General features: G+C 40.1%; 6 protein-coding genes across 7 annotated transcripts in view; 1 reads left to right on the forward strand and 5 right to left on the reverse strand.

Annotated features, from left to right (window-relative positions):
- Window positions 1-299: 299 nt before the first annotated feature.
- klhl4 (kelch-like family member 4) lies at window positions 300-38,339 on the reverse strand. The gene is given in 13 exon segments (XM_034231017.1): window positions 300-1,661; window positions 2,059-2,230; window positions 4,065-4,277; window positions 5,544-5,706; window positions 7,948-8,172; window positions 8,250-8,436; window positions 9,653-9,865; window positions 13,111-13,307; window positions 13,644-13,780; window positions 14,849-15,016; window positions 24,193-24,530; window positions 24,532-24,660; window positions 36,455-38,339. Coding segments are annotated over 12 exon segments (2,196 nt in total). The 5' UTR covers window positions 24,655-24,660; window positions 36,455-38,339; the 3' UTR covers window positions 300-1,601.
- Window positions 38,340-52,215: 13,876 nt separating this feature from the next.
- On the reverse strand, window positions 52,216-82,748 carry ahnak (AHNAK nucleoprotein). Its single transcript, XM_034230797.1, is given in 7 exon segments — window positions 52,216-57,988; window positions 57,991-69,844; window positions 69,974-70,200; window positions 70,313-70,466; window positions 70,591-70,646; window positions 74,421-74,484; window positions 82,468-82,748. Coding segments are annotated over 4 exon segments (17,148 nt in total). The 5' UTR covers window positions 70,591-70,646; window positions 74,421-74,484; window positions 82,468-82,748; the 3' UTR covers window positions 52,216-53,075.
- Window positions 82,749-100,695: 17,947 nt separating this feature from the next.
- Window positions 100,696-108,606, reverse strand: eef1g (eukaryotic translation elongation factor 1 gamma). Its single transcript, XM_034230889.1, has 10 exons — window positions 108,484-108,606; window positions 107,422-107,580; window positions 106,573-106,636; window positions 104,856-104,998; window positions 104,195-104,338; window positions 103,935-104,064; window positions 103,127-103,325; window positions 102,227-102,399; window positions 101,646-101,770; window positions 100,696-101,046 (listed from the first exon to the last, which is right to left on the reverse strand). Exons 1-10 carry the CDS (start codon window positions 108,493-108,495, stop codon window positions 100,888-100,890), a joined length of 1,308 nt encoding a protein of 435 aa, XP_034086780.1. The 5' UTR covers window positions 108,496-108,606; the 3' UTR covers window positions 100,696-100,887.
- Window positions 108,607-108,719: 113 nt separating this feature from the next.
- Window positions 108,720-113,511, reverse strand: polr2gl (polymerase (RNA) II (DNA directed) polypeptide G-like). Of its 2 annotated transcripts, XM_034230892.1 has the most exons (8): window positions 113,180-113,494; window positions 112,768-112,877; window positions 111,986-112,145; window positions 111,591-111,641; window positions 111,438-111,503; window positions 109,479-109,550; window positions 109,299-109,332; window positions 108,720-109,041 (listed from the first exon to the last, which is right to left on the reverse strand). In XM_034230892.1, exons 1-8 carry the CDS (start codon window positions 113,189-113,191, stop codon window positions 109,028-109,030), a joined length of 519 nt encoding a protein of 172 aa, XP_034086783.1. In that variant the 5' UTR covers window positions 113,192-113,494; the 3' UTR covers window positions 108,720-109,027. The 2 variants fall into 2 exon arrangements, with proteins under 2 accessions (XP_034086783.1, XP_034086782.1); XM_034230891.1 differs by lacking the exons at window positions 108,720-109,041; window positions 109,299-109,332 and having other exon boundaries at window positions 109,365-109,550; window positions 113,180-113,511.
- On the forward strand, window positions 113,364-116,170 carry si:ch211-175m2.5 (uncharacterized protein LOC568697 homolog). Its single transcript, XM_034230890.1, has 5 exons — window positions 113,364-113,877; window positions 113,957-114,097; window positions 114,183-114,282; window positions 115,033-115,163; window positions 115,336-116,170. Exons 1-5 carry the CDS (start codon window positions 113,824-113,826, stop codon window positions 115,624-115,626), a joined length of 717 nt encoding a protein of 238 aa, XP_034086781.1. The 5' UTR covers window positions 113,364-113,823; the 3' UTR covers window positions 115,627-116,170.
- A 7,507-nt stretch (window positions 116,171-123,677) lies between these two features.
- Window positions 123,678-144,179, reverse strand: part of LOC117555925 (neuronal acetylcholine receptor subunit alpha-7-like) — a 39,746-nt gene continuing 19,244 nt past the window's right edge. Inside the window, exons 3-9 of the mRNA XM_034230997.1 lie at window positions 140,657-140,701; window positions 139,468-139,577; window positions 130,513-130,760; window positions 129,107-129,301; window positions 128,446-128,532; window positions 125,853-125,962; window positions 123,678-125,754 (exon numbers count right to left, since the gene is read on the reverse strand). Of these exons, the coding sequence (XP_034086888.1) occupies window positions 125,131-125,754; window positions 125,853-125,962; window positions 128,446-128,532; window positions 129,107-129,301; window positions 130,513-130,760; window positions 139,468-139,577; window positions 140,657-140,701 (1,419 nt within the window). The 3' untranslated portion in view covers window positions 123,678-125,130. The remainder of the gene's footprint in view (window positions 125,755-125,852; window positions 125,963-128,445; window positions 128,533-129,106; window positions 129,302-130,512; window positions 130,761-139,467; window positions 139,578-140,656; window positions 140,702-144,179) is intronic.

A 144,179-nucleotide genomic window follows, 5' to 3' on the forward strand; every position in this document is an offset into this window, starting at 1 on the left:
CAAGTGAGAGGACGGTGAGGCAGAGTGAACTATTTAGATGGTAAACAATGAAATAAATCAAAGGCAAACAATAGCAGTTGGTCCTCAGTCTGTCGAGAGGCACCTCAAACATGCTTGCATGATTTAAAAAGTGGGTGCTGCAATGAGAAAAACACTGAGGTTAATGCCGACATCAAAGTAGCTTCCAAGTCTGTTTAGTCAAGGAATCGGTTTAGTTTACTTAAAGCAGATCAAGGGACATTTAAATATCCCAGCCTAGGCACCTCATTCAGCTCTACACAAGGATCTGACTTGCAGAGAAGACTGAAGAAAGTTTATTTATAGGTTTGCATGCTGTACAAAATTATGATAAAAACTAACATTCGGCCCCAAACACAGGTACAAAGTGTTCTTATTGTGATAAAGTTATTATTGTTGTTACTTTTATGAATAGAACAATAAACTATGGACCTAAATATGCAAAGACATACAAGTAAAATCTTGTTTCTGAGTAATGCACATAAGACTCAGATAGCTGGTTTAGTTGCAACTGCTGTCACTTAGACAATCTGCTTTTTCTTCTAAATGAATCCAATGGGTATGTTATAAATTATAAGATCATCCACATGACCGCAAAGGCATCATATCCTTAAAAATGCAGAACAGACAAGGATCTTGATATATAATATTGTATAAATCAAGTCAAACATTCGCTCAGCCAGCATGCCCAGAAATAAAAAAGAATAATAACAATAATAATCACATTGGTGGTCAGCAGAGTGGTTTAGGCATGATTCTAACAACACACATGTGGTTTCAGAAAGTTCACAAAAATCTGTACAGCAGTGTGAAATATCAATATGATATATTTTCTGTAATTTACAATTTTGTAAACTTTTCTTTAAAGTGTAACAAGACCTCTAAGACAAGCAAATTACTTTGGTGTTCTGCAGCTACAGTCTCAATAAAAAAGAAAATGTTCAGTTATATATTTTAGCAAAAAGCTTGATTTCATTCCTGTTCTTTAAACCAGTCTGGACAAACTCATCACAGTGGTCTTCTTTGCTAAAGAGTAAGAATCTGTACAGACCACTCACTAAGGAAATACACAGGTGCTTGGTTACATGTATGTATCATGACAACTTTCATTTGAGTGGCCATAAAGTGAAATATAAAGCCCAAAATATATTGTATGTGATGGCACTGATAAGAAAAGTCTCTGTATAGTTGGCTAATTTTCTCAAAATGTCACTTCTAAATTAAATGTAATGAACATACACAGAACATTTCAGAAAACTAACAAAACAGTACAACAAAGGCTTGGCACTTGCTACAGCTTAGCCAAGTCTGAAAATTCTTGATCGGTTGAGAATGTGGAGAATGTGCATTGCATTCCAGTTTCTGAATAAGTCCTCCCCAGTGGGAAGGCATGTCCACTAATGATAGGAACAATGGTTTATGGGCAAGGCTCTGTCTGTGTTTCCCTCTGAAAATGTTGAAAGCCGAGTTAAAAAGAAAAAACCATTACTCTCGAAGGATGTGTCCTTGATCCGCTGTTTTGTTTGTCCACTCTTCTTCGCCACTTTCTCATTTGTTTCCCATGATGTCGTGAGACAAAACGCTCAAGGCAATTTCACCACCACCACGCAGGCGCCTGCCCTGCCAATGTTGAGAGGGACCTCCTACAGGACGACAGAGAGGTTAACATGCAGCCTCCCATCTGAAGCCGTCTTCAAAAAGAATCCCAGATACTTCATGCCGATAAGAGGGTTACAGAGGCAAGAGTGGGAACACAAAGCAAGCTAAGGAATATTGATAGGATTCAACAACTTCATTTATTTTCCCAAAGGCTGTATGCTATATAAATCACATGCATTAGGCCTACTATTATTATTATGTTAGCTGGGACACTGATGTTACAGTATTAGCAACCATTTCTGCCAAAAACAATCGGCAATTCCTTTAAAAAGTTAAACCATTTTAAAAGTTAAAAATCCCCAATTTTTCTATTAAATATGATACAATGTCAATATCATATTTAAACTGTGCTATGTAACAGCATGATGATTTTGGGATTACCTCTGTCCACTCATTGTTCTGTGCATCATAGGACTCGACAGTGTTCAGATATGACTGGCCGTCGTACCCCCCCACAGCATAGAGCCGGTCCCCCAGCAGGCAAACACCCACTGCGTCCCGGGGGACACTGAGGGACGACACAGTGGTCCATGTGTCCGTCTTTGGGTCATACCTGTAATTGCAATATTTTACTTGTTTTTGCATTATGATTGAGATGATGATAAGGATGTTATCTTAACATGTTGCTGTCTCTTTTGTCCTGTGTTTTGACGGTGTCTAAATTATGTTTTATGTTTTCCGTACATCAAAAAGCCCTAAAGGTTATTCAAAGTTTAAATATATGGTCTTAAAGATTCATCGTATCAGCATTAATCTCAAGAGGAACCAATTTAAACATCCTTATATTCCCACTCTTTAATCACAGATGTCTGAATGATCACTGGCGGCAACTCTTTTTTAGCACAAATAGAGAGCCAGATTGCTTACTTAAAAGCAAAAATGGTCTCTTGGACAGATGCTGGTGGCTGCTGGGTCCTCAGAGAGATTCTCTTTACCTTGCTGTTGAGGGAAAGTATGATACTTTATATGATTCCTCTTCAATAACTTGTTGGTAATGAAGTCATTTATAAAACAGTTTTAAGCGAACAAATTCAACTAATGATATGACAGAAGAAATGTATCTGTAATTAGGACATTTTTCAATAGAAACACCAAATGCAACAACAACGCCAAAACACTGTCCGATGTAATAATATGTAACAGCGACTCAAGGCACCATTAAACTAAAAATTATTCAATATTATATATCTCTGATTTGTTTTGCTAACTAAAATATTTGCATTTAAAAGTGAGTGTTAGGGTTAGGGTAAAGTGTTTAACACTGATCTTGGAGACAGTCAGACATTAAAGCTGTAGTGGGGGGACTTTTAGATAAATTAACATTTGTTACAATTAAGACCTTGCTTAACACATTCACACAATGCTTATGCAGCCTGTTGCCGGGAGGGAAAGCTCTCTGTATAATTCGATACAACGAAGGAATTATGGTGTCTGGTGTCTGTGGCGACTTTCCCATGCTGGAGCACAAATGCCTGCAGGTGAGATATCTGCATCTCCTCCAACCCCAGGAGCACTCTCACTAAATCTTACTTTGTATTGTTATTATTTTTATCCTTCCTCTGAACTCAGCTTTTTTCTATCTAGAGATAGCTGCTTCTCTGTTGCTCTGGTCTCTTTTTTGTGGTGATACCTCTCACTGCCAGAGGGCGGTGAAAAAAACGTCCATTGGTCCAGCTTTATCCTAAGGGGCTAATCTAAAAATCTCAAGACAAAATATCCCCAATGCTTCCTGTGAGTAAAATCACTGTTTTAAAGATCAGATAAAAAGACACTGCTGAAGAGATATGTGTATACTTTAACCATGTGTTTTTTAAAGGAGTGAAGTTGAAGTAAATGATTGTATAACAGCATATAGTGCAAAATGAACAATTGTGTATTATCCTACAAAAAGTTTTTAAATGTATGTATATGTAGGGGTTTTCTCGTTTCTCCGCTTAAGACATAATGATGGATTATTTGATGTGAATTAAAAGGTTGCAGAAGCAGCGTATCTTATGCTTTGAATACACACATAATGGTAAGCAGACAAACATGAGGTCTAATAAAAAAAATGTAGTTGGATTCTTATAATTAAATAACGACTGGAGGTGCTCTACAGAGTCACATCCCATTCAGGTTCAGGAGGGTATTATGGCCAACAGATGGTGCCAGATACTATGTTATAAAACAATGTGTGGAAACTATAATCTGTTCAATTGAGTATTGTTGTAGTATAACACAGACGTGTCTTAAAATGCAGGAAAAGGGTGGGGATCAGGAACAGTTTGTCTCCCTTTTGTTCTACAGCCTGGTCCCCACTCCCCACCCATGACTGAATTCAACAGCAATCCAAAACCTGTTACAAAACATTTGTGTGTGTTTTCTCCAGAGAATAAGCATTCAAAGACCTTTCAACACAATCGGAGAGTCTGGAACAGTGGTTAGAAGCGGGGGCGTCGTGTCCGCCTACGGCATACAGGAAGTTGTTGTATGTTGCCACACCCACTCCTCCTCGCCTTTTGGCCATGGGAGCACACATACTCCACTTGTTGGTGTGCGGATCGAAGCACTCCATGGACCTCAGACACGAGCTGCCGTCTCGACCACCTACTGCAAACAATCTGAGCAATATAACAAAATGAGTTAAAAGTCCCTAACATCAGGCATGTACATAAAGTACTGGTCGATCTGACAGGAGTAGATCAGATGTTTTAAAAAGAAAAGCATTACAAAACAATGATAACATGACAGATTTTGTCAGAGGAGTTAGTAGTAAATGCCATTTTTCAAAGGCCCTTTCCTTGAGAGTGTTCTCTCCCAGAGAGATCACATCAATATTTTTAGTGCTTGTAGCTCACAGGCCCAACAGCAAGAAAGTAGAGGCTCGGGAAACAGCTTCCTTTTTGTCTATTTTTGACCTAGTTGCAGAAATAACTCAGCATCGACTTTTACACTGAATACTGGATGTAGCAGAGCAGCAGCCTCTTTTCTCCTTCGGCACAGAAACATATTTAAATTAGTCTGAGAGCCGGTCTTTTCTTTGCTTAATTTACTTTCAAATAATGTTGTCAGGCATTTAGTTCATTCAAATATACAAAGTGTTTTTATAGAGTCTAAATTACACTGTATGAATTACCTCAGAGATCCGAACAGCCCTCGCTGTGTGCTGCTGACTACTGCAGCCACGTTGTAGTTTATCTCACACAGACCACAAGGGTTGATTTTGCATTCAAGACGTGTAATGTTGTCAAACTACAACTGGACTAATGCTGCACAGCTTTTCCTGGACCAGTGCACTATAAGTTACATAACCATGCCTGTGGTTTTTGCATGATTCATTTCAAGTTACGTTTCTGCTGACCATTTCACAAGGCAATTTATTGTTCATGTTTATTTTACATTTCAAACAGTCCGCAAATCAACTTTCAGAATATTTTATTATCATCATAAAGATAATCTCTATTTAGGTTCCTCTCAAATTTACAATATTTGTTTCATGAAGATAACAGATGGCTTATATAAAACCAAATATAATGTTAATATCTACATTCTAACTCTATACACAATTTGCTTTCATATGTTACCATTGTTATGTGGAAGAGCAGAACTCAATGAATATAACCTGATGGAGTGAAGAGGACAGTGTGGGGGAGTCTTTTGTTCTTCAACACTGTAACATTCATCTTTTCTTCATTTAAAAGGAAAACTTTTATTAAAGCAGACCCTGCACCACTTCACTGTTGGTTGTGGCTTTACAGATGCCAGTGACCTCGATCGACCTCAGGATCCAATATATTTCAAAGACACAGAAATACGACAATATACTTATCCTCATAGTGTGAGGTTGCACATTTTAAGCATTACAATGACTGCAGGGCTGTACTTACTTTCCATTGAGTGCTGTGACTCCCATGGTGCTCCGTGGTGTCGACATGCTGGCCACGTAGTTCCACTGTCTGGCCTGCGGGTCCCAGCGCTCCACCGTATTGAGGTAGCTCCAGCCGTCGTGGCCTCCCACAGCATACATGGGGCCCTCTAGCACAGCTATACCTACACAAATAGAAACAAGAGATACAAATGACCAAAATACATTTTGATTTAGTAAAGAAGTAAAACAATCCTCTTGAACACTTATGATATCTATTAATATTGTTATATTTTGTGTATTAATATACTGTATGTATTTGTATAGGATGATCTAAATTAAATGGCATTACCAAACCAAACTCTTGTCTTCTTTCAACAGTTCTTAGAAAGAGCTGCGACAGACATTTCTCATTTTAGATTTGGGCAGAGTGAGTCATGGAGCTGACCGACTGCATTCAGAAAAACAGGAAGACTATAAAACTGCATGGTTCTTTCTCATTCCCAAGTCACAGAGGAAAGCGTTTTCACCCAGCAACATTGCACAGGATGTTTTACACAATGGATTTGTATATTACCACCCTTATTTCCTTTGGTGAGAGTTCAATTATTTTTGAAGGAACATAAGTGCAAGACCGCATTCAAGAAACCTCGAATGTCATAAATACAGTCAGACCAAAGCAATTGTTGTGGTTAAACTCCTTTTTATTGCCGACTAGTGGCTTTGGAATACAAATAAATACTTTTACTTGTCCTTACTGATAATGCATGCAGCATGAAATGGTTGGGCAGAGATGATGGTAGACAGAAAAGCTTAAATGTATTCAGACTGAAAATATGCATGTCATAGGCAAAGCAGCAAGAGACATTTGCTACGGAGAGGATCAAAGACAACAGAGGTAATCTGTACAGTGTGATCTTCTGGGCTGGCTGATACGTCCGACCACAGTGGGTGAGCGGGATGAACTCTTTGACAAGATCTTCCTGTTCTGTTACCAAGACCTGTTTCAACTGTGAATCAAAATGCTTCTGATATGAGATGTATTGGGCAGGAAAGGGTAAAGAGGAGCAGAGCCAGCACAGCATGCCCAGCTTTGATAAGTGAATGTGAAGATATCAAAGGTCTGCGTATCTCAAAAAGAAATGTATGATTATTTTCTACAGCACGCCTGCTGTGACCCTCCTGAGCATGCATCCTGCAGTTGTTGGTTTTTCCTACCACCAGGTTGCCTGACCAAGCTTATACATCATAAAAAAACCTAATAACAAAGTCAAAATACATTCGGCTTGAGTATGACAAAAACGAACACACAATAAATAAATGGAAGTGAGAAAAACATTGAAAAATTGAGGACTTGGAAATCGTTTTCTTAATACCACATGGTGCTATGGTGGAGTTGTTCATCAATACATTTGATTAAAACATTGATATGAGAAGACTAACCAATATTTAGTTGCAGCTCTACTGACATACTGTATTTGCCATTAGAGTGTCCAATTGTTGTTGTACTTTTTAAAATGGTTGATGAGTGTATTTTGGAATGGCAAAGTAATTTTGTTATGTCTTTAATCAATAGATTATGAAAGAATGTGCCCTTTTCTTTTTCAAGATCACCTAATGAGTGGTGCAGTGTTAAGTCCTAAAACCCGGAAGTGAGTTAGCATTCGACCACTACCGGTTCCATCGTCTCAGAGTCAATGGGATTTCTCCATAGGATTTTGGAAAATAGCTGGAAATAAGGTCTGTGGTTGACACAAATTTAAGAGACATTAAATACATCAGCAGTGACCCCACTGGTGATTTTTGAAGAGTTTACGTGTCTGAAAAACGATGGTTGTTAACAAGTGGCTGAATAGGACTACAGAAGTTGTCGAGGACGTTGTACGTCATTACGCCAAACACATAAACACTCCCGCTAAGTTTGTTTGCCCCTCTTCTGCTTGAAAGCAAGTACCTGCGCTCTTGCAAACTGTTAAAACAAACGCTTCAACTTCTACAATTTTGAATCAGTATTTTTAAATATCGATCTTAAGTTGGCGTGACGTTGAAGTCGTGTGACCCTGCTGTAGTTCGTTTATAGCATAACGTTAGCATTTTGCTTCTGGCCATTAGATTTATGATTAGAAAATTATAAAAGTAGGGTAGACATGTGGAGATTATCCGGCTGAACAAAACGTGCATTTATCAAACAGGTTAGTTTCCACAGACCTTATTTCGAGCTATTTTCCAAAATCCTATGGAGAAATCCCATTGCTTTTTTGTCAAGGGAACCCATGCGCAGCTTACTTCTGGGTACATTTTTCATCCCTGCACCACTCTATACTCTATCGATAGTAGAGCATATAATTATCGAGCTATTACGACATATGTCTATTACTGTTAAATGAAGTAATTTGAGCTACATTTATCTCATTGGACACACTTACCAAGTCCATGTCTGTGTGTTGACATCGGTGGCATGGTGGACCACATTTTATTGATAGGATTGTAGCACTCCACCATGTTGGACGTCTTGAGTCCATCCCTCCCTCCGACCACGTACAGCTTGTTGTCTATTACTGCTACACCAAACTGCAGCCGGCGTCCGTTCATTACTCCAACTTGGACCCAAGTGTTAGTCCGCAGGTCATACTTCTCTATGGTGGTGGAGCCTAAAACCACAGCAAGTAATACAATTAAGTCAAATACAATATTGCGTATTGATACCTTGAGCATACGGGCCATGTACCTTTGGTAGAATCCATCCCTCCTACAGCGTAAAGTGCGCCCACAGTGGACTTCCTAGGTTTGGTTCTTGGGCTCTGAAACATCGGACGTCTCTCAGGCAGGAGATGGTACTTCATGGCCTCCATCAGAAGCTTTTGGCATTCCAGATCATCAGAGAACATCTTGTTGTTTTCCAGATCTGCAAGGAGCTACAATTCAAGAAATCACATCAATAGGCTACATTCTCAAAAATGGAAAAAAGGAATAAAGTACTTTTTGAACAATAAAGCATGAAAACATGTCACAGTAGATTCACAATAAACAATTATGAAACCTGAAAATGTGTATAATAGGGTTTCTTTAAACATCTAACCTCTATTTACTATTGAACCCACACAGTAGATTGTAGCTTTTGCTTTGACAAGAGAACACTTTTTTATTTGGTTTTATTTAATGTTTCAACCCTCATATCATGTTTTTTATAAAACTATGGATCTTGATATGCCTGCAAGTTATGTGGAACTACGCGGCTCATCTTTTCAGTTTCTACAGTAACGGTTATGAAAATCACATTGATTATTTCTGATGTTTATTTGCCTCACAACCGACAAAATCTCCCAAGACAATTTATGAGATAACTTCTGTGCTGGATAATATTTACCACTTATTTGTGTTATTCATAAAAATAATTCACTTTATAGTTGTGTTGAGAATAATGTTGAGGGTTATGTTTTTATTTCACCAATATAAAGTGAGAGTGAAAAACATGTGCATAATTAGTCTTGGAAGTCTGTCAGTGAAAATAAAGCAGCAATAATTTAAAAAAGGAGATGTTTTCATATTTCAGATCTGGAAAATATTGCTTATCTGGGTTGGATGGTATGTAAATTGGTCAGACATGACACAGTTGTAAATGCTTCTTATCTGAAATACAGCTGTCATAAAACTTGAGTTGCTGTGCTTGAAACCATAATCAATCAAACATAAGCAAGCAATTTAAAGTCTGGTAATGGATATCAAAAATTATGTTTCGCTGTCATACTGTCAGTTTGATTTATCATTGAGAGTAGAATTGTTTTTGTATAGCCACTAAACAAAATGATTATTGACAATACGGTAGTTCACGGCCTTACAGTGGTCAATTGGATGTGAACTGGGTGGTTATCTTTCAGTTAATGTATGTGACTTATAGCTGAAACAAGTAGTCAATTCATCATTTAGTAGATTGACTTTCAAACTAAAATGCAATTTTGTATTGCCTGGTTCCAACATTATAAATGTGCAATGATAGTAAACTGAATATCTTTGGATTTTGAACATTTGAATATGTCATGCTTTATTTAACATTGGTAGGGGCCTTTTTTCCTATAGACAAATCATACATTTTCCTAGACACCACCTCTATCCCTTTCCATGTTATCTCACCTGTGGAGGAAGAAGAGGCAGACGGATGAAGGCGAGCAGCATACCGAGGTCTTTTTGTCGCTGCTGGACGTCATACCGCACCCACATCATCAAAGCCTGAAAGATGGTCTCCTCATCGGGGACGTTGATGTCATCGCTGGAAAGCAGCTTAACAATCTCAGCCGTGGGGAGCAGCAGAAACTCCTGGTTCTGAATGACCTCCAGGAAGTGTTCCTGGTACACAGAGGAGACGTGTAGGAGGCAGATAATAATCAGTCATTAGCCAGGGAGTATGCTCGGTGCAGTGTATGCGTGTGTGTGTGTGTGTGTGTGTGTGTGTGTGTGTGTGTGTGTGTGTGTGTGTGTGTGTGTGTGTGTGTGTGTGTGTGTGTGTGTGTGTGTGTGTGTGTGTGTGTGTGTGTGTGTGTGTGTGTGTGTGTGTGTGTGTGTGTGTGTGTGTGTGTGTGTGTGTGCGTGTGTGCGTGCGTGCGGGTGTGAGGACCAAATGGAACAAGAACAGAGACAATAAGTAAAAATAATGCAAATAGATTGAGAGAGCTTATTTAGCTGTAAAGATAAATAGATTAATTGTCAACCATTAAATGAATGGCAAAATATTCTAATATTTGATTCCTCAGTTTGAATATTTTTTTACAGATAAAAAAGCTATTATTTTCTAGTTTTGTTATTACTTAACGACAGTAAGATATCTAAATTACACAAGTAATTTAAGGACCCTATCTTCGTGCTTAGCAAACACTGAATAACACTGACCAAATCATTAATCTCTTAATGGAGAAAATGATTGTCAGATGAATTGACAAAGATAATAATCGTTGGTTGCAGCCCCACAGATTACATTGATGAAATACACTCTTACACATTTTTACACTCAGCTGGCTCACTATATAAAAGAATCAACATAGCAGCGGGCTTCAAATCAATCTGGCATAAAACACCTCCAGAAAAAGCCTCTTTATAAGCTAACACAACATTTGTGCTGCTTATTGTAGATGAAACCATTAAGCCTTTTGATGAGAAACAAAAAGGCACACAGACAGTGTCCAGATTTAAGTTTTGTAGAAGCTGCACGGTTTCTATTGTCTGCCTTAAGATTGATCTTCCATTTACTGGCCAATAGCCCAGGCGACATTACAACACTGCATGGCTACCTCTTCAAGGACATTGTCTCACAGCAGCTCCATTAAAATGATGCTATATAAAACACCCTCCTGCTTCTGCTGCATATGTTATATCCCACATTAAAACAGATGAAAGACATACAGAGCAATCCGTGCCATAATCACGCAGTGATTTCCCTCTTTTAACGAGGCAGCTAAGCATTAAATATTAAGCCGCCTGAATAACTTAGACTGGATGCTCAACAATTACGAAAAAACATGGACGCTATTGATCATCAACTTGCAACAAATTACAGCAATCTATTATGAGAGTAGGTTTTAAGAGCTTAACAGAAACAGCCCTAATGAAATGAGGGACATCTATTGATCTGTTGTGGCAAGAAGGACGGAGAAATGCCATCCAACTCTTTGACGTTACTTCAGGCCAATTATTTGTGATTACCACTGAACAGCTGACAACCAAATTGAAAGCTCAACAGAGTGTTTCATAAACATTTAAAAGCATGTGTTTTCAGATGCTGGCAAACTCATTGGTGGTAAACTGCTTGGAAAACAAGATCAGCGGGATAGGAAACTAATTGATTTAACGACTGCAAATGAGTAATTCTGTAATAACAGTGTTTTCTGAGGAGGAACGCTGATGTTAAGGGGAGTGAGGCAGCATAATTACTTCTCAAGAACATTTTGATTACCAGACAATTTGCAAGGCCTGGCAGAGTCAGACTGCTATATTCTAATATTTGTCTTAATTGAGATTCATTTTATAACATCCGATTTCTGTGGTATTTATTGTGACATGTAACATAAACATGCTTTATTGCTAAAAGAAAATACTTTCATCCCAAAAATAAAACAATACAGTCTTATCTACTGCAATATAAAAATGGCCACTATTTCATAAAGGAAAGGATGTCTGAGGCGGATCTCAACTGTGTCTAACCGTGAAAAACAAGCTTATCCAAACAAAACTTGCTCTACTCACAACCCGGAGAACGGACTTCCAGGAAGCCCACAGCTCTCGCTGCTCATTACACAAGTGATTGAACAGGAAGTTGGCCCTCTTGTGCAGTTTGATGATTAGATTAACCTCCTGGTCCTGGATGGGGGCTATGTAAACAGACTGAGCAGATGTCCTCTAGGAGATAACGCCTGCCTCATGCTGTCACTTCTGCATGGCCAGCAAGACGTTATCTGACAAATGTGTGCATGAATCTTAATCCAATGCAAATACTCTTTGCAGGCATATATATCAAAATTGCAATTTCTTAGGTCTGGCAGTGCACTAATCAATGTGAAGCGTAGTGGTATCTGGTACTGACAGCCATGCTGCTTCCCTGATGGCTTCCTCAGGATTGTAGCTGACATCCTCGTGGATTCATCTTCTTATTACAGACACATGCATTTCCTAACATTCGGTCTATATGCTGTAAAATGTATTATCTCTTCGATTTACACACGGCATCTATAGCATGTCTGTCCGTCCTGGGAGAGGGATCCCTCCTCTGTTGCTCTCCCTGAGGTTTCTCCCATTTTTTCCCCTCAAACTGTGGTTTTTCTCTGGAAGTTTTTCCTTGTACGATGTGAGGGTCTAAGGAGAGGGTGTCGTTTTTCTCATACTGATATTCTGAACAATCTGTGTTGTTGTATTTGCTGTAAAGTGTCTCTACTGTAGGCTAATTTGATTATATGTACAGCACTTTGGCTCGACCAAAAATCGTTTATAAATGTGCTATATAAATAAAACTTGATTTGATTTAATTGATTTGATAACCAAATTAGATAAAGTGAAAGCATGAACATTTTCAATTTCTATTCAAATGTGGACGTCCTCCGTTTCTCTACTCAAATTATAATAAATAAATCACCCAGAAACAAATATGTCATTATTTTACAGGTTGACATGTTTTAAATAACATTAAATAACATGACATGTTATTTGACTTAGCTAGCCTAGCTATGGTCACAATAATTCACTGTGTTATGTACATTATACCAAAACCTGACGTCATTGACAAAATAATGCTTATCACACAGGCTACTATACATTTAAATTAGAAACAAATATGAAATTGAATCCTCAGCTTCTTACATTATTTTAATAAGAGTTCATTTTGATTCACACAATGGTGATTGTCTGTCCTGTGAAAGTGGATATACCGTTGATTAAACTACATGTTTAGATAATCTTTTTAATGTTAAAGCTTCCATTGCCGCAGCTATTGTGTAGTAATGCAAAACATAACCACTTTCAGGGTGCAAACTGTAGTTACAAAATAAATAATTCAGCCCACCCAGCCATATACTGTAAATATGTTCTAGTTATACTCGCTCTTTTACCGTGGTGTAGTTGTGAGCCACATTGAGCAGGTCCACGCAGCCCTGGGCGTCTGCAAAGGAGCGTATTCCCAGGCAATTGGAGGGATGAAGCTGTTTCATCAGGAAGTTACAGCAAACCTGGATGACTTGTGAAAGCTGGAGGAGGCAAGCTGCCGCCAATAAACTCTCAATGGTCTCCTCTTTCAGCTCAAGGACACCTGCAATGTCAGGTCACAAAGAATGTATTTTTATGTCATGACGGGTGGTAGCCGTAAGGACAAACACATTGTGGAGATAATTATTAACATCTCATACTGGATCAACAACATTGGGTTATTTTACTCTATTATAGAATAAAGAAAATGGGGGTTTGGATATTCCCAACAACAGACTTATCAAAGGGGATTTGTCTAGTAAACAAAACAACACTGTTGGATTGCTGCAGTCAATAAGCCCAGTGGTGAATTACCTTATTGATCCATTGTAATCATGCTGGATTTCAGAAGTCTCATAACTACTTACAAGAGCTAGTGAACGTCTTTACGAGCACTCACCGGTATAGGCGAAATGAACCAGGGACCTGAGGGCTTCTGGATCGACTCCCTCCATCTTGATCTCCTCCTGCTTTGCCTCTCTCACGTCGCTGGTGAACATAGCAGCAAAGTAGTCCGACACAGCACTCAGCACCAGTCTGCCATAAATGAAACTCAGTGAATTATTGCTCTTGTGTACTGTACATTAGTTGGCCTGACTATATACCGTAAGTGAGATCTGAATACAGAATTGTTTAAAGGGTAAGTGAATCAATCATTGTGTTTCCTCAAAAAAGGGCATATCTTTCCAGTATATTCGGCTACAATGTTCTGTTTATTTTCATGTATAACTGTTTCTTAACTTGATTTATTCTGCTTCTGTGCTTGCAGCATTTTTGGTATTGTCCCCCCCCCCACATTCAACTTGTTCAGTGTATAATGAATTAAGTTATCTCATTGACTTAATGTTGCTAATAGTTACTCTGCTCCAACTCCTAATTATGTTTTCTCATTTGCCTAGCTCATACAACACAATGGTTGATCATGAAGAGAAGGAGAGATCACACTGCGATAAGCGGAAAGGGCAGTCCAGCAATCGACATCTACATTTCAATATTTGTGGTTCATCCTGTATTATTTTTTCAACGAGGTCAGTCACTTATAATTCCTCTCTGTGGAGTATTCTGGTTTCTGTTTTATAAATCTGTCTTGATGAACTAACAAAATGTGCCGGTAGAAAGACGTACACAAAAAGATGCACTCAGTGAACGTGATGCCTCTCTGCATTCGGGGGATGTCATGCGATATGTTCAATTCTGCCAGCCGAGGGCTTGATGCATCAATATTGACATACTCATGTATTGAATCACACTGCTCCTCCACTGCACAATTGTAACGTGGAAATGAGGAAGTGCAGTGGTGTAATTAGATTAAAGCAGTGTGCATGATTTAGATGCCAACCAGTGAGCATAGAGTATGCATATCTTTCCTGTCACTTAAACATCTGAAGAATCTTGCTCTTGCATTTGAAAGATTATTCGATTATTCCTGAGATGAATCGGGACTGACATAATATATTTTAACATACGAAATGTGGTCCAGACCAAATCCTGGGCGTTCGCATCTGTAACCTAATGAAGTGAATTCAGATGAGCTTCTGTATCTCTTAACTAAACCGATGCAGTGTAATTAATGAAATCAAAGAGGACTGAAGCGCAAACACCAACCTGTGAGCGGGTATCTTATGATCCCCCGCTATCAAGAGAACATCACACAGCTGCTTGTGCTGGAGGTAGGTTTCCATCTTACGGAAAGTCTGTTCTGCATGATTTGTGGCCTGGAAAAACTCATCCGAGGAGTTGGTGTTCATTTTGGAGAAGGTGCTCAGGGCCAACCTGTGGAAGAGAAGAGAGATGGTTTAAGGCTAAAACAATGCACCTAAAGCATGAATATTTACTTAAATTGCTTAAAAGGTTTTGTTGCAATGAGCTTTCCTCTTATTTTTTATTTTGGAAATAGACATATGTAAGAATTAGTCGTCAGCATGACTTCATGCGGACAAAAACAAAGAGAAAAGATCGGACACTTTAGGTGAAATAACAAAGACATTTAATTTAGGAGGACTAATTCATTGAACCAACTTTTGTTTCCTCTCCCAGTCCCCTATCATAAATATAACATTAATTACAAAAATTAAATAAAAAATCTGTACGAAGCAAGATAAGCAACATATTATTGAGGACACAAAAAGGCCTAGTCAAACACATCACACTCTACTCCCTGAGGTGTATCTGCAGCTTTCTTTAAGCTGAAATTAAAACTGTTATGGACACAACTCCACACATAAGTCGATAACTGAGCACTGCAGTCCAATGGGACAAGCGAGCTTCCCAATCTATGCAACAGCTTTCCAGACAGAAAGTCACTGTGTCTGTAATGTGTGTATGCCTTTGTGTCTGTTCCTGTGTGCATCTATATATCTGTGTGTGTACGTCGGTTTTCCAAAGACAGGGACTTAACAAGTGAACAAGCCTGTTTCTTACAGCATTTCATTGAGGCTGAGTCCCTGTCCCTACAGGCTGCTAGATTACATGTGGCTCTACAGGCACCCAAGTAATCCCTCAGACACGTGGCAAATAATGCAGCCCAGACACTTTGGTGTCCTTCACAGAGCAAGTCCACTCATTGACATTTAGGGTTGTTTGTTACGCTACATAAGCAGACCCAAGCTGCCTCTCCCGGGGGAATTTACTGTCATCTCACAGTCCTGCGGCTATTTAAAGACTGATTTTGCTCAAGGAAAAAAAAACTCACTGCTATTTAAGTCAACACTTAATATCCCCGCCCATTACCACTTATGCACCAACATGAGAGCTGCATAAACTAGCAAAGTTACAGATTTGTCAATAGAATGAGCGATAGAATTACTAACAAAGAACTGCTAACAGAGCACTTATATACTAATAAAGGACTGGCTTATCTATAGCCAGTTGAGTAGCACTTGAAAAGTTTGGCTCTATGAAACCTGATGTACTTATATGATTCTGTTTTCTTCAAGGTTGTGTCTTCCTGGTCAAATGCACTTATTGTAAGTCGCTTTGGATAAAAGCGTCAGCTAAATGCAATGTAATGTAATGTAATGTAAAATGAAATGAAAACCCTGTCATGCTTGGCTGCACAATATATTGGCACATACAAAGACTGATAACACAGGAGGGGTTTAAGGGAGTGATGGCCCTTATAGATATCCTGATTAAGACACTATTATAAAGTTTTTAGCCTGGTGTGCGATTTCTCCTCTTTGATTACCAAAAGCAACATTTTCCCTTGGGGATTTGTTTATACTGCCCCCCGGTCACTAAAGAATCCTATAGTCTAACCTTTATTGGGAGACTTTATGCTAAATGCAAGAGTAATTTATTGTTCTGTCACGATAATTCCCCACTGACTCTGGAGTCTTGGAGAGGAACACCAAACAAGACTGAATAAGCAATGGGGCCGTAAAACTGAGATGCATTGCCTTTGTATTGGCTCCAAGGCATGAGGTAAGGATTTTTCATGCCTACCAATCTCTCCGACACTAATTGCTTTGGTATCACATTCTAGGGAGCAGTACATTTCTCTGAGGGATATATTTCACTTTCAGTAGAGGGTTGGATCATCAGAGGTATAGCCCAATTTTATTAAGGCACTAAAGCCACAGAACACCTTACTCCAGAGAAACTGCTGTAGGTACATTGCTGTACATCACATAATACTGAGCAATTCACAGAGTCACACACCCTAACAGGGCCTGTAGATTTATGTTGTTATCTACAAACGTTCAATGTGCAAACTTGCATTTGTAGAACAGTATAGAACAATAGTCAAATTGCCTATATGTATATAGAGGGCTTCATCCCTCCTCACCCTACAGTACATGTGACGTTTTCTTCCTTGACTGAACACATATCACCTGAAGTCTTGTCATTATCTCCTCACACCTTCCTGAAGTTATCACACCACAATGTGTCTAATTGGATCTGAGAAAAACATATTCATTTAAAAAACCTGAAAAGCTTTTCAGGTGAAGATACAACACTCATTACAAATAATATATGAGTTATACAGCATATTAAATATCATGTTTGTGTTCCTATAATCATTCTGAATTCTCGATGGGTCGAAACGGTCATCCTAGTTGAAAAGTCGGACAATTCCTGATGCGCTTTGGTTAGCGAGGATTAGCCTGTACCTGTAGCTGTAAAGGTTATGAGTTAGACATGTTGCTGAAAATCTTAGTCTTATTCCAACTAATGTCAATTCCATCCCTTTACAAGAGGGAAAGTCGTGCCTGCCTGGGCCAAATGGGAAATGTCTCTTTCAAAATGGATTATAACAGCCATTTGCCCCTAAAGGCTGCTGAGTAGCTTGGGTTCGGTTGAGAATCTAACAACTCCAACAAAGCCTCATGCAGCATGTGCCAAGTCTATATATTCCATGAGATCTCTATATGCCTGAAAGTCTGTATTACTGTCATTCGGCTTTGTGTAGAGAGAAATATATACACTGACTGTAATAGCTTGATCCCGGCAGTAAGGCTGAGATGATAACTCTGTACAGGAATAGATTTTTCTCTCTGCACTTTACTATCTCACTGAGGCTTCGCAACAGACTTCCTTCTTCTCATTCTATTGTAATACCGGACATGCTTAATATTGATAATGATGGAGGAAATGAAGCAGCATATGGGATCCACGTCTTTTGAAATCTGCTCTGAATGTGGCCTCTGGGCTCTTTATGTGAGAGACTACAGTGGAAAATTGACACTGCTATTAACAGAAATTACATATTGCCTTCTTACAGCTTTTACAAAAACCGCACACGTTGTAAAGAAAAAAGTGATGGTGGAGAAGTCATGTCAGCAGAATTTCTGCAAAAAGCTAATGAACATCTCAGGTGGCATACTAATTGATGTTTTGAATATTAAGAAACTGCAAGAGGAGTTACATCTTACACATTAAAAATGAAAATCATCTGTCAAACTATGTCCGTTTAATAATGAAAATCTACATAATTGACTTGAAAACTTAAGGGAAATATCTGCTTGAAGCCACTGAAGAATAATGTGCCAGTAGATGAACATATTTCAAAATAGAGATTATAATTGAGTGTTGCTAAACACAGAATATTAACACTGGGATTGGAATGGTACATTTTAATGAGTTGGTAAATCTTATTTCAATAATGGCATTGTTTAAGCCCCTGTCACACTGTCCCGAAATTGAGACCAGATGGAAACACGATAAAGGAAATATCGTGTGTGTGAACTCATTCGTGAGGGCATCTTAAGCCATCGTTTCTCAGGCTCTGGCAGCAACTTTGTGAGCGGTGGCAAAATCTTTGGCATGCCAAACAATTGCCGAAGGACCTTGCGAAGGTTAATTTTCGTGTTGAATTTGTGTGTCCGTTTTGCCCTTCGTAAGGCACTCGTGAGGGCATCTTGTCAAATCGTGTCATCTTCGTCTGATCATCGGTGCCATCGGGCATTTTTCGCCCCGGCAAAATGGACACACAAATTCAACGCGAAAATTAACCTTCGCAAGGTCCATCGGCAATTTTTTGGCATGCCAAAGATTTTGCCACCGCTCACGAAGTTGCTGCCGGAGCCTGAGAAACTCCACCGGCGGTCATACGATGGCTTAAGATGCCCTCACGAATGGCCCGATGTTGTTACGATCAGAGCCGAATTTGAACATTTCCTTTATCGTGTGTCCATCTGGTTGTTTTATCGCACAACAAAATCATGTAAACATATTATGTAAATAACCCAATTTGTGTTCTGTGAAAATGAAAAGGATATGACATTGTTTTTGTTACTTTCGTTGCAGTTGTATGTCTTAAATGTAATTTAGGTTAACTTCCTGTTTTATTTAGATGCTTTTATTTTGAAGGTGAGTTGACAGGAAGTTGTTGTTGCTATGGAAACAACATGATGGAGAAAACTTAATATCTTCTACATATAAAGACGGAGAAAGTAAAGAAGAAAGTCTGAACATATCAGTACAGTATCATAGTACTTTAACATAATTGTTTTTGTTACTTTCGATGCAGTTGTATATCTTAAATGTAATGTAAATGTTGCCTTTGTGTGTGGTTCGGGCCATCTTCGTGCGAATTCCTTATTCGTGTGTCCATGTGGTGTCAATGTTGGGACAGTGTGACAGGGGCTTTACAGATTAACTTTGAATACAATGCTGAGCTCTGCATTATAATGCTTGAATATGTGATTTTGTGTGTGTGTGTGTGTGTGTGTGTGTGTGTGTGTGTGTGTGTGTGTGTGTGTGCGTGCGTGCGTGCGTGCGTGCGTGCGTGCGTGTGTGTGCGTGTGTGTGTGTGTGTGTGTGTGTGTGTGTGTGTGTGTGTGTGTGTGTGTGTGTGTGTGCGTGCGTGCGTGCGTGTGTGTGTGTGTGCGTGTGTGTGTGTGTGTGTGTGTTGTGGGCGTATTCTAAGTGAAAAATGTGCAGATCTTAGCAGAAAGCTTCTACCTGCTTTGCTGATGGCAGTTTACTCATATAGTCTGTCATCATTGTTAGATCTGTAATTTATTTACATTTGATGTTAGTGGTTAAACAACTTAATCCATAATTAAAGCCGTGGAGCCTGGGTTGCATGCATTTGGTTTATACTGTGTATTAGATAGATTTAGATCTCCAGATACAATATGGATTTCCAACCTTTCTAGCTTAGAGGGTTAAAAACTCAGATTTAAAAATGTCTTAAGTGCCATTTTTATTTGGTGACTAAAACCACATATTTTTAATTAATTTTCCTGAAATCCTCCAACAGATCTAAATGTTATTGAATATGCAAACCATGCATTTTACAGAAAAAATACTGAACACTTTTCTGCGGTCGGATATGATTAACTATGACATTTTTAGCTTGATCACAGTTGTCTGCGCCTCAAAGAAACGTCTTCAATGCAAATAAGTTAACGTGAGTGCCTCAGAAGTCATAGCCCCTAGTCATAGTGCCGGTGTAACATTCATAGAAAGCTGTGTGAGGGATATTTTTGCTTTGAACTGGGTCCATTCGGGTGGAAAAGATGACTGATCTGCATTTGAAAAGAAATTAGTAATGTGTCCAGCATAAAATAAAACCGTACCTCTGTCCACAGCCTTCTGCAAAAGCATAAGGAGGGGTTGCTAAAACCTCTGGTTTGATCTTTATCTTCCATCTGCAATGGCCTTGTTGCACACAGAATGCTGATTTGGCAAAGTTGAAGCATGCTCAGAATCAATTATATGCGATCGCAATATCTCCTACATCCCTGAAGATGTCATTTTGATATTATAACAGATATACTGTATTTTGCCATTTACAGCCTCTTAAGGCATCCTCTGGATGTGTCACAAGGAGACCGAGACCCTGTAAGCAATGTGGTGTTATGAGACATCTAACAAATATCTGAATTACTGCTGTTGACAGGGGGTGAGGTGGTGGTATTTCTTTTCCAAGGCGGTGGAGAGAGAATTGAGATATCATTCAAACTAACAGTCCGCTGACTCAATCCTCTGTTAGTGTTTATGTGGAAGAGGTCAGGGTTTCTATTCCATTCAGGTTAACTTCTGTCATATATTCTCTGTCAATGATGGGGAGAGGTTATTTGGATGAGTCATGAGGACACAACAAATATACAGTATATATTTGAATATAGAGCATTAGGAGCAAGGGTGGAAAACAACGTGGTATTATCTGCTGCTTACTAAACTACATTTGATTGAACAACTCTGTGGATAACTACCAGTTAGTCAGATGTAAAAGGTTGGATAGGCTAAATAATATATTCAGAGTATATCTATGATGGGACTCACATGCACTAACATGCATGCACTGCCAACCCGGTTACATAAAGAAAGAACAGAAACACTTGTATTACAACAATAACAGGGGAAGTGTGCCTTCATTCTGTGCTAACCATGCCGATATTCCACTATATCTTTACAAAGCAAATAGTTGTTTATTGCTTCTTTAATGTTCTGAATTTTATTTATACAACCTTTAAATACATTCAAGAGAAAGCTAACAGAGCAACAATAAGTAGATCAGCATAGACCACAACATCAATGTACCTTTTGAAATTCCTTCAATACTCATCAAGGCAGGTTTTTAGAATGTGTGACAAAACTTAAATAACTACAACAAAAATAATAACAAAAAAGACACAAGCTCAATGGTAATGTTGCCAATACCCTTCCTGCTGCTGAATAATCTCTCAACTGATATACATTTTCTTATACATTTATGATTAATAAGCCGACTAATACTAAGAATACTTTCTTAAATTCAGGCACAATGATAAATGTATAGCCACTGTGACCACAGTATTTTGTCCAATAGTACAACCACCCAATTAGGATGAAATATTTTGGTTGAATGTGTCAGTTAGTTCGGTTTGACAGCAATCTGGAATATGAATAACAAAAGTGAGAAACACATCTATAGAAGAAAGGAATAAAGTGGAGGGACAGATTTTTCGGTAGACATTGAATGATACTAATCACTGAGGGGCACGTCACACAAAATGACTGGCACATATTTTCCAACTACAAAGGAACGGTTACAACTTTTGTATAACTCGCAGCCAGCAGAACTAATTTTTTCATTCTGCCTGAGGGATTGTGACAAATTATATGTCAAGGATTTATGATGTGAGACGTAATAGGGCCACCCAGCTGGTGGAGTAAATGAATGTGCATATCTCAGTGACATCTACTTAGCCATGGAAGAACATACAAGCCATGATGTATCACACAGTCACTAGCTCAATCTTTTACATCTAAATGCAGTGCTTGTCCAAACCTCTCAGAAACTAGTGCTTCACAGATATGAAATGACTGCATTAACATTATACACTTAATTGAACACCCGTATCATCTCACCACATTAAATGATGTGCTTCCCTGATAGCCCTGGTCAAACTCATTTGGCAGCCTGCTATTGCATGAACAGAAAAATGCACATTTCTTGATTTAATAATTATGTAAAATAGGCACAGAGGACGATGTATTTATTTAAATGAAGGGATAAATTGATGGAACTGTCTGTCAATATTCTATACAGTGTTATTTAGAATAACAGAGGATTTGTTTCTCTGACATTGTTGATAATTCGGGTGGGAAAAATCCTCAAATAATTCAAAACACTTTTTGTTTGTTATATTACATTGCTGATTATCATATTCATGAATGGATATCAATACAAGTCTACCCGAGATATATTTATGATCCGCCAGAGAAGAACCATTTTAATATTTCAGTTTTATTGTCAAAATATAATGGCTGTGCTATATTTTACATGGCCATCTTGAACTCAAGGACTGCATTGAGAGCTGTCGAGTTACACATTTTTACCTTGAGGCACATATTGTATGCATGCATTCTTCACATACAGGGACCCACAAACATGAACATCTGCCAATTATACCAACACTGAGAGCCGAATGTCAGGCTGATTCCAAAACTGTATCTTAACTCAGAATAAATCATGCTCTGTTCAGGGAACTCAACCGTCCACTGCTCGTGGCATTGACTTAATCCACATTGACATATTTCTGGCTGTAGACAGAGAGTCTGTATTCATTATTACCTGTTTAATCACGGTGAGCTCTTTGTAAAACAAAGGGATAGGTACACTATCATTGTCCCCAGGTGCATGAAAACAAAGGCACACAGGGAAGCCTAAGGACCAATCATCTTAGAATGTCACAGACCAGATAAAAGGGAGACTTGGGCTTTTCATCCTTGATGTGGGGTGCTTTTAGTTTACTGACACACACACACACACACACACACACACACACACACACACACACACACACACACACACACACACACACACACACCTCTAACCTGTTTACTTCCTGGAGGAAGATGTAGCATCACAGAAGAGACAGGGGGAAAATAACACTACCTGGAAAAGCAGGGGGTGGGATTTATTACTGGAAAAGAAACATGGATGACCCTAAACATTTGGTATCAGGATTTGTGAAACGATGTTATTAGGAAATTAATTAAATAATACCCGTGATAGCCTCTAGCTATGAGAGCTTTTGGCTTATAAAGTGGTTGTAGAAGCAATCTGGAACTGGAAGGTCACCAGTTCAAGTCCCGGCAAGACCAAGTGCTACCGAGGTGTCCCTGAGCAAGGCACCGCTCCCTACACTGCTCCCCGGGCGCCGTTCAAAATGGCAGCACACTGCTCCTAACACTAGGATGGGTCAAATGCAGAGAAACAATTTCCCCACGGGGATTAATAAAGTATATCAAAATTAAAAATTAAAAAATTAATTCAAGTCACTGCAATGTTTCCTCTTTTTAGTTCCTGCACATGGTTATGTGATTCAATAGCTATTTATCGCTTTTAACTCCATGGAAGAATGAATTATTGTAATGTGTACAAACTTAAGAATCTGGAGGAATCAAGTAAAGTCATAGAGTGCATGGCATCTGGACCACAACACAGACAATGGAACAGATAAAGCCTTGGCTTTTGGTCCGATTAATAATTAAAATGGTGCTATATTGGTTTACCTTGCCTAACATGCTGTGGATAAGATAAGAGTAATAAGAGTGATCTTCCCCCAGGTGAGCCATGGCTCACCTGGGGGAAGCCATGCAGCAGCTGCAGAGCAAGAGTAAATTGGAAAATGAAAGCTGTGCATGTATTTACATTTTTGCTTGATTAATGGACAGGATGAAAGTGTAAATATTGAATGAAGTTGAGAGGCTCTAGATATACTATATGTATGCATTTAGTCTCAGAAATATTTTAAACAGATTTAAAGTATGGCTGGTATGTGCTAAATAAGCAACATCCAAGCAGTGTTGGGCTATTTTTTTAACAAAACATCATCAAAACTGTTAATTAATTCATAATTTTGAAGCAGCTTTACTTTCATTACAAAACTGGAAGAGACAACTTCTTACCAGAATAGCAGTATCGGGTTTTGGCTAATCAAGAATACACAAGGTTACTGATGTAGCATGAATCTGTCTCCTAAGAATCAAATGACTCCTAACCGTCGTACCTCTCTCTGGCCTCCACCTCTGCAGGTTCCTCTATGCTGCTTTTTACATCTTCCTGGCCAGTGATGGTGTCCTCCTTTCTTGTGGTGCTCGGTGAGGAGCTGCTCTTTGAGGATTCCTCGTTGACCTGGAGACCCTGAATGGTGTTTTGCTGATGGTGCCATGATTGTTGACCCGTTCTGACATAGACAGGTGTGGGCCCTGGCGTAGGTGCCAAAATACTGTGAACCGGGCTGTTATTCTTTCGTAGTCCTCCAATGCCTCTTTCACGTGAGTGGCTTTTCAGCCGGCCCTGGACAGGCGTCCCTCTGTGGTCCAGGCCATCCTGCTGGATGTACCCCACCCACCCCTCCACCGCCTCCGCCTCCACTGCCAGCCGAACCTTGGGATGAATGGCTAAACCAGCGCCAGCGGAGCCTGAGGATCTGCTTCACGTCAAAATCCTTCTTCCCCGACACAGACATCCTCCTCTGGGTTTGGAAACGAAGGCAATGGTATGTTGAGTCCCCAAAAACATGGAGAGCAGAGAAGAGCCTTGATTCCAGTCCTCAGTGCCTACAATGTGACTCTTCTCTTCCGTTATTGCCTCACTACTATCATGAACATCCCCTCCTCCTTCTATGACTCCTCCGTTGTTCTTTTAGTGGAGATGGAAAACAGTCCTCTGCAGCTTTTGTTCCTGTGCCTGAGACTACTACCCTCCCTCCAATTCTCCCTTTCTGTCTTTCTCTCTATTTCTCTCCTGTGCTACTGCTGTTTCTGTTTGCTGCTGCTTCTGCTGCTGCTGTGCCGCTGGAGCTGAGTTAATGCACATGCATGATCCACACTCCCTCCCCTTCGTCTCCCCTGTTTCGCTTTCTCTCCCTCTCTCCTTGTCTTGTCTCTGCTCTGCAAACACACACACACACGCACACACACACGCACACACACACACACACACACACACTGAGATATAGACATTTATACTCTGAAAATAAAATCAGAAAATCTTCCAAGCCATGCCCATTCCTCTCTGATGCTGTTCTCTTTGTTCGTGTGTGTGTGTGTGTGTGTGTGTGTGTGTGTGTGTGTGTGTGTGTGTGTGTGTGTGTGTGTGTGTGTGTGTGTGTGTGTGTGTGTGTGTGTGTGTGTGTGTGTGTGTGTGTGTGTGCAAGCATGTGAATGTGAGTGATAACAGGGCCCACTGCTCTTGCTGTTAGGGGGAGGTGAGGTATCACAGAGGCAGGATGATGAGGTCACACCTTAACAAAGTAAATCACTGCTTGCTCAAGCAGGGAAAGAGAAAGACTATAGGCTGAACTATCAGGACTATTACAAGGAGCTTGTAATCCATTAATGTATGTAAATACACTAACATGCTCATCCATAAACAAAAAAGCAGGATACATTAGTAACTCTCATCAATCAACACACTCTTTCCTAGGCAAGTGAAAAGTAAATCACAATACACATCTACTGTATGCAGTCTGCTATTCCACAACAATCTGAATCCCATGGGAAAATGTTTTAGTATATGTAGCCATGCAGAAAAAATATTCACCTTGTGCTGTTTACACGAGAACACAAACGGTTGTATCCGCTACTTTTCTCTTTCGTATAGCCCGTTCGTTCACACAAGGCCGTACGGAAACGCGGAAACGGACCCCGCAAACGATAACGGGTCCCAAGGTGGATATATCTGCGAACAGAATGCTCTGGGGGGCCAAACGGCGACACCAGCCACCCTGCTGAGAAAACCCATCTCGGCCACTTGTATCCGCTACATGTTGCTAAATCCACCGCGGGGCATAAACAGAAGGGCAACCATGGCAACCATGCTCGGGGGTCTTCTTCGCTGCTTTTGGTGTATTTTGTGGCGAAATTACAGCGCCACTTACAGGCCCGGCATATGTACTACAGCGTCTCCAGCGCTCCCGAGCGGTCTCGTGTGAACGGATGACTTTTTTGATATCGTATTCGGTTCATTTGCGTTTCGTATGCGTTTGCGTGTAAATGGGTTAAAGCCCCTTGCGATTACATGGGAAAAACTGCATCTGATGAGCCTTCAAGGTCAGTTAGCTTCCTCTTCCTCCTTCAGGGCTCCAGAAAACATTTCAAGAATAGATCCATCCTATTTCTGCATAGCATAAGATAACCGCACCATGCAGCTAAATGAAATACCATACCTTAACTAATAATTCAAAAGCAAAGAGATGTGGAATCATGCACCATGTAACATTTGATCAAAGCTTACTCTTGATTTGTAAGCAGTTGATTAGTCAACAATTAGGATGTGATCACATGCAGGTTACAAGGCTATTATCTGACAAGAGCCAATCATCCCGCATGCACTGTGCAGAATGATGTAGGCTTTGAAGCGGGACATTTCCTTGTGTTCACTTTAGATCTCGTAGGGCACATGATTTGTCTGAAACATTGGCATATTAATAGATGAAATATACTTGATTGTTTTAATAAAAGTAAACCCAAACCATTCTCTTTGCCAGCTTCATCAGTATCCCATGACCACACATGTTGAGAACCCCTGATGTTGGGTGATGTGTCTAACTTTTCAGATCTTGGTGTTTTAAACAATTGTTTTTTATCCAGATATCAAAAGAAGAGTTATGTGCACAAAGCAGGTTGTAATTGGATTTATAAATGGATTGGTAACCATGCAAGATTATGAAACACAACAAGTGATACTGTATCTGCTTGGTACTGCATAACATGTGGTCAGGATTTATGGATTTCTACACAGTAATGACTTGATCAATGTCAATGTCCTGCCCCTGAGCTCCCTGTGTTTGCATATGTTGTCATCATTGCAAGCTTATCAACTGATATAACAGAAGTGTAGCTAACTTTTATTCCTGTGAAATAACTGAACATAAAGAGCAGCAACGTTTTCTGATTTCAACTTCCATGAAAAAAGGAAGAGAACATTGCCCCTAAACTGCTGGATTTCAATATTGTACAATCTCTCATCCACCTCCACAAACCGCCCACTGCTGGTTTGTAAAAGTTTGCGTAACCAGCATTTGTGTTCACTGATCTCCACCTAAATCAAATCTTAGCATGTTTTGCGATGGGCACAATATATGATCTGACCTGCAAAACATGTTTAAAGATCTTCAACTAACAGAATGCATGTTTCCTCCCTTCTCTTACTATAAATACGATATTTTAAAGCTAAGAATAAAATACACACTTTTTATTTCCACTCGCTAATGCTTGTTGTTTATTGGCAAAAGTGTGTATTAATAAGTCAAAGCTAACTGATCCTTCCCATTAAAATTAGCTGAGAAAAATCCCTTTTACAATGTTGTATTCTTCACACACACCAAACGAAACAGTACAGAGATTATGATTACTACAAGAAATATGCATAATAGAATGTTCTAGGTATTGCATTATTCAAATCAACTCTCTGGGAGGAACTAAAGCGGTTGAAGGACTGCATGAAGTGTGTGGATCACCCTTTGTTTATATCCAAGTTGTTATGCTAATGATACAATATGAGTGGATGAGCTTCACACATTATATTCAGTCAAGAGGCAATTCACTGAATTATTAATAAGAGCTTTCTCTGCATATCAAATATTTTACATTGTATTATATTATTTTAGAGCCCAAAAGGAACAGCAAACAGCAACTGCTTTCTGATAGGGATTCTGATTAGCTAATTGAATGTGTCCATACACATGCTTTGCCATTATATGTCTAATACAACATTCAGCTGTTCGAAGGTCTCTTCTGTCTTGCACTAAGTGATTTGGTCAAGTGGCATAATAACATGCTATACATCATCTTTAAATGTATTTAAAATTGTAGTTTTACAATCCTTTCCTTCAACCACAATGGGAAACACTTTACTACAGGCATCTACTAACCTTTTGGCACAGTCATTATCACTGTATAGGTAGCATTAGCTGTATGCTTTTACTGTTGAAAAAATTCCATGGAATATAACAAAAAGTGTATCTCGAGCCGGTTTCTCAAACTTACCTACCCCACCTTTAATTTGTTATTGAAAAGAAAATATCCCCATGTCCCAAATGTAAAAACTTTAGACTGGTAGTGGCCACAGTGTTCCTTGGCACACATTCAATATGAAAAAATAAGTAAAAGGGAAATATCCTATAAATGTTATCAGGGAAAATACAGGAAATACCAAGCCAGTCTCATAAAAAAACGTGTAATAACTACGTTGGTCCACAACGTAGGACGTAGTATTTCTACAAAAACGCCTCTGAAATTGTAAGATCCCTACGTTTTTTTTCACCATTCATTCCAATGGCTGGCGTCTATGTCACGTGATCTTCAAATTTCTCCCTGCAGAAAAAAAAACATAGCCGAACTTCGTTTTATTCTCGGTGTAAAATGCCTATTTTAAAGTTAGTTTGGCCATTAAAATGCGTTTTGATGTCATTTCATGCGAGAAATATGAGTTGTTATTTCAGATTATGTGTGCAGTGGATGTACATGATCTTTAGTTTGCTAGTTATTACGAAGATTACTTCAGGAAATTGTGTCTATACAACGTTTTCATTGTCACCAAGGTGGTTGCTAGGGATGCTGCTATCGATATTATTTCTGTTATGTTGTGTAACTGTTTAATGGTGTTATCTTTATTGCTACCCCCTTCCCCGTCAATGTATAGTGTTGGTCCACAGCGCAAACGTATTAGTTTAACAAAATCCGCAACACAAGTTGGAATCCGTCAGGACCGAGGGTCGGAGCAGCTCATTTGCTTTACAGAATATTACACCCGGAAGTAAGTATTCTCTCCGCTTCGCTTGACAAACCCCGTGATAGTCCTCAAGCTCTGTGATTGGAGAGTGTGCCGAGCGTCGAAGAGCATGTGAAATGGGATGGAACCACGGCAGACTGTCTAAAACTAGATTTGAACGGGTCCACCCCGTCCCCCCCTCCCCCACCCCGTCCCCAGAACTACACATGCTGGCTATTGTGTTTCGCAACATGCTCTATGGCACTCCTCTACTGGGAGTTGTAGTTTTAAAAGACGTTTTCGTATTTCCCATAATAAGAAGTTGCCAGTATTAAACTGTGTACATCCCTGGAGGTTTAGGGGATAGGAAACACTCAAATGTAAAACATATAATTAATAAATGGGTGAAAATTGCTTGTGCCCATAATGGTCAGCATTAATATATACCCACATGCCAGCTTAGGTCAGAAGAGCTTTATTTAACAGCGGGTCTTATGTTTGTGACCCCTCCTGTTGTTAATTGATAATGCCTGAAACATGCACTTGTCAAGGTTCAGAGGCACATTTTGCAAATATGGCAGTATAGCCATCGATCATCTTAAGATAAGATATACTTTATTGATCCCAAGTTGGAAACATTTGCGTTACATCAGCATGTGTAACAGTTGTAAATATGCAGTGGTGTTTATTTGTAAATAATTTAAGTTGGAAACATTTGCGTTACATCAGCATGTGTAACAGTTGTAAATATGCAGTGGTGTTTATTTGTAAATCATTTAGTATAATCACACAAATTCTGTGTTTTATATTTAATAATTCTGTGTTCTTTATTTATTGATTGTTCAATACCTGACAAGGCCGGAGATGAAAAACTTTGGTCGCAGGTTCCTCAACAGTGCATTACAAGACATCTATCAATATGTGTGTATACCTCCACCATTAAACTGTCGTATTCTGCACATTTCTTATACTATCTACATACATCTTATATAAGAGTATAATACATATGTATAATATCAGTTAAAATAAGTGCTTCAACATAGTTAACATTGCTGGAGGTATACACAAACTTTTTCATTCATTGCATAACTACACCGTTTGTGGATATGATATGTCAATAAACCTTAGAAAATCTTGAAATCTTGAAAGGGATGTGCAAAATAGTCATTATATACAGTGTTTAATTAACTATTAGTAGAGAATAACGAGTAATGAATATACTTTATAGGGATCCTATTAATATCTAATAATAAAAATAATGAAATTCAATAACATGCTTTAACCACTAGGTGTCCCTTTATATCAGCTGTGCACCTTTATGGTGTAAATACAGCCTATCTACCAATTGGATCAAATATAAAAGTCAGCCGAATTAGTGTTGATACTGCAAGGAGACGTATTGTGTGAAAAGAAATGTAAGATGTTGTTTAATGGCTGATATATTTATGATCCATGTCACGTTTTCAGTGTTGGCGGCAGTTCCTCATGTTTGTCTAGAAGTCTTCTCATCAGGGCTCTATAAATAGAGAACTACGGCAGATATGTAATATTTAATGCAGCCGAACCGTGTATTACAATGCCGTTATGGGATGACTTTCAAAGAGAAAAGCAAGCACACCCGGTATAAAGTATTTTCGGTCTGTTTCCGGTATTTGTTTATAACGATGTGCTGTGAGATGTGAGACTGGAATTGCACAGGGGAAAATAACATATCTATGCCACAATTTTAGATGCGGATTTTGTTAAACTAATACGTTTACACTATACATTGACGGGGAAGGGGGTAGCAATAAAGATTACACCATTAAACTGTTACACAACATAACAGAAATAATATCGATAGCGGCGTCCCTAGCAACCACCTTGGTAACAATGAAAACGTTGTATCGACACAATTTCCTGAAGTAATCTTCGTGATAACTAGCAAACTAAAGATCATGTACATCCACTGCACACATAATCTGAAATAACAACTCATATTTCTCGCATCAAATGACATCAAAACGCATTTTAATGGCCAAACTAACTTTAAAATAGGCATTTTACACCGAGAATAAAACGAAATTCGGCCATTTTTTTTTCTGCAGGGACACATTTGAAGATCACGTGACATAGACGCCAGCCATTGGAATGAATGGTGAAAAAAAACGTAGGGATCTTACAATTTCACAGGCATTTTTGTAGAAATACTACGTCTTACGTTGTGGACCAACGTAGTTATTACACGTTTTTTTATGAGACTGGGTTGGAAATACACAACTATACCCAAATCCTTGATAGGATTAACAACAAATACATCAACATAGATTTGTATTTAAATGTATATTTTTTTATGCATGTTATAAATAGTATATTTAGGGAGACCTGCTATGCCTCCAGAAGGTGTAGATGAATCATCATAATAAAAGCACATGAAAGTGAAATATGATCTGAGATATAGTACCCAGCCATCACACTATACTCTCTTTTGTTCTTGCAGGAGTCAAGGACACCATCTGCCTGCACTCCTCATGACACAGGAGATGTCAAATGTCAGACAGGTGTGATAAACCCTTTATATATACAGTCTATGGGTAAACCACATTATCATCTCACAACAAACACAAAGGGGATAGAGCCTTTGCAATATGGGGTCCTGTATTATAGAAACGACCTGCCTGAGGAGATCAGGGTTTCAAACGTTGTCTTTTCGTTAAAACACTTTTAAAAACTATCTTTTATGTGATTTTATATGGGTTTTTTGACTTTGTGTTTGTTTTACTTCCTGTGTTTTATAACTTTATTTAGTTGCTGTTTTTAATGTATTCCCTTATATGTGTGTTTTGAAAGGGTTTGTATACATACATAATAATAATATAATTAATATATAACGTTTATTATTGTGTGTGTGTGTGTGTGTGTGTGTGTGTGTGTGTGTGTATGTGTGTGTGTGTGTGTGTGTGTGTGTGTGTGTGTGTGTGTGTGTGTGTGTGCGTGTGTGTGTGTGTGTGTGTGTGTGTGTGTGTGTGTGTGTGTGTGTGTGTGTGTGTGTGTGTGTGTATGCATGCATGCATGTGTGTGTGCGTGTGTGTGTCTTACATTGTATTTTCATAGATATACTGTGTAGTATATGAAAATATGGGAAAAAACTGCACCCACAGCGATGACCGCAAGAACTAGCAACAATATCAACTAAATGCTACTTTTAAAGATGAGGTAAAGACCTTGTGTGTTAAATGTCATACTGTGTTGGGCAGTTATATTTAAAACGTAAATGACCATTGTCCATATGCAGAAGATTAACAAATAAAATGTAATGAAAGAATCAACTACACACTCTAACACATGCTCACCTGCACTTGCAATGAGCAACTCATACTGTACATATACACATCAAATGCGAATAAAACATTTTATAGCAATGTCAATACTGCTTTTCAAGGTAAGAATGTTTAATATTTTGCTGTTACATATTTAATCAGATTAGGCTATGACCAGGTTGCAGAAACAAGATGCAGCCTTACAGATAATGGAGGTCAAAGGGGACACACTGAAATACAGTATGAATGAGAAAATTATGTTTAATGTTCCATTCATGGCTGAACCATCTGCCGTTACAGTACCTCCTAAATCTATAGCACACACCGTTTTATACTTTTCAACATGCAACAACCTTGCAAGGTAAGCAATAAACTGCTGTAGCCAGAGAACACTGATTAAAACATTATATGATTTATTTTAGTTTTTTTATGAGAAACTGACCAGAGTTACTGGTTAGTGTTAACTCTCTTTAATACACTCATATGTTTCATTTTACAGCAAATGTCAGTTATTGGTTATCTTTCATCTTACCTGATAAACGGATTCCAATTGTAACTTCAAAACATTACCAATGTAGGTGAACTGCATGTAATCCAATAATTAAACCTCACAACTGTGTTGGACCGTTCATACTTTTCCTTCTCCTCTGTAACTCTTTCAGCACAAAAATGTTTGCCTCGCTCAAAAAAGGAAGGAGGCACTTTCCTCTTTTAAAGGAAATTCCTGATGAGTTCCTTCCTCTTCACTACAATAACAATTGCATTCAAACAGGAACACTGGGATCACATCCTGTGTTTGAGGCAAACCACCTCTTTAACAAAGCCTTACCCTACAATAAATGTTTCCATAACATCTAATAATTCATTTTGAGAAAAGCAGTACCCATGATTTCATGTTGCAAATACAATTTCACATAATCATTATCTAATGTGCAAGTTTCAAGAAAACCACCACTAAATTCCTATGTAACATTTCCTTCTGAAGTTAAATTCAAAGGATCAGTGAACGCCTATTCTTATACTATTGTACTTAGCTGGTCAGACTGTCTATCCTGCATAGCCAACATGTGAAACTCATGGCTCGACAAAGATGATAAAGACAGCGAAAATAGTAGAGTACAATTTGTGGGTACATATTTTTTCTGAGTTCTTCCATTCCATGTTAGTTTATAATTACAAAACAACGACGCAGAAGCAAATATTGAACTTTTAGTTCACTACATTTATAAACTTAACACAAAAAGTAAGGAAATTTGTGTTTGGTAGATCATTTCTATGAGCTTTTTGGCAATACATCTTATACCGTTGGAAAGCCTGTTTAATTACCTTTCAGTATGGAGTATATGGGGTGAGCCCATGAAAAATTTGACAAATCTCCTCTTCCAATGCCAAACAGCTTTTTTTTTGCTGCTGACTGTAGTTTGGTGTTGTTTGGTGGATTGGATGATTGAAGTCTGATAAAGACATATTGGCAACAATTGATTCATTTAACAAGCAGCCTCAGTAGCGTATGGAAGAACGAAACAGCCCCACTTAGTGTCAGCAGAAAGTATTAAAAATAATGATTACAAAAAAATGCAAAGAATATATAAAATATATTTTAAGATCATGTTTAATCATCTGATTCGTCTGTACATTGCTGTTTTAGTCTGTGTTCTTCTAATTAGTGTCTACAGTGTGTGCCTATTGAGCTGCTTAGAGCCATGTGGGACAAAACCCGATCATGCCCGTCCCTCTCACTGTCTAAGTGAACGGTGACTGTAAAAACTACACTGCGCATGCTCAGAGTATTGTCCTATTTCATGTGTGTGGCAAAACAATAATGACCATAGGGCAGTGCTTCTCAAAGTGTGGTCCGTGGACCACTGGTGGTCCATGAGCGCCCCCTAGTGGTCCGTGAGTATATTGGTAACATTTGAAATAAATAAATACATTTAAGTTTTCCGCACTCTCGCGGGAAAATTTTCCGCAATGGAGCTAGGTTAAGTTTCACTTTCGATTGCATGATAGAGTCCAGCGCAACACCTTCATCACACATGTTGCCACTTGTTTGTACAATTTTCAGGCGATTTGTAATCTGTTCTAGAAAAATGATGTGTTTTTTGATATTTGTGGAGTTAGGTGGTCCGCAAGTGTTTTTTTATTGGTTAAGTGGTCCTTGGTATGAAAAAGTTTGAGAAACACTGCCATCAGTGGCGTTTTCTCCCGGAGGCCAAGGGTAGTTATAATTTAAATAAATAAATAAAAACACTTTGTTTTGTTTAGATAATTCTCCTTTGCTGTGTGTTGCTGCCGGCCCGTCTCTCCCCCATTCTCATTGAGTATTTTACAAAGAGTGAAACAAACAGCGCCCCTCTAGATGTTATGGTGAAACAGTAGATTGCACTCACTGTTGCGAGAGGAGGCCAGCCGAATCTAGCTTCCCTTCAGAGGCGGCTGGCGATTTGATTGGACACTGCCATCCAATCAAATCACATCAACATCAGTTTTAATACTGTAACTGTCATCACCGCCGTTAGAAATTATCAAGCAAATTAAGCATTATGGAGGCGGGTGGAGATTTGGCGTACTTAATCAAACATAACTTTACTAAACTTCCGCTACAGCAGCAACTCTAAATTAAATCAGATGACAGGCCAATGCCCGCACTCGAGCTGTGTGTACACAGAGGAAAAAGGGAGAGAATCGGGCGTTCAATGAGGACAATTATGTCCGCACGGAGTGGCTAACTGGAAGCGCTAAACTTCAGCGTCTATTTTGCTGGCCATGTCTTCTTTTTGACAAGGATTCGTGCTCCCTGAACAATCCTTGGGCAACTTCAGGATTCATCGACCTTGCCAACCTGTCACGGGCAATTGAGAGGCACGGTAAATCCAAAAATCACATAAATTGTGTGATTGTCTGCATACATTAATAAGTCAAATGCTTAAATGAATAAGGAGAGAGTTTCAGCTGGAGAGTGCGTGCGGACCAAGCGGCAAACTCTGGGGAAGAGCCGGGACGCCAATACGGAAGTGCCACACACTGCAGTTCATCTAGTGGCCAGTAGGAGCCATGGATGTATAATAAGAACTGGATACAGCGTGGGAGGCGGGGCCTCATTCATTCCTATGAGAGTTGCTCATTAGCGCATGATGATAAAATGGCCCAACTTTTGAGAGAGCGAAACGTCACAGATTACCCGGCATGCCTGAGAAGTACCCGTATGTGCGCTCATAGCGCATGCGCAACTTTGACCAAAATGCTCGTTCACATCAAGCACGTCAATTTGCGTACACGTAACAGCACCGCACATTCATGACAGCATGGTAATGATTTGTTATTATGATGGATTTGATATTAACGAGGCGGCAGTTAGCAGCTAGCGGCTAGCTAGTAATTATGCTAATGTGAACATAAATCGTTATGTACTTATATTACGCTGTAACAGGATCTAGTAATATCCAAGCAACAGAGCTTCATTTAGCATGAAAGAATGATTGCACTGTATATATATATATTAGGGCTGTCAGTCGATTAAAATATTTAATCACGATTAATCGCATGATTGTCCATAGTTAATCGCGATTAATCGCAAATTAATCGCACATTTTTGATCTGTTCTAAATGTACCTTAGAGGAATATTTTTCAAGTTTGTAATACTCTTATCAACATATGAGTGGACAAATATGCTTTATGCTAATGTTTATTATCATTTGAACAATGACAAATATTCTCATGAATATTAAACACAACAACCTCTGAACATTACAAATATTCGCCTCAATTCAACCTGGAACCTCTCTCATACAATAATACAATCACTGGCGGCACATATCAGACCCGGGCCGGGGGGCGGGGCCACATGACCGGGCCCTTTCAACCCAATAAAGCTTGACAAAAATATCGGGGTGGTAATCTGACGCTCGTGCGTAAAAAGTCGCTCAGTCAGTAAGATTACAATTTAAAACAATGTTTGAAAGAAAAGTAACTAAAGAAAAGGTGTAATATTTAAGATTTCGTTTCTACAAAGGGTATAGAAACGAAATATAAATATATATCAGAGATAATAATGATATAACATGACATAAAGTCCAACAAACCACAAGGACAACGAAAACATAGCCTAATAAAATAACTACATTTCTGACACACCATTCACCATGGACAGCCAGCAGCCACCATGAGAGCAGAGCAGTGTAAAATTGGCACGGCGGCCCATACGTTCACGTACAAGTAGGCTACTGTACAAATTAAATTTGAAGTGTACTCACCACTACTTGAAGGGTACTCGGCGAGCCTTGCGCTCCGCGAACTCGTCCACAATCCGCTGTATGTCCAATTTCTTGGCTCGGTCACTTTCGATGGATAGCAAGGCCAGTCCACTCAGTCTCTCCTGTCCCATCGTGCTCCTCAAATAGTTTTTGATGAGTTTTAATTTGGAGAAAGAGCGCTCGGCGGTTGCCACGGTGACAGGAAGAGTCAGAAATAAGATGAAGGCTGTGCAAACCTCACTGAATGTAGATGTTACTGCTGGGTTGTAAACAATGAGCATTTTTACCAGATCCGCGACAGATTTTAGTTTTTGTATTTGGTCCCTGAAACAGGTTCTGAAAGAAAGCAGCTGGCCAGGGAAGCTGGCGGCGATGTCCCGACTGTAGTGCTCTCTAAGCCGCTGGGCAGCTTGGTGTAAATCCTCATCCTTTGCTTGCAGTAGTGTGTTGGGGTGAATTGCCTCAAACATGTTCACAGTTGCATTTAAGCTGGTGAATCTTTGGGACAGTTGCTGGATGATTATATCGACACACTCATATTAGCCGCCCCATCATAGCCCTGTCCGCGACATTGAGACAGATCTAATCCGTTTTTCTCTATAGAACCAAGGATTTTGTTTCAAGCTCTGAAGCTGATGAACCTTCAGTCACTTCAAAACCCCAAAAGACTTCATTGATCTGTATATCTGTTGCAATATCCATGTCGTTCTTAACAACAGTTATGTAACGGTAAACCTGACTCAACTGGTCTATCTTTGACACATCTTGCGTTGTGTCCATGATGACGGAATAAAATGGGGCTTCGTTTATTTCATCAATGATGTCAGCTTTCACATGTTGAGATAATATGTAAATAATCTTATTTTGAATCTGGTGACTGAGGTATTTCACTGACCCTGCTGGTCGGTTGATTAGCTCTTTCAAAACAGGGTCGTAGCGAGCCAATAATTATATTATTGACAAAAAGTTGCCAGCTTTTCCCTGACCTAGAACCTCTCGATGGCCCCTGAATGCCAAGTTGCTTGAAGCTAGAGTGAGAGTTACATTAACAATGCGCTCCACGACCTGTCTCCAAAATTGGGCGGCATTACGCACATTCCTCTCCATGTCAGCGTCTATTGTGCCGTTGGTTTTCCACTGCTCATATACTACGCATGCACCAAGGTGTATTTGAGTGGATTCATGCCTTTCAATTTTAGTAGAAATATGTTTCCAGTCTTTTATTCCGTTTACCCATGCATTGTTGTAGAACGGTGCCTTTCGGTTGGCAAAAAGCCAGCAAAGGCTCACAGTAGCAGCAGTCCAATTTTGGGGAATAGCACATCCAGCTGCGTGGAAATTTCATCCCAACTTTAGTGGTGGAGGTGTAATAGCTTTCTGAAAAGCAACGGTTATCCTTGTCTTTGGGAAATGGACCTTTGGGTTTGCATGGGCCCATTTTAAGGATATATCTTTTGATATTGGCGTCCATGTTTTCAAAATAGTTTGCCCGATCAGTCGGAAAACGCTCCAGAGGATAATTGCAGGACACATCATGATCCGTGGTCTGAGTTTCACCCGTAGGCGTAGCATGAGGAGGAGACCTGTTGCTGCTTTCATTCCCAGTGTCCGGTACTTCTTCACCTTGCGGCGCAGCAGGTAAGGAGCCGGAGGGGGAGGGGTGCGGCTGGTCAAGCGTCAGGCCTGGCTCTCCTCTAGACGAGCAGCTAGCAGCTGCTGAGTCGTCCCTATTATCATCATCACTACAGCCGAGAGACAGAAAAGGAAATAAGCTAGGCGGCCGAGCTACACGAAGTAACAACAACCATATGATATCAACATTTACCACAAACTCACATTTTCTTGTTGACAGTGTGTGTCCGTGATTGTAGCCTACCTGTAAATCTGGCTAACCCCCACTAACATTGTTGGCGGGCTGGGGCTCGGGGATGAAACATGGCTGGCAGTGGCAACAACTTCAGGTTCATCTCCCGCAGGAGGAGGAGTAGGGCAACAAAAAAATCCATCTAGCTTGGACAATTTGACCTTTTGGTCCTCCTTTTTATCTTTTTCTTTGCGTTTTGTAGCTCCACTTTTGTGTTTATAACTGCTCATGCATAGGCAGTGCTCTGTTGAATGACAAGTGATTGATGATGACGTTGACGTTCATTTACGTATGATGTTGATGGACGGCTGTTGATGACGATTTTACCCAAAATACATTTGGAAACAATAGAAGGGATTCACTTGCAATTTTTCATGTTTTAATGTTAAATATGAGTGTGAAAATAGCAGCACAAGTTCAACTCATATTATAGGCTACAATGCTTTATACCTAATATGACCACGAACGTCAGTGCACTCAGTGGCGCGAGGCAGCAGGGCCCGCCGGCGAATATCTCGGGGGCGGAGCCTGCTGCCTCGGCGACGGGCCCCCATTGGGTCCCGACCGTCCCGGGCCCGTGGAGCCCTGCCCCTACAGCCCCCCCTGAAGCCCCGCCCCTGAATACAATACAAATGGTGTGTGTGTGTGTGTGTGTGTGTGCGTGTGTGTGTGTGTGTGTGTGTGTGTGTGTGTGTGTGTGTGTGTGTGTGTGTGTGTGTGTGTGTGTGTGTGTGTGTGTGTGTGTGTGTGTGTGTGTGTGTGTGTGTGTGTGTGTGTGTGTGTGTGTGTGTGTGTGTTGTGTGTGTGTTGTGTGTGATGGATCGTTGGAGCTATGTGCAACTCAAGGCATATGCTCGAACGGGAGCTGCCTGGACGCTGCAATCATGTTGCGCACTATCCGTGCTGAGTGTGCTGACTTTTCGTACAATGTCCCACTGTCTGGCTTCCTGCATAAAGTCAAGTGCTCGGCGCAGTTGTGGCGAAATGTCGTTCCTCTGTTTTCATTTAAACAGCTCCATATCCGTTAGCGCAGCTAGCTAGCACCAGATGCTAACAACAACAATGCACGTAAGGTCTCTTAGATAAAAGCGTCAGCTAAATGCAATGTAATGTAATGTAATGTCACATACACACACATACACACACCCTCCCGGTCCTCCCAATAGCCAGTCGGTGCCTGCCGGTGAGCGTGGAAGTGTGGTCTGCCACAAACGGGCGGCAGGAGCGGGGCTGTCAGCATCAGCTTGTAGATGGTATTTTAAACTCGATGCGCTCTGAAACTACGGGGCGGCCGAGGGAAAAAAATACACATGCGTTAATCGCGTTAAAATAATTAGTGGCGTTAATTTATTTTTGCGTTAACGCGTTATTAACGCGTTAACTTGACAGCCCTAATATATATATATATATATATATATATATATATATATATATATATATATATATATATACTTATAATAATAAGTAATATTAACTTTATTTAATACAACATTTACCGTACAAGATTTAATCATACAGCCCATGTAGTATGATAATGAATTATAGCAAACATGTGCAATATATCCATTATTACAGCTCCGTGGGGTGGCAGTAAGACGATATGGCTCCGTTCTTATTGTGCATCCATGGGTAAAGATAAACGCAACTCACATTGATTTCTCAAACAGCATCTCTGTAAACTACGTGTATTGTATTCACTGCATTTCACTCTCTGCCTTTAACGGCTTGTTGTAGCTCCAATAGCTCCAGCCCTCACCCTTCCTGTGAGCACAGTGTGCTCTGATTGGTCGGGACACGTAACATGATGTGGGGGATGTAGAGACAATTATTATTGGAGACTGGAACACGGATATGCAAGGTAAAGACACGTCCGTCTTCAAGTCCTTCAGTAGGATTTGTGATCTGCACGGCTTCAGCCAGCTAATCACCCAACCCACCCGGGTATGTGAAACAACACAAACTACCATTGATCTCATTCTGACCTCTGACAAGTCCAGGATCTCCAGTAAAGGGGTTATAGCATGCGGTTTAAGTGATCATTATATGATATTCTGTACCCGCAAAAAGCTAAAACAAAGGGCCGGCTGTCACAAAACAGTCATATCTAGAGACCTCAAACACTACTCTAGCGAGGCCTTTAACCTAGAACTGGAGAGCCTGGACTGGTCAGATGAGCTCAGTGGTACACAAGTTGAAGAAACATGGCTTGGTTTCAAAAACAAATTCTCTGCAATACTCAATGATTTGGCCCCCCTAAGAACAACCAGGGTAAAAAATCGCGCTGAGCCGTGGATGCACTCCGGCATACTGACCGCCATGAAAACCAGAGACAAAAAATGCTCTGAGTTTCATAAAAGTCAGTCAATGCTTTCCAAAAGCACGAGCAGTGAACTCCAGGCCCACGTGACTGAACTACAAATTGAAAGAAACAGACTAAGAAATGAGGTAAGCTCCATGGTCAAAACTGCCAAAAAGAATTTCATCAATGTCAAAACTGAGGAAAACAAAAATAAACCCCGTGAACTTTGGAAATTACTCAATAACCAGCTTGGCTGCAGTAAAAAACTCAAAACGAGATTTTCTAACTTAAACATAAAGACAGATAACAGGCTCATCACAGACAAACTGGATGTGGCCAAGTACTTGACATTTTTTTTCACAAACATAGCCACAACTCTTGTAAATAAATTACCCTCCCACTCAGGGCTTTTTGGAGTAGATCACATCATGACCTACTACAAAAACCTAGGGGTACGCAAAGATGATTTCAGTCTAGCAAGGGTAACAACAGCAGAGGTACTCATTAAACTGAGCGCCATCCAACCTAACAAGGCCACCACGACAATATCCCCTCCAAATTCCTCAGAGACACAGCAACCGCCATCTCACCAGTCATAGCTCACATAATTAACCTCTCCATAAAACAGGGAAAAGTACCCAAAGACTTCAAAATTGCAAGAGTAACCCCCCTGCACAAAAAGGGCAGCAAATTGGACCCAGGCAACTACCGCCCTGTTTCTATACTTACCTCCATCTCGAAAGTCATGGAAAAAATAGTATATAAACAGGTCGAAAAGTACCTCGCGGAAAAAAAACTAATCTATGAATTTCAATCTGGCTTTAGAACATCCCACTCCACTGACACATGCCTTCTTTATTTGAGCGACCACATCAAACAAGAGGTGGACGAGGGCAAGTACTGCGGCATGGTGATGCTGGACCTACAAAAGGCTTTCGACACTGTCAATCACCCCATTCTGATTGACAAGCTAAAAGCAATTGGTTTTGATAAACTATCGGTGAGCTGGATGCAATCCTACCTGGAGGGGAGAGAACAGATGGTGGAGGTAAACGGTACTCTGTCCCCCCCCCTCCCAGTGAGCTGTGGTGTTCCACAAGGAAGCATATTAGGTCCGTTACTGTTCCTAATTTATGTAAATGACATGTCATCAGCATGTGACTGCAACTTGTTCCTGTTCGCGGACGACTCAGCCCTGCTGGTCTCTGACAGGAGCAGATTGCAGGTTGAAAAAACCCTCAGCTCCGAGCTCGGCAGAATCTGCACCTGGCTCGCCGATAATAAATTATCATTACACCTGGGTAAAACAGAGTCCATTCTCTTCGGTTCGAAACATAATCTCAGCAAATCCGACGACTTCTCAGTTGCAGTGGGCGACATTATTGTCACAAGTAAGAAGGAAATTACATACCTAGGATCTATTCTTGAGGCAAACCTCTCCTGTGACAAAATGGCATCCAATGTAATAAAAAAAGTCAATCAAAGAACTAGATTCCTATACCGGATCTCCTCTCTGGTAAACAAAAACACCCTGAAAACTCTGGCAGGAGCACTCATTCAAGGGTACTATGACTATGCTTGCACGTCATGGTACCATAGCACCTCCAAGGCGCTAAAAATAAAAATTCAAACATCGCAAAATAAACTGGTCAGACTACTGCTTGACCTTTCATCTAGAACCCACCTCACCTCTGCCCACTTTGACAACCTAGGATGGCTTAGAGTAGACGACAGAGTACAACTACTTGCAATGGGCCTGGTCTGCAAGATCCACTACACCTCTATGGTACCCATGTACATGTCAAAATTCTTCCCAAAGGTCAAGGAATACCATGATCATAACACCAGAGGGAGCTCCACAAATCATGTGAAACCCAGATTTGGCACAAAAAAGGGGGAATACACGTTTCGCAATTATGCCACATCAAGGTGGAACGCTCTTCCCACAACTGTAAAGGAAAGTAAAACTATACTTACCTTCAAAACCTCTCTTAAAGAGCACCTTCGGGGGAGAGCATTGCAAAACTGGCCCCGGTAATGGTACAAATCTCAACCTGTCGTTCAATGGACAGCTTCCCCCCCCATCTATGTATATACTCACATTTTAGACTCTGTTACTAACTGTATATCTGTAGACTTGGTATGTCTTGAATGTCCGGTTAGGATGTATTAGAACGAAATCTAAAATGAAAATTGTAAATAAGCAATCTGTATGTAAAAAACCACCTGTATGTAAATTGTAAATAAGCCATCTGTATGTCTTATATGTCTTAAATGATATGATGAATTGGAAATGGGGGACCCTGATGTAAACAAGACGAAAGTCTTTCTCTGGTCTGCATCCCCTTAACAATTGTATGTTTTGAGCTGTACCCAATATACAAGCTGTTAATAAACTTTTCAATCAATCAATCAAGTGTCTTCTTGACCAACAACTTAAGTGTTTCTTATAGCTATGCAGGGCATACAAGCAAGCGAACACAAACAAGAACAAACAAACAAGTGAAATGAAGAATACAATTGAAATTGTACAACATAATATTGTGGTGGTTCATCTTATAATTTAGTCTAGAGAATGCACCAGACAGCATCTAAGACCTGCAAAAATCTACATTTTCTAGGGGGACGGAGGCCCCCCAAACCCTTCGTGCCACTATTATGGCCCCTGTTAAAAATGTTTGTAATGTTATCTACTGTAAATTGGTCGAACGAATGCCTCCTCATCCGGAAGCTGACCGAGCAGACCCGAGCAGCAGTCGAGAGGAGCCGAGCGCATCCGCGAAGCACACAAAATGGCGACGTCAGAGTTCCCGTTAGCCGGCAAATCTAAATCTCTTCGGTAAAAATAATTTCCCTTTAGCGCAATACCGCTTCAGTTGCGCCACTTATGTGACAGACAAGAAGAGTATGTGACAGACAAGAATAGTCAATTCTAATGTCTAACACGTAATATGGAGAAAGAGATGTCCTGTATGGGTTGATTGTGCGTTGATCTGTTGGTAATGCCTCGGGGTTCCGGTGGGCATGTAAATAAATGTATAATGCTGCGCTATACTTTGTGGCCTCACCCAGTTGCATAGCGACACTTATTGTTTAGGTGTCTTTTAATAAGCAGGTAGTCATATCATTAGCTAGAACTAGCTGGATCTGATCGATATGGACATAAACGCGAGTGAAGTCTAATCTGACGGGAGAGAGAGAGATCAGCTGCTGCTGACGAGTCGACACGCAGCTCTGCATAATCACATGCAGCGGTGTGAGCGGACAAAACACACACTTCAGGTTAGAATATCACACGTAGCTATTTTAATTACCTCTCAAACTACCTAAACTAGTTATAGATATGTTTAGTTTTACTGTCGGGTCACTCATTACTGGATCCGAGAGCTGCATGATACTGGCATAATAGATTGCCCGATCGGGCAACCAGCAGGTGAGGCTTCATTGCCCGAGCTAAATAGATGGCCCCGGGCCATCGGGCAGTCCTTAATGTCGAGCCCTGTTGAGGTTATAAAATAAGGTCATCCTTGTAACTTAGAGATATTTTATTATACGTAGGAACTGTATGCATCGCTAAGGTTAATTTAAATTGGCTATGCTCAAGTATGTAGACAAGCTCATGTCGAAGTAGTGTATATGTGAAATCAACCTCACAATAAGATGTGTGTATATTACAAATAATAATGTCATATTTCAAGATGATTAGGTTAGATATTACAATATGGTTGGTTGAGCTGTAGTTCATTATTGAGCTTACACGTTAACGTCACAGTCATCTGAAGAACGAACCCAAACCTTGTTGTTTTTATTAATTGTATTACCAAATTGGTATCAAATAAACAGTAAGCATTGGTAACACAACTTCCAAAGTTACAGTAAAATATATTGACTCAGACAATACACAATCCAACATGTTCAACAGAAGACAATCAGTTATATTGTTTGTAGTACACATGGTACTTTACATATATATATATAATATATATCTGTTTGTTTAAGGTGTCCAGGTGATGCAGACAGGCTGGACCAGAGAGTGAGAGACAGAACTGGACTCCTCACAGCAGTGAACTTCAGCACAGGTACAAAGACTCTATTTTTCACACTGTACAAAGAATCAAGAAAGATATTTGTTTAAATAAATGAAGTATTGACTTGAATACACTGATATACATTCCATTAAACAATACTAAATACTAGATCACCTACACATCAGTTAAGTTGAGGGGTTTTTCCATGCAAAAGGTTACATTTAGATGTTAACAAGCAATATGATTGTGTGAAAATGAGACCTTGTGTCTCAATGAGATCTACACCTGTATAAATAAAGGCTAAAGAAATATGGTTTTGTCAGCTTTCTAATTTAATATAAGATATTTAACACATAGTGAGAACTGCTACTATTTATCTCTCAATATTGTCTGAAAAAAACGTGGTAAAAGTGATTCTTTCAGTGAGACAACAGAGCAAGCTTCTACAGTTGCACTACGTTTTGATAACAGTTAAATATTATTTTGATAATAACATATATTTCAATGTTGATGAGCTTCATACTGTTCATTCATAATCTGATCGTCTTTGTAGCTCACTGTTGAAATAAAAAAAATCATTACAATTACAAAATAATTATATCTACAGCCCCTAAACACACAAACACACCACTTTCATAAATAACACACTTGTTCTGCAATAATATGTTTTATGTTTCCTGTCATTTTTGTTAGGAAAGGACATGCCTGAAAGACACAACATTTTCTCCTTCTCTGAGGGTCAAGAAGAACATCCAAGAGGAACATTAAAAGCTGATGTTATGAGATTTTAAGACCAGTACAGGACATTCACTAAGAAACTACTTTTATTGTGAAAACACAGTCAGCTGATCGAATGTACCTATTTCCACATCTACACTCCATCAGCTGATTATTTCTATGTGCCTCACTTTATGAGTTTCACATCACCTGTGCCTTGTACCGCAGAGTTTGCAATGTCACAAATAAATGGGGCCAATCTTCAGTCAGATGTGAATGTGTAATCTAACATTTTCAGTAAGAATAATGGACAAAAGGAGTGCAAATACAAATACAATTTATTGAAATGTGAACCAAAACTTAATCAAACATGTTTTAAATAAAAAGCACATATGGACAGAAGGTGTAAACCTATTAAATGTATAAATAAACACATTTAGTCAAATAAAGTGACAGACTAGGCCTGTGCAGTTGGTATCAGCTATGCCCAGCATGGGCTCCTCCATCAGGCCTGGTCCTCCTCGCAGAGGAAAGACCCTCAGTCCTCTCCAAACCAACAGACAGGACGTCCATCACAGGTTTCTCCCTGAAGTCTCAGCAGCTCTCTGGACACCATGCTGTCTCAATCCGTCCACACTGAATATGAGGGGGAAAATGAAAATAATAAATGCTTTGGACAATAAGAAATATAAAGTTGACTGTTGAGTTGCTTAGTTTTTTTAGATTGTCAATACTATTACTGTATAACTAATATCTCAGGTTAAGAGGAACATTCAAATAAAGATTGGTCTTTAAATAAATGTTGTCTTTTGAATTGTTTGTCTAAAGCAGGGGTCTGTAACCTTTTTTACCAAAAGAGCCATTTTGCTCCTTTTTCCAAAACATTTTTTTGTCTGGAGCCGCAAAACATATTTCATAGTTTTTTATTGTTATATCAGACAAAAACTACAGTTTTTTTGCATTTATTAGGCTATTTATTACATGATATAAAACTGTTAACCTCTAATAAGAAACAAAGAACTCTTATAAGGAGAATTAAAAATAATACACAGGCCTACTTTAAAATAAATTAAACACAGCACTTGGGGAGTCCTGCACATTTGAAGGAAAAAAAATATTATTAAAATGGGCCCACTTTGAAAGAAATAAAACATATAGCTGCACCCTAAAAAGAGTTAAAGGTAGGGTAGGTAAGAATGGAGAAACCAGCTCGAGTGCGCTAGAATTTGAAAGTACACAACCGGAAAAAATATGCCTCTTCCTTCAGACTTTCTTACAGAGTCCCTCCTCCAACACAGATGGAAGCCTGACAGGCAGGTAGGCCATCCAGTTATATTAGCCGGGCCGGCTCAGATCATTGGTCGTGCTTTTTACAGTACTACGGCTTCCAGAGATTAATTTTTGTATGTATTTATTGTCAAAGCATTTAATATATTCATTGCTATCGGGACGTTAAGAGCATTCCATGGAATATAACAAAAAGTGTTTTCTGAAATAAATTACATACCCCATTGAATTATGACTGAAGATCGTCAGCTGTCTTCCTCTCCCGTGTTGTTCCTCGATACGTAAAGGCTGCAGCACCGTTGACAACTTCTCTCTACATATCAAACATACCGGTAAACCAGCATCGTTTGCTGTGAAAGCATATAACTCTGTCCACACAGAATTAAATCCTGTGTTCCTCCGGTACTTTTCTTTGATTTATCCATAGTTCGCTCATCGAGCCGGGGGTCAGGTTATTCGCCTCCAAGAAAAGGCGCTCGCGCTGGACCGTAGCAGGATGTGACGCATATTTTAGTTGACCTAATTAAAACCGTTTTGTTTTTTATTTATGTTTCACAGTTTCAACTCAAAATACAAGATACGAAACATTTTCAACCATGCAACAAAATATAAATAGTCCTACAAATACTTTTATTTTATTTCCTTCTTATTTTTGTCTAAGCTCAAGGGAGCCAGAGCAGAGGGCTTAAAGGGCCGCTTGCGGCCCGTGGGCTGCCGACCCCTGGTCTAAAGTCAAGGATCTAGAACTGGTACTTAGTTTTAATGTCTGGTTATTATGCTGTTTGGAGGAGGCATCACAGGTAAGAGCACTAACTAGCTACCATCACATGTACCTTAGCTTGATTTAAATGTATTAAACGTGTAATTAAGTGATATCAAAATATAAATAACTAATGTCATGCAAACATATTAATATTTGCTTGATTCCAGTGTTGCATTTAGCACAATTGCATACAAACGTTAAGGGGTTTTAAGATTCTGAAGTATTATGCTAAAAACTCAATAACTTAGATTATTATTTATAGTTTTGGTGAAGAGTTTCATGTCCGCTTAGAAACGTAAAATGCGACGGCATTGTGCAGATGGGGAGCATGTTAGCTTAGCTTGGTAGCTTCAGCTAGCTCTGGAACTTCCAGCTCGGTGGCAGCAGGTCCCGCCTCGGCTCCGCCTCTTTGCAGGCTGGAACAGGCGGGAGTTGAACTCTGACGTCACTGTCGAGCCGTTAGTGGCCGACTCCGCCTACTAAGGGCTTCTCGGCAACTCTGCAGAATTCTATGGGTGACGTCACGGACCCTACGTCCATTTATATATACAGTCTATGGTGCGGACCTTTCGGTTAGATCAGTGGTTCCCAAACTTTTTGTGCCCAAGGCACACCAAAGGACAAGTAAAAATCTCAAGGCACACCTATTGTGCAAAATAGCCCTTATAACACGTGTTATCACTCATATCATGTAAAATATCTGTACATGTGCATAATTATTTACTAATGCCAAATAAAATGTGACAAAGACAACTATATTACTCATGAAATATTTATTAACGAAATATTTCAGAAATTAAATTTGAAACTTTATCAAATTAGGCTTCATCAAAGCAGCAACACACTCATTTAAACCAGACAGGTCACAAAATAAAAAATGAGGCAAAGGAAACTCAGCAGAAATTCAGCACAGAGAACTGTCAATGCAAGGAAGCTGCATTGTCCATGGTCCTGAACTACAAATTATAAATGTAACATTTCAGCAATCAGCATTTCAGCAATCAGCATGTGCTATTGTAAATATTTTTGCCGACTTACAAATTAGTGAGATACATGTGCCTGTCGGGGCGCGCAGAATGTTTTAATCCTTGGTGGCACTGAGGAGAGGGCCACTCGCAAATCCTGTTCAACAAAGAGCCGTGACCTCCTGTTGTTCTTCATGTAAATCAGAGTAGAGAACGCCAACTCCAGAGATGGGGCCGTTACTAAAAAAAATGTAATATATTACATATTACTTTAAAAAAAGTAATATATTACACTACTTCGTTACTATCTACATAAAGTAACTCGTTACTTTACTCGCCTAGCACGTACGAACTGCGCATGCGTAAGTGGCAATAACTTTCCTTACCAGCAGGCGGCAGTAGTGTGTATTTGTCATTCAAAACAGGCAACAACCGGAAGACAGAGAAGAAGAACAGACTACGTGATATAAACAAATAACAAATAGCGTGTGCGGTAGCTTCACCTTAGCATGTGTTCTTTGCAGGTGTTTGTTGAGGTTTGACGTGGTGTTTCCAGCAGTGGATAACAGCTTCTGGCCTGGACACAGTTTGCACCTCACCGTAACATTCCTGTCTATTCTTCGGACGAACTCAAAATAATGGGCATACCTCCACCCCTCGAAAGTTATCGCTGACTCAGCCATGTTTATGCAGCACTGCACGTGGAGATGTGGACGCACAAGTCGCGCAGATTACGTACATATAAACCTACAAAGTACTGATATAGAAAATAAAAAAATGTGTGTAGTATATTGCAATAATAACGTATGGTTGTCACAAAATCCCACGGCACACTCAGACTTGCCTCACAGCACACCAGTGTGCCGCGGCACACCGTTTGGGAACCACTGGGTTAGATAACAGGCGTGTGCAAGTCCTGCATCTGTGTGATACAAATGTGTGTAAAATGATACCGGGCGCTGTAATCACTCATCTGGTTACGTTATTGACCACAAAATGGGCTTCCCCTACATTTTTCCCCACGCCACGCTACTGACTGCCATAGGGGCACTGAGCTGCCATCCCCACCATACGTCATCTCACATAATTCAGAGCTGATTGGCTGTAAGTACGTGTGCCGCGAAAAGTGTGGTGTGTGAATAGGAGACGAGACGCGTCCTAAAACCCGGAAGTAAGCTGCGCATGGCTTCCCTCCACAAAAAAGCAATGAGATTTCTCCATAGGATTTTAGAAAATAGCTCCAAATAAGATCTGTGGGAAACGTACCTGTTAGATAAATGCACGTTTTGTTCAGCCGGATAATATCCACATGTCTACCCTACTTTTATAATTTTCGAATCATAAATCTATCGATTCGATTTATGATAGACTTTTGAAACTACAAGAAGATAAGGGGGACTTTTACAAAAAAGTAATAGAGATTTTTGTCCAGAATAGACTTCATCTTCAAGTCAAGGTAAGACCGCAATTTTATTGAAAATGGAATCTTACTGAGAGAACAATTCAATATTTACATGATAAAATTACATTTTTTGGGTATCCTTTTGTTGAACTGTCTGTTTAAAATTAATCGAAGCATCAGACAAAAAAAGCTTTTGAAAATAATATTATATGTTGATTTAGGTCAAAATATAATATTTGTACACCTGAAGAGTCAGTGCCAGTGCCTCACATGAACCTCACTGCAGAAGCTTATATAGACATCTAAGTTGTTTGTGCCCCACCACATTTGTACATATAAAAACGCCACTGTATACCCCGAATCAGCACTTTTGAAACAGGAAGTGAAATAGAGGGATATGAGGCATGGCTAGAATGGGTGATCTGTTTGGTATTTTTGAGCAAAAAACTTAAAGGTGGGGTAGGTAATTTTGGAGAAATCAGCTCGAGGGCGCTAGAATGTGAAAATAGACATGTTTTTTACATTTGTTTATATATCTGAGACCTATGCTATTACCTAAAAATAGCATGATAGGTCCACTTTAAATTTAAAATTAAATGTGACATATTTTGAAGGCATGAATATCTGTTAATTTAAGCAACAACCAATCCCTCACATTAGACTAAAATCATTTAGAAAAAGGGCATGAGAAAAATAATGTTCCAATGATTCAACTTGTAAATTAGAAAAAGAACATGTTAACATGTTTAAAACCTTAAATTCAGAAATTCAGAAACTGGGTAGATTTATGGATTTTAAAATGAGTCTCTTTTACTTTAGGGAAAATAGGCAATTTTATCAAATAAGATTGAGCTTTTTCAGCAGTGTATAATGTATGTTGTTAACACTGTAAACTTGACAGTTTTTTACCCCGCTCCACCTAGTGTCGAAAGCACGTTATGACTCTTTTAGCGTCATATGCAGGGAGGATGTATTGCTAATGTCTGCTTCATGTTTTTGTTAAGTATGTTATATTTGATACAAAATTAACATAGGTGTAGATACACACTAGGGGGCAAGAAGAAGGTCAATCATAGAAATATAGAATAAAAAATATCAAAAAGATACTGTAAGTTATATCTACAATGAAAAGGTTTACTGCAGGACGTCCAAAGATATTAATAAGAGGATGTGCTAGACCTACTAATTAGGCTTTATTTAAACATTAAAGAATACTTTAGGTTAAGGTATTTTTTGTTTAAATAGGCAAAAAGCTTCGGGGGTATCTAAATATGTAAAATAGCCAACAGTCTTTATTGAACCAAGAGAATAGCGAGTAATGAATATGCTTTATACGGATTTAATGTTTAGTCTTATCAAGCATCCACAATCAAATATATTGCTAAATTGTTTGTGGGACTTGATAATCACTAAAACTAAAGTCTGATTTAAGGTTTGTTTATATTTCACATCGTTATCCAAATCTGCAATGTTACTAAAATAAATATGTTGGACTTAAAATACACGATTAACCTCTGAATTGTAGGGTAGAGTAAAAGTACAAAGTGGCATCTAAATGAAATAAGTAAAGTAGTTGAGTACAGTGCTTGAGTAAATTGACTTAGTTGGTGGGTACATGAGGTGAGGTGCAGTGGTGACCTCACCGATATCAAGGCTAAGTATGTCTCAAAATTATAAATAACAATTAAAGTTAGATTAATTGCTTGATGATAACTAATGTACATTTTTTGTCAATCGTTTAAACGATTGAAATGCAATTAATCGCATGATGTCCATAGTTAACTTAATTTTGACATAACTCAAATTAAACGCACATGTGTATCTGTTTTAAATGTACCTTAAAGGGATATTTTTCAAGTTTGTAATACTATTATCGATATGGGAGTTCATCTGGCAGCAGTATATAAAGTAAAGAAATTGAGTTCCACCTTTACCAGCAGTGATAGACCCATGTATGCATCAATAATCATAATATTGTGGTTTATATGATTCTGAAATGGGCCGTTATGCATAACAAGTACTTTTACGTTCATAAATATGTTTTGATGCAGAACTGTAACTTGTTAAAGAGTGTTTTTAAAATGTGCAATTGCTACTTTTGCTTAAATAAAATATCTGAGTACTTCTTCTGGCAATCGCTGTTGAAAAGACCTAACGTACTCCGGTGGTAAATCGTAACAGTATGGGTAGTGGAGAGAACCAACTGAATTGTTCCATTGGAGGTTTTGAATGTTTTGCTCACCATCCACAAGGTAGGCATATGTTACAAATGTGGATAAGAGAAATACAGTGCAGCCTTACAGAAATCAAAACTAAATCATATATTGCATGTATCCTATCACATGATTAAAGCAATGGCAAATATTGATAACAAGAACAATGTAAAATCTCAAACCTGATAAAAAACTAAGCAACTCTCAATCAACACTGATTCTGTTCGCAATCAAAAAGTGATTTTATTTGTGACATCTTATTACATAATCATTAGGTTTGTGTACAAAGAGAGTGACAGAAAAAAAATACAGAGGATAATAAAACAGGTCAGAATAAAAATGACACATGAATAGGAAGCAAATATGTTTAATACGTTGCATACTTTTTGTAAATGGTACAGATTCTGAGGGTTAATAAAGTTTATTTCAAAATTAACAGTAAAGTAATGACAGCATTTCAGAGAGTTGGTAGTTCAAACAGGATTTGTCTCTGTAATTAAGGAATATACAACACCATTATTCTTTGGATTGTGTTAGAAAGTGCCAGTTAGATGTTTCCTAAATAGCCTTTGCACTGATTATATAATAACAAAAGCTTGAAAATTAAATCATTTAATACACAAAAAAACTGATAACTGTTTGCATTTGTGTCTGTGTATAAACAACATTTTCCTTCACAAAAACAATCGTAACTATATGTTCTGTGGATACAAATATTCCACACCCATTCATTAATACCATTAATTTAATATAATGCAATAGGACAAAAGACCACCCTGTAATACTAAAACTACCTGTGAGAATGGGATGATATGGCATATGTTCAATAAATCTGGACTATGTACAAACAAAAACAAAAGTTATTATCACAATACAATTTAATCTTATTTACAGTGATAAGGGATTTTAAACAATCTCATGCACTCTTGTCTATTCATTGAAAAAAGTAACTACTCATAGTTAACCATAATTGAGATGACTGTGTGACTGATTCTTAAAATCTTTTTAAAAAATCTCCATGTTAGGTGAATCTATTTGGGTGTACATGAGAGGGTTTCATTTATCTCATTATTAATTTGTTCATCATTTTTTTGGTGAAACAGAGAGTTCAAGTCTTGGGAACCTGAAACCACCTCTCGAACCACTGTCACTGCTGGAGGATGAAGACAATCTCGATGTCTTAGAGGGTAAAGAAACACCTGCACCTGCTTCACCCTCCCCACCAAGTGACACTTCATATGAGCCCTTTGACTTTGCACCAAAACCTCCAAAGGTGCCAAACTTCAACTTGCCTTTCTTTCCTTTGACCTTGCTTTCTCCTAGGTCTAATGAAATGTCGCCACCCTCAGCTTCTAAGTGAGCTGAAGGAGAACTCACTGCAGGCCCCCCCTCATCACTCAGAGAAGAAGAGCGATGCTTTGATTTCTTAAATAGATCTAGTGAGGCTGACTTTCCTTTAGCTGACACACTGAGCCCAGGATCACCCTCAAATTCTAATTTTCCAGCCGTCAGTCCCCCAGTATGTACCTTACCGCCTTTTCCACTTGTACTCAACCCTACCTCTGGTCCTCGAAGGTCACCCGCACTACTACCCTTTGCTTTAGATTTGCCAAAGAATGTTGGCATCTTTACCCTTATTTTGCCTTCTCTTTGCCTAAGTTCTGGACTGGGAACCTCAATATTTGGTGAACTAACTTGCCAACTTCCTTCACCTCCCTGGACTTCCTCCTGAGGCTGAATAATGCCAAATTGTGGTACCTTGATTTTAGGAAATGTTACAGTACCTCCTGGGTAATGAAGGCCACCACTTCCACTGCGGCCTGAAGCACTTGCATCAAGCTCTGCACCAGAGCTCACATTTCTGTTTGGGCCTTTAAAACCTACAGACATAGTTGCCTCTCTGTTCAAATTTGTATCGACATCAGAAGCTACATTCACATTTGGCATTTTAATATTAGGAGTCTTAAATGTCATATCCGTCCCTCCCAAATGAATATTTGGACTGTCAATGCCCTCTGGTAAAGATCCATCACCTTTCAATTTTGGAGATTTCATATCTAATTCCACATCAGGAAAATGAAGCTTACCAAAACGCGGCTTCTTTACCTTTGTTCCCTTGACTTGAATATTGGGTGTGTCTACATCCAGGTCTACTGCAGGCGTTTCTATATCACCTTCGGGTTTCTTTGCCTTTCCTTTCACTTTTGGAAGTTTGAATTTCCCCTTCTTCCCCTTAAAGTTGATATTAATGTCAGGGGCATCAAGAGAACCTGTGTCACTACCTGGCAGACTTAGTTCTGTTTTGGAACCTTTTGCTTCCACACTGTACATGAGTGTTTTCCCCTCCACTTCTGGGGATTTCATTCCAAACTTAGGACCTTTGAACTTGGGAAATGTTATACCTGTCTTTTCAGAATCAATAGACACACTTTCCATAGTGATGGTTGGACCTTTGATATCTGAATCCAATTTGGGCAAGGATGCATCTATTTTTCCTTTGACTTTTTGACCTTTCACTTTGAAATCAACATCAGGTGCTTTCACATCAATGTTTCCTTTGGGAATGTTTATGTTGAAGGCTGAACCCTCAACCTTTGGATCTTTAATGTTAAGTGATGGCATGTTCATTGTAGGCATTGTAAATCCCCCCTTAGGAACTTTAAAATCGACCTGTGGACCTTTGATGTCAACAGCAGGTTTTTCTATGTCTCCCTCTATCTTTGGCACTGACACTCCCACATCACCTTTGATTGTGGGACCTCTCAGATTGATATCAACTTTAGGTGCTTTCACATCAATGTCTGCTCTGGGAAGGTTTATATCAACATCTGGAACCTCAACTTTTGGACCTTCGAAGCCAAATGATGGAATTTGGATTTTTGGCATTTTAATTCCACCTTTCAGCCCTTCAATATCAACCGCTGGAGCTTTTATTTCAACTGCAGGTGTTTGTATGTCTCCTTTTATCTTTGGCATTGACATGTCAACATCGCCTTTGAGTTTGGGGCCTTTCAGGTTAAAATCAACATCAGGCATGGAAAGATTTGGTCCTGAAATGGTTGGCATTTTGAATGTGTGACCTTTGACTTTACCACTTGGACTTTCAATGTCAAAACCTGGTCCTTTGATATCCAAGTCAGGCGCTTTAACATCAATATCAGCTTTGGGAAGGTTAATATTAATGTCTGGACCCTCCACTTTTGTACCTTTCAAGCCAAACGATGGCATTTTGATTTTCGGCATTTCAAAGCCACCTTTTGGCCCTTCAACATCAACCGCTGGACCTGTAATGTCAACATCAGGTGTTTTTATGTCTCCTTTTATCTTTGGCATTGACATGTCCATATCGCCTTTCATTTTGGGGCCTTTCAGGTTAAAATCAAAATCTGGCATGGAGAGATTTGGTCCTGAAATGGTCGGCATTTTGAATGTGTGACCTTTGATTTTACCACTTGGACTTTCAATGTCGACATCTGGTCCTTTAATATCCAAGTGAGGGGCATTAACATCAATATCAGCTTTTGGGATGCTGACATCAATGTCTGGTCCTTCAACATGTGGGCCTTTCAACCCAAAGGATGGCATTTTAAATGTAGGCATTTTGAATCTTCCTTTGTCGCCATCAAAGTCAACTTCTGGTCCTTCAATATCCATCTTGGGAGCTTTTATGTTACCCTTAATCTTTGGAATGGAGAAATCCAGATCTCCCTTTATGTTGGGCCCTTTAATGTCAACATCCGGTGTTTTAACATCAATGTTCGCTTCAGGAAGGTTTATATCAACTTCTGGACCTTCAAACCTTGGACCTTTGATGTTCCATGATGGCATGTGGATGTTAGGCATTTTAAAGCCACTCTTTGTCCCTTCAATGTCAACATCTGGACATTTTATGTCAACTTCAGGTGTTTTTATGTCTCCTTTTATCTTTGGCATTGACATGTCCACATCACCTTTGAGTTTGGGGCCTTTCAGGTTAAAATCAACATTTGGCATGGAGATGTTTGGCATTGAAATGGTTGGCATTTTGAAGGTATGACCTTTGATTTTACCACTTGGACTTTCAATGTCAAAACCTGGTCCTTTGATGTCCAAGTCAGGCGCTTCAACATCAATATCAGCTTTGGGAAGGTTAATATTAATGTCTGGACCCTCCACCTTTGGACCTTTCAAGCCAAACGATGGCATTTTGATTTTCGGCATTTCAAAGCCACCTTTTGTCCCTTCAATATCAACCGCTGGAGCGTTGATGTCAACTTCAGGTGTTTTTATATCTCCTTTTATCTTTGGCATTGACATGTCAACATCGCCTTTGAGTTTGGGGCCTTTCATATTAAAATCAAAATCAGGCATGGAGATGTTCGGCCCTGAAATGCTTGGCATTGTGAATGTGTGACCTTTGACTTTACCACTTGGACTTTGAATGTCAAAATCTGGTCCTTTTATTTCCAAATCAGGGGCATTTACATTAATATCAGCTTTTGGGATGCTGACATCAACTTCTGGTCCTTCAATATTTGGACCTTTAAACCCAAAGGATGGCATTTTAAATGTAGGTCTTTTAAATCCACCTTTGACGCCATCAAAGTCAACATCTGGTCCTTCAATATCCATCTTGGGGGTTCTTATGTTACCCTCAATCTTACGACCTGATACATCCAAATCTCCCTTTATATCAACTTCAGGAGCGTCAAGTTTGGGACCTTGGGTGTTCCATGATGGCATTTTGAATTTAGACATTTCAAATTGACCCTTTGGACCTTTAATATCAACCTCTGGACATTTGATGTCAAGCTCCGGTGTTTTTATTCCTCCGGATATCTTTGGCACTGACATGTCTACATCGCCTTTGATTTTGGGGCCTTTCAGGTTAAAATCCACATCTGGCATGGAGATTTTTGGCCCTGAAAAGCTTGGAACTTTGAATGTGTGACCTTTGGTTTTACCACTTGGACTTTCAATGTCAAAACCTGGTCCTTTGATATCCAAGTTAGGGGCATTAAGATCAACATCAACTTCTGGTCCTTCAACACGTGGTCCTTTCCCTCCAAAAGATGGCATTTTAAATTTAGGCATTTTAAATCTTCCTTTGTGGCCATCAATTTCAACATCTGGTTCTGCAATATCAATCTTGGGAGCTTTTATGTTACCCTTAATCTTTGGAACGGAGAAATCCAGATCTCCCTTTATGTTGGGCCCTTTAATGTCAACATCAGGTGTTTTAACATCAATGTTCGCTTCAGGAAGGTTTATATCAACTTCTGGACCTTCAAACTGTGGACCTTTGATGTTCCATGATGGCATGTGGATGTTAGGCATTTTAAAGCCACTCTTTGTCCCTTCAATGTCAACATCTGGACATTTGATGTCAACTTCAGGTGTTTTTATGTCTCCTTTTATCTTTGGCATTGACATGTCCACATCGCCTTTGAGTTTGGGGCCTTTCAGGTTAAAATCAACATTTGGCATGGAGAGATTTGGTCCTGAAATGGTTGGCATTTTGAATTTGTGACCTTTGATTTTACCACTTGGACTTTCAATGTTGACATCTGGTCCTTTAATATCCAAGTGAGGGGCATTAACATCAATATCAGCTTTTGGGATACTGACATCAATGTCTGGTCCTTCAACATGTGGGCCTTTCAACCCAAAGGATGGCATTTTAAATGTAGGCATTTTGAATCTTCCTTTGTCGCCATCAAAGTCAACTTCTGGTCCTTCAATATCCATCTTGGGAGATTTTATGTTACCCTTAATCTTTGGAATCGAGAAATCCAGATCTCCCTTTATGTTGGGCCCTTTAATGTCAACATCCGGTGTTTTAACATCAATGTTCGCTTCAGGAAGGTTTATATCAACTTCTGGACCTTCAAACTTCGGACCTTTGATGTTCCATGATGGCATGTGGATGTTAGGCATTTTAAAGCCACTCTTTGTCCCTTCAATGTCAACATCTGGACATTTGATGTCAACTTCAGGTGTTTTTATGTCTCCTTTATCTTTGGCATTGACATGTCCACATCGCCTTTGAGTTTGGGGCCTTTCAGGTTAAAATCAACATTTGGCATGGAGATGTTTGGAACTGAAATGGTTGGCATTTTGAAGGTATGACCTTTGACTTTACCACTTGGACTTTCAATGTCAAAACCTGGTCCTTTGATATCCAAGCCAGGCGCTTTAACATCAATATCAGCTTTGGGAAGGTTAATATTAATATCTGGACCCTCCACTTGTGTACCTTTCAAGCCAAACGATGGCATTTTGATTTTCGGCATTTCAAAGCCACCTTTTGGCCCTTCAACATCAACCGCTGGACCTGTAATGTCAACATCAGGTGTTTTTATGTCTCCTTTTATCTTTGGCATTGACATGTCCAAATCGCCTTTGAGTTTGGGGCGTTTCAGGTTAAAATCTAAATCTGGCATGGAGAGATTTGGTCCTGAAATGGTTGGCATTTTGAATGTGTGACCTTTGATTTTACCACTTGGACTTTCAATGTTGACATCTGGTCCTTTAATATCCAAGTGAGGGGCATTAACATCAATATCAACTTTTGGGATGCTGACATCAATGTCTGGTCCTTCAACATGTGGGCCTTTCAACCCAAAGGATGGCATTTTAAATGTAGGCATTTTGAATCTTCCTTTGTCGCCATCAAAGTCAACTTCTGGTCCTTCAATATCCATCTTGGGAGTTTTTATGTTACCCTTAATCTTTGGAACGGAGAAATCCAGATCTCCCTTTATGTTAGGCCCTTTAATATCAACATCCGGTGTTTTAACATCAATGTTCGCTTCAGGAAGGTTTATATCAACTTCTGGACCTTCAAACTTTGGACCTTTGATGTTCCATGATGGCATGTGGATGTTAGGCATTTTAAAGCCACTCTTTGTCCCTTCAATGTCAACATCTGGACATTTTATGTCAACTTCAGGTGTTTTTATGTCTCCTTTTATCTTTGGCATTGACATGTCCACATCGCCTTTGAGTTTGGGGCCTTTCAGGTTAAAATCAACATTTGGCATGGAGATGTTTGGCATTGAAATGGTTGGCATTTTGAATGTGTGACCTTTGATTTTACCACTTGGACTTTCCATGTCAAAACCTGGTCCTTTGATGTCCAAGTCAGGCGCTTTAACATCAATATCAGCTTTGGGAAGGTTAATATTAATGTCTGGACCGTCCACCTTTGGACCTTTCAAGCCAAACGATGGCATTTTGATTTTCGGCATTTCAAAGCCACCTTTTGGCCCTTCAAACTCAACCGCTGGACCTGTTATGTCAACATCAGGTGTTTTTATGTCTCCTTTTATTTTTGGCATTGACATGTCCATATCACCTTTCAGTTTGGGGCCTTTCAGGTTAAAATCAACATTTGGCATGGAGAGATTTGGTCCTGAAATGGTTGGCATTTTGAATTTGTGACCTTTGATTTTACCACTTGGACTTTCAATGTCGACATCTGGTCCTTTAATATCCAAGTGAGGGGCATTAACATCAATATCAGCTTTTGGGATGCTGACATCAATGTCTGGTCCTTCAACATGTGGCCCTTTCAACCCAAAGGATGGCATTTTAAATGTAGGCATTGTGAATCTTCCTTTGTCGCCATCAAAGTCAACTTCTGGTCCTTCAATATCCATCTTGGGAGATTTTATGTTACCCTTAATCTTTGGAACGGAGAAATCCAGATCTCCCTTTATGTTGGGCCCTTTAATGTCAATATCTGGTGTTTTAACATCAATGTTCGCTTCAGGAAGGTTTATATCAACTTCTGGACCTTCAAACTTTGGACCTTTGATGTTCCATGATGGCATGTGGATGTTAGGCATTTTAAAGCCACTCTTTGTCCCTTCAATGTCAACATCTGGACATTTGATGTCAACGTCAGGTGTTTTTATGTCTCCTTTTATCTTTGGCATTGACATATCCACATCGCCTTTGAGTTTGGGGCCTTTCAGGTTAAAATCAACATTTGGCATGGAGATGTTTGGCATTGAAATGGTTGGCATTTTGAAGGTATGACCTTTGATTTTACCACTTGGACTTTCAATGTCGACATCTGGTCCTTTAATATCCAAGTGAGGGGCATTAACATCAATATCAGCTTTTGGGATGCTGACATCAATGTCTGGTCCTTCAACATGTGGGCCTTTCAACCCAAAGGATGGCATTTTAAATGTAGGCATTGTGAATCTTCCTTTGTCGCCATCAAAGTCAACTTCTGGTCCTTCAATATCCATCTTAGGAGCTTTTATGTTACCCTTAATCTTTGGAATGGAGAAATCCAGATCTCCCTTTATGTTGGGCCCTTTAATGTCAACATCCGGTGTTTTAACATCAATGTTTGCTTCAGGAAGGTTTATATCAACTTCTGGACCTTCAAACTTTGGACCTTTGATGTTCCATGATGGCATGTGGATGTTAGGCATTTTAAAGCCACTCTTTGTCCCTTCAATGTCAACATCTGGACATTTGATGTCAACGTCAGGTGTTTTTATGTCTCCTTTTATCTTTGGCATTGACATGTCCACATCGCCTTTGAGTTTGGGGCCTTTCAGGTTAAAATCAACATTTGGCATGGAGATGTTTGGCATTGAAATGGTTGGCATTTTGAAGGTATGACCTTTGACTTTACCACTTGGACTTTCAATGTCAAAACCTGGTCCTTTGATATCCAAGTCAGGCGCTTTAACATCAATATCAGTTTTGGGAAGGTTAATATTAATATCTGGACCCTCCACCTTCGGACCTTTCAAGCCAAACGATGGCATTTTGATTTTCGGCATTTCAAAGCCACCTTTTGGCCCTTCAACATCAACCACTGGACCTGTAATGTCAACATCAGGTGTTTTTATGTCTCCTTTTATCTTTGGCATTGACATGTCCATATTGCCTTTCAGTTTGGGGCCTTTCAGGTTAAAATCAACATTTGGCATGGAGAGATTTGGTCCTGAAATGGTTGGCATTTTGAATTTGTGACCTTTGATTTTACCACTTGGACTTTCAATGTCGACATCTGGTCCTTTAATATCCAAGTGAGGGGCATTAACATCAATATCAGCTTTTGGGATGCTGACATCAATGTCTGGTCCTTCAACATGTGGGCCTTTCAACCCAAAGGATGGCATTTTAAATGTAGGCATTGTGAATCTTCCTTTGTCGCCATCAAAGTCAACTTCTGGTCCTTCAATATCCATCTTGGGAGCTTTTATGTTACCCTTAATCTTTGGAACGGAGAAATCCAGATCTCCCTTTATGTTGGGCCCTTTAATGTCAACATCCGGTGTTTTAACATCAATGTTCGCTTCAGGAAGGTTGATATCAACTTCTGGACCTTCAAACTTTGGACCTTTGATATTCCATGATGGCATGTGGATGTTAGGCATTTTAAAGCCACTCTTTGTCCCTTCAATGTCAACATCTGGACATTTGATGTCAACTTCAGGTGTTTTTATGTCTCCTTTTATCTTTGGCATTGACATGTCCGCGTCGCCTTTGAGTTTGGGGCCTTTCAGGTTAAAATCAACATTTGGCATGGAGATGTTTGGCATTGAAATGGTTGGCATTTTGAAGGTATGACCTTTGACTTTACCACTTGGACTTTCAATGTCAAAACCTGGTCCTTTGATGTCCAAGTCAGGCGCTTTAACATCAATATCAGCTTTGGGAAGGTTAATATTAATGTCTGGACCCTCCACCTTTGGACCTTTCAAGCCAAACGATGGCATTTTGATTTTCGGCATTTCAAAGCCGCCTTTTGGCCCTTCAACATCAACCGCTGGACCTGTAATGTCAACATCAGGTGTTTTTATGTCTCCTTTTATCTTTGGCATTGACATGTCAATATCGCCTTTCAGTTTGGGGCCTTTCAGGTTAAAATCAATATTTGGCATAGAGAGATTTGGTCCTGAAATGGTTGGCATTTTGAATTTGTGACCTTTGATTTTACCACTTGGACTTTCAATGTCGACATCTGGTCCTTTAATATCCAAGTGAGGGGCATTAACATCAATATCAGCTTTTGGGATGCTGACATCAATGTCTGGTCCTTCAACATGTGGGCCTTTCAACCCAAAGGATGGCATTTTAAATGTAGGCATTGTGAATCTTCCTTTGTCGCCATCAAAGTCAACTTCTGGTCCTTCAATATCCATCTTGGGAGCTTTTATGTTACCCTTAATCTTTGGAATGGAGAAATCCAGATCTCCCTTTATGTTGGGCCCTTTAATGTCAACATCAGGTGTTTTAACATCAATGTTCGCTTCAGGAAGGTTGATATCAACTTCTGGGCCTTCAAACTTTGGACCTTTGATGTTCCATGATGGCATGTGGATGTTAGGCATTTTAAAGCCACTCTTTGTCCCTTCAATGTCAACCGCTGGACCTGTAATGTCAACTTCAGGTGTTTTTATGTCTCCTTTTATCTTTGGCATTGACATGTCCACATCGCCTTTGAGTTTGGGGCCTTTCAGGTTAAAATCAACATTTGGCATGGAGAGATTTTGTCCTGAAATGGTTGGCAGTTTGAATTTGTGACCTTTGATTTTACCACTTGGACTTTCAATGTCGATATCTGGTCCTTTAATATCCAAGTGAGGGGCATTAACATCAATATCAGCTTTTGGGATGCTGACATCAATGTCTGGTCCTTCAACATGTGGACCTTTCAACCCAAAGGATGGCATTTTAAATGTAGGCATTGTGAATCTTCCTTTGTCGCCATCAAAGTCAACTTCTGGTCCTTCAATATCCATCTTGGGAGCTTTTATGTTACCCTTAATCTTTGGAATGGAGAAATCCAGATCTCCCTTTATGTTGGGCCCTTTAATGTCAACATCCGGTGTTTTAACATCAATGTTTGCTTCAGGAAGGTTGATATCAACTTCTGGGCCTTCAAACTTTGGACCTTTGATGTTCCATGATGGCATGTGGATGTTAGGCATTTTAAAGCCACTCTTTGTCCCTTCAATGTCAACATCTGGACATTTTATGTCAACTTCAGGTGTTTTTATGTCTCCTTTTATCTTTGGCATTGACATGTCCACATCGCCTTTGAGTTTGGGGCCTTTCAGGTTAAAATCAACATTTGGCATGGAGATGTTTGGAACTGAAATGGTTGGCATTTTGAAGGTATGACCTTTGACTTTACCACTTGGACTTTCAATGTCAAAACCTGGTCCTTTGATATCCAAGCCAGGCGCTTTAACATCAATATCAGCTTTGGGAAGGTTAATATTAATATCTGGACCCTCCACTTGTGTACCTTTCAAGCCAAACGATGGCATTTTGATTTTCGGCATTTCAAAGCCACCTTTTGGCCCTTCAACATCAACCGCTGGACCTGTAATGTCAACATCAGGTGTTTTTATGTCTCCTTTTATCTTTGGCATTGACATGTCCAAATCGCCTTTGAGTTTGGGGCGTTTCAGGTTAAAATCAACATCTGGCATGTCCATTTTTGTTCCTGAGATGGTTGGCATTTTCAGTTTTGTTCCCTTCATTTTAACATCTGGTCCTTCACTTTCAACATTTGGAGTTGTAATATCAATGCCAGCTTTGGGAAGATTAATATCAACCTCAGGCATTTCAATTTTGGGGCCTTTGAAACCAAATTTTGGCATCTTGAATTTGGATCCTTTAGTTTTCGGACTAGTCAATCCAAGGTCAGAATCAAAACCTTCATAGCTACCAGATTTCCCTTTGATGCTGATATCCCCTTTTACTATTTCAACATTGGTTTCTGGGGTCTTTATCTTAGGGCTCTTAAATCCAAACTTTGGCATTTTAAATTTACTTTTCTTCCCGCCTATTTCTGGCGCGTCAATTGTAGCATCTGGTCCCTTAAGTTCAGTTTTAGGCCTTTTAAAGTCACTCTTTGGCACTTCAATATCAACTGCTGGAGCATTGATTTCAACTTCAGGTGTTTTTATGACTCCTTTTATCTTTGTCATTGACTTGTCCACATCACCTTTGAGTTTCGGGCCTTTCAGCTTAAGATCAACATCTGGCATTGAGATGTTCGGCCCTGAAATCCTTGGCTTTTTAAATGTGGAACCTTTGATTTTACCACTTGGACTTTCAATGTCGACATCTGGTCCTTTAATATCCAAGTGAGGGGCATTAACATCAATATCAGCTTTTGGGATGTTGATATCAATGTCTGGTCCTTCAACATGTGGACCTTTTCCTCCAAATGCTGGCATTTTAAATGTAGGCAATCTGAATCTTCCTTTGTCGCCATCAAAGTCAACTTCTGGTCCTTCAATATCCATCTTGGGAGATTTTATGTTACCCTTAATCTTTGGAACGGAGAAATCCAGATCTCCCTTTATGTTGGGCCCTTTAATGTCAACATCCGGTGTTTTAACATCAATGTTCGCTTCAGGAAGGTTTATACCAACTTCCGAACCTTCAAACTTTGGACCTTTGATGTTCCATGATGGCATGTGGATGTTAGGCATTTTAAATCCACTCTTTGTCCCTTCAATGTCAACATCTGGATATTTGATGTCAACTTCAGGTGTTTGTATGTCTCCTTTTATCTTTGGCATTGACATGTCCATATCGCCTTTGAGTTTGGGGCCTTTCAGGTTAAAATCAACATCTGACATTGAGAGATTTGGTCCTGAAATGGTCGGCATTTTGAATTTGTGACCTTTGATTTGACCACTTGGACTTTCAATGTCGACATCTAGTCCTTTAATATCCAAGTGAGGGGCATTAACATCCATTTCAGCTTTGGGAAGGTTAATATTAATGTCTGGACCCTCCACTTTTGGTCCTTTCAAGCCAAATGATGGCATTTTGATGTTCGGCATTTCAAAGCCACCTTTTGGCCCTTCAACATCAACCGCTGGACCTGTTATGTCAACATCAGGTGTTTTAACATCAATATTCACTTCAGGAAGGTTTATATCAACTTCTGTACCTTCACACTTGGAACCTTTGATGTTCCATGATGGCATTTTGATGTGAGGCATTTTAAAGCTACTCTTTGTCCCTTCAATGTCAACATCTGGACATTTGATGTCAACTTCAGGTGTTTGTAAGTCTCCTTTTATCTTTGGCATTGACATCTCCATATCGCCTTTGAGTTTGGGGCCTTTCAGGTTGCAATCCACATCTGGCATGGACATTTTTGGTCTAGAAATGCTGGGCAGATTGATTTTGGATCCTTTTAATTTTGCATCAGGACCTTCAACATTGACATCTAGCCCTTTGAGGTCAACTTCAGGTCCTTTAACATCAATTTCAGCTTTAGGAAGGTTAATATTAATGTCTGGAACCTCCACTTTTGGACCTTTCAAGCCAAATGATGGCATTTTAATTTTCGGCATTTCAAAGCCACCTTTTGGCCCTTCAACATCAACCGCTGGACCTGTAATGTCAACATCTGGCATGGAGAGATTTGGTCCTGAAATGGTTGGCATTTTGAATTTGTGACCTTTGATTTTACCACTTGGACTTTCAATGTCGACATCTGGTCCTTTAATATCCAAGTGAGAGGCATTAACATCAATATCAGCTTTTGGGATGCTGACATCAATGTCGGGTCCTTCAACATGTGGGCCTTTCAACCCAAAGGATGGCACTTTAAATGTTGGCATTCTGAATCTTCCTTTGTCGCCATCAATGTCAACTTCTGGTCCTTCAATATCCATCTTGGGAGATTTTATGTTACCCTTAATCGTTGGAACGGAGAAATCCAGATCTCCCTTTATGTTGGGCCCTTTAATGTCAAAATCCGGTGTTTTAACATCAATGTTCGCTTCAGGAAGGTTTATATCAACATCTGGACCTTCACACTTTGGACCTTTGATGTTCCATGATGGCATGTGGATGTTAGGCATTTTAAAGCCACTCTTTGTCCCTTCAATGTCAACATCTGGACATTTGATGTCAACTTCAGTTGTTTTTATGTCTCCTTTTATCTTTGGCATTGACATGTCCACATCGCCTTTGAGTTTGGGGCCTTTCAGGTTAAAATCAACATCTGGCATCGAGAGATTTGGTCCTGAAATGGTTGGCATTTTGAATTTGTGACCTTTGATTTGACCACTTGGACTTTCAATGTCGACATCTGGTCCTTTCATATCCAAGTGAGGGGCATTAACATCAATTTCAGCTTTGGGAAGGTTAATATTAATGTCTGTACCCTCCACTTTTGGTCCTTTCAAGCCAAATGATGGCATTTTGATTTTCGGCATTTCAAAGCCACCTTTTGGCCCTTCAACATCAACCGCTGGACCTGTTATGTCAACATCAGGTGTTTTAACATCAATATTCGCTTCAGGAAGGTTTATATCAACTTCTGGACCTTCACACTTGGAACCTTTGATGTTCCATGATGGCATTTTGATGTGAGGCATTTTAAAGCTACTCTTTGTCCCTTCAATGTCAACCGCTGGACCTGTAATGTCAACTTCAGGTGTTTGTATGTCTCCTTTCATCTTTGGCATTGACATGTCCATATCGCCTTTGAGTTTGGGGCCTTTCAGGTTAAAATCAACATTTGGCATGGAGAGATTTGGTCCTGAAATGGTTGGCATTTTGAATTTGTGACCTTTGGATTTACCACTTGTACTTTCAATGTCGACATCTGGTCCTTTAATATCCAAGTGAGGGGCATTAACATCAATATCAGCTTTGGGAAGGTTAATATTAATGTCTTGACCCTCCACTTTTGGACCTTTCAAGCCAAACGATGACATTTTGATGTTAGGCATTTCAAATCTACCCTTTGGCCCTTCAATGTCAACATCTGGACATTTGATGTCAACTTCAGGTCTGTTTATGTCTCCTTTTATCTTTGGCATTGACATGTCCACATCGCCTTTGAGTTTGGGGCTTTTCAGGTTGAAATCCACATCTGGCATGGGAATTTTCGGGCTAGGAATGCTGGGCAGATTGATTTTGGATCCTTTTAATTTTGCATCAGGACCTTCAACATTGACATCTAGTCCTTTGAGGTAAACTTCGGGTCCTTTAACATCAATTTCAGCTTTGAGAAGTTTAATATCAATGTCTGGAACCTCCACTTTTGGACCTTTCAAGCCAAATGATGGCATTTGGATTTTCGGCATTTTGAATGTTCCTTTTTGGCCATCAACATCTACTCCTTCAATATGAACTTTTGGACCTCCAATATCAACTTCAGGTGCTTTCACATGAAAGTCAGCTTTAGGAAAGTTAACATCAACGTCTGGACCCTCCACTTTTGTAACTTTTAACCCAAATGATGGCATTTTGGGTTTTGGCATTTCAAATCTACCCTTTGGACCTTCAATGTCAACTCCTGGACCTTTGATTTCAACATTGGTTGTTTTTATGTCTCCTTTTATCTTTGGCATTGACATGTCCACATCGCCTTTGAGTTTGGGGCTTTTCAGGTTGAAATCCACATTTGGCATGGGAATTTTCGGTCCAGAAATGCTGGCCAGTTTGATATTGGTTCCTTTTAATTTTGCATCAGGACCTTCAACATTGACATCTAGTCCTTTGAGGTCAACTTCGGGTCCTTTAACATCAATTTCAGCTTTGGGAAGTTTAATATCAATGTCTGTACCCTCCACTTTTGGACCTTTCAAGCCAAATGATGGCATTTGGATTTTCGGCATTTTGAACGTTCCTTTTTGGCCATCAACATCTACTCCTTCAATATGAACTTCTGGACCTCCAATGTCAACTTCAGGTGCTTTCACATGAAAGTCAGCTTTAGGAAAGTTAACATCAACATCTGGACCTTCCACTTTTGTACCTTTTAACCCTAATGATGGCATTTTGGGTTTTGGCATTTCAAATCTACCCTTTGGCCCTTCAATGTCAACTCCTGGACCTTTGATTTTAACTTCAGGTCTTTTTATGTCAGCTGATATCTTTGGCACTGACACCTTCACATCCCCTTTGATTTTAGGGCCTTTCAGGTTAATATCAAAAATGTCTCCTTCAACTTTTGAAGATGACACATCGACATCCCCCTTGACTTTGGGACCTTTGAGGTGTAAATCCATATCTGGAATTGTTGGTCCAGAAATGCTGGGCAGTTTGAATGCTGGTCCTCTGATTTTACCACTTGTACTTTTGTCGTCAAAATCTGGTCCTTTCACGTCCATGTCAGGGGCCTTCATTTCAATGTCAACTTTTGAGAGGGTGACATCACCCTCTGATCCTTCAACATTTGGAGTTTTTATGCCAAAGGACGGTATTTTGAATTTAGGCATTTCAACCTGTGGACCTTTAATGTCCACTCCAGGTGCTTTCAAATCAATGTTACCTTTAGGAAGGTTAACATCAACATCTGGACCCTCCACTTTTGGAGCTTTCAACCCAAATATCTTTGGCACTGACACGTCCACATTCCCTTTTATTTTGGGAGCTTCCAATTCCTGACTTTTCATGCCAATGGATGGCATTGTACATTTTGACTGGTTAAATCCACCTCGAGGTCCCTCATAGTCAATATCCACTTTGGAAGCATTAATGTCTACATATGGGCTTTTAACATTAACTTTGGATGCATTGATATCAACCTCAGGTACCCTGACATCAATTTCAGGTTTGGCAAGTTTTACATCAACATCTGAAGCTTCCACCTTCTGACCTGTGAAGCCAAATGATTGTATCTTGATTTTCGCTCCTTCCACTTTTACATCAGACTTCCCACCATCAACTTTTGTTCCCTTGACCCCAAATGATGATATCTTTATCTGAGGCATTTTTGAATCTCCTTCTTTCTCCTTAATATTAAAAGTGGGACTTTTAATGTCTATGTTGTCTGTCTTTATTCCTCCCTCAGTCACTGTAACATCAATATTCCCCTCTACTTTGGAACCCCTTAGGTTTACATCTTTATTTGGCCCAGATAGGGATGGAATTTGAACCTTTGTGCTTGGCAGTTCAACATCAAGCTCACCTTTCAACTTTGAACCTGTAAGATCGACATCCACCCCTGCCATTGAAATCTTTCCTGGCCCTGATGAAAATCCAGAGGTGACATTGCTTTTTTGTATTGCCGATCCTCCTATCCTGCCATCGCTCAATTCATTATCAACACATATGGAACCTCCTTCAAGTCGGACATTCAAATTGTCCAAACGGCCTGATCCCTTTGCCTGCGGGTAACTGATTTCAGATACCTTTAACTTTTTCTTCTCACCTAAACTGGTGTCAACACTTCCCTCCTGTGTTTTGGATGAAGTCGAAATCTTCATGCTCTTTCCTGGTGAAGACAGATTAGTTAACCCTCCATTCTCATCTCCACCCCCGAACCCTCCTATTGCAACATGCTTATCGGTGTTTGCGCTGTCTCTTACTGTCATGCTTGTTCCTAACACCTGCATGCCTCCATCAACTTGCTCTCCACTCCGACTTGAAATCTCACAGCCCCCCTGGCTCCCTGATCCTCCAAAGTTAGGCCCTTTAAATCTGAGACCTTCTACCTCTCCTGAAGTTCTTGTGGTCTGAACTCCCCCAGTACCCCAGCGTGTCTCTATGGAGCCAACTTGTGGCCCAGTGTAAGAGACATTGCTTGAGTCAAAAACGTTCCCCTCTGCTCCCACTTTACCTGCAGGGCTGCCATGTGAGATTATGGTATGAGAAGAGCCATCACCAGATTCTTGCCTTAGCCCCTTGAACTCTGGGCTTGAAAGTTCAAGTTGCTCACTTATGCCACCCGGCATATCCACAGTGTAGGTCGTGATGCGGCGGGTGACGGTAGTAATTGTGCTTCCATCGCTGCTTGTGCTGCTATGCCGCTCTGTGCGAACATCCACGCCTTCTGCAAGGTCTTCAGACTTCAGCCTGGGTTTAATCTTTTTTGTGTATATTCTTTTGTAGTCTTCATCCTCCCCACCCTGTTGATATAAAAGACAGGATGTTATATAATATAGAAATGTTAACATAATATGTATTTTGTTCATTAGCTTCCCAATAAACAAATCTGTGTAATTAAAATAAAATGATTTTTAAAAAGTATAATTTACAAGGATGATGTCTGGACTGGAACCTCCAAACCGGGTCTTTCCTTCCCATGTCAGGGTGCCAATTGGTGAACGACATGGTGTGCTCAAGGGAGAGCAGCAAGGGGATTTGTCTCCTTTGTTTTGCAGCTTCAGTCCAACTTTGTGACGGTTCAATGTCTTTAGTAGTTCAGCTGTTTCTTCTGAGCTCATGTTATCAAAGTATACTGTGGCGCCGACAATCTGGTCACCTATGAATTTTGTAGAGACGGCAGAAAATGTTTCTGTTAAGAACACAAACAACTTGTAGGTGAGAACAATCTTAATTCACACCAATTCACACAAAAAAGGAGAATGTGCTACCTTCATATACTTTTCCAGAACGTGCTGCAGGTGACTCTCCTTTAACCTCCCCAACAAAGATATCTCCTCCTGTCTGTTCAATTGTAAAGCCAGATTTGTCTGGACCCTCCCAATCTTGAAAGAGCACCTCTCTGGTCTCCTCCTCTTCAGCCATCTGTTGACATAACCATAAAATAAGAGATCTGAGACAAAACAAACATTGTAGTTGGCAAGAAAAGTATACAGGATAAGCTATAGAAATACAAAGGATTTATTGTGACTTTAACTTTATAAAATACCTTGATTTGTCTTTCCTCTATAGCCCCGGTGTGTTGAAAACGAAATCTTTGTTTTCCTGCATAGACAGAAAAAGACAATAATAATCATTAATTATAAGGTAATTACAAGCATTGCATGACTTTTTGTCAGTATTTTATTCCAGATCATAATCAAGCTAAATCCTATATTTAACATTAATGTGAGTTGTTTTGTCTTGTATGACCCTATGGTGAACACTAGATGGTGGTAAAACTATGTCAGACCCTTTAGAAACCATCATGCCCTTTCCTACTGGGTGCATTGTGATTTGGCAATTTGCTTTGAGTCAGACCACACCCTGCCCTAAGGAAAGCAGCCCAATACTGCACCCATCCCCAAGCTCTAATGTCAATAGAGAGAACAATAACAATAATTAAGCTGCCTTGCTTTATAAAAACATACATAAAGGCTCATAAATACACAGTAACTCATACAGCAGCATGTTTGTACATGCTATCTCATCAACACATTCTTTCTGACATCAACTGACATCAATCTTCTTACTCTGCTTAGTAATGACCGCTATGTTTCAGTTTTAATCTAGGTTGACCATATATGTATCTCAATGACTACCACAACTTCCCAAAATTGATCATTTTCAAGGTAATCAGAAATGCAAAAATAATTGAACATATAATGCTTGGTTTGTAATTAAGTTCAGTAGATAGTGTATTTCTGGCCATGATGCATAATTCTATTTAGTAAGGAAACAATAATGTAATAATTCAAGCAGATTTACAGACATGCTCAGGTTTACTATTACTGATATTATGATGTGGGCTATAGTAAACACATATGCAATAATTTCAAGATATTAAGGTTTGTTTATATGATTCTCAGACTGGCCTTTTCAAAAATGTTGACCAGTTCTACCCACCCTGCTCTAGGAACAGACAACCCATTGTTTTATTATTACCAAACTCTTCTCAACCCACACCTTCAATTAAACAAAGCTGTCTAAGCCATGTGTTTCTACCTAGCTTGCAATGGTTGGCATGTTTTTATTTGCATTCATTTGGCAAATACTATTGTGCAAAGTGGTTTACATTGATCCCACAGATCATATGTTATTTTTCCTAAAATGTTCGTTTAAAAACCAAGGTCGTTCTTTTCTTCCTCTGCTTCAGCATTGATCAAATGTTCTAGTTCATCATACCAACACCAACCAGTCAATATTTGACTGTACTTAAACACTGAAATATATTGCACCATAAGACACTGACAGGAATGTGATTCAACTGTCATTTCAATTGAATAAATCATCCTGTTGCTGACTGTTGCAATTTACCAAATCAAAATGCGCAGCCATTCAGAAAGTTTCAAAGAACTGTATATTTGTCTGTAATCAGCCATATTTGTAAACACTTTTTATTTACATACACTTACAAAATAAGACAATTAAAGTCTAAGAAAGATGACTAAACTGCTGGATCTGAAACACTAATGTAAGGTCTGAACAAAGACTTTCTGTCTTCAGGAAAAAAATATCTGAGAAGATTTCAAATGTCAATCTGAAAAAGTATTACTTTTAACACAAATGTAGAAAAATTTTCCATGCTATTTGCATCACAGTAAACAACCTGATTAAAACGGTATAGGACACAAATCCCTAACCTATTCACTGAAGTTACAATACAGTTTTGTAAGACAACATGATGTTGGGAACAAAGGAATTCAAAAAAAGAGTGGTCCTTTAAATACTGGAAAATCCATGTAACGCTATGAAGTAATAACCCTGCTCTCTAAAATAGCCTTTTGCTCACTGTCAAGACTGAATAATGAGAGCCAAGTCCACTGATAGTGATAACACCGGAGCTGGGATGGTGTTTATGCCAAGCATGACGCCAACCACTCACAGGCATCCACAACCTGATCTTCTTCCTCCTCTTTCTCTCTCATTGTCTCTGTGTCCTGACTGAAGCCAGTAACATGAAACTTTCAAGTCCTCAAGACTTACAGTATCCGTACCATGTTATGAATCCAACATAGCTGAAATGTGTGAGCAAGGAAGGGACAAACAAGGTTTGCCGTGCCAAAGACCCAGCTTTACCCAATTAACTCATGCAGATCAAATTCCACAACTGAACCTGCCACTTATAGTTTCTTAACCAGGCCTGTATCTCAGCCTAAGATTATTTGGACTGGTTTGAACCAACGCTGCACATTGTATACCACCTCTATTCATCCATTAACTAAAAACAGACATCTGAAAAAAATGTTCACATGATCTTGATTTACTTTATTTCTGAGGTCTTGAATTAACACAAAACTATTCAGCTTCAGTTTGAGAGGGGGGAAATAATATAAGTGGCAGGATTAAGTGTTTTTGAAAAATAAAATTTCAGAAAGGGAAGTGAAAGGCAACATTAATGTGTTTACAAAAAAATCTCTAATACCAAGGGGGAGAAAACTATTTTCTGATTCAACAGGGAAAACTTCAGGATACAGCTCTCTTATTTTACAATCGCTCTGAGGCTTGTATGATCGAGAATTAACCATTTGAGCTGTCCTTGTTCTCACAGCTTTGACATATTTCTGGCAGCTATCTGCAGGGAGGGGCTGGGGCTCACAGCAACATAGGAGGGAAGGAAGGAGAGAGGGAGGGAGGGAGATAGAGAGGAAATGGTAGAACAAATGAAAGTGAGCAAGATAGTAAGTAAGAAAGGGAAAGGAATGGTTGTGAAACTGCTCTGTGGAATGTTAGCACACAAGTTTAAAGTAAGTAGCGGGAGAAAACAGCCAACGGAGAATGACAACGCAGGGTTATCACTGATGTCGTAACAGCAACTTTCAACAGCTGTGCAGAGGGCATCCTCAATATTAAGACCTCACTTTCTGTCTTCATTCTTTATCAGTCTCAAGTAGAGCAATTCCTATGAAGAAAAGCTTAGAAATTACCCTAACATAGTATAAGCTATTTTGGAAATAGAGCAGAGAGGAACAATGAACTTGACAAAGATCATAGGATTAGATGTGAATTTTGAATTATATAAACAGATGCTAAATAAGTAAGCCTCTGTTCTTGGGATCATAAGACAGGCAGGCAGTCTGTCACTCAGAGCAATCAGGCAACATGAGCATGAACCAGTCCTCTATTCTTAGCCTTTAATTTGACTGAAATGCCTGAGATACCTGATGTCATATGTCTTTTGATTTGATTATTGATTTCATCAAAAGCATATTTGAGGATCGAACAAAATGATCATTTTGCCAAGAAGCATTAAAGGGAACCAACAGAAACAGATGAACTTGTTTATCCATCAAATTGTATTAAAGCCTGGAATGTGGGTTGAGCAAGGGGGGATGTGAAGACAGTCAGTCAGGCAATACTTTCTATTAGAGTGTGCCCACAGAGCTGTCCTGGGTATGCCTCGGTCACAGCCTGTCACTGGCCTATTGGTTTAGGTTTGGTATAGCGTCTACTGCTATCATTCCCCTCTTAAGGAATACATCATCCAGACCTGCCAAATACAAACAGTTAAAACTGTTTGAGCATGGCAGAGTTTGTGTCATAAGAAGGGGAAAGGAATTGAAGCAGAACAGGTGGTGGGGGGGAGGAAGGAGGGCGGGAAAGAGGAGGCACAGGGAGCAGAAGAAGGCAAGTGTCAGGTTTCCATAAGGCAGGCCTTTCACAGCTGAATGGTAGTGATATGACCTTCCAGGTTCAAAGAAGGCTTTGCAAAAAACATTCCAACTGAGGTTTTGGTGTCTCGCCACATAATACAACGCTGTTCTTAGGTGGCACCGTGACACTGACTAGATAGGCTTGGATTAGAGTGAAGGGCGATAAGTAATGTAATTCTCCTCTCACCTTGGATTGCTCAAGCAAGGCCAAGGCCTACAGTCAGATGCTGTGGTTCTTGTTCTCTTGGCTTCTGTAGACAGAAAAACAAAAACAGGATTGGAATTTAAATAATATGATAAAACAGGATTTAAATGAAAAGAACAAGAACTTTTACTGTTATCATGCAAAACAAGTCTACTCTGATTCCATCATGCAGCTATCTTACGCAACAACACATAACATTTCACACGCAAGTTTGACAGATAACGAAACATATTCCTCACAAGTCATTGTTGCTTTAAGAGGTGTGAAACAACCTATTTTATACGGTCTATTGTCCCAACATGACAAAACCCCATGTACTGTGGTTACATTAAGGATTTTACTCTCGACATTTTAGTTTACATGCTCAATGGATCTTCCCATAACCATTCAGAGCCTTCAGATGCTTCAATAATTAACCAACAGTAGTAGCAGTATCGACCCTGGAAAGCAATTATGTGAAAGACTCCCTTTAAGTAAATAAATCCAGCTCCCTGTTTTGGTGTGGCCCTCACCTCTGCAGATGAGAAGATACTAACACATTCTCTATTACGGATACAGTTCAGTCTCATAACATTTCATATTGAAAGTTAAGAAGATGCAAATCCAGTCCAATAGCAATGTAAAAAGGAAATGTAAGATGCTTGTGAATTTCCCCACTATTACCAATGTAGAATTACAACAATCATATCAGCGAATTAAGTGAAAATGTTGCAACTGCACACATGGTTTAGATTTCAAGTGTCATCTTGCATACCAAGTCAATCTTAATTTTACTCGCTGTGACAAGCCCAACATTTTACCAGACTGACATGGATTATTGCTTCAACCCACCTGCATATTGTAAAACAAAGCCTTTTCTTTGTCAGTCTGCATGAAAACAGAAACAGACTTGATGTGTGTACAGACAGGCATCGACCAGTGGGAACATGTCCCTCACAAGAAAAAAGATATTTTGACACAGGCTCTCCAAGCCCATCATCATCCCTCCTAGCCCCACATGTTCAATAAGCTTAATTGCTGATTACTTTGTGAAAACTATGCCGGTGGTTGTGAGACCCTGAAACAAATGTCTATGCCTAACGCTAAACTCAATAGAGAGAAAGTAAGTAGACATGCTCATTAAACAAAGATATTGAGATTGGTGCAAAGCTTGTAAATGATTTAACGTTAAGCCTAAAACTGCTTTGTTGTTGATTTTTTTAACAAGTCCTTTACCGAAATATATGGTAGATAAATGCCTGCTAGTACATGTAAGTCTTTATGTTTGTATAGGGAGACATGCGCCACAGCAGCTGTGTACACTCTCCAACCCATGCTCCTATTACAGAGACATATTAATCAGACGGCCAAGGCTCAGTCTTTCAGGTAAAAAGCTGACTTAATTACACAGTAGATTTTTGTCAAGTATCAGTCTGAAGGTAATGTGAGATAGAATCCACATGGATAAGTGGTGCCCAAAACAAAATTAGATAAAGGGTATGTGAGATCTCTCATTTAATTTTCATTTAATTGTTTATTTGAATAGGGACAATGCACATTAATGAACACTTAAGACAAATAATGCTTCAAGTGTAAATATGCTGGATTTTAGCTTTGAGCTCATTTACATCCATAGTCCCTGACATACAACATAAGAACATGACATGTATAAACATCTCTGACTGTAAATTAGATGCTTTTGACTATTTTTGTGAGATTTGCTGATAAATGAGATTTGCAATAACTTCCAGACATTAGGTTTCCCCAACTTCTGCTCTCAATACCTTGGTAAGGCCACACACAAATACACTTGCAGTCAAACAGGCAACTATCATGTCAGGAGTCAGGAAAGGGGTGGTCCCCAACAGTGGAGAAAGCAAATACATAACGTGGTGAAGGGCAGAAATACCAATCAGCAGTCCATGAGGTGGATCACGTCGCTTTGCCTCTGTGCTTTGCTTGCAGAGGGAGCATGTGCACAGCCCCACCCAGGCCTCCAGTCACACACATTCCTTGATAGAGCCGTCAGGCCAGCTGGAAGGGAGCCTAACCTCTCCCCTCAGTGACTAACTCCAAAGAAATGTCCTCTTTCTCTCTGACTCTAGCCTCAATCTATGCTGCCCACCCTGCTCCCTGCCTGAGTGCTCACCCCCCTGAATTTCCCCCAAACTCCAGGTTATGCTCAAATAAACAAGAACACCACATCCAGTCAGATATGCATATTTAAAGGCACCCTAAAAATACATTTTAAATAGTGCTGAGAAGCAACACTAGTTTGGCTGTGTGGTTCCCACTTTCATCATCTATGTCAGTGTTTTTCAAAGTGGGGGCCCCGACCCCCCGGGGGGCCGCCAGGGGGGTCACGCAAAGTTTGAGGGAAAGGGGCATTTTTTTCTTTTTTTAAAGTTACATTTTTTTTTTTTTTAGATGTTATAAATAACTGCATATCTATCAATCTATGTGTCCTTTGATGCCAATCTTTTCATATTTAATAATATATATATTTTTTTTTAAATCACACGACCGCCCTTCAAGCCAATCAGAATCGAGCTGCCACTACTGAGAGTGAAACTGAGTATCTGCTCAGCTTTTGGAGCAAGCTAGTGAATATTTCGCTCTGCAGCTGGATGAGAGCACGGATGTAGCAAATATTGATGTTTATATATATGAATATAAATATGTTTATTGTTAATATTACTGTTAACTGTTAATATAAATAGCTTTCAAAAATGCTAAAAATATATGTTAATTGTTCATATTACTGTTCAAAATTATATATTATAAAGACAGAAATCTCTTTAAAAATGCTTTAAAATATGTTTACTGTTGATATTACTGTTAAGAATGTTTATAACAGAAGACACAATCAATGTAATGAATGACAAACAAAATAATACAATTTTTTTTGTTGAAGAATAACTGATTATTAATTATTAATACAAATATATATATTAAGAAAATGTATTAAGCTGTATGATTAATTTGTCATATTTTCCATCATAATGTACTAATCATTTAAAAAAAAATTGCAACAGGGGGGTCCCCACCAGAGGATAATGCTATATGGGGTCCTTGGCATGGCAAAGTTTGGGAACCCCTGATCTATGTCACCATCACAATTATCATTGTCATCAGTTGTGTTGGCTTTAACTGGTGCATAAGGTAGATGCAACAACAGTCCTCACTATTGTCCATTTAGGCTTCACCCCACGGCTTTGTTGCTTCTACTCTGCCTTGAGCGCACATTCCTGTACTGTTTGACGGTCATAGTTTGTGTTTAAGTAGGTCACTCACAGAACTGACCAAAGTGGCTGTAGTCTATGCATCAGGCTGATTGCCAAATCCAATCAATTTGTTGAACAGAAATCCGGAGTTGTGTGACAATGATTAAAGCTCAAATGTAAATGAATCAGGCACAGCTGTGTTGGTGAGTGATACAATTACAAACAACTGAAAAGGCCTCAGTGCAGAGAGGGATGGAGAGAGAAGAGCAGTGACCTAATCAGTTGTGCTTTCAAAACAGAATGGACTCCCTGTTCCTCTCTCTTCAATTTAGTTTGATGCCGAAGTAACACAAACAGAGACAAAGTAGGCCCTATCTTAGTTTCACTCTTCCCTAAAAATTGCAGACAGGACATGCATGTGTGACACATGTGAAAGGAATGCATGTCAAAATAAATAGATATTTTCTTTACTTCATAGTCCACATAGCCCTAAACCAAACCACAAGTCCTGCATAAGACCAAAGCATACCCAGTGACGCCAACTTGGCCTACTGCTGATTAAACCATCGTGACTTTGGCAGGAGTTGTGCACAAAATGGAAAACTGAAGAAAACTCTTTAAATGCTCTTATTTTTGCTTTAACAAGATCAAAATGTGAACCGAGGGTTGCGTTGAGAGGCTACTATATCTTAAAAGTAAAAGAAGCATTTTATACCGTACAGTATGAGACTGTAAGAAAAAGATTAATGATGGATATTTGTTTTCTATCACGCCCTAAGACATCCAAGGAGGTATAATCTAATATGTTTACAGGGGAGTTTTGGGAAACCTTGAATGCATCATAAACCATTACAAGCCTCTACATCCCACTGAGACATTAATCTTGAGCTATACAAAATAAGACAACAGTACCTTTTTTCGCAAAAATGAAACAAAACATTTTGGATTTAGCTGTAGTTCTGAAATGACTAGTGATCCCGGACAGGTGAAATATCTAGTAAAACCTGAGAGATAAAGAGAAGAGTGACGTTTAAACAGGTTAGCAGATATCCATAGCAACCTTACATACTCCGTGCCATACAACTGCCCAACTTCTACCCAATTTTCTTCCACAGCTGCTGTTTAAACAAGAACAAATGCAAGCCCATTCATGGAGCAGGAGGCAAGAAGGTTAAGAGTTATCACATGGCAACCTAGCAGCAGAATGTATATATAGACATAAGACTTCCTATGAGGAGCTTGATTCATAAGCACAGTATAAGTAAATGTATTAATTCGTAACATTTCAACTTGACCAGAGAAGTGCAAAGTTGATAAGTAGATACATAACATTTAAACAAAGCTGTAGGAATTGTATACATTTACATTCCATGCCTTGTTGCCCCAAATGTTGTCTGCCTCTAAATGGAGTTGTTGTAACAGACGCTGCGTGTCATTCCTTGTGCAAGGCTATATAACAGTGTTTGTAAGGACTGGGGTGTAAGTTAGACAATTAGTGAAGGTCAGGTCGACCGTGCAGCAAGGCAACCTTCATGTAAGATGGAATGTTTTTGGATGGACTCGAAAAGCAGACGTCTGCCAGAGCAGCATAAATCAGCTTATCAGAAAAATGATTCACACCCTTTCTAAATCCCATGATTGCAGAAGCCAACCAAACAGCTACAACAAAAAAGTCTGAATTGCATGCATGTGCATGGGTGTGACTCACAGAGGTATAATGTGGGACTTGGGATGACTCATACTTCTCAAATCACTATTTCACAACAACAAAGTGAGCTAAACTAATGATAGATGCTCCACAGAGTAAACTGAGGACATGCTGAAACATTCCAGACCTGCGTCGGGTGGATGAGAAGGGAGTGCTTGGTGGATTGCCAAGAAAGTCTTTCTCAAATCACACAGCTCCCTCACTAGAACAGTTGCAAATGTGCTATTGTTTTATTCAACCGATCCCCTGGGTGGGACTTCAGGGAGTCAAGTGGAACTGCAGGATATCCGAAAGCCAAGCTTCTAATTGAATGCCAAGTGTGAACAAAAGCTACAGTTTGTTTCCAATCACCCTCCCTTTTTGTATATTCATCACAATACCTACCTCCCTTTTTTGCCTCTCCATGTCGTCCCTACTTTCAAACACCAACTCAACAAACCAATGAGGAAGTGGCAGAGGAAGTGTACTAGAGACCAGTTTCTTTCCGTTTCACACTGGCACGCCTGAGGAACACATCTCCTCTCGCTTGTACTGCCGTTCAAAAGTGCAAGAATGTATAGTACTTCTGTGAAAAATATATTTACATTATCAAATTAAGACTCCAAACAGTCATGAGGTATGTGCTTTTCTTCGGGATGGTAAAGATGCTGTTTGTCACATGAGTGGCAAGTGCAACAAAATCCCCTTGACTGGCACTGTGCACAGCCAATGTTGGCTATAATACCTGAGCAATGAAGCATCTTCAAGATGTTCACAGCAAGGTTTTTTGAATTCCTATATTCTTACAGTGCACGAGGTAACAACATAATGTAGCCTTTATATCGCTGCATTCATAGAGAGTGCAAGTATTTAGACAAACAGTATGCGCTCCAGGCCAAGATGAGGCCCTCTTAACCGGCATGCATTTCAGCTGCAGGCAGTCAGGAAACAGTTCAGCGCTTTATGTCTATTTTGTTATGTTTGTGAAAGTCCCTTCCTTTTTTTCTTGCAGCACAACTTTACACCTAAAGTATACCAAGTAAAACAGGACTTTTTGAAATGCTAAAATATAATTTAGGGCTTAAATTACACAAAAAACTTTACCCCTGGCCCTGGGGCACCATTTGTCTCTTCAAGCAGGCTGTCACAATCAATCACTTTGACAGGTGCTATTTGAGAAATGAAGGATATTTACAACCGTTAGGCGCTCGACATAAGTTAAGTGTGAATTGTAGAAAAGGCTGTTCAGGGCAGCGCATAAAACAGCTCTTATTAATAACACTGACATGTTTTTTGGGTGTGGCAGGAGAGGAAAATGGAGGACAGAAAACTCTACACCAAGAAATATGACTTTCAGGCAAGTTTAAACAAAGGATTACATATTGTCTGCTTTTTGCTAAACCTTATTCCCAACTTGAAGAAATACATAATGCGAAACAAAGGCCCGGCTGTATGTGCTGATTATAGTTTAAGTGTAAGATGTTGTTTATAAGTTAGGCAGAACTTTTTGGGCAGATTAAATGCGTGTCTTTCTTTCGCCACAAGTGCGAAGTCTAAACTCCCCCTCTTTGCCTCAAACCTGGTTTCAATTAGCTTGTCTTTCCAAACCACTACATTCCATTACTCCCCTCCTCGCACACACCACCCCGCCCATCCCCCTTCACTTACTCACTCTCTTCCCCCTCTTCCTCTCTCCTTCTCCTCTCTCCCCCCTTCTTCCTCCCTTCCACACCCTGGCCGGGTGCCCAGGTTAAGAGACCCAAGGTAAAATAAAGACAGATAAATCTCTCTCTGTTCAAACATTTGTTATATGGTAGTCATAATAAACAAACATGCCTCAGTACAAAGCAGCAGTTACAGTTTCCAACTTTCTCTTACATAACACTTGCTGGAAAAGAGGTACGCCAAAAACTGATCATATAAAGAACCTTCTGACACATTCCAAAAAGTATTGAAAATGCCCATATATGACTATGTTTTCATTGTTCCATTAAACTGATAAAAAAAATACAGCACATGACGACACAGTGCATAGGCAGAAAAAGTTATGGTCAGTACTTTAAACTTAGCTGGGGCCCCCTGGATACACTATGAAGGTCCTTGAATGTGTTTAAAGGGACCAACCGTCTGCAGGATGTACACGGTTTTTTTTCCTCTTTTTTTTTTGCTTATAAAGGGTGTGCCTCTGTGAAGAGACAGCAAAGCAAGAAGGGAGGGAGGGAGGGGGGAAAAGGCGGGGGTGGAGGGAGGTTAAAGAGAGGAATCCACACCCAAGCTTGTTGCTGCAGGCTTGAAGAATTACCTACATTTTAAACAGCACAGCCTCAGAAAAGGGCGTTGGACAGATAAAGCAAACACCTAAACGATAACGTAAGCGCAAACAACGCCACTCTTTAACTTTATGCTGCTTTTTACATAATGTTTCATTTAGTTTGTGAAAGATTCTATTGCTGAATAAAAAATGTACTACCCCAAACACTAGAGATGATGTGTATTCAAAGGACATGCTCCACAATATTCCAAAAACTACACCAGAAGAGTGACTTTTGGTAACTCGTTTTTCTTTACTAAAATCATATGAAGATACATTCTACCAAAAACAATGGGTTCAGCCCTCATATGCACCTTGGATAACAATCTTTGTGTGCAGTTAAAAGAAAAGGAAAGTGCGCATCTCCAGACTAACCCTCTGCATTCATGTGGTGGTCCAAGGTACACACCCACTTCTCCTGTCTTTCACTGTTTTAAACCAGTATTTAAAACGTATGATGATATTCACAAAAAACATTGAGAGTTTGCACCCTTACAAAAAAGCAATAATACACGTTTTCTCTTCACAAAACGTTCCTTTAGGGGAACCTCCCTTTAGGAAAATTGATAGTACACCTCAAAAGATAAACACACATAATAACATATAACTAAGTCACTGTGACCTTAGCACGGATACACAGACTGACTACAAGTCCCTATTGAGAAATAACAGGAATGTTGGATTTCGAAACTTAGTTTCTTAAACTTATACCAAGTCATTTTAGGTCATTTTCTTCAAGATTACATTGGAAACAGAGCATAGTCAGCAACAAAGTTCCCAAACACTCTTAAAAACTTAAAGAAAGTTAAAGAAAAAGTGCATATTTACCTGTGCGCAGTCTTTGCGCCCAAGAAGCCTCACACCAACTTGAGCATCCTTGAAAACGTGTCCTATCCCCTTCTCACAAGTAAAGCACTTCTTCCAGTCACAGCTCTGCAGTCTGTTAGGATTCAGTCACTCTTTTCCTATTTCTCAACCAAAGTTTCCAGGGCGTTTTCTCTCCCGTCTCTCCTCCCTCCTCTGCTCTGAGTTGATTTGAACTTTTTTTTCTGTGTGGCTGCTCTTCTGTGCTGAGCAAAGTGGTCAGAGTGAGCTGGGTAGGGCTCCTGGTGAGGAGAAGGAGGGGAATGCAGGGGAGGAGACCGGTGCAAGGGAGTGGTTCTCGGCAGCCAGGGGACCACCCACTGCTTCGAAATGGGCTCCGATGACATGTAACAGAAAAAGTAACTTTTGCTTTAAAAAAGAAAGAAAGAAATGTACAAGTTATAACATTCATCAACAACCTTTTACCATCAGTCAGTGCTGTTGAAAAGGATTTTATTAAAAGTTTATAATATCAACTTAAGCAACTAGCTGTGTAGAAAACACATAGTTTGAGCCATATTATATATGATATACTATATATATATATATATATTGGATATGTTGTGCTTTACCTTTGCAGCCAATCATTAAAAAAAAGAAAACAGAAAGATACATTTGAACAGTTTCAAGCTAATGTGACGCACCTTACTATAATTTACACCCAGAGGCAGCCTTGCATAAATGCTTACACAACGATGAGCGCAGCAGTCAAATAAAAGACTATATCCTTTCTCTTAACTTCTTGTCATTGTATAATATATTGAAACAAAATAAAACCGTTTTAAATGATATTTCTTCAATTCCTGTTTCTCATTTTAGAGTTAAGATGAAGTAGAGGTACACACCACAATGTGGGAAGGCTATTACATTATGGACAATGACATAAACATGTAATTACACCATTTAAACTACTGAACACAACATTAACAAAAATGACAGAAGAGTCAGTCTTCTACGTAGATACAAAATGCAAAGAGTTTATTTACAAGATATTTGTATGTTTAAACAATGCCCACCGCAAAACAAGTCTGAGTGAAATAGCTGTATAAATTACGTTCAATAACTTTATTTCTGTATTGGAATAAAATAAATTCAAGTCTACCATGTTCCCATATACCAAATAATTGCAGTTATAATAGTAATCTCAGTCGTTGTGTGAATAAAGACCCAACTCTCTTTTGTTAGAGTCTTTTAAATGGGTACACTCCCATTACTTTCAGGACAAGAATATAATAGTCAAGCGCCAGAGGTGGGAAGTAGTGGAGTACAAATACTTTGTTACTGTACTTTAGTACATTTTTCTGGTATCAGTACTTTACTCCACTACTTATTTTTCTGACAACTGTTTACTTTTACTTCTTACATTTTTAACACAAATACCTGTACTTTTACTTCTTACATTTTCAAAAGGTTCGATACTTTAGTTATAATCTGCGTTTGGTGGTGTGATCATTATTATTTAGAGCAGGGGTGGGGAACCTTTTTCCTCTCAAGGGTTATTTCAATTTTTACAATATCCTCAGAGGGCCGTACAAATTATTGACCTCTGCTTAAAAAAACAAAAATCACAGCCCATCCATTTCATGCTGTGCAAAGAAAAAGCAACCTCTTAATCCAGATATCTCACCATGACTCGCGTATGCATGCACAGTGTGGCGTGGTGTGAACACATGCGTATGCATGCACGTTGTGGCGTGACCACCAAAACAGAAAGATATGGACACAAGATGTGTGCAAATGTATTTAGTTTCCTATCCATGTGAACATGATTTAAGTGGGGGGGGGGGGGGGGACTAACCTCCTCCAGCACCCCCGGGAAGATTTTTTTTTAAATGTTGAAGTTAAAAGCATCAATCTGGTGCACTTTGAGAGCAACATTAGGAGATCTATGGATCAGGGTTGCCAACTTTGGGTACCTGGCTGGAGTGAGATTTTGGTATCATGGGTTTGATTACACATATGCGCACGAAATGACTGCTATCGTGTCAGCAGCGAGACCTTAGCATATATATATGATATATATACAATATACACAAATACATAATATTGGACACAGACTATAAAGGGCACACAGTTTCATTCACTAATGAAAGTCAAACACATGTTTGTTTCCACTGTTTTATTGTGTGCCTGTCGCGATAAGCAATTCATTGACTTATCGTACGATAAATAAAAATGAACTCGATAAATTCCCATTTACATGAGGATGTGACTAGCAGTTTGAAAGGATGTACTTGAATTACTGTTATATATTATCATTATGTCCGTGGTCTAAAATGGTCATACAACGGTGCCGACAATATTATCGTTTATCGCAATAATTTCCGGGAAAATTAATCCAACCAAATTAATTATCGTGAGAGCTATACATGAAACACACACACACAACTAATCTACAGACTTACTCCAAACTGCCAAATATGTTAATTAACACACTCTCACTCTCATATACTCTTTGACTATATTTTGGCCTAGTAGAACAATAAGCAGCAGACTTACTTTTTATAATTTCTACTGAATTTTAGATCTGCGCATGCGCAATACGGGTCGGCAGTTGCGGCTCCAGAGTATTTTTGTTGGGTTTTCCATGGTAGGGCTAACCCGGTGGGGTGAAGTCAGTATTTGCAATGTAATTACATACCCGCTCCCCTTGACAGTGAAACGCCACGCGTGAGGTTTAGATTATTTCCCTGTCTCAATCTAAATTGAACTGTATGAAATAAAAAGGCACATTTGTCTTGTAGTAAATAAAAAGGGCGACCTGGAGCCAATCCTGCAATTTCCACACAAGTGAAAGAGTTGACATGCTGAAAACCCAACCCCTGCAGGGGGGTCTGGGGTGATTCTTCCCCAGGACATTTTTTGAAATACTAACATAAAATACACATTCTGGTACTCTCTTGAGAAGAAAAATGAATACATCTATCACTACACGACATATTTAAAAAAATGAATGCCATTTTAGTTTTGTGTTACTTTGTTCTGAAAGCTGAACCTGCTGCTCCTCACAGAGAGAAGAGAGAAGAGGCTGTGAGTTACTTTACATTGTGGATAAGGGTGGATGCCCCCATTGTTCTGTGTGTCAAAATGAAAGACAGCCCACACACCTATCAATCATCAAACCGTGGGGTCTTATTTCATTACGTGTTGATTTCTATCAACACGTAATGTTGTATCGATGTATAGAGATGTACTACAGCAAAAGTATTCTCCGTCGGGACTTCCTGCAACAACACAACGCCGTTATCTTGATTCTGATTGGCCAGAAGACATTATCAAAGATGTTCTATTGAGAAGACGATCACTACGTGACAAAACCGTTTCTAGTCTGCGGTATTCTTGTTTTTGGCGTGAGAATAGTTTGGGCAGCGTGAGAGCGTGAGATTGAGAGTGAAAGCGTGTGTCACACGCCAGATGCATGAGAGTTGGCAACCCTGCTATGGATACATCTCTCAACATGTTGAGTTACTAACTGTATATCTGTAGACTTGGTATGTCTTAAATGTCCGGTTAGGATGTATTAGAACGAAATCTAAAATGAAAATTGTAAACAAGCAATCTATATGTAAAAAAAAAAAAAAAAACACCTGTATGTAAATTGTAAATAAGCCATCTGTATGTCAAATATGTCTTATATGTCTTAAATGACATGATGAATTGGAAATGGGGGACCCTGATGTAAACAAGACGAAAGTCTTTCTCTGGTCTGCATCCCCTTAACAATTGTATGTTTTGAGCTGTACTGTACTGTACCCAATATACAAGCTGTTAATAAACTTTTCAATCAATCAATCAACATCCAGATGAAACAGAACTGGAAGCAGATTTATTTTTCTTTATGAATATTTGACAAATCACTCCCCTTTAAACTGTATTCTTCTTTATTAATAACAACTTTTGTTTACTGTCATATAGTATTTTATACCTGTTTACTTTATTCTCTTGTTCTCTTGTCAACTATAATGATCATATAAAGATGTGCCTCCTTTACCTCACTGGTTGTAGAAAAAGCTTCTTATATTCGTTAGCATAGCTAGCTAACCAGATGCTAATAAGTTAACAACAAAGTTATTGACTGTATGATCAGTATGACAGATGAGCAGATCGCCACTGGGTTTTCAACTAAAGACACAGCCACGCAGAAACTGCGGCATGTGTACGGCTCCTTATGGGTACTGCAGTTTCTGAACTAAGTGCTGCAGCACTTCGTCTCCTACTCACTCCGTCAGAACTGCACCGCTGTCAGTCGAGACCATAGGCGGATTTTGCGGGGGGGCAGGGGGGCATTACACCCTTCGGCCGTTGGCGCTACACCAGGGCACCACAGGGCTTCCTGTCATCAGGGGATGGCTACAACCGTCGGTTTGATGCCGTCCTCTCGGACTATGAACGCAAGGAACGTTGCGTGGATGACACCATCCACTATGACACCGACCTGGAGCAGCACTGGTGGAGGACCATCGACTTCCTGACGCGTGTCGGCCGGTCGGGTATCGTGTTGAACTCAGACAAGTTCCAGTTCGCGGAGAGGTGCGTCGATTTCGCTGGCTTCAGGGTGTCGGAATCTACCATTGAACCGCTCCCGAAATACTTGGACGCCATCCGTGACTTCCCCACCCCTGGCTCCACGACAGACATCAGGAGTTGGTTCGGCCTTGTCAACCAGGTGGCCAACTATGCCCAGTTAGGTGACACGATGGCCCCATTTAAGCCGTTCCTCAGCCCACGCTGTGTGTTCCTATGGTCCCCCGTTCTGGAGGAGGCCTTCCAGGCGTCTAAGCATGCCATAATGGAGGCCATCCGTGAGGGCGTGGAGATCTACGACATGCAGAAGCGTACCTGCCTCCGCCCCGACTGGTCCATGCGTGGCGTAGGCTACTTCCTGCTCCAGCAACACTGTCACTGTACCTCGGGCATACCGGACTGCTGCCCAGGTGGATGGAGGATCACCCTCGCGGGCTCGCGTTTCCTGTCCCCTGCGGAGCAGCGCTATGCGGCCGTCGAGGGAGAGGCCCTAGCTGTGGCCTGGGGTCTGGAACAGACGCGGTACTTCACGCAGGGGTCCGACAACCTCGTCGTGGTCACCGACCATAAGCCGTTGGTGAAGATCCCATGGCGCTTTGACATTGTGCATCTACCCGGCAAGAGCAACTATGCCGCTGATGCCACGTCGAGGCATCCTTCCCCCTCGGGCTCAGCAAACGGCCTCTCATTGGGGCTGCCGAGCGGGCCTGACGCCGTGGAGTCAGCACTCATGGCCTCCATCCGCGACGACGCACGGGAGCTCGGAGCCGTCTCTTGGCCCCTCCTCGCACGGGAGACAGCGGCTGATGGATGCCTCGGCCACCTCCTCCAACTCATCGAGCAGGAGGGTGGGATTGATGTGAATGACCCTGCCCTGGCGAGTCTGTCATCGGTCTGTGAGTCCATCTACGCACGGGACGGCGTCCTGCTCTATCGGGACCGCGTTGTAGTCCCCCCATCCCTCCGTGGGAGAGTCCTTCAGCATCTCCATGCCGCTCACCAGGGAACCTCAGCGATGGGGCAGCATGCCCGAGCCATAGTTTACTGGCCCGGGATGTCCGGGGACATTCAGGCCACCAGGGACGGATGTGCAGACTGCAACCGCAATGCTCCGTCACAGGCGGCTACACCCCCCCTGCCGTCCTCACCCCCGTCCATGCCATTCGAAGCGTTGTTCGCTGACTTCTTCGACTATGGGGGCCGCCACTACCTAGTTGTCGGGGACCGCCTCTCGGGCTGGGTAGAGGTCCTGAGCTCTACGGCAGGTACTGCCCTGGCGGGCTCAACCGGCCTGGTTCAACACCTCCGTTCGTTCTTCGCCACCTTCGGCGTACCGGAGGAGCTCTCGAGCGACGGTGGTCCAGAATTCAAGGCGAGCCACACTGAGGACTTCCTCCGCTTATGGCACGTCAAATACCGGGTGTCGTCCGTCAGCTTCCCGCAGTCGAATGGGAGGGCAGAAGTTGCGGTTAAGACCGCTAAGCGCCTCCTGATGTCCAACACCGGCCCGTCGGGCGGCCTTGATCAGGACCGCTTCCTGCGTGCTATGCTGCAGTTGCGAAACACACCTGACCCCGATTGCAACCTCTCGCCAGCGCAGATCATCTTCGGCCGCCCCCTTCGTGGCTCGCTCTCCTTCGTGAACCGCCTCGAGAAGTTCTCGAACCCGCACATCCACCTGCTATGACGCGAGGCATGGGCGGCGAAGGAGGACGCCCTTCGGACCCGTATGTCCCGTACCACCGAGTCCCTGGGGACTCACTCAAGACCGCTCCGCCCATTGGCACTCGGCGAAAGAGTATTCCTCCAGAACCAGCAAGGCCCGAGCCCCAACAAATAGGACAGGTCAGGGATCGTGGTGGAGTCGCCAGGCCACGACAAGTATCGGATCAGGGTTGACGGTTCGGAACGTCTGACACTGCGCAACCGGCGCTTCTTCCGGGTCTATACGCCGGCCACACCCTGCGCCCGTGAACAGCCGGCTGCGCCCTTGCCGCCGCCCGCTGCCCTGGGCCATCAGGCCCCACCTGTCCACCCGGTCTGGGCGACGCCCCAAGGGATCGCTCAGCGGCCGGCTGTTGGACCCCGCGACTCGGATAGGGGTGCTTCCCCACCGGCACCTGCTGGTGAAGCGTCCTCTGACCTCATCGTTCCTACGGGTGCCGTCCTGGGCGCTCCGGTGCCGCAGTCGCCGCCGATGCTACCCCAGCCTACTCGGCCAGGCCGCGTGAGAAGGCCGCCTGCACGGTACGAGCCCGAGTCCGGCAGCTGGATTTAGACCGTTAACCTATTCCGGTCCATAGTTTTCCGGTCTGGGGGGGATGAAGAGTGTATCGCCGGCCACTAGAGGGCAGCGTCACTACTGTCGCTGCCCGGATATGCCGTGCTTTGACCCGGTACTGCATAGCGGCCATGTTAGCCCACATGTTATTCATTCACTCCGCCTCGGGTTGAGACGTTCGTCCACTCACACATGTAAGACTGTTTCACTACCGTTTAGTGTGTCTTTAATATATGTATGTGAATATATGTGTATTGTTCATGTTATACTTTATCAGCTTATCCTGCGGCATTGCTCTATTTCAGGGTGTCGTCATCTTTGTCAATAAAGTACCAAGACTGACATTGAGGAGTGTGTTTCTTCAGCCCCCCCTAGTGGCTGAAATATATTACAGCATTACTACGTCGAAAACTGTTCCAATACAAATATTTCGTATATCAATATTTTAATAAGGTAGGACACTGGTTAATAATATTGTAGAGTGTTCAAGTAACCAAGGGATATAGTAGTTATCAAATAAGTATAAGATGTGCACAGTTATGTAATGCACTGTTGTTGGGGGGAGAGACCGCCCCTTCCATATGAGTGTGTGTGTACGGCGGGCATGAGGCGTGCATGACGGAACGAGTTGTGTTCGTATGTGGAAAAGTAATACTCAGTGCGGTGAGCGCTGGCTTTATTGCTACTGTATCCGTAGCATCCCACGCGATAGTTATGACTGTGTACTGACGTCAGTAAAAAAGGTTTGCCCCCCCAAGCGCAAATGTCAAACTCCGCCTACGGTCGAGACATATACCACGTGATGACACGTTAGGCTCGTGTTGTGTTCAAGGACCCTGACCTTGGCCAGGAAAAACAGGCACTCGCTTGTTTAATTTTTTTGCGGTCTAGATTTCTTTCATTTTTTTCTTTTTTGCGTGTGTTTATAAATTACCTCGAGGGCCGTACCAAATTGTCTCGCGGGCCGTATACGGCCCGGGGGCCGGACATTCCCCACCCCTGATTTAGAGTCCTTGCGTGCCTATTGATTTGAACACGATCCGTGTATCCATCATTTCCTGGTCTTCTCTAAACAAGAGGGACCAATGAGAACTTTGTCATTTTGCCGTTGTTCAGCATCGACACATTCATTAGCTAACAATGACATTATTGTTCTATTAATATAGGCCTAAAGTGAGGTCAGTTTCTCTATAAAACAGATGGTAGTTATGGATACTTTTTACTTAAGTACATTTCAAAGCCCTTACTTCTTTACTTTTACTTGAGTAAAGAAGTTTAATCCGTACTTCTACTTTATCCCATATAAAATAGCACAAGACACCTAAAGAAACACCTAAAGAAACACCTGAAGAAACACCTGAAGCGCGTTCATGCTAACACAATGCTTACTCTAATACTCGACAATGCAACAAGTGAGAGAGGAGAAAGGCTAATGGTGAGCAAGCTGAAGCAACCAAAAATGTGTTTCTCTGGATCTAAAGATGCTTTAGCCAAAGAAGAGGGAACGCTCGTGTCAAAATGTGTTTTTCTGAATATACAGCCTTTGTCAACAGAAGAGTCACCAGCTGTTGAATATCTGCCAGAATTACAAGGAATGCTAACGTTGTAATTGAGACACAGTTATAGGATATATTGTAATAGTAGCAAAAGTGAGGCCTATTTTTGCTATTTGCATCATTTCAAAGAAGTATCCAATATTTTATCGTAACGATTTTTACAGTTTATCTATTTGGCCATTTCAAACATTTATACTTCATGTGATTGTGTGTGCGTTTTGACCTCTACGCTTGCTTACTAGTTTTTGCACACTTCAAATCGCAATGGGTGATGTTAATGTGTTACACCTAACTCAGTTTTTGGATGCATTCTTTATTGAACCATGATTTTATCTTTTTGAATTTGTGTTAGTAACTTTATAATCCCACCTCGTTCCTTAAAGGTGGGGTAGGGGATTTTGGAGAAACCAGCTCGAGTGCGCTAGAATTTGAAAATACACAGCTGGAAAAAATCTGCCACTTCCTTACAGAGCCCCTCCTCCAACACACACGAACGCGCACATGACCAATGAGGGCACGAGATACATTTGTGCACAGATGGAAGGCTGACAGGCCATCCAGTTATTTTAGCCGGGCCGGCTAAAATGATTGGTCATGCTTTTTACAGCGCTACGGCTTCCACAGATGACATTTTGTATGGATTTTTTGTCAAAGCACTTTAGATATTCATTGCTATCGGGATGTTAAGAGCATTCCATGCAATATAACAAAAAGTGTATCTCGAGCCGGTTTCTCAAACTTACCTACCCCACCTTGAAGTGCCCCCTGGCAATCGTCGATTTAGGACATCAGTGTCCACCTAGTTTAGCAAATGGGATGCCATGTGTGCTTTTCACCACTCTCACCAACCCTCCTTGAAACACCCACTCCTTGTACTCATGTCACACTTGTCCTTGGTGAGGTGAAATAGCAAACATGTAACAAGTAGAGCAAACACACAGGAAGTTACTGCGTGGCTTTGCAGGGATCGAACAGGGAGCGGCACACAGACCCACGCTTGTACATGTGTACTCACCGCATACTTTATTATTACCACATTACACCACCATGAGCCAGACAGCGCTGATTTTGTTTTCTCTCAAGAACAGGGTGCCGTTCTCCCACAAAAATAAGAAGCCCTAGTGTTTGTTTGCCTGCATGAGTGTGTGTGTCTGTCATCGGTGCATGCTGTGATAAAAGTGAAGAAGTAAACCCAACTATGTGCAAGATAAGCAGAGACCCTAAATAACTCTATGAAGTGTGGTATTGCTTACGTCTGTGGACTGCAAGGGTGTTTAGAAGAAAAGCGCTAGTAGAAAATGTTCCTAAATAAAATGAAAACATTACAATGCTACTTACTCTGAAAATGAGCAGAATAACGACATGTTTATTATTGACTCAACTGTATATTGTCAAGATGTTTAGGAAGAATATGATAATTATGCTCCTCCTGCTTTTGTTCTTGTTATTTTTGCTTCACTCATGTTTGACTTTTTGCCAAAAAGGTGTGGCTGATAGAACCTTTGAAGAACTACTTCAATTGGTGCTTCCAGACAGACAACTCGTATAATGTGTGCACAAGTAAACAGCAGGAGACCTGTTCAAACTGTATGGTACTCAACAACTTTCTTTAACAACCGCGTAGTAAACACTGGCAATGCTGTGTGTTCTTTACTGCTCAGAATGACCTTATTTATTCCCTTTTACTGTTACCTAAGAGCTCTTTCTGGTGAGTCCAGATAAACGCCTTGATAACTTATTGATTCATTTGTATTAAATATTCAATCAATCCACACCAGGAGCTGAAGATCAAGATAAAGCAGATAAGGATAAGTAGAAGAGAATGAGCTTTGAGTGAGCAAACATGTTGATTGTGCAATAGGGATTAAACTAAACACCTAAAAGGGAGATGTCCTGAACATTTTGTATACTGTGCACATTTTGACAAACTGAATCCCTTCTGGCTGTCACCACTTTGTGGCAGTTCACTCTTCTTGAATACGAGGTTATGTGATAATGGGTGTTTCCAGTTATAGGTGTGTCAGCCAGTGTGAACCAGCGTAAATAGCTTGGCTCAGGCGCCCGATGACTAGCGGCCCATGACTACAATGAAAACAGGCAGCTTAGACTGTAGGGGGGAGAAAAAATTAGAGGATTAGATGGGATGGATGGTTTTGCGTGTGTGTGTGGGTGTGGGTGTGTGTTTCTGTTTGTGTAAAGATGACTGTGTGTATATGATTAATGTCTCACGCACAATAAGGGAAGTCACACTGGCCTGTGCAAAACAGCAACTTGTGATACGATCGCCCAAAGGACACCACACCTAGTCAAAATGGTTATTTAAATTCTATCAGAGTTCCTTTTGCAGCTCCCCATTATTGGAAAAAAAGGCAGATGGCTGTTATTTGCATATTTCATTGAATAACACACGTTTTATCAGACACAAGGAACTAACTGAACATATTTCAACAGTGTCTAACCCAGAGTAGTTCACAATAGCTTTGCATATAGCCAATAAAAATGTAGATGTCGTAAAAAGAGAGAAGACCCTTGTGATATATTTGCAAAATGTCACAATTATTAACTGAAATTCTTTCCTAAATCCAGACAATACTCGCAGTGTACAGGGCCCACGGCCCGTACATATGAGTCATCAAGATAATTTGTGAAAACATGGGGCACAATAGAAGGGTTTTTTTCTGAAACACATTATGAGAGTTTGTTCCCTGATTTTTTTTATTTTTGTTTTCCCCTTTGTTTACTACAGTTCACTACAACAACATTTATTTTGTAAGTACTGTAAGGTGTAACTTTGATCATTCTGTACCTGCATTGTAACATCTTCAACATACGAACATCTGTTTGATTTATCACCTCTGTTCTGAAATAACAGTCATTTGAGTTTTATACTGGTTTACTTTAAAAACAGACCCATTGAAAGGTTCTGCTTTCATTAAAAGCAGCTCAGTTTTAGTTTGTATTTGTGTTCTCTTGAAAATGTAACTGAGTTTAAAAGTCTTTCACAAGATCATTGTTTAACCCAGCCACTAAACAAACCATGCTGTGTGCAGAAAGAAGAGTTCTTTGTATACCAACTTCATTAGATTTTGTACACAATGCCACATTGTGGATATTGTGACTGCTGAAGACACAGACAGAAAAACATTAGGAAAGATGAGTCAAAAAGTCTGCTAAATTTATTATTTGATTGTTGAGTTCATGGGATCTAAAAGAGACACATTGAAATAAGGATATCTTTTACACATGTACAAGAAACATAAAAGAAAAAGGAGCCAGTTCCTCCGATATAAAGATAGTGATAAATGCAAGATCTGTGTGATCACCTCCAGCATCTGCACACTCAGCTCAGAGGCCTAAACTCAAGTAGTCATTTTCATTCATTCCATGTACATCATTTATATTAACGCTCTGGGTTTCACACATGCTAATTTCTTGTCTCTGTGTTGAAATAAAAATGTTGGTCAAATAAAAAAAACAGGTTATTGTTGATTTCCTTAAAAATGTGATGTTGTGCAATAGTATTCTATCTCAAATAATTAGATAACATAGAATAAAAAAGGCATACAATAACTGTTAGAAAAACCTGAAAATGCTTACAGTATGGGTTTATTCTAAGCAGTAGTTTGAGGAGTTCCCATGCAAATAATAAGCTCAATTGCTTCTTCTTTCATTAATTTACAGCTGAAATACCACAATGTACAATTATATTTACATAAAGGTCAAAAAGGAAAACAAATCTTTGTAATCTGTGATGGTTTGTAATAATGTGTATCAGTAAATGCAACTGTAAAACATTATTACATTCCACATGATATATGATTAAGGAATTACACTGCATGTTAAGTACTTAACATTCGCTCAACCTCATCCCACTACCACCATACATCTCTGTGTATGTTTATACATCAGTGATAGGCTTAATAATCCTATACATTATAATAATATATTGCCTGGGGCCATTCCACTGTTTACTTTTACATTATTTTATTACATTTCAACTGAATTTAAATTGTTTACCATAGTCAAAAAATCTACCTAAAACCTTCCTTTTTATTTGGTTAAACTGAGTACAGAGTACTTATTTGAATATAAGTGAGACATTCCTGACTTATAGCCTACATTTGCTGTGAAAGTTAAGTAATGGCTTCATCCTGTTTTTAAAATCTAAATTCACTTAACTTAATTTAATTAGCGAAGATAATTGGATATCCTTCATCTTCTTGGCAAATTGTTTAAAAACTTTGAACCTTAAGCCAAGCCAGAGAGATGGTGTTCAAAATGTTAACATTTGACTTGTTTGCTACATGCTTCTTTTGTTACATCATATGCAACATATTATCATGCATGTGATTTTGTGCTATCCTACCTCGGGAGCCCTGTGAGTAAGCAGACCACAAGTTAGGGATTCTCTAAACAAAGTGAACCTAAAGTTACAACAGAGGGCTGAGTGTATCCATGGAGAGATGACAACTACAAAGAAATCACAGTCAGATAAGGACAGCTTGCAATGCTGAAGATACACTATCTCGCAACATGCAGGTCACCCGGCCTGATATTTGCCATCACCATAGTAACTTATCATTGGAAATCATTTTGGAATTCCCCACAGCGAGTGCACACACACACAAACACACACTGATGATTCAGAAAGGCGAGCTACTCCTTTGGTACAGAGAAGAATGTAAAAGGAGAAAAGGGGAATGAGAGACAGATTGAATTGTGGTTTCCACTGCAAGTTGTGAGTCATGAACATGAGGGAGGGACGGAGAAGAAAAAAGAGCCTATTCTGGGATGGCCGCTATAGCAACATAATAAGCAAGGGGGCAGGTACTTGCAGGGATGTTTCCATAGCAATGCCCTGTGTGTGTATGGATAAATATCACATGGCACAAAGCGTAACGTAGGAAGGAACTTTGTTCTACTTTGTTTGTAAATGTTTTTTATTTGAGAAGACCCTCTTTCTGCTCTTCATTGACAGCCTGAACTATCTTTGTTATGTCTGCACACTAGACTCATGGTAACAGACGGATGCTGGGAACACCTTTCACATGTTCAGTCTTGGCACCGCCGTCACATTGTGCAGTCAGAGTCATTAAGTCGCTCAGTGTTTGCCTTTAGGTGCGTTACTAATTCCCAATTGTTTCAACATTCTGTATCAGCCCCCAGAAAATGAAGTAACTCCAAAGATTTCACACATTCATTGGGACACAGATATCTTTGTGTTTGCATGTGATAAGCACACAGTGTGATCAATGTATCTACAGGGTCTGACAATCACTCTAGTGTTTTGAATCATTGATCCAAGAGAGCGATAAGGGGTTTTGGAAGAGTGTATATTTGCCCTTTAGCTCATCACCCATATGTTGTGCTTCAAGAAAACAGATACCTTCCAAGGCTGCACATTCCAGGCATAGCTGTAAATGTTCCAACACTGCAACTCGTTCGTCTGGGAGAATGTAAACTCATAAACTGCCAACAAGATAATACTTGAAATAGCAATCTATCACATATTCATTTCAAGGGTTGGGGTTCCTGTTTGTTGAAAATGCTCATCCAGGCTTAAACTGCTTATTTCTTCACCTAAAATAGCAGGTATCTGTTAACTGATCTGTAAAATCAAAGTTTCTCTAAACAGTGCTGATTTCAGTTATTATACTCAAGTACCATTTTACTAGGAGGGACACTTGCAGTTGTATTTCCTGGGAAGATGATAGATAGCCTGGGGTTAGGGCTGGGCAAGCTGACCATATATATTGTCAAAATTATACAAACATTTATATTATAAATATTCTATATTGTTTATATTACAATAAATGCTATTATTACTACTGGGACTACTACTTATTTTTACTACTACTACTACAACCTCTACTTTTCATTCGAAAGGTATTTAATTCAAACTGGAGTCCCCAACAATAAGCTTTATCATGTAATTATTTTATAAAGACTATTTATTTATTTATTGAATTACCAAAAAATCATGACCTGTATTGTGACAAAAGATTGAAATGTGAACATTTAAGTTTTGCACAGCAAACCCATAAAATGGTTGCAAAGCTATTATAACTAACTTTTCAATATATTTGTATTTGTTCAACATAAAGCTGAATACCATTGGACAGAAGTGCATCAACGGGGAGGATGATGGAATGGATCAATACCTTTTTTTATATTTTCAACTTGTTTCCATGACAGTGATCAATATTTCTACACTTGGTAGTCATGTAGGCGCATGTATCCGTTTTGGTTTAGTTTGACAACATCACTCCCATTGCCCCACCTCCAGATTCTGGTAATTTGAGCCGAAGGCAACTCTGGGGTTTCATGTCCAAAAGTGCACGGGCTGTCTGTTTTCCCTCCGCCGTACCTCTCTCTCTCTTCCCTCGTGTCACGCACTTTCCTCTCTCACACTGGCAACCTCTGTTTCAAGGCAACGCACACTTACCAAGAAATAACTAATAAATAAGCCCTTTTGTAAACAATGATGCCCCACTTCATTTAAAGGCTCTTACTTACAGGCATTGTTATAAGCCAGCTTGGTTGCTCTATCATCTTGTCTCACCCTGCCTTCTTCATCTATTTCCCCTCAGCAGACTGACCTTTGACCTCCCTCATTCCATTCCAGTACTAAATTACTATGCTGTGTTTTAGTGCCACAAACAAAGTGTACACCCCTTTAAGTACACCATGGGAAGAAACGCCCCTCATACCGAAGGTCACTTTCCTGCATAAAGGAACATGCTTCTCATAATTCCAGTTTGTGTTTTTCAGTGTCCTTATTTGCCTTTGCTGGAATTTCAGTGTAGCATTAACTTGTCCCTAGCTGTACCTCGTATGCAAGAAGACACATGAGGTGAGAGAAGCCCTCAAGTGCTGACTGAGTGCCCAATTCCTTTTGCTCAATTTTAGTGTGTGTGTGTGTGTGTCTATGTGTGTGTCAGAGGGGCTGCAAGCCAACCCCAGACTAGAGTTGAAGAAAGCTCCATAAGACGTTGAGGGTGGGACTGCGTATGTGTGGCGAAAAAGACTTCTTTCTCTCCGCCTAGAGACGCCCCTGCGGCCTTCTGACAATACTTACACATTCTTCTATTGGCCCTTTAGCACAGACACTGTTTCAAAGCTGCAAACATGTCTAAAGAGAAATAAATATCTTTCTAGGGGTCTGTGGCCACTGCTACAACTTGTTTTTAAAAAGATCTGCTTATCTTATAACTCTTCTAGGCACCAAAAAGGCTAAACCAGCAGAACTTGTTTAGCAAAAGCCACAATGTATTGATCTTATTTGCACACTTTGTTATACTTCAGCCTCTGACTCCCCAGTGTTAACTCCTCACCTCACTGTTCCAAGCCCCCCACCGGCTGCCTCACTCTTTTTCCAGATGTGTGTCTTGCACCACCAGATGCTCAGCACATGCATACCATGCCTAAAGCTCCTACAGGGGACTGACAGCCACACAGGGACCTTGTGTGGCGAAACAATACAGCCTCTCACTCTGTTCTTCCTCGTGCCAGCACTCCTCACTGCTGCAACTGCTTTTAACAAACCCCCCCCCACCACCACCTCGTGCACGGACATAGACATATGTCCAGAGAGCAAGGAGAGAGGAAGAGAGGAAGGGAAAAGAAGTAGTGAGTGTTTGGCCCAGAGAGAGAGACCAGGGGGGATGAGGGGAAGGCTGGCAGGGCTGGAAGAGAAAATGTTGCTGTTGGCATACAACTGCGTATTGTTCTTGTGGCTGGCTTTAGTTTAGGTTTTGAACTCAGAAGTTACTAAACACAAATAAAAACAAGAAAATGGTATGGACCTAATATTGCTGACTTGTCTCAAGAAGCTTAAAACAGTGTGTGCTCACATTCATTTCATTTTTGATTGCACGATAACAAGGCTTTTGTACCTCTACTACTTCAGCCATCAAAGGGTTAGTAATCAGCAGTGTTGTAACTGCTGCAATGTTGTGGGTGAAGTTCGAGTTATTTGCTGAAGTTACAGCCCTCTTCCACCAAGATCCTCAGGATGGGTGAGTCATGTGTTCAAGGATTTGGGCGCTTCGCTGTTGTGGGAACATTTCCATTTTCTGATTTCCATGAGACCACAGAACAAACTAAAATGGCCTCCCTGATTCAACATGACTGTGGAAGATGGTTGCGCCACAATGATCCTGAATCACTAAGTAGGAAAAAATGACACATCTGACTCACAGCGGGAAGAGATTCATTTCTTGTGCGTGTTTGTGTGTGTGTGTGTGTGTGTGTGTCAGAGAGAAAAACAGGCCCACCCTAGATCTTTGCTTTAGATTTGAATATATTCAGTGTTCACATTAGCATTCTACATAGCTTACAGAACATCTCAACACTGCTATTCAAAGGGAATGTGAATTCTTAGAATATAAATGTTAATTGTTATGTGTGTTGCTCCACGTGTCCTATTTGACCTGTAGCTATAGACGACACATGACGCATCACATAAAGAAATCAGTTATAGCAGAGGTAAAAGAACTAGCCAGGTGTGGGAACAGTCAGCAAATTATCAAAACTTGATAAGGTTGTGTGATATAACCCTTGATGTGATTGGGTGTGCCCGCTTAAAACAAAGGAGATGCTTTCACAGTAATACATTAACTCTACCAGACAGAGTGAACAGCATTTGAAGCTTTTAACATTTAAGTATTAGTAACATTTTTAAAACAAAACAAGGGAGTTAGCATATATTTTAAGCTTTCAGTCTGATGGAAAAATAATGTACTCTATAAATTCAGAGAAAATAGCAATGACATCTTAGTGGTCTATTCCTCTAAATTGGAATCATTTCTTCTTTATCCATACCAACGTGCAGAAGTGGGCACCGAGAAATTGGCATTTCTGCACTTTCGTTGGGTGTGGTCAAAACTTAAAGATTTGTATATCTGGCATATTTAGTAACCCTCTAATATCGAATATATAAACTAATTAAGCTTTTTTGATATAAATGTTATGCTCCTCAGTGAAACTTGAAGGTAAAGTTTTAATCTGTTTTGATGTAAATTACCCTTTGCCCTTGTAGAAGAGAAGGTTATTAAAGTGGATGTGTTTTTTTTTTTACATTTCTTCCAGCCTACTCATAGCACCAGAAACATTGACACCCATACTTTAAAGCAGACATTTTGTTAGATTTGGCAGACCACAGCCCAGTCATTACAGCTTTACAATGACAAGTCTTTGCTGCCCCTTGCTGGAATCAGAGGGTACTGCAGCATTGGCTATACTTGTAAGTTAGTGGAGCTGCTCCTCTGGGTAGTAGTTCAAGCGATATAAATTATTCACAATTATGATGCATGCCAAGTGTATTCACACTTACATCAGAAAAATAAGTACAAATGTCTAGACTCTAGAATATTCTATAGGAAATGTCCCAGTCGTTTGACATCAAGGTAAAGCTGTGTTTCACTGACTTCTTCTGGTTAAAAGTCTCAGCTCTGATGCTTTCCAACCACACCCAGCTTTGTCATTGGGTAGGGTCATAACTGTGCAATGTTGCATCATCCAACACGGACATCATGATGGTTGAAAAACGTGTAACTGCAGACATTTTTTCACTTCTAGTTTTGAAAAGAAACATTACATTACATTATACATTACATTAATGTAATGTAATGTAATGAAAAGAAAGGTGTCACATGATACATTTTATATTGCCGTTTATAGATCATGGCCTGCCCTTCACACAATAAGTTTTACCTGTAAACATTTATAGTCACTGTTCTGGGTGGTACTCTGACGGGAAATTGGTTGGAATTAAAATATGTTTGGATAGTTTGCCATTTGAACATGAAATGAGACTCGAATCAGACCAAAGACATCAAATCCAAAAGATGGCATTGTGGAAAATGCTTTATTTTGCAGGTCAAAGAACACAAAAACAGCTTGGGGCCACTGACAATTCACTATTGTCTTTACACTGTCATTCTCGTAATAAGCACTTGGTCGCTTAGAGTCAATAGGTATTAAGTGTTGGAAAGCAGAAGCGAAGGCTGTCCCAGTGTCCTCTCACTTGAAGACCTTGCCCTGGTTGAAGGCTTTACCCACATGCTTGAAGTCTCCCTCCCAGGCAAAGTACTCCTTTACCATGGTCTTGCACTCCTCGCTGCTGGGATCAAGCTTACGCCAGTCATATGATTCGTAGTCGATTTGCCAGTCTGGAGACAGCTGGAGGGGAATTTAAAAAAAAGTTATTTGAATGCAAGTGAATCATATTCCTGTCTGACAAACTTATCGATGTACCACCATCATGATAGTTCATCAAGAGGCGAATACTTGGACCATCAAATGGTTTACACTGAGAAGCAGACTATAAAGCTATAGTATATGCTTCAACAATCTAAAGAACGCCTTGTTTTAAAAATATTTTAAGATCAGAAATGTTGTACAAGCAACATAAAGCTGTACAGACATACCAACCTACAAAATCCAATGTTTAAAGTACATTTTTGATATTGCATATCATTTGTGCCCATAGCATGAACCAGCCTACTGCTCACTGAACCAGAGGTGACTGGGATGAACATGGTCTCTAGTTTCTCTGCCCCCGTCAGATTAAGACTTTGTGCCATGAATGGACACCGCCTTGCCCAGACAGGGGCTGGTTAAGCCGTTGATCTACATCCATTTAAAGTTACGCTACAGTCAAAGTATTTTACATTGACTATACACAACTGACTGCTTTTGAACAGACAACATTTTGAGTGTGGGTATTATAAAGGGCAGGACATTTTGGAATGTATATTTGTTTCCATTGCAAAACTTACAGGGAAGACAAGTTCCTGGCCTCTGAAGAGCCAGACGCCTGAGATGGTGCTGTTGTTCTTGGTGCCAAACAAGAGGACACTGCCAAAGGCATTCTTTCTGAGTTTGTCCAGGCGCTGGAACATACCTGTTTACACAAGAGTTTCAGACATTAAACAAAAAAATAAAATCATACATACTATCAGTACCGACAAATTGAGCACTTTACTAAAGTTCATAATTTCTACACCAACTTCATGCATAAAATAGATGTGGCCAAACAAAGACCAACATTAAAAGAGTTGTAGGGAGGTTCTGTGGAAATATCAATGCCCTAAGTCTGTATAACTGTGCCCATAGCATGAACCAGCCTTTACTCACTGACAGAGTCGACTGGGATGAACATGGTCTCTAGTTCTTTCTACCCCCGTCAGATTAAGACTTTGTGCCATTACATGACACCGCCTTGCCCAGACAGGGGACATCTGTTTTTTTAAAACCACTCAACATTTATTTAAAAACACGAGGGCTCTCGGTCATCGATTCAGAATTTAACATAATGTAGGATGTACAAAAAACAAACAATAATGTTGCTGAGGCTTACCAGAGATGAGGTTGCAGCTTTTGAAGGGTTCTGCAAGCTCCTTAGCAAATTTGTACTCGCAGTACCAGATGGAGTACCCCTCAGTGTCCAAGTGCTCCCAGAAGTGGGGAATGGCTACTTTCAGGGTGTCCTCATTGGAATACTTTCTCTTGAACTCATCCATAACAAATGGGCTAAAATCAAAAAAAAGGAAAAGAAAGGTCATTGATAGCTGCTTTGTGCATGTAGGGTAGAGATAGACATGGTGTGAACATTCAGCAGGTGAAATGTATCAACTCATACACTTGTTTTGGAGTAACTCCGTTCTGTATTCAGGCACAACACTTTCCTCTTTAAAAAAAAGAGAAAAGTGACTGCCTGTTCGTTAGCTTACATTGTGAATGCCTTTCTGAAAGACATTATGGAAGGTAAGCATTTGTTAATGAAGCTCTGACTGCTGACACGGCCCAGCTCATCTTACAAGCTTCAGAACCCTAAAATCAGCTCTAAACCTTGAGGTTCAGTTTGTGCCCATAGCATGAACCAGCCTTTACTCACTGACAGAGTCGACTGGGATGAACATGGTCTCTAGTTTCTCTGCCCCCGTCAGATTAAGACTTTGTGCCATGAATGGACACCGCCTTGCCCAGACAGGGGACATCTATTTCCCCCTGAAGAATAGAGTTGCCCAACTGGTGTCAATAACTGTTACAAACCAACATAAGGTCTGCAGACCATTTCAACTCACCGATAAGCACTCGTGGAAACAATCTGCAGAGGTGATCAAATGAAATGGAAACCTGCAGACTATTGGCTTTCTATTTTACATGGGTGGCCACTGCAAAGTTTCATCTAAAACTGAAAGAAAGAAAACAAAGCAACCAAATGCTTAAGACATCAAAGTCATATAGATTGTTCTACCTCTTTGCCAAGTGTGCAAAGGGGTCCTTGGTTTTGGGCTCAGAAGCCAAAACAGCATCACAGTCGTCCATCTCCTCTTCCTCAGCCGGCTTCTTCTCTTCCTTTTTCTTCTTCTCCTGGGGCTTGGCTGCATCTTTTCCTGCCTTCTCTTTTTTAGGAGGAGTCTCTTTCTTTGGCTGCATCTCAGCAAACTTCTTGGCTGGAGAAACATGAAAACATGTTTTAAGTTAAAAAACAATGCTTACTATATGATGTAGACATTGCACCCATGTTTAAAACCTGGAGACAGACATGTCCCGTTTGATACAAAATACAGTCTTTGTTGTATTTATTTGTGCCCATAGCATGAACCAGCCTTTACTCACTGACAGAGTCGACTGGGATGAACTTGGTCTCTAGTTTCTCTGCCCCCGTCAGATTAAGACTTTGTGCCATGAATGGACACCGCCTTGCCCAGACAGGGGACATCTGTTTGTTTCTCCCCAGAAAGGAACTTCCTACCCGACTAAGAGCATGAATTGTGAATTATCGCAATACATTTGACAGTTTAGGAAAGGGGATGGGTTTCTGTCCCTAAAAAAGGCAATTGAGTATTTCCTTTGCTTTCTTGTTACACTTTAACAGCCATTGGTTGAATGACATCCGGTTTCTTGAGGCTCAATCCTTTACGCATTAGTTTGCTTACTTTGAGTACAAGTCTGGAAAATGAACAATCTGTCAAAAAAAGTGCACGTCTAATTTCATCCTTTAAACTTTGACAACAGCCAGCTTTGTGCTCAATATACACATTTCATTGTTGAGGACTTACAATCAAACTGGGCCATCTTTTCACACAGCTTTACATCTCCAAGGACTGTCTTGAACTGTGGCTGGTTGACACAGGTGACGAACCAGCGAGTCACATTAGGGTAAGGCTGACGGATAGAGGGCTCAAGCACCTACAGGGGACAGAGTGGCATGTTAGGACTTTCAGGAGAGCATCTGGACTGAAATATTTTCAAGGACACTCTTTTCTTTAAGATTTATTTCAAACGGTGTAGCTTTGTTTCTCCAGAGTGCATGTCATACCTGTTTGTAGAGCCAGAGAATGGAGCAGGCCACACTGATGTCAGCCAGGCTGATCCTCTCGCCCACCAGGAAGGTGCGCGTGTTCAGGTGGTGGTTCAGCACTGCAAGGGTCCTCTTCACATCCTCCTTGGCCTGCTCTGTGGCCTGCACAGAATCAAACCGAGGAATGAATATGCATCATCTCTGGCCAACTGAAACCAGCCCTAAGCAGGTGACATTTATTAACTTATACACTTGTCGGTTTAACTCAGTTATTTATTAATATGGCACAAAACATATTTCTGACAAGAGGAAAGTTACTGCCGTACCTTACATTTTAAGTTTTAATGAACTACAGACTACTTAAACAATCCAACTCATCTTACAAACTTCTGTACCCTAAACTCAGCTATAACTCTTTGGTTCAGTTCAGTTTGTGGCCATAGCATGAACCAGCCTTTACTCACTGACTGAGTCGACTGGGATGAACATGGTCTCTAGTTTTTCTACCCCCGTCAGATTAAGACTTTGTGCCATGACATAACACCGCCTTGCCCAGACAGGGGACATCTGTTTTAGTTGCCCAATAGGTGTCAATGACTGCTACACACCAAAATTCCACCACAGCAAGCAAACCATCATTTAAGTATTTAACTTGACCAGAAAATGCTGAGCGACCAACCTGCTTGTTGAACTGCATGATTCCCAGAGTTGGGAAGACCCATGCGCTGGCTGGTGGGATGATCTCTGAGTCAGCAAAGCTGACCCACTGCAGCACCTGGGCTGCGGCCTGGGGAGTGGCACCACGCAGGGCCTCATTGCTCACTGTGGTAGAAAGTGTACAAGAATACAAAAATGTAGATATATATATTTGTACAAATAAACATGTTGGACAGAGAGCAAACAAAGGGAAATACACATATTGAATGTTGATAAATGTACATTGTCCATTTTCTAAAAAAGGATATTGAAATGTGCAAAACATTTAAAAAATGTAAAGTCCATCACGTACGACTTGTCATTCTGCTTAAGTGTGCAGGGATCCATCTAAATCAGGGGTTCCCAACCTTTATTGCGCCAAGGACCGGCAGATACATTAAAAAAAGAATTGCAGACATTATGATAGTGACGTTCGTTCCGGTGCACGTCCGACAGCATTTAGCACTACATCGAGATTAAGATTAAACTCATTTATTTTGGGTACACCCGCATATAGGCTACCTATGGAGTTAGCCAGATGTGTGTAAATTACTGTTCATGGTCATTTGAAAACAAATGCCGGTGTCGGACAGAAACAAACAGAGCTGAGCAGAGCACGCACACACACATCATGCACCTTGGTGACCGGACATCTCCTTCATAAAACTAATAAAAGGGGGAGTAATCGGGCAGTTCGATGTGTGTGTGTGGTTAACACGTAGCAGCCTGCAGTCACTCGCTGTTCTGATGAAGGTAAACAGCGACGGCGGTGCGTCAAAGGCACAGCTCTCGGCGCGCTGGTGCTGCACTTCTCAGAGGCCGAGTATACTCCCGCTGCCTCCTGATGCCGCAGCCATTTCATGAAGTGAAGGATGTTCTATAAAACAGCTGCGGGCAGCAGATACCGTGAGAGTCCCGGACATTAATTCATAGATCAAGGCAGACTGGTTTACTCTCTTGTTTTGCCAATCCGGTGCTTAAACAAAGGCAAGGCAAGTTTATTTATATAGCACTTTTCGACACAAGGCAATTCAAAGTGCTTTACAAAAAAATTAAAGACATTAAGAAAATGGCATTTAAAATCAGTCATTGAAAAGCTAATAAAATAAACATATAGCTCTACACCCCTGGCCGACATGTCCTTAAAATGAAGTCCGAGTTTGAAATATATCTCAAATAATGTATGCACTGCCATTTCCCCACATAAACATAACAGTCTGCAATGAAACGGTTGTCTCCTGCTCCTCTTCCTACTTGGCGCACCGGTAACTTTCTCATGCGAACAAGAGGCTGAGACCTGCTGAGCCGCAGAATCCCTCGGAACATCATAAAAGCCATTTTCAACGGTTTTCTGGTGAAAGATTAACTAGGCTACTGGATGAAATTATATGACTGGTATAGGTGCGAGCATTTAACACTTAAAAAAAATATTTTTATAATTCTGCAAATATTACGATAAACTCACAGCTATTTCGCGGCCCGGCAGTAACACCGCCGCGGCCCGGTACCGGGGGTTGGGAACCCCTGATCTAAATCACACGCCAGTGCAGTAATTAACTTAATGGTTTGCCGGGTCAGACAATGAATTCCACCATAAAATGCTGCACTTGTGGGAAATAATAGTCAGCATTTATCCCGTTAAGATTCGAGGTAAACTTTGTGATGAACACACAAACTGGGTAAGATTAATAAACACTTACAGTAGTGAGCAATGGCATTACTCTCGAACAGACAGAAACCGTCATCTCCCTGGTAGGCAGGTACCTACAAGGGGGGGGGGGGGGGGGGGGAAAGGAGCAGAATTCAGGATTAATTCAACAATTGTGGCATTTTTTATCCAGAAATGCCAGCTATTAAGTGTATAGACATGTTTGATACACAACCATTGTCATTTATAGCTGCTTTGTGCATGTAGGGTAGAGATAGACATGGTGTGAACATTCAGCAGGTGAAATGTATCAACTCATACACTTGTTTTGGAGTAACTCCGTTCTGTATTCAGGCAGTCACTTTCCTCTTTTTAAAAAAAAAGAGAAAAGTGACTGCCTGTTCGTTAGCTTACATTTTGAATGCCTTTCTGAAAGACATTATGGAAGGTAAGCATTTTTGAATGAAGCTCTGACTGCTGACACGGCCCAGCTCATCTTACAAGCTTCAGAACCCTAAAATCAGCTCTAAACCTTGAGGTTCAGTTTGTGCCCATAGCATGAACCAGCCTTTACTCACTGACAGAGTCGACTGGGATGAACATGGTCTCTAGTTTCTCTGCCCCCGTCAGATTAAGACTTTGTGCCATGAATGGACACCGCCTTGCCCAGACAGGGGACATCTATTTCCCCCTGAAGAATAGAGTTGCCCAACTGGTGTCTATAACTGTTACAAACCAACATAGAAAGTCCAGCTATGAAGTGTATAGACATGTTTGATACACAACCAATAGTGTCAGTTAAACTGGTTAAAGCACTTCTCTGTGATTGCATTTTATTATTTGATAATGTTATTTAAAAGCAGCAAATTTGCAACAAAAGTGTTTTTGTTGAAACACGTACCTTGCCCAGGGGGAAGTTGTTGAGGAAGGCAAGGGTCCGGTTTGTCTGGCCGAAGGTGAAGGCAGGGGAGTTGCTGGCGACTTTGAGGCGAGCCCCGCTGTACTGGGCTGCAATTTGGGCCTTGAAGGCCCGCCAGTTCTCTGGGTATGTGTACAGAGTCTAAAAAATAAAACGAGACAACACTGCCATTAGAAAACAATTTCAAAAAGCAACCAAATTGAAGGTTCACAGTAGCATTTTCGCTAGCAGGTTAGCCTATGAAGCACAAACAGTCTCGTTGAATTGTCTCCTACGGTTTAAAAAAAATAGATAAATTGTAATAGCCCTGTAATATTGATCGATTACTAGGCCTACATTAAAAAAAAGAACCATCAGGTAAAAGAATGATGGGATAAAAGCCACACGTCGAGTTTAAGTGATATCGCACAAATGAAGGTGCCATCCAATCGAGATGATGGGCCATTTAAAATGTACAGGACAGAAATTAGGGCAGGTGAAGCCGCTGGATTGTAATACTTTGCCAGTCAACTATATCGACTAACAAGGCCAAATGCACTCAGTTAAACAATTTGAGTAAACAATTTAGCTATATTCACGTGCTTTGTAGCTTGTTTAAATGCTAACACATGCCAGCTATCAGTACCGGTAATGGAGCCGACAGTTGTTTCTACAGCTGTGGATCAAGTAGCTTTAAAAGACGTCAAAAAAAATATTGGTTACAAGTCTACAGAAAGAGGACATTAGCACCAACGTAAAGGAAAACTCCCAATGCAACACTAAGCTTTACATCCTGGAAATAGCTACGGTAACGTGGCACAAGCCTGGGCCAGAAGTTGGGCGTGAATCGCCGTGAATGCAACGTCAGGACAGCATAAGCTAACCTTAATTTGTAGGAACAATGAATGACATTTTACATAAATACCACCAATAACGTCTACCTAACGGGTTGAAAGTGATGTTTAAATCCCAAGGTAATCTTTGAGAGTGCGGATGTTGCTGATTTTTAACGGATTGACCCATGAAAGTTAAAAGAAAAACCATAAAGCTAGCCATCTTACTCACCCCTGCCGCCATCTTCAGGACGAGAGAAAGAAAGACCGAACGCTCCGGTGACGTATTTACGGCCACCAGCCGTGCGCGCCCCTGTGATTTCCGCGTTCACGTTTCGCCTCATTTGAACAAAGACGTGTCAGCATGTTATGTACCACTTGTACATAACATGCTGACACGTCTTTGTTCAAAATATAACAAGATATTACAATTCAGTGACATTTAAAACACAAAAAAGTATACAAAGATTTAACAAATAAAATATTTTATTACTCAGCGTACAAAAAAATGATAGTCCAGATAGAAATTATGAATTCTACATTAAAATTAGAGTACATTAATATTAGCCTCCGCTTCTGCATTGTATGCAGTTTTGCTATGAATTTAGCAATCATTCTCCGGGCTTTCCTTTAAATCTTACATATATTCCAATGAAAAAACAAATGAAATTATGTCAAAACTCCTGACAACATACAAATCAGTTAAGCAAAACAAATACTTTTGACCAAGAAATAACTATGACATAAAATGTCCCATGTGCTCCTTTTGAGGCGAATCAGCTGACAAGACCTGAAAGTAAAATAAAGAAGGCAAGTTCAACAATAATTTATATAAGAGAAAATAAAACATTTTTATAAGTGAAGTCATAAACAGCAAAGCCAAAATTGTTCATCACAACCAGTTACCAAATGGAACGAATACCATGTTATACTTACTACTAGTACAAATTAATCAACAATAAATAAATCTTTGCAAGGCTTTTCAATATCCTGCCGATCTAATGATGGATCAGCCACCTGTCTGACACAGTTCTTTGTAATACTTACCCAGATAATCATCCATAAGAGATCCAATTGCGAACTAAAAAACAAGAGAAAAGCATTTTTTTGTATTCAGTAAATCAACAATCACTTCATAACTTCTATAAATGAAAATCTGAGAAATAGTAAAAGAGTAAAGTAGTTTTGTTCGTGTGGCGAGGAGAAGAAAACACATAAAACACTTACAATGTCGTTCTTGTCAACCCTTGTTCCCACAATCTTCAGCCGGATCTCATCATCTTGTTGGATTACAATGTCCTTGAAACAAAAAGAAGAACAACCTTCTTTATTGCAAGTCTCAGCAACAGTTAACAGGATAGCACCATAACTGCAAACAGCACCATCACTAATTATTGCTTTTGTTCGACTCCTGATTACTTTAAAACCTCCTAAAAACCTTTAACACAACTATTATTCAAATTAACTGGACTGTGACATGTACTTATTACATTTCGTTAAAAATTGAGAAAATTGTAGAAATGTTTTCGGTATTATTGTGATTTATTTTTGTTTTAATCTCCAGGAGTGGAGTGCACCAGCTGGGCGTAAAAAAGTAGGTCTTAACTCTAACGTCGGGCTTAGCTACGTCCGACTTAGTGATTCGAATTTACACCGAGTGCACCAAGCCTGACTAGTCTCGGTCGTAGCTGCGCCTGGTCTTAAGATGCGCGTCCACGTGAATACAGGCAAAACAGTAATTGTTGCCAAGCAACACACGTCTACATAATTTAACACTCGAACTCCTCCATTCAGAGCAAGCTAAGACTTGGATAACGAAGTCATGGATAATAGAAACCAAAAGAAGAGAAAAATGACGCCCACACCCCGAAAAACAAAGAGGGATTTTACAGAGCTACAGCGTGAACTGGTGGAGAAAGAGATCGTTCGTGTGGAGGTGGAGACCACAAAACCGAGAGCGGAACATGACAAAATTGAGCTGGAGAAGGAGAAATTAAGACTCGAAATTATAATTCTTAAGAATCAGCAAAGAATCACTGAAGAAGACCATTTGTCATTCACCATTCTCTAATCATATTTGTTGTACTTGTTTTTATGTAAATTTCATGTAAATCGTTCTCAATGTTGTTATTTAATGTTTTTTGAATAAAATAGGCTACAAAACGGCCTAATGAAAATATTTGGTCACAATGGGAGCTTATTGAAATGCAATTGCAAAAAAACAGCGTTACAAATATAAAGGGCTATAGGTTGTTTATTATGTGATGGCGGGTAAGTCGTCCACCGATATCTTCACGGATGCCAGGAGGATTTTGCTGCTTCTTCTTGTGTTGGTAAGTGAATATAATTCCTAAGGCGGCGCTGGAGAGCCCGACATGCATTTGTGCGATGAACATTAATCATATCTCCTGAACAAATGATGGCTAGGACGCACTGTTTACCCAGCTGGTCTGGCCCTGTCCCCCCTATTTCGCAAATGAGGGCCTATAGGCCCCTTGTCATGTCTGCCGATATCTGGTTTTCTTATGTCTGTTTGTTTTTATCTGTGTCTATGTTGTTGTCAGTGATGTATTGTCTTAACTTTTTTAAATGCCTCTGTGATGTGCTGCAACCCATTTTCCCCTTGGGGACTAATAAACGAATACTATACTACTATACTATACTATACTATAATCATATCTCCCACAGTATTAAAGTAAAATCTGAGCGCAATCAGCACCTGCAAGGTTGGGGAGAGCGCAGCGTTTCTGTCTGATCCGTTCTGTTGTTGAGGGGAGATCTCCTCGATTAAATCAAAAAGGGCTTATCTGCCGAAATCTCTATCAGTTCACTGAATAGATGTCCAGTGGGTTTGTTCGATCAAGGACGACTCTTTCTCTTCTTAATGCCCTTTCGTTGTTAAACCTGTAAACAAGACGCACTGCCATAGTTATTTTCCTTCTTGCCTGTTTTACGTTACTATGGATACTAGTCTGTCTTTCCGATTCACGCCTGCTCCATACTAGGCGTAAAAGTTACACCCGGGCGCAACGCATACAGGGCTTAAGTCTAAGTGGTGCACAAGTCATAACTTTAGTTTGGTCTTAACCTTCGGTTCTACGTCAGACGTAGAGTTACGCCCAGCTTACGCCCAGCTGGTGCACTCCACTCCAGCTGGTACCAAGAAATAAAAATAAAAATTCTCACCTCATCAGTTGTCTTATAACAAGGAGGATTGGAGTTTGGGTCAAACTCCATTTCTGAGGGGATGGACTGCAAAAAACAAAGTTTCTCGTAAGATAAAGACAATATAAATCAAAAAGGGTGAAAGCCAAAACTATAGATGTTAAGATAACTCACATGGCGAGAGATAAAGCAGGACATGGGACCAATTTCTGTGAACAATCCAACCTGCAGGAAACAGAAAAATATAAATAACAAATAATCAATTTTATTATATTACAAATAAGACAAAAATAAAATAATGTCTGTTGTCAGCTATTCATTAGTTAATATTCAACACATCAATCACTGCAAAAGCATCTTTAACTGCTCTAGAAATTGAACGAACACGTTTAAAATACAGTTGTTGTACAATCATCTTTGTCAGTCATCTTTATATATAATATGATTTATATCCCAAAGTGTCCGAGTTTAATTGATTTAATATGTCAGCTTTACATGTCATCAAAGGATAATGTTTCAGCTCAAGAAAAACTGCATAGTGGCCATAGTAGCACTGTGTTTTCCCTCACCTTGTTAACCTGAGTGACCACAGCATCCACCACCTCCCCTTTGAATGGGCGGAACACGATGGCCTTGTATTTGACAGGGTAGAGGACAAACCCTCTCCCCGGCTGGATTACACCCGCCCCGATGTTGTCGATGGTAGTAACTGCGATGACAAAGCCATACCTAGAGGAGAGAAATACTTAAATCAATGACATGTATACTGTATGTGCACTTGGGGGAAAAAATAAAAAGTTGAAGGAGTTTTTGTATGCATGTTTAAACCAGCAAATACTGGTCCTGATGTGTTGCATTTGGCTGGTATCTCAGACTATCATTAGAATATTTTTATGACTTAATAGTTGATCCCCTATAAAGCAGATGGAAGTGATAATGTGTTTATTTCTGCCTCGTGCACTGAACACACGTACACATTAAAATGGCTGTTTTCGGTTGAACATATAAGTCAAAACGTACAGTTGTTTATCGACCATAATTCAACATTACTTAATAAGCTCAGATCATCCTTAGAATAATGTTATGACTTAATATGTTATCCCTTATAAAAGCAGATGGAAACGATCATTTGTTTATGTTAGCCTCTTGCCCTGAAAGTGTTTATAAGTTCTCTGCAATGTCTTTTAGTGCAATACTATTTAGCAACATATTTTGCACACAATAAGTGCAATATGTACCTGACATTTCAACTTTGCAGTCCAAATACAGATTCGGTGCCACTAAGCTAAGAACAAACTAAAAAGTGTTCTGAATGCAATTGTCAGCATGATTAAGACTCGGAGCTACTCACTTGCCCGTGCAGGTTCCCTCCACTTCTGTAAAAAGCTTCTGCTTCACGGTGTTGAGGAGGTTAGGGCCAAAGTACCTCGGGTGTAGTAAGATTTCATGCTCCAAAGAAATCTGAAAACAAAAAACTTCCATAGGTAGTGTCGGTTGCATAATGCAATATACATTGTACTGTATTAGATTGTTATAAAGGTGATCTTGCGGGTGCTGCCCTGGTTAATACAAGCAATAAAAGCCAATAGAAAACGTAGTGGTATTTATGCATAACTATAACATAACAACCTGTGCGGCAATGATGTGAATAAGTTGTGTTAAACTAAATGAGCTAGATGCTAAACAACGAGCTATTTACACATTCTAAACCAAACACCCTGCTATCGGTCGGCCCATACACGGAGAGTAATAAACATACTTACATGGTAAAACATGTTTGCGTTTACGCTCAAATCGTAGTCGATTAATTTGTATTGTTTTGATAAATTATCCAACCCGTTTTCTACTTTATGAATGAAAATATGTCGCTGGTTCGCGACTTTGGTTATTTCCGGTTCACGGGGTCAGGAGTGTGATTTTGTTGCCCTGGGTTTTGTCTCTCAGAAAGCATACGCTGTGGTCTCGGAATAAATAAAATCAGATAACTTCCTTAATATTCGGATGAATAGAATATGCACTTATCCCAAAATGAGTTGGTCTGTGGGATTTGTTGTCTTTAAACTGCAAAACACGCAGGTTGTTTGGTTTGGTTTTTTGCAAATGTTTTGGCTGCGTAAAACCCTGCCAGTCCTCTACACACTGACCCCTGGCGGCGAGGAGGACACACAGCAGGAGGGCGGGTACACACAGCAGGCGCGACTGAATACGGGTTCATGATTGGTTTGTTTTGCAGGACCAATAACTTCTGACATATCGGAGCAAAACAGAATACTTTTTGACAACACAACCACTGTCATGATCATATGATTCTGATACAACCCGCAACAGCCATTGCACAGGTGGCTGATATTTGGAAAGATTGATAAAAGACGGCCGGCGTCTCTCCGGCACTTTTCAGCCAGGCAACATGGCGAGTAACCTCGTCTGGAAGTTATGTCGTCCCCCTGTGTTTAGACAGCTGGTAAGTTGTCGAATAACCCTTTACTCTGCATTTATGTTTATTTTGTGTATGACTAATGTAACTCCCGCCCTACGTCCAGGCCTCTCTTCGGTCTGGAGCTGAAATCCGACATTTCTCCAGCAGCGATCCGCCACCGGAGAATATCAGCCGGTATCCAGTTCCTTACAGGAAAGACCTTCCTCATGATATAGTGGATCTTATGGAAGAAGTTGAGTCAAAGGTAGAAAAAACAACATTTAAAAAGATATAATACTGCACATGAACATGGTCCTATTCTGCTAAACCTCACGTTTCCTTCTCTGCAGGGAGGCTTTTTGCCCAATGTCTTTAAAGTCCTCTCTCATAGACCAGCAGAGTTCAGAGCCTTCTTCAGTTACTACAATGAACTAATGAACAAAGAGACAGGTTTGTTTGTGTGTCTGATCCCCAACAATCATAACAACTTATAAACATACAGTGGATGTCAACCCAGACAGCCACTGCCCATAACAATCAGGGAAGACTGTAGAGGGGAAGTATAGATCCACTCCTTTTTAAAACAGAAAAGGAGGATGTTGCTAAAGTCTTGCCCCTGATTTGGTCTTGGTGATATTTTCATTTACTGAAAGAAATAATCAAGTATGAACTTTGAATTGGTGACTAAGGAATCATGTGGATCCTGAGGGTAGACCAATTCAGTGGCCTGGATAATTACAGAGCACGCCATTTTCATGTTGGCCGACTCCACTATAGCTATTTTACTTAAACAAACCAAACTCTATTAACTCTGCACTCTGTTTGTGGTTATTTAATAAACCCTATCTGGTTTTGTTATCAAATGTGTTTAGACATATTTGCCTTTGAGCATTTATGCTTCACTTTACAATATAAATCTATCCTCAACCAGTACAACCCCAGGTGTGGTTCAATCTTTTCCCACCACCACCAACTCTACTAAACGGAACAATATAACATTATTTTGCATGTCTGTGCAGGTGTTTTTGGCATTGTGGCCACTTCCTAAATATCTTAGACCGGTTTCAAGAGGAAGCTTGCTCATACAGTATATCTAAATAAGTTGTTGACTAAAACGAGCTCTGATGCTAAGCACTGTATGTTGTTGTTGTGTGAATGTGTTATTGATTTTACATTAAAGTTTTACCAATTGTCTTCCAGGCGGATTGACCAAGGCAGACCGTGAGCTGATTGTTGTCGCTACCAGTGTCCACAACAAGTGTCTTTACTGTGTGGTATCCCACAGTGCATTGCATCGCATTTACTCTAAGAAGCCCACTCTTTCCGATCAGGTACAAATGTATTTTTACTATTTGCCTCTGCTTTGCGTGTTATAATACACAATTACTACAAACATGCATAAGGGTCGGCATTTGAATTATTCAGAGCCAAGCAATGTTTTAATGGTTAAAAAAGTTATAACATCACATGCTATTTTGAAGAAGTCTCTCCTTCCTGGTACAGGTGATTGTTAACTATGAGAATGCAGAGCTGTCTGCTCGGGAGCGGGCCATGCTAGACTTTGCGATGGCTGTGTGTCGCTGTGACACCATTACAGAGCAGCATTTCCAGTCTTTGGAGGACGTGGGCTTTGACCGTGAGGATGCGTGGGACATTTCTGCCATCACTGCTTTCTTTGCCATGTCCAACCGTCTCGCCCACCTCACCGACATGAGGCCTAACTTAGAGTTTTATAACATGGGACGTATGCCAAGGGACAAGAACAAGGACAAAGGGAATGTAAAAGGAGAGTAGTGATACAGAAAAGATACCAGATGTCAATGTATTATTTTATTTTGTTATTCTGTTTTTATGTAGATGACAAAAGAAGCATGAGAGACATAATCTGAGTTTGTTGTGAACCTCCTCGTGTGTAGATGTAGATAGGGGAGACATGGTTTTAATCAAATGATTACTGACCCTGACTTTTTGAATGTTTTGTGGCTCTGGCTGTTTCCTGATCACTTGCCATATTGTAGGTAAAAGTTAATCTTTTGCAGCAAGTTGGTCATTACATTAATCGTTTTAACCAATTCCATAGTTGTCTTTCATTCAGTTTATGTCACAAAACCTAAAACAATCACATGTCAGAATCTCATGCCAGCTCTTAATTTCCTTGTTCACTTGGTAAAATAGCTCTGTGCTAGGATGTGTTGCACATTGCATTGTTACTGTCACTATCAATAGGAGTTTGAATACGTAGCATTGTTCAAATCAATGGAAGCTTGTGTTTTAAAGTATCTATAGGCCTTTCATATTCTAAATAAACTATTTTGATAATAATATGTAAGATTTGAAATTGAGTTTCTGACTTGGTCTCCTTCTTTTGGGATTTGTAATACATCAGGAAAGTCAGTGGTGGGACAGTAAAAATGCAGTTAACACATAATATTGGTGAAGTATGTTGTAACACCAGCAGATGGCGCCACATATTTGCCTTTATCAGAATGGCTTGAATTGACACTTTATATATTAATGTGATCTTTTAGTTCATACAAACTGCACATGTTTAACATTAGCCAACACCATCTCAAATGGAGAAAAACTATTTTTATTAGAGAACTGATTTGAATTAGGATAATCATGATGGGTGCAAATCTCGTCTCATCGGTGTATTTCTAGTTTATTTCACTATAAATGTCATGAATAATTTTCCCTGATCTAATTTCTGTTACACAACATTCTCTCCCAAAGTTTATTTTCGGGCAACCTACTTTAATGCTGTGTCCCCATGCTGTCTACATCTACACTGATACGAGTCAAACATGACTCCCGGCGGCACCAGAAGATTTACTTTGTTGTGCATATGTGAGTGAATTTAAAGTTACAAACTCGCAATAGGAGCAATAATTAAAGTATTTGAAAACGACATCCCTCTCTTTGATATTTAGGACAAACTCAAACACTGTGAACAAAGATGTGATGAATGACAGTTCATAAGTAGCATGAATGATATATCTGAATAAACTTGTTTAGTCACAACATGAAAGTCAGCCTAGCTTAAAATTGCAAGGGGCTTTTCACTATTTTTAGATTCCTGTGAACGAGCAAGAGACACATTGTTAAATCATCTGAAAGCTAATCTATTGATGTTTGTTTAAATCATTTCGCTGATAGCTTCCTCCCTGTGCTTTTCATGACCTGTCGTTATAGCTTGGATTAAGTGTCATATGTCTCAGGAAGTGTTCATGCATTATTACACCCATGTCTCCCTTTAGTGTGGGTGGAACTTTCTGTAAAATAAAGAGCGGTAGCAACAGGTACTGTATATGACCCTTCACGGAGTTTGGTCCATGAATTAACAGCAATTTTCCTACAAATGTCCATATTTCAGAGCATCCCAATGCAGTAAAATGACCCAGAAATCTGGATCCATTATTAATATATATCCGATCCAAGATTCAAATCAAGTTATGTTTTGCTGATAAGCACTACAAGTGGACTCAATGCTTTGATACATGCATTTTTTGAATTGTGTATCTCTCATCTTTTTGTGTCTGTGCACAGACTCCAGACTTCCTGCAGTGAGAGTCAACCCACTTAGCTCGAGGGAAGGTGGGGGTGGGGGTCTTTGTATGCCTCTGCTGGGTGTTCAGAGCAGACTTCAGACTAAGAGTTGTTTGACAACTTTTCCATTCTAACACACTTGCAAAGGAGAGAAGTCTGAGTGGGCAGTCAAAGTGAAGAACATTATTTCATAAAAAATATTGAGGGATTCTCTGCCCCAATTCAAACTTTTCTCTTTTTTGGTAGTGGTCAAACTCTTCCTGTATCCTCAAATGTAAAGCCAACAAAAGACCCCCACCACGTCTTGAGCTGGATGTGAGGGCACAAGCTTGGAAACATGTGATGTGGTGTAAGCAGCAATTAAGTATTAAGAAGCTATCTGTGCAGGGGATATTTGAATAACAAGCATGGACATTAGTTCACATACATCTTTTACTATTTAAGAAAAAGCTGCTGCAATAAAATAAAAACAATAGTGACAATAATGAGCATCAGATATTAGGTTATTTTTTTCGTTTAACTGATATGCTCTTTTTAAACACAGGGGATGCACTCGCACTCTGTGACTCATTGAAGAGAATGCAGACGGGCTTGCGACTGAAATCTAACCAAGCGAGCACATATGGGACATTAGCAAATGGACAGACACAAGGATGAGGCCATTATCTTCTGTGTTAAGAATGAGTCAGTTTATGTTAGGAGTGTCAGAGCATGCATGTGTATACGTCTGTGAATGCACATTGTTGCGTTAATGTGTGTGTATCCATTTACGTACAGCAAAGTGTGTGCCTGTGTGTGTGTGTGTGTGTGTGTGTGTGTGTGTGTGTGTGTGTGTGTGTGTGTGTGTGTGTGTGTGTGTGTGTGTGTGTGTGTGTGTGTGTGTGTGTGTGTGTGTGTGTGTGTGTGTGTGGAATATGTTCTGTGAGCATTTGAAGCTGGGGTCATTTGCATTAATTTAAAGTGAGCAGCTACTTTTCCCTTTGCTGTGATTCAAATCCCTATAGACTCTACATCAAGGACAGAACATGCAGTCAGAACACAGCTGTGACACGAGAGGACGGAGGCAACACATCTTTGAAAATAGGTTAAATAATAAATGTCAGATTTTTGAGTGAGGGCCTCGGTTTGGAGCTGCCATTTTGTGACTGATATCCTTAATACACCAGAGTGTAATGTGAAATACATTTCATAGGTTGCACTTTTCTTTGAAGAGTCCATCTCTGTGAGACTAAGGCACAGTGATTCTAACGTTACAATGTTAAGATGTTTACAATAAGTAGTGCTAAAATGCCCATGTTTAGTAAGTATTTGACCAAGTTCACCATTTTTTAGCCCGTTAGCATTCTTATATGAGCTAATTAGCACCGGGAAAAATAGCAACAAGTTATGGAAACTGCTGCAACCAATATTATCCAGCTGAGGCTGAAAAAAAGCAGTACTTAGACACTGCTTCTCCACATGACCAAAGCTCTCTCATGACCTCTCAATCAACCAGAGAAGTGTTTCAGATTACACTGTGCAGACTGATAATCCAAATGGACATTTGCTCAGATTACTTTATGCTTGCGGATTATTGGTCATGCATCATATTTGCTGCTGGAAGAGAGAGATTCATGCTTGTGATGTTTTTTGTTTGTTTGTGCATCCTAGCTTGCTTTCTATTGGGTATTTAGGGCACACACATTTGTATGCTTGTTTGGTTATTTGCATTTATGGCTGTCTGTACCCATACAGATGCTGTAGGTTTCTGTTCTATTTTTAGGAAAATGACATATTACGATGAAAGAGCTGTCAAGGCAGCCATCAAAAAGTGTGACCTAGAGACTGTCCTCTGCGCTCTGAAACTAATGGCTTCAATAAAAGATAAACTATTGTTGAATCACTATGATGTGTTTGGTTTTGTCATTGCCAGTTTACGTTTAAAAGGCTTTATCTGCTTTATTGTTTCTCTCTCTTCAGAACGTATTCAGATTGTGCTTGAATCTATGTGAATCTATACGATACGATACGATACGATATACTTTATTGTCCCCGTAAGGAAATTCGTTCTGGGCTCCGTCCAGCAGTTCTGCATACATGTACATAATATACAAACATAGTGGACATTTAAGAGACATACACATATCATCAATCATACACCGTTTGAACAAACACAATACACGCAGACGCACATACTGACAATGGCGACCTATTGCACAACCCTTATAGCCAACATTTTAAACTAACTATTTTACTAAGAATTGTAATATTCAGAAGTCTGCTTGCTCTGCGGTTGTCCTTGAAATTTGGCAATATCATGACTTGGCAGACTATATGATATGTTTTTGCCAATGCTGTACTAATTTGTTTGTGTGTGCCATGAATATTATTATCATTTGACTCATTTAATTAATGACACCTCTTCTTTTGTTTTACTTGTGAAATTACTTGTCTCACATACAAAATTAATGTTTTGGTTCCAGCCTGCAGACAGCGCCAAGTAAACACTTCCTCCGGCCCCTAGAGGTGTGTAAGGCTCCGCTCCGTAAGGACAAACATGAGAAAGTGAGAGGAGACTGATGGATGACAGGACTCCCTGCCCAGCCAACCCTGCTGCTCTCTCATTTGGTGATGCGTCACATTAGCATTCAGGCTGTCGCTTTCTCCAACCCAATGAAATAAATCACAGCTTATTACAGTAATGAAAGTGTCACGACAACATTGATTAAATGTTGCCTTAATGAATCAATGAAACAAAAAAGCACAACATGGACGCAGAAATACAGAAAATAATACATTTAAAAAAAGAGAGAAGAGCATGACGGGACAGTATCAGACCAATGACTTCACAACAAGTTGATACAAATGAAAACAACAAAGTACGTTGTTTGTAACGGAAAGGCCCTTTAGAAAGACAGGCATTTCCCGATCCAATGCCCCTGGTAGTAGTACTAGATCATTTGCCTGCCATTTCTATAACTGTTACAAATCACTTCTGTGAAAAAACTATGGTTAAGGCTGGATGAGGTTAATTAAGAAGAAGTGTTTATTACGGGTTTGGGAACGATAATAAAGTCTCCTGGGTAAAATTAAATGTTTTTTCACCTATCCATCCAACACCCTACGCTAACTCTGTTGTTCTATAATAACATTACCTCAATACCTCCTTTGCTGAGGCTGGATGATAATTACCTTGCTTTTTGGGGCAATCATTCATGGCAATCCTTCAGAAATATAAAATCAATTACAAATTCACACCGATCAACATCAGTCTAAACCAAAGAGGGGGATCAACAGTCCTAAAAAATGCAACGACTGACATTGTCAGCCATAGGTGACTAAAAGTAAAGCATACAAATTAACGGCAAGAAAGCAGAATTTAATTAGAGCAGAAACTGATCTTACTAATAAGCAAGGAACTGTTAGGAGTTTGGCAATGTGTGAACGTGAGTTGTTTCCCCAACTCTAACACCCTAGGGAATTGTGGGATTGATTGGGACTGGAAAAATGAAAGAGGCAGCAGGAGAGGAAGTAAAGTCTCCAGAGGGGGGAATCCAGTCGCTTCGCTCTCATGACTAATACTGCTGGTCCAGCAGTTCAGCGGGCAGAGGTCATTGCCATATCGGATGGTAATAAGGTTGAGCTTCAACCAATAACTTGTTCATGACTTTCATTACTTTCCTTCCCTTTTTTGACTTGTTCATGGTTTGTATTTCAATAAATGTCCTGCAACATATCCCCTACTATAGGGGCATTATTAACCATCACATATTAGATTTAAATCTGCATTCCTAGAAAAATACATTAAAAAGTCTCTCCATATTGGTTCATAACTTTTTGATTCCCCACTAAGTATACATCAGCTGCATGCTGAGCTCAGCAGTCTGACCGTTTGACACTCAGTGAACATGCAATCTGGTGTCGCTCAGGCCCCCGCCATGCACAGTGTGTGTCAACGTGTTTATGTTGATGGTGTAAATGCATATTTGTGTTTTTGTGTGTGTGCCACACAGTCTTGCACTTTGAAGCTTTTACACTTAGGCTCTGTATGATTGAGTTTACATCGCTGGCCTGACATGAAACATCAACAGCAAACTACAACAACACTTGCTGTCATCTCAGATGCAACAGTCAGGCAGCTGAGCAGTTCTTTCTCACAGGGGGGGTTTGCTATGTAAATCAGTAGTGTTGATGAGATTGGGGAACATACAGTACATCTGTTCTCAAGACTGTAATCTAAATTTCACAATATAAGAGATAATATAAGACATGTAAAACACAAATACCAACAGATACTTTGATTATTTGTCTACATTCACAGGTCTTGCAGGACCTCAACCTGGCTGAATGTGTGAATTGTGTTTTAGTTCTGTGTTTACTGTGTTGCTGTTGTGCTCTGATCCCTGATGTAATTATTATGAGTTACACAGGGAAAACAGGTTTCTAATTCAACTGAGTATAATGTGGTGAGTGACAGCTGTTATAAATTCCCCAAACTCTAGAGGAAAACAGATTTGGATCAGATATTTTGTGTGTGACAAACACTATTGTGCTCAGATTCGCTTGAGTCATCCAAATTCAATGTAGTTCATCTATCTTCATCCTTAACACAAAACACACATAAAAAAAAACATCAGAGAGAGGGATTCACTTTTAACACAGTACATAAGAGGCTTCCTCTTCCAGCCATAATGCCCTGAGAGACTTCTGACACCAGGTAAACACACACACACACACACACACACACACACACACACACACACACACACACACACACACACACACACACACACACACACACACACACTGCAGCTGCCCCCTGTCGTCTGGTAAGGGACAGGCAGGTTTCCAACCCGGGAGAATTTATGTTTCCAAATGATTAGAGCATATGAACATATGGACAAGGTCACTCTTAACGGCATTACAAAATCCCCCTTTTTTAATCATTAACCTATACTCTAGCCTTGGATTGTATGTATCCCAAGTTATGTAATATCCCTTATGTTTGGCCTACTGGTTGGTTGATATCCTAAGTCAAATCTGAATGCATATATCTGCCCATGAGCTGCTGTCTTAAAACTCCCCAGTCATGGACAGTTTCCCTCACTTTTATTTCCATGGCCCTTTTAATAAATGAATAGATTACTGACAGTGCAGGAAGCATAACTCTACTTATTACACACAAACACACTTAGATCAGACTGACTACTGTTATGGTATCTTTGAGTCTCATTTAATATTTTCCAAGATGAAGAAATTCCACAATTCAATCTTCATGACTTGCTCAGTGTAATTGTATCTCAGATATGTTTTTGCCTTTCCGGCACGCACACCCTTAGCAAGCAGGCACTTACGTTTTACTTTTTTTAATTAAAATGTAAGCTCAGCAGTCTGCTGTCTCAATACAAATAAAACTGGATATCTCTTAATTGAGTAAATGTACCAACAGTTCCACCTCAAATGTGGGTTCTGCGTCATGAATTGGAGTTCACTCAGAAAACATCAAACAAAGTCGAGAGGCAGCCTTTGTTGGCCACACAAATAAGAAATCAGAGCATACTTCCTAGAACACAGAAGGAGAACATGCCCTACATTCTCTGTCTTGCATGCTTTTTTGGTGTATTTCATTCTTAGATTCCCATTGATCTCCTTTCTAATCAATTTTAACCCCAGATGATAGACTTGCTTCTACTATTTAAGAAAACCAGAGATTAAGTTAATTAGAGGGAATTATCACATTATATTTGACTCAGAACTTTTAATGTTTTTGAACTCCTATCAAAATATGCACATCCCGTCTAATCGACAGCATGGTAAATTATCAGTTATGAAAGCTTGAGATTTAGTGCGGTCTGTGACAAAAACACCAGTGTCTCATTAGTCTTAATAATCAGTGATGACGCTGATGGTGACATTGTTTCTGAGGCTCTTTATATAAAGCATTCTTATGCCATTATGCAACTGTTTCACAACCAGTTAAATGGCTCATTCCCATTTTATTCTGCATTATCTTGATTCATTTTGCACTTCAGCCATCTGGCCAATCTGCTGTCTCACAATTTGGCAGCTTGCAGTAAAGCGGCATGCACTCCGATTGCACTTGAAACTTGTGGATGGAGTTTGGAGACTTGAAAGTATTAGCTGGTTTTCTGCTTCTAAAGCTAAGTAAATGTGGTTGATTTATTCAACCCAGCAGCTTTAGCAATCCAAGAGGAGGTTTCAGCTCCTATCGTGTTCGAGATAATGCTATGAATGCCACATCACAACATGCTGCAATACTCTCCTGAATATGTCCCCACAGAACTATCCAGAGCCTGATGTACAGAGAATAAATATACTTTTATTATTATAGAGAGCAAAGAAACTCACACTTGTAATGACAGTAAAAGAGATAAAGACACCAATGAATGTTCCTATAACAAAGAGGTGGTACCAAACACGTTAACAACTTTGTGTGAATTAGTCACTCGGCTCCCTCTACAAAACACGAACAAACACTATAGGGCCTTTTACAAATCTACAGTATATTCTCCAGTGATATGGTGGTGGATGTGGTTCTGAAGTTTTCTCCTCCTATAGAGCCATTGTCTCTGTTGTCAGTGGTTCGAAGGTCACATTGCTCTTTATCTTCATTGACACTTTGTACAGTGAAGTCCAACAACATACATGAATATGGGTATTTTTTCAGCAGTAATACTACTTTACTTGACCACTTTTATATTGTTAAATGATTGATGTCTGTGTAGTTAAAGACCATTTTGCTAAAAGATTTACTGTTGTCTTACTGGTCAACACCAGTACATACCAGTCCACACAGTGCTTTTTTTACACAATGTATTGAATATTGTATCATATCACTGTTCCAAACTGTTCTCATGTTACATATTATATTGCCTTAAATTAAACAGGCGAGACAAAGTTATCCTAAATATGCAGTTCTACTCTGATGTATAAAGAAAATGCCTTTACACTTGTGTAAAAGCAATAAGGTTGATTTCTGTTGTCAAAGTGAACGTAATAACAATTAAATTCACAGTGAAACATCTCGTTTTAATATCTAACCTAATATTATTACAGGGATGATACTTCATAAGAAAAAGTCTGATTCTCTTTTGAAGGTGAACAGTTGGTGTATGATCTTGTACATACAGGACAAAGATACAAATAAACAAGAGAAGAGGCAGTGAGGAGGACTGGGGTGCTGAATGAGTCACTGTACAGTCAATTAAGAAGTTGTTTAAAATAAGTGCAGATAAAATAATGGTATTAAGTGTTTTCAGGGTGCAACATTATTGCAACATTATCTTCCACTCATTGAAATATCAAAAACGAAAATCTATACAGTGTCCTCCCCTACCGCCCCGGTGATTGCCAACCTTTTAGCTCAAGTCACTCCAGGTTTGTTGTTGAGTCTGCATGCAACACCTATTTAATTCTATACATATGAACAACCTGTGTGGGACAATGCATTATGCTTCTCTTCTTCATTTAGAAGTGCGAGTAAAACATTATGATTACTCTCTGTGATTATTTATTGATCAATCATGACTATTTTGTTTCCTGATTTTGTCAATTTTACTTTCTTGAGCTTCTTCAGTAAAAATGTTATCATAAAACACTGCCTGGCCCCAGCTCCTTTCCAATGGGGTACCTTGACTGTAGGTATGGGACCACAAACTGCACCCTTCATTGTATCCTTCCCCTTTCTTTCTTAATATTTTCTTCAACCCTAATATTTGCTGCCTTCCCACTCTCCACTGCTGCTTCAACCTTCTATGTGAAGTCCTTGGAAACAGCCTCTATGAAATTGGGTGCTGCCATGAGGATGGTGAAGGTGCAAATGATGGAGAAGAGAGAAAAAGCCACCAGACACAGCCGGTCCACCACCGCCGCTGCAAACTTCCACTCGCCACAGATGACCTCGGCCTTGTCCTGTTCCCGAAAGCGCTGGGCTATGTACGACACCTCATCTAAGATGCGCTGGATCTCTGGAGGGGGGATGCTGACTCCCATCCCGGGTCCAACTCCCATCCCCAGGCCTCCAACACCACTGCCAACTCCTTCAGATGACTCGGCCTCATCACCAGGGGAGCCATGGGCACGGCCCCCTAGTGCTACCCCAGAGTCGCTGGAAGGTGGGCATTGTGGGCTCTCCATGGAGTGGTAATTGCCAAAGTAGAGGCTCATTGAACCGTTGGAGGTGCCGGTGGGACAAGGTGGGCAAGATGTCGTTGAGAGGGGCATATTTAGGTTTGGTAAAGTGCCCATCTCTATGGAGCTGGTGCTGGAGTGGTGCTGGGAGGTGGGACTGTGCTTGTAACCTGCCCGCTTACGCTCATCGCCGGGTTGTTTCATACGCAGAAACCAGGCACACCAGTTCAGCAGAACCACCCGAACCTGAAAGGAGGGAGGGAGCGTCAGTGGCGTAAAACCAAACGATAACACACTCATCTAAACATAAGCCTTTGTGCTGAATGTTTCAAACGGCTACTCACCCACTTGGGCATCTTGGCTCCTCGAGGATCATGATGGTGGAACTGGAGGACTATAACTGTCACCACCACAGACATCCCCACTATCATCATGGTGCTGGCAAAGTACTGGGCTGACAAGTGTACACAAAAAACGAAATACTTTACATTTTGCTCAGAGATACCAATAAGTCCATGCCCCACTACCATGGTCACATTTAATGAACATCTACTAACAGGTAAAACATTATCCTTTAATTATTTTCAAAAATAGGTGATTTCACACTGCAACATCAAAGGAAAGCAAGTCTGATCAATTTGTGCAAGAAGTTATAGTGCCAAGGGGAAAATATGCACACTTTGTCAAAAAGTTTGACAAAACAGAAAATAGGGTTGAACAAAAAAACAAAAAAAATATAATTAGAGAAGGGAGAGAGAGAGAGCTTAATGTTGGTTCGGGAGGGATGTTTTTCACCAGTTGAAGAGGACACATGCACGCACGCACGCACATAGACGCTGGTGAATGTGAATTAAAAAGAGCTAACGGCTAAACAGGACTACAGCTACTGCAAAGCCTGCAAACTAAGGATCATAAAGGTTCAAATGAAGAAGAAGATGATAAAATAATGGGGAAAGAGAAGAAACACTGAAGAAGACACAGCATTATAGAACATAGTATTAAAGGTCCCATGTCATGCTTTTCTGGTTATTACCCGTCCCCTAGTGTGTTACTTATGTAGCTTTTTCTGCATGTAAGCGGTGGGCAGAGTCACAAACCCTAAAAGTACACCCTGTAGCGAGTAAAACTCTAACTCCAATCCGTGGAGCTCCACACACACACACACACACACACACACACACACACACACACACACACACACACACACACACACACACACACACACACACACACACACACACACACACACACACACACACACACACACACACACACACACACACACACACACACACACACACACACACACACACACACACACACACACACACACACACACACACACACACACACACACACACACACACTGAGTTCAGGCTGAGTTTCGCGGTGTCTCGCTGTCTCGCAGACCCCACGCAGCAACCAGGTAACGACACCAGTAATCCAGCTCACACTGTCCGCTCCTCACAGCAGCAAGCCCCGCAACGTCCCGCCAACAAGGCACCCAGACCCCACGCAGCATTCTCAGCATTCTCACCTGTTTGTCATTACTGGTGTCATTTTCTGGTTGCTAACGCCGTTGTAACACATAATCACTGATGTTCCGATGTAACGGTGGTGGACTCATCAGAACAGAGTGGGCGAGCTGACCAATCAGAGCACAGTGGGCTCACAGGGGGGGGGGGGGGGGGGCAGGAGCCCCAACAAGGCGTGTAGGACAGAGAGAATACACATACTATACAGAGATGCTGTATGAGAAACCAATGTGAGTTTGGAACATTGAACAATGTAAATCTATTCTAGTAGACCTCAACAATGGAACTATGATCAGTAGAAATGGCCATGTCATGGGAGCTTTAAAGGACGTGTTCATGAGAAGCGGAAGGACATTTGCTGCGACTAAATGGCTTTGTTTTATGGAATAAGAGCCAGAAAAAGACTGCCTATATATATATGATTTACAATAATTCAACAAATAACCTTTAGTTACAAATGGCATTGGTGATTGTGGCTGAACTAAACAAGTCAAAAATGAATAAAAACTGAACAGAATTAAAAAAGAACTGAGCCAAACAGTCTTAAAACAGATAAAACATGTCTGACTAAATTAACTAAAATGAAATGAACTCATATCCTTATCTTGTGATTAAAGACTGATGATAAAAGACATATGGCCTGATATAAGCAGCAGTGTTGAACACTTGCTTTATATATTCACGGTCAAGCTCAAGCAGCTACAATAACTCAAATCCGGATTCAGCCACTGTGTTGTAAAGGGGTATGAGTAATTCCAACATGTCTGCTTAAAGTGTCCCAGTTGGCCTTGTGTTGAGGTCGAGGGAAATAAGGAGCACAGACTATTCAATCGATGAAGCATTTATCAAGCCTTTTCTGAGCCAGGGCACTTATCAGCGCATTGATGTAGTGGTGACCCTGTCCAGTATGGACAAACATTAATCTCATCAATACACTCACATCATGTACAGTTGATATGTACAATATATTTTAAATTGACCGGGTGAAACTGATATGACACGTACATACAGCACTGCAGTTATAAATCAAAGCATGTTAACACACATTCTCTCATACACACACGACAAAAAATATAGATGTCTGCCTCATCTCCCTCTAGAGTCTAGACGGTCCATATGTCTTCCTCTATCCAGCTATCCCCTAGTATATTAGTGACAGCTTTAGTTCTTACTCCACACCCCCCCCAAGGGCTCTGTGAACCATGTATACAGGTAAACAAACACCAGGGATATCTTTGGTGAGGTATAATGCATCTGTTAGAAAAAATGTAAGGAATGGAAATTATTACTTCCTTCTGAAGTTTGTCACTTATTCTGGGTGATAATGCATTCATGCACGCTTAAGTATATTACATGTAGACCATGATGTAGACACGTAAATATACACATAAATATAACCCACCGATGAGAGGAACAGAGTCGGACGTTGCAGGCATGATCTCTGCTACCAGAAGCATGAAGACAGTTAGCGAAAGGAGCACAGTGATGCCTTAAGACGGAGAGAAAAAGAGAACATGAGCATAATGATGTGATCAGGATCACTGGTGTATGAAATTGTGTATAACGTATACATGTAATCAATTATGGTCTCATGACTACAACCATTTATCAACTGCCGACTGCTCTGACGTGTCCAAGGTGAGTTACAGCTCCAGAAATCCCTCAAACTTTGTAACAGGCTGTTGCTCCTTTCGATGGGGTATTCATCAAAATGGATTTAAGGCTTATTTTAAAGTTATTCCATGGTTGTTTGACATGTATGTATTCATGTTTCGCTATGTGATTCATGAAGATGCAAGCACACATATGCTGATGTGCCTTAATAGATGTATGTATTGGTGTACAGCTGTGACTGCATTTGTATATGCTTGAACACTTTCAAACACACTTGGGGATTGAAAACTATATTGCTTTACTATTATTTAAATAAGAAATGCAGAGTACTAAAATACTGAACACACATCTTTCTATCTTGCTCACATAGATCAATGACACATTGTTTAACTGTTTTGCAAAGCAAGGTATTTTCATGTAAACAACAAGTGTGCTTAAGCCCCTCTCACCCAGAGAAATCTTTTCTCCAGAGTCTGCAGGTAGCAGGAAGACCAGCATGGCCAAGCCAGAGAGCAGCACACATGGGATGAGCAAGTTAAGTCCATAATACAACGTCCTGCGGCGCATAGTGACTGTGAATGTCACATCAGGGTAGGGCTCCTTACAGCATTCATAGTACAGCTCATTGCGCTTGGCTGGAACACCTAAGGGAGGAGTAAACGCATATAAGCAAGTTATTTGTGAACTAATAAAGTGATTGAATATGTAAATAGCCTATATCATTCATGTAAACAACATAGAAGGAAATACAACGAATGACGAGTGGCAATGATGAGCAACTAAGTGACAGGCTTGGAACTTTGCTCTGCATTTATCCTATGTTTGTATTTGAATTCAAATGTTTAGCAAGCCACCAAATGGTTTAACTATCTCACCTTGAACTTTAACTGTGTTGCTCTCACATATGGAACGGCTACACACCTGCCAACATGTCAAACATTCCTATTGCATGCCACCTGGTGCTGTCTGACACCAATTTTCAGCTAACCCTCACCCCGGGGGCACAGGCACTGGGATCTGCTGCTGCTCGGTCCCAGCTGGAAACGTCCTGCTCGGTAGGTCTTCCAAAAACTCGACCCTTTCCAGTTCATTAAGCTACAACTCATCCAATTGATGTCTCTCCAGAATTCTTTTTAAATAACAGACCTCGGACAGAGGAAGTCAGCAAGCCGTGACCCCGGTGAATAAGGGGGAGCACATAACAATTTCCTCAATAGCGTTTACAGCATTGTCTTAGTCATTTCGGTTAGAATATTTCAACTTTGTTAAAGAGACATATTATGCTAATGTTCAGGTTAATATTTTCTAGTTTGTGTCTCTACTGTAACATTAATGTTTGAAAAAGGTCTTTAGTTTTCTCATACTCACCCTCTGTCTGAAATGATAGCCAAGTCTGATGTGATTGGTTAGCTGGTGGGCTCTGTTGTGATTGATCAACCAATAGAGATGTAAGAGGAAATGTCTCGCCTTAGCATATAACCCTTAGCATAGCCAATAGAAGAGCGAGTGTTACAGTTATGTCACTTTAACTGGCCTTCTAGTTTGAGTGGGGTCACGACTCCTGACTGTTCCATGTATTGTTTTTTAACTGTTGTGATTTATTGTCTTTTATTGTGATGTAATGTGTTTTTATGTGTTTAAATGACATGTACAGCACTTTGGCTCGACCAAAATCGTTTTTAAATGTGCTCTACAAATACAATTTGATTTGATTTGATTTGACTATGTTAAAGAAATAAACAATAATTCTAATTGAGGCATTTCAGGCAGGGGGGACTGGATTCAAGTACAGTTACCAGGATCCATGGTACAGTCATCTATCCTGATGGCAACCAAAACAGTGCATCTCTCTTACCCACAAGGTCCCACTCCCCGTTGGGTATGTATGTGGATGTGTCCACATCCAGCATCTGGAGGTCCAGCAGCCAGCCATTGTGTGTCCAGGAGCCAAACTTGAGGTCACACTTTTGGACGTCGAAGGGGAACCAACGCACATCGATGTAGCAGGTGCTCTTAAGGATGCCAGGGGGGATGTACTGGCAGTAGCCTGACGCATTCACCAGTACGTTGGTATGGAAGGTGGCATCAAATCGCTCATCGGCACTAGGGAGAGAATAGATAAGAGTAATGTGTGTGTGCACCTTGAACATTTTTCATCATCTTGCTGTTAGCTAAAACTCCATCTAACTGAAATCTCTTTATCGCCTTTTTAATTGTTTTCGACATAATGCTCTCAGGTACTACACGCAGGCCAAAAGCTTCTAAATTGGTTTGTTAATTTGTACTATTTTAGAGAGGCAAGGAATTGTTATTAAAAAAAGAGTCTGCACATATTGAAAAGACAGATTAAGGAATATGAAAAGTATTAGTTGGTGGGATATAACATTTATCAGAAGAACAGCAACAGCTCGGTATATTTGTAGGCAAACAGTTGCCTATTCCAGTAATTACAGACAACATTATCATTCATTTGGAGGTGACTTTCTGGGTACCTGATGAATGCAAGTCCTACACTGCTCTCATTTAGCTCTCTTTCTTCTCTAGCAAGTCCCGAGGTAAATATCTCGCTCTTTAGGCACCTAATGTCATTTGTTTTTGTGGTTGTATACCGGTTAAAGTGTGCCAATCTTTACAATGTTCAGCCTAACCTGCCACAGGGGCGTGCAGGGAAGTGATTTGTACCGGCCATCTGTGGAGCGACCAGCGTGCTGCAACAGTCTGTCACCCCTTATATGCACACAGTTAAAACCCAGGTTAAATCCAGGGTGCAGTGAAATCAGATAATCACCTCCACTACTATGCAAAATATGGAGTTACAGGAACCAAATCAGTGACATGAGAAAACATCACAGATGCATCCTCTGCCACTCGCAACCTGTTTGAAAGATATATTGTTTGAAAGATATACCTGTTTGAGATACACCTGATATATATATATATATATATATATATATAAGCTATACCTGCAACCTGTTTGAAAGATATATTAACAGGCATGTACACGTTTTGTGTAAGTGTGTTTTCAATATTTAAAGTTTGACAACAGAACTTAAAGTCAAATAAACCATTGAACAAAGAATATGTTATTAGCACTGGCACTCCAGTTGAACCCTAATTAAGTATGAAAGAGTAGCTCTTCTGATGTCACGGAAAATGTGAACTGTTAAAAAAAAGTGCCAGAGGCAGGGTCTGAACTTAGCCAGTCGCTAAGTCTAGCAACTCGCTGGAAGGAAGCTTCTCTTCTCTCCCCTCCTCCTCATTGCTACTTTTTTTTTTAAAGATGCAGGCAGCTAAACAGAACATTTGTATAAAGCTTGAAAAAAATCTATAAAAGTAACATTTAAGAAATATGATTTGTCATAGTTTTTGATTATCCTTTTAACTCTTACAGGAAATCAAACATTTAGTTCAATATTTTAGACATTTGTATTTACATGACATGCCTATTTACAGTTGCATAACATACACAATCATGCAACATTTAGGAAACATGTTGAGTGTCTTAGTGTGTTTACATTGAAACCAACAGCTTTAAGCACTTACGAATGTCGATAAAATGCATTCATAGCAGAAGAGTAAGTGGCCGACCCACACTAACAGTGCATAATGGGAAAAAGGTAACAACTAATACTGTAGCAACACAAATCCCACAATCTCCTTCTGTCATGCCTAAAGTCCGTTTTCAGCATTAAAACAAATATATATTATTGTAAAGTAGTACACACACACACACACACACACACACACACACACACACACACACACACACACACACACACACACACACACACACACACACACACACACACACACACACACACACACACACACACACACACACACACACACACACACACACACACACACACACACACACACACACACACACACACACACACACACACACCACTCCAGGGGACATTACATTGACTTACATGCATTTCCTGGAGACTTATCCCAACCTTAACCATAACCAACATATGCCTAACCCTAACCCTAATCCTAACCAAGTCTTCACCCTAAAATGAATGATTCCCCTCATGGGGACCTCCAATTTGTCCCCATAAGGGAAGTGAGTCCCCACACGTGACTGTGTAAACAGATTTAGGTCCCCACAAGTATAGTAATGCTAGGACACACACACACACACACACACACACACACACACACACACACACACACACACACACACACACACACACACACACACACACACACACACACACACACACACACACACACACACACACACACACACACACACACACACACACACACACACACAAGTAAAGTCCTGTGTTTGTCATCTTAGGTCACACAAAATATAAAAGCCTATTGTACATTACAATTCACACCAATCTATAACTCAGACTCGCACTGAACTCTCTACATACATATACAGCATAAAAGGCACACACAATACAGCTATACATGCACACACAAATCAACACACACAATGCAATCCCCAGCGAGAGAGATAACGCCAGTGTGTCTGAAGCATCCTGGAGCCTCATTCAGCCCTGACAAAAGAGCGCTGCATGCACCTTAACAGAATTTGTCGAAGGACCCGTTTTAGTTGTCATTGCCTTTTGCTGAAGATTGAGTAGTCTACCTTTTACGGGGGGTTAAGTGTGGTGATTTATTTATTTTCTCTGTGTGTTTTGCAATCAGCTGTGGCTCTGAGTGCTGGGCAAGGCAAAGGCGGAGCTGAGTGATGAATTATTCAAGCTTTGGGCTTACTTTATCTAAAGGTGTGCATACATCACAGCACAGCACACCACATCTTGTTCTGTGTGTGTGTGTGTGTGTGTGTGTGTGTGTGTGTGTGTGTGTGCACCAGAAAGTACATATTGTACAAGTTATGTATGTGAGGAAAAGGAGAGATTTACAGACTGATATCTTAAAGTTATCTTAAAAGGACCAATTAGATCAAGCAAACAAAAACACATTATTGAAAAAGCAATGTTTGCATGATTGATTGATTGATTGAAAAGTTTATTAACAGCTTGTATATTGGGTACAGTACAGTACAGCTCAAAACATACAATTGTTAAGGGGATGCAGACCAGAGAAAGACTTTCGTCTTGCATCTACTTAGAAACAAAAAAATGTTGTTTCTGTTGAGACAAAATATTTTAAGATATTAAAACAAAATACCTTCTGCGATGTAAACATTTTAACCATGACACTTTCATACAACCAGGCAAGTGATAGCCCTGAGAGAAAGGGACATGCTCCTGTTTGTACAGGCTATACACACAGACATACACACACCAGAGAAAGTACGGTGGACATGTGAGAGTGGGGGAAGGTGGAAACAGAGACTGACCGACAATAACAATGGTGACAGGTACTGCACCATGGGACATGAGTCACCAAAGCTTTCTTCCCACTTACTCATCACCTGCTGCTGTCCTCAGACAGGAAGCCCCAAAGACAAAAATGTTGCCCTGATCCAAATTCATGATTTGACTTTTTGTTGACAGTTGCTTTGTCCTTTACTTAATTAGTTTGCAAATTTGTATTTGTAACTGTTTCAAATCAGAAAAGTATGAATAAAAGGGGGCTAAAGAATGTGTATTGCTTCATATGTTAACACATTCTGTAAAGATTTTATCCATGCACAGTTGAAAGCTACACACAGTCAGCACTACTCAGGCTGCATTAAAGTGGACCTATCATGCTATATTTGAATAATATATTGTAGGGCCATACCTATAAAACATGTCTGCAACATTTTTTCAAAATACCAAACAGATCATGCATTTTAGCCATGCCTCATTTCGCTCTATTCCAGCCTTGTTTTGCAAGGGCTGAATCTGTAAGAAGTCTTCTTCGCTGCTTTTGTGGTAGACTACAGCGCCACCTACATGCCTGGCATATGTACTACAGCGTCTCCAGCGCTTTCGAACGGCAATGGCCGTGGCTGTCTCCTCCTGATAGGTGGAGAGTTGCCCATATAGGCGGAGCTCCTCGTTTCTGACGTCAGAGATATTTCAAATCTGGATCAGTCTGTAGCCCGGTTCTGTAGCCCCGTTCTGTAGATCCGTTGCAGCCCCGTTTTTAGAGATTTGGGTATGGTGGAAAAGAGAGAGGGTTGTGTTGTGACACTTGATGAGTTCCCTGACACACCGGGGACACATATTCATGTATAAAAGACGTACAAAAGTGCATTTTGCATGATAGGTCCTCTTTAAGTAAAGACCTCACCATCCATGTGCCTTATGTCATATCTCAACTAAACAGCCTCAGGGGAAAGGCTTTCTGTTTGACAGCCACGAGGCTCTGTGGTTAACTAGATGGTCAAGGAAGCTGCAGAGAGGAGTACAGTATATTCCAATTTACAGTAAGATGTATATTCCTATAGAGGCAGAGCACATATTTACCCATGATGAATGGACTACTTATAAACATCTACATTTTCATCTTTAAGAAGTAACTTAAAGACTTTGGATCATTATCCACGGATAACGATATGTGATATTTTGGTTTTAATCGTACTTTTTTTGGGTGAAAACTCAAGCATTTAAGTTACTCTTATGTGATTAAAACAAACTGAGCATGGGCTTTATTGGTTAAACATGAACATTCCTGTTTATCATGAGATCTTCATTATTGATGAGCAGAATTTCAGTAATGCTTTTAGAAGGCATTATGTAATCCATTGTGTGTTTAGCTTCTGGATGTTCACCTCCTCAAGTAAGAATAATATCAATAGGACATTACTTACACCTCATGCGCTCAATCTGCACTTATACACTTTAAAGACATGCACCTTAACACAGTGCATATTGCGTTTCATTCCTTGAGGATTTATTAATTTAAGTGATTGCTAAAAAGGTAATCAAAACTGTCCATATGTCCATTGATTTAACCATCCACCCTTGTGAAGAAACAACAACTAAGAAATCCCTTTTCACGTGTATAGCCTGTCACAACGCTCTGTCTGTACCTCTACCGTCTCCGCTGGAAGAATTAGGATTCTGTCTGTGGTTTACCTGAGTTGGATGTCCTTCATGTGCCTCATCGATCCCCAGTCAACTGAGACCATTGACTTTTCCCTCCAATGAGAGAGGAGGTCACTGGCGTACAAAGCCGTTTAAGATCAGAATATTCTTTATACAAATACAATCACACACACGCTCTGCAATTTATGCTCGCCTGCCACACATAGCAGACGAGACGGAGTCAACATGAAATATACGGATGGTTCTCATCAGGAAAGTGGAAGAGCCTAATGTAAACATGAATCACTGTCTCAGTGGAGGACACATGCCTGTGTCCTGTTGTCATAAACTTCCTATTTATAATAAAATATTCCATCCCTCTATGCCAAATAAACCAATATCTTCAATTTCTAACCAGCAGGTTGAAAATAGGCTGAATAAAAAAAACCTCTATAGGTGTTAAAGGAATTCCTAATTATTCTGAGCCAATGGATTTAGGGTAATCTTAACTCTGTGATCTGAAATGAAAGACGTCAGCTGTCAATCCCATTACAAAACATTTCCAATTATGGGGATAAGAAAATATTTTCCTCCGGCAATATGCATGGATATGTTTGTGATTGTAAATCCATGACTCACAGTAAAGATTATCCATGCGTGAAACATCATTGTGAAGCAGTGTGAGCACAATGATCTACAAAGTGAAAAGCAATAAGAGAGAGATATAAAAGAGTTCACACTGGGATAATATGAGCTGAGTGACTCATATCCAGACAATTTCAGATTTTCTATTCCGAGATATTTTTATCTTTCTTGAATTCATATCATTTTGAGATGGCATCAGACCTCGGCACTATTAGACATCATTAACTTCATATTAAAACAATAACAATACATTAATGGATTCATGGAGGGCTCTCATCTGAGCAGGGGCTAATAAGCCTGAATGCATCTGCTATTCTAAACAGTAAGACTAGTGTTTTATTGGCTGCGCACTGATGGGCCACAGTGTAATGGTGTGTTTTGTGCCATTAATGACTGTAATTGTGTAACAGCATGTATGTGATTGTGTGTGATGGGCTGGTGAAGAGTGTGTGTTTGTTTGTGTGCATATGTATTAGTGGCTTGAGAGCTTAGAGATGTGCAGCATTGTATCGGTTTGTGTGTGTTTCTAGCAACAATCAATATTATTGCTGAACATTTTACATTTCTCCTCAGGGGGTAAACTGAGTCTTCAGCTTCACTCTAGTTTGCATCTTCTCAGAATTCAATGAGATAAGTCTTAAGCTGAAAACCAGCAACATCAGCACCAATCTGAGGCACACATGTATGAACAAGTTACGATAATAACATAAAAAAAATTACATACATACACAGCTATTTTGCAAAGCTAACAAAAAACTGTGAGTTGGTCCACCACTTTATTATATGGTAAAAATCAAAACACTGATCAATCTTTTTTTTAAAGATTGCCTTCAAATGTATTTAGATATTCATGTTCTTCCTCAGGATGATCTGTAATAACTTTGGTAATCTTCTAACTAGGCTAGTGCCATCATCAAACCGGAACTTTACTTTGTCCAACACCAGTAAAACTAATGATATTTTCATGAGCTCAACGTGTAATTGAGTGCTAAATAGCAAACATTAATATGCTTAAATGTAGGGCTACCCTCTTAAAGTTGAGGAGTCAAATCAGCCTTGGCTTACCCGTCATTCAATAGAAAACCCTGTGAACTACTCCTTATGACTTCTGTGCTGTATACATTTCCTGAATTAGACCAAAGATAACAAGTGAAAATAAAATAGGAAGAATGTATTTTTCCTCAGGTTCATGCTAGGCAAAGCAAACAAGTCAAAACTTCAGGAAGTTTCTCCAAAAACCAGGGAGGCATTTTTATACGTGAAGAGATTTCAGCGGGTAGCAAAGTCAAATTCAGCTCAAGAGAAGACAGGGGAGCATCTAGCAAGAAACAAAGGTTGCCTGTGAGTAGAGGGGGAGAGTAACATGCTGACACCTGGGCGGGCAGCGACAGGTTGGTGAAGGCTGTGGAACGATAACAAATATGGAGGGAAAAAGTTGATTGAATCGAGTGAATTATAGTGAGACAGTGAGTTATGAAAGAGAGACGGAGGGAGACAGAAATAGATGAGAAGATGGCTAGATGCTAGTTTGTAAGATGGCATGGATGGTGGATGTAGAAAGGGAGGAGAAGAGGCAGTGGAAGAACAAATCTGGGGGAGAAGGGAGATTAGAATGGGTAATCCTGGCAGGTCTGAAAGATGAGCTTTTAAAATGTAGGTTAATACCCCCAAACCTCTGTTTTGTCCTTGTATTCCCTGTAAAATGCCTGTGTGTGTGTGTGTGTGTGTGTGTGTGTGTGTGTGTGTGTGTGTGTGTGCGTGTGTTTTGGGGGGGAATGTGGACATTTTTGTCCATTGATCACCTCAGAAACATAATTGAATGTCAATGAGATAGCTGTCTGTCTCTCTTAACATCAGTCTTTGAAATGTTCTGTTTTACAAGCTGCGTCACACATTACAACCGTGTCTTTGTCTTCATTTTTGTGATTTATTCTTCTTGTTTCTCCCCCCCCAGTCTCAAACCAGATCATCCATCTCTCATTGAAGCACGCAAACGCAATGCAATTAGTTGTTTTGGATGAAAACAACTGGCCTACTTTTCTAATTGACTTGAGAATCATGCAGTGGATACAGCCTGACCTGAATCGAAATATGCAATGAGCTTGCTCAATCTCATTTAGTTCAATATTGACTTTGCCTTAAACCTATGACTCTTTTTTAAAAAACTTTTTCTTTTTTAAAGTGTGATATCACAAATGTTTTTATTTTGTCATGGTTATGGTTTCTTAAAAGACAGCCAGCACATTTCTATTGAATGTAGTGGAACTACGGTTTAGGTAAGTTTCAGAAACCGGCTCGAGATACACTTTTTGTTATATTCCATGGAATGCTCTTAACATCCCGATAGCAATGAATATGCTTTGACAAAAAATCCATTAAAAAATGTCCGTCCAATCCGTTTAGCCGGGCCGGCTAAACGGATTGGATTGCCGCCCTGTCTGTCAGCCTTCCATCTCGTGCACGCACAAATGTATCTTGTGCCCTCATTGGGCGTGCCGTCATTGGGCGTGCATTGTAGCAGTACTTCAATGACTCGCCAGCAACAGGCAGCCACTTTCACCAGTCTGCTGACGTCATGTGCGCGTTCATGTGTGTTGGAGGAGGTGCTCTGTAAGGAAGTCTGAAGGAAGGGGCGGATTATTTTCGGCTGTGTACTTTCAAATTTTAGTGCACTCGAGCCGGTTTCTGAAACTTACCTACCCCACCTTTAAGTAACCCTGACAGTGCTTTGGTTTGTGGAGAGATTAAAGACAGAATTTATGAAAGTAATAAGGATTAGACTGATATTTCAACTACTTCAATGCACTCAATCAAAAATAAAAATAGTAACAAAGGTGTTAATCTGCTGGACTCACAACGATGGGTCACAACACCAACATTTTCACATGAGACAAATGCTCCAGTAAACAAGTAGTGCGTAGTGTGTTTTAAAGCTTTTTCGCTTGACACAGCTGCCGGCTGCAGCTGAAAAGGCACTATGAGAGTGGATCCAAAATATTAATGTTGCTGCTAGAAAGCTAAACAAAGAGCAGAAACTCAGGATAAAGCCTTGTAAAGCCGAAGTGACCTGCAGATTAAAGTGATTAAAGTAAAAGTAAATCACTATGTCTGACCCCTTTAATAATACAACACTGATTTCACATCGTCATTTGATACACTACTAATATAAAAATGTCTGCTATAAGGAAGGTAGTGATAAGCAGGTGAAAAGCCCTGACCTGTTGTAAAGGAGGATGTCAGGGGTCCAGACCTGGTCTGAAGGGAAGCGCAGGTTCTGGACTCCGGGGTATTTTTCTGGATTCCAGCTCAGGTAGACGTCTGTCCAATACTGAGAGAGAGAGACAGGGAGAAACAGAGAGAGAGGAGACTGTTTCACAAAGTACTTTGTATGGATCTTAAAACATTGTTTAAAGGGATGCAACTCTCATTCTAAGGGCTATTTGAAATAATCCAACTGATCTTTCACAAGAAAGTCGCACATTCAGTATAAAAATTATCAAGTAATGAATAGAAAAGTATTTTCCTGTAAGCATGTTTATAAGCTAGGGTTTCAACTGCTTAAGGCAATTGGAATTTCATACGTTTCAAGACCGCTCTAAATTGAATTTAAAAGTAACTTTACAATTACCAAATTAAAAACACTTACAGTTAGCAACTGTTAAATATATATACTCATGCTGTTGCTAGCTCAAATATATATTTATATTATTGAATTCAATTGTTTTTAAGACTTGTTAAGGATACAGGCATAACTGACAGCTTAAAACTTAAAACTGCAACACAGACTAATTTTGCTGGAGGCTATGAAACTGAATTTGTTTGTTGGCATTAAGTCCATTAACTATCAAGTAGACTGCCAGTTAAATATTCTGCACTCTTTCTTCCTCCACCGCTCGTCTCACTTTCTGCTTAAAAATGTGCCTAAAGCGATGTCTTCTGGAGTATGCTGATGCCAGCATTGAACATGGCCACACAAAAGGGAGTGTCTCTTTCTGACATTCTGACACTCTGACACGACACACACACACACACACACACACACACACACACACACACACACACACACACACACACACACACACACACACACACACACACACACACACACACACACACACACACACACACACACACACACACACACACACACACACACACACACACACACACACACACACACGCACACACACACACACACACACGGCAACAACTGGTGGCTGAGTTCCAGTTTCACTAGACGCACATGGTGACAGTTCAATATATCAACAAGCAATTAATGTAGTGGGACTGGTCATTTGAGGAAACACAGTCACAGCGTATTGAGAAGAGAATTCTGTAATAAAATCAGCATTATAATTTAAAAACATTATAATGATGATAATGTGCCGTTCTAAAGCTACGACTTACCAGCTGCAGCCAGGCGTTGGTCACCAGCACTTGGTTCTTCTCGTCCTGAGGACAGAAACAAAAATACAGAAGAAGAGGAAAAAAGATATTAAGATGTATTTTGTACAAGTGAAGACAGGCCAGTCCATATATTTAACAGTGTAATAAATGGCCTGGTCATCAGCAAGTCAAAGTAATTGCTTAGCATATCCAAAGAAGAACAAACCTGGCTATGTCAAATTGTTAAAGATGGTTTTATGTAACCAAGTGTAGTTCTTATGAACAGTTTCACAGAGAAAGAAGTTACACTACTGTTTCTTAACTGTTTCTAAACTCAAAACCATAGATTACATTTGTACAAGTTAGTTTTGTAGCAGGTTCATTTGTGTAATTTGTGTTTATTTCCTCCCAACACTTTTACATGCATTTGATGTGTTAAATGTTATTATCTTAAAAGCACTAGTGCAAACACATTACTGTGTTGTCCACCAAGTGGGCAGCAGCAGAGAATCCTCAGAAATGTAAAAGCAACTATTTTAATCATACATTTCACATTTCTAAAATAAGGTTTTTGCTGCTAATGGTTGGACAGGATTTTTTTTAATGTCACTATCCTGATTAAACATATTATAACTTCAACGTTTTTATTAACAATACGTTACCAATCTTAATTTCTGCCTAAAAGTCATTCATCCACAATGAACATAAACAAAACCCCACGCCTCGTCACCATGGGTGCTCGGGCTTTTAGCTGCACTGCTCCCAGACTCTGGAACTCCCTCCCCCCGCACATCCGACAGTCAGACACAATCACCATATTCAAATCCCAATTAAAAACCCACCTGTTCAAATCTGCTTACTCACTGTAGTGCTCCCCATTATATGTTTCATTTGTGTCCACTTGACTGTGTCCGCCATGATTTACTCTTTGTGTTTTTATCATGTTCTGTTGCCTATTAGCGTTTTTTTTTTTAAATTAATTAATTAATTAATTATTTTAACAAATTGTACGGTGTCCTTGGGTGTCATGAAAGGCGCCTACAAATAAAATGTATTATATATATTATTATTATTAAAAGAATAAACATTGTAGATTGATTATCAAAAATAAACTTCAGGAGTGTTTTCAAAGTGTGCTTATAACCTTTTTAGAAAATATGTTGCTAATATTCTAGCTTCCAAGGAGAATTTTGCAAGCTTCAGAATTTCAGCTCAAAGTGCAAAGCTGAAAAGTAAAAACATTAATGTCTGCCCTGAAGAGAGGAAGGCTGCACAAAACCAAAGTCTCACTCTTTTGACACACAGTCAATCGCTCTCTCTTTTTAGTACTTGTTCTGCTAGTAAGGTAAAGGCATACATATAGGCACATATGGCAACTCGTCTATAATGTCTTTTCTGAAAGCAGATGACCCAGATGATTGAGCAAAAGTCACAGCTGAAAGTAATCATTGGAAATGTGTCCCTTCGGATATTTCAAATCCCCCCGTGGGGGGGAGCAGTGTGTGTATGTGTTCCAATGTAATCGTTCAAATGTTAATAATAAATCTGTGGGTCGTATATAAATGTATATCCTTAAATAATACCCTCACCCACCTATTCAAGGTCAGAGCTGAGAATGCTTGCAGCTTTATGTGGATGGTGAGCATACGTTCAATATGAACACTTTCATAGACTTCATACTCCTTAATCTACCTTGGCATAAAACAACTATGTTCAGTAATTCTCCTCTTAAAAGGTCTATTGTTGTATCTTAAAGGTCCCATGTCATGCTTTTCCGGTTATTACCCGTCCCCTTGTGTGTTATGAAGGTTTTTATGCATGTAAACGGTCTGCAGAGTCACAAACCCTCAAAGTACACCTTGTAGCGAGTAAAACTCTAACACAGAAAATACCTATATGGGTGCGTCTCACTTCGGTTATTTTTCATTTCCTCGCTCCTCAGGCTCGGTATCACCAGAAGTTGATTTGTCTGCGCCATCTTGAGTACCGTCCCAGTGGCCTTATTTTTGCCGGAGGATCGAGGAGCGATAATGGAGGAGCGATAATCGAGGAACTACCAAACCATCCTCCGGTTAAATCCTCAGACACTCGCCCCGCCCCATTACTGTGTATCGCTCACTGATTGGACGATGCAGCGCATGCACTGATCTGTTGATTCTTGACATGAGAGCAGTTTCCCAGCGGAGTGAAGAAAACACATGAAACTCACGGGACTCACTCCTCAGTTTATACCGTGTTTTGTTTCAATTCATGTTTCATTTAGTTACAAATATGTAATATATCTGAACAACAAAGTGGTCAAAAATAATTGTATTCATTTATTGGAAACATTTTCATGATCGCTTTTTTTGTTTTACATTTTCATTTATTGTCATTTCCATTCAGTCAGTCATTAAGTGCTATTAAAATGTTAATGTGCTACATATCCAAACAAACAAACAAAGTGTGCAATCCAATGAATGTTAATCTAACTGGGTTTTGATAGATAACATATCTCTTTTTCTTCTCTCAATTATTTTATTTATTTTGTGCACTCTAATCAATATTAATCAAACTATTGTTCGTTTATACATTTTAAGAATGGCGTTTATCTTTTTTGAGAAGGATTACTTATTTTTTATTTCATTTGTTTGTCATTACTGGTGTCATTTTCTGGTTGCTAACGCCATTGTAACACATAATCACTGATGTTCCGCTGTAACGGTGGGGATCTCATCAGAACAGAGTGGGCGAGCTGACCAATCAGAGCACAGTGGGCTCATAGGGAGGGGGGGGGCAGGAGCTCCAACAAGCCGTTTAGGACAGAGTGAATACACATACTATAGAGAGGCGAAGTCCCTCCCTTTCCGGTGGACCTCCATGGGACCTTATTTCGGAAAAATTATGTATTGAAGTCAATGGCGAGAGAAACGTTATCTTTCGATCCCGTTTGAATTGTGCAACGAATTACAAATATGATGTTTGTCAATTTAAAAGTTTTGCCGTAAAACTGTGAGGTAAGACTTTTTTTGTGTGAAACCGCTCAATGAACTACATCTCTGGTCTCGCACAACAACACACGTCACCAAGATGGCCGTCACTACTGTCTTGCCAAACAAGGGATTGACTACCCTCACTATAATGAAACACGTCCAGAAGAATGTCATGCAAAGCTGCCTGCCTGCCATCCTTCGATTCTCCCTGAACTGCCTGATCTTTTTAATGTTCAATGTTAACCATTTGTGCAGATAGCATGAAGTAATAGCAATAGCAGTAATCAGCATGCCTCCCTCAGGGCATCCGGGCTTAAAGGTGTATTATCATACCTGCCAACCCTACCGCTTTTGACATGTTTCTACCGCCTACCGATTTAGCTGGCTTTTCCTACCGAATTTCGTTCTTCCCAAATTATAAAAAATCAAAATGACACTCCATAGACACTGGACTCGACTTTTAGAGGAAATTGATTGCAGCGTGTTTGTGATCCCATCATACAAACAGTCCTCTGTGTTTCTGAAAGAGAAACAACGTGCAGAGGAAGGGCAGCGTTACCCCCGGGACTGCA

Source organism: Gymnodraco acuticeps, unplaced genomic scaffold, assembly GCF_902827175.1.
Source record: "Gymnodraco acuticeps unplaced genomic scaffold, fGymAcu1.1, whole genome shotgun sequence".
In the NCBI taxonomy this organism is placed as follows: domain Eukaryota; kingdom Metazoa; phylum Chordata; class Actinopteri; order Perciformes; family Bathydraconidae; genus Gymnodraco; species Gymnodraco acuticeps.

Coding starts and splice junctions, on each gene's coding strand:
- polr2gl (XM_034230891.1), bottom strand. Junction 112,146..112,767: donor GAGGGAACCTGCACGGGCAA/GTGAGTAGCTCC, acceptor TCTCTCCTCTAG/GTATGGCTTTGTCATCGCAG. Junction 111,642..111,985: donor TGGTCACTCAGGTTAACAAG/GTGAGGGAAAAC, acceptor TGTTTCCTGCAG/GTTGGATTGTTCACAGAAAT.
- eef1g (XM_034230889.1), bottom strand. Junction 103,326..103,934: donor AAAGATGGCCCAGTTTGATT/GTAAGTCCTCAA, acceptor ATGTTTCTCCAG/CCAAGAAGTTTGCTGAGATG. Junction 101,771..102,226: donor AAGCTGCAACCTCATCTCTG/GTAAGCCTCAGC, acceptor TTGTGTAAACAG/GTATGTTCCAGCGCCTGGAC.
- si:ch211-175m2.5 (XM_034230890.1), top strand. CDS start 113,824: ATGGCGAGTAACCTCGTCTGGAAGTTATGTCGTCCCCCTGTGTTTAGA. Junction 113,878..113,956: donor CCCCTGTGTTTAGACAGCTG/GTAAGTTGTCGA, acceptor CCCTACGTCCAG/GCCTCTCTTCGGTCTGGAGC. Junction 114,283..115,032: donor ACTAATGAACAAAGAGACAG/GTTTGTTTGTGT, acceptor ATTGTCTTCCAG/GCGGATTGACCAAGGCAGAC.